This window comes from Taudactylus pleione, unplaced genomic scaffold (genome assembly GCF_031769625.1).
Source record: "Taudactylus pleione unplaced genomic scaffold, aTauple2 ptg000746l, whole genome shotgun sequence".
NCBI lineage: Eukaryota > Metazoa > Chordata > Amphibia > Anura > Myobatrachidae > Taudactylus > Taudactylus pleione.
Window position 1 is genome coordinate 1 of NW_028285148.1, and position 144,179 is coordinate 144,179.

Here is a 144,179-nt window from a genome sequence, read left to right on the forward strand (position 1 = left end):
CCAGTCTATGAGTGATTTGCGTTATCCGTCAGATTTCCAGTCTGTGAGTGATTTGCGTTATCCCGTCAGTTTCCAGTCTGTGAGTGATTTGCGTTATCCGTCAGTTTCCAAGTCTGTGAGTGATTTGCGTTATCCGTCAGTTTCCCAAGTCTGTGAGTGATTTGCGTTATCCGTCAGTTTTCCAGTCTGTGAGTGATTTGCGTTATCCGTCAGTTTCCAGTCTGTGAGTGATTTGCGTTATCCGTCCAGTTTCCAGTCTGTGAGTGATTTGCGTTATCCGTCAGTTTCCAGTCTGTGAGTGATTTGCGTTATCCGTCAGTTTCCAGTCTGTGAGTGATTTGCGTTATCCGTCAGTTTCCAGTCTGTGAGTGATTTGCGTTATCGTCAGTTTCCAGTCTGTGAGTGATTTGCGTTATCCGTCAGTTTCCAGTCTGTGAGTGATTTGCGTTATCCGTCAGTTTCCAGTCTGTGAGTGATTTGCGTTATCCGTCAGTTTCCAGTCTGTGAGTGATTTGCGTTATCCGTCAGTTTCCAGTCTGTGAGTGTTTTGCGTTATCCGTCAGTTTCCAGTCTGTGAGTGATTTGCGTTATCCGTCAGTTTCCAGTCTGTGAGTGATTTGCGTTATCCGTCAGTTTCCAGTCTGTGAGTGATTTGCGTTATCCGTCAGTTTCCAGTCTGTGAGTGATTTGCGTTATCCGTCAGTTTCCAGTCTGTGAGTGATTTGCGTTATCCGTCAGTTTCCAGTCTGTGAGTGATTTGCGTTATCCGTCAGTTTCCAGTCTGTGAGTGATTTGCGTTATCCGTCAGTTTCCAGTCTGTGAGTGATTTGCGTTATCCGTCAGTTTCCAGTCTGTGAGTGATTTGCGTTATCCGTCCGTTTCCAGTCTGTGAGTGATTTGCGTTATCCGTCAGTTTCCAGTCTGTGAGTGATTTGCGTTATCCGTCAGTTTCCAGTCTGTGAGTGATTTGCGTTATCCCGTCAGTTTCCAGTCCTGTGAGTGATTTGCGTTATCCGTCAGTTTCCAGTCTGTGAGTGATTTGCGTTATCCGTCAGTTTCCAGTCTGTGAGTGATTTGCGTTATCCGTCAGTTTCCAGTCTGTGAGTGATTTGCGTTATCCGTCAGTTTCCAGTCTGTGAGTGATTTGCGTTATCCGTCAGTTTCCAGTCTGTGAGTGATTTGCGTTATCCGTCAGTTTCCAGTCTGTGAGTGATTTGCGTTATCCGTCAGTTTCCAGTCTGTGAGTGATTTGCGTTATCCGTCAGTTCCAGTCTGTGAGTGATTTGCGTTATCCGCCAGTTTCCAGTCTGTGAGTGATTTGCGTTATCCGTCAGTTTCCAGTCTGTGAGTGATTTGCGTTATCCGTCAGTTTCCAGTCTGTGAGTGATTTGCGTTATCCGTCAGTTTCCAGTCTGTGAGTGATTTGCGTTATCCGTCAGTTTCCAGTCTGTGAGTGATTTGCGTTTATCCGTCAGTTTCCAGTCTATGAGTGATTTGCGTTATCCGTCCAGTTTCCAGTCTGTGAGTGATTTGCGTTATCCGCCAGTTTCCCAGTCTGTGAGTGATTTGCGTTATCCGTCAGTTTCCAGTCTGTGAGTGATTTGGCGTTATCCGTCAGTTTCCAGTCTGTGAGTGATTTGCGTTTCCGTCAGTTCCAGTCTGTGAGTGATTTGCGTTATCCGTCAGTTTCCAGTCTGTGAGTGATTTGCGTTATCCGTCAGTTTCCAGTCTGTGAGTGATTTGCGTTATCCGTCAGTTTCCAGTCTGTGAGTGATTTGCGTTATCCGTCAGTTTCCAGTCTGTGAGTGATTTGCGTTATCCCGTCAGTTTCCAGTCTGTGAGTGATTTGCGTTATCCGTCAGTTTCCAGTCTGTGAGTGATTTGCGTTATCCGTCAGTTTCCAGTCTGTGAGTGATTTGCGTTATCCGTCAGTTTCCAGTCTGTGAGTGATTTGCGTTATCCGTCAGTTTCCAGTCTGTGAGTGATTTGCGTTATCCGTCAGTTTCCAGTCTGTGAGTGATTTGCGTTATCCGTCAGTTTCCAGTCTGTGAGTGATTTGCGTTATCCGTCAGTTTCCAGTCTGTGAGTGATTTGCCGTTATCCGTCAGTTTCCAGTCTGTGAGTGATTTGCGTTATCCGTCAGTTTCCAGTCTGTGAGTGATTTGCGTTATCCGTCAGTTTTCCAGTCTGTGAGTGATTTGCGTTATCCCGTCAGTTTCCAGTCTGTGAGTGATTTGCGTTATCCGTCAGTTTCCAGTCTGTGAGTGATTTGCGTTATCCGTCAGTTTCCAGTCTGTGAGTGATTTGCGTTATCCGTCAATTTCCAGTCTGTGAGTGATTTGCGTTATCCGTCAATTTCCAGTCTGTGAGTGATTTGCGTTATCCGTCAGTTTCCAGTCTTGTGAGTGATTTGCGTTATCCGTCAGTTTCCAGTCTGTGAGTGATTTGCGTTATCCGTCAGTTTTCCAGTCTGTGAGTGATTTGCGTTATCCGTCAGTTTCCAGTCTGTGAGTGATTTGCGTTATCCGTCAGTTTCCAGTCTGTGAGTGATTTGCGTTATCCGTCAGTTTCCAGTCTGTGAGTGATTTGCGGTTATCCGTCAGTTTCCAGTCTGTGAGTGATTTGCGTTATCCGTCAGTTTCCAGTCTGTGAGTGATTTGCGTTATCCGTCAGTTTCCAGTCTGTGAGTGATTTGCGTTATCCGTCAGTTTCCAGTCTGTGAGTGATTTGCGTTATCCGTCAGTTTCCAGTCTGTGAGTGATTTTGCGTTATCCGTCAATTTCCAGTCTGTGAGTGATTTGCGTTATCCGTCAGTTTCAGTCTGTGAGTGATTTGCGATATCCGTCAGTTTCCAGTCTGTGAGTGATTTGCGTTATCCGTCAGTTTCCAGTCTGTGAGTGATTTGCGTTATCCGTCAGTTTCCAGTCTGTGAGTGATTTGCGTTATCCGTCAGTTTTCCAGTCTGTGAGTGATTTGCGTTATCCGTCAGTTTCCAGTCTGTGAGTGATTTGCGTTATCCGTCAGTTTCCAGTCTGTGAGTGATTTGCGTTATCCGTCAGTTTCCAGTCTGTGAGTGATTTGCGTTATCCGCCAGTTTCCAGTCTGTGAGTGATTTGCGTTATCCGTCAGTTTCCAGTCTGTGAGTGATTTGCGTTATCCGTCAGTTTCCAGTCTGTGAGTGATTTGCGTTATCCGTCAGTTTCCAGTCTGTGAGTGATTTGCGTTATCCGTCAGTTTCCAGTCTGTGAGTGATTTGCGTTACTCCGTCAGTTTCCAGTCTGTGAGTGATTTGCGTTATCCGTCAGTTTCCAGTCTGTGAGTGATTTGCGTTATCCGCCAGTTTCCAGTCTGTGGAGTGATTTGCGTTATCCGTCAGTTTCCAGTCTGTGAGTGATTTGCGTTATCCGGTCAGTTTCCAGTCTGTGAGTGATTTGCGTTATCCGTCAGTTTCCAGTCTGTGAGTGATTTGCGTTATCCGTCAGTTTCCAGTCTGTGAGTGATTTGCGTTATCCGTCAGTTTCCAGTCTGTGAGTGATTTGCGTTATCCGTCAGTTTCCAGTCTGTGAGTGATTTGCGTTATCCGTCAGTTTCCAGTCTGTGAGTGATTTGCGTTATCCGTCAGTTTCCAGTCTGTGAGTGATTTGCGTTATCCGTCAGTTTCCAGTCTGTGAGTGATTTGCGTTATCCGTCAGTTTCCAGTCCTGTGAGTGATTTGCGTTATCCGTCAGTTTCCAGTCTGTGAGTGATTTGCGTTATCCGTCAGTTTCCAGTCTGTGAGTGATTTGCGTTATCCGTCAGTTTCCAGTCTGTGAGTGATTTGCGTTATCCGTCAGTTTCCAGTCTGTGAGTGATTTGCGTTATCCGTCAGTTTCCAGTCTGTGAGTGATTTGCGTTATCCGTCAGTTTCCAGTCTGTGAGTGATTTGCGTTATCCGTCAGTTTCCAGTCTGTGAGTGATTTGCGTTATCCGTCAGTTTCCAGTCTGTGAGTGATTTGCGTTATCCGTCAGTTTCCAGTCTGTGAGTGATTTGCGTTATCCGTCAGTTTCCAGTCTGTGAGTGATTTGCGTTATCCGTCAATTTCCAGTCTGTGAGTGATTTGCGTTATCCGTCAGTTTCCAGTCTGTGAGTGATTTGCGTTATCCGTCAGTTTCCAGTCTGTGAGTGATTTGCGTTATCCGTCAGTTTCCAGTCTGTGAGTGATTTGCGTTATCCGTCAGTTTCCAGTCTGTGAGTGATTTGCGTTATCCGTCAGTTTCCAGTCTGTGAGTGATTTGCGTTATCCGTCAGTTTCCAGTCTGTGAGTGATTTGCATTATCCGTCAGTTTCCAGTCTGTGAGTGATTTGCGTTATCCGTCAGTTTCCAGTCCTGTGAGTGATTTGCGTTATCCATCAGTTTCCAGTCTGTGAGTGATTTGCGTTATCCGTCAGTTTCCAGTCTGTGAGTGATTTGCGTTATCCGTCAGTTTTCCAGTCTGTGAGTGATTTGCGTTATCCGTCAGTTTCCAGTCTGTGAGTGATTTGCGTTATCCGTCAGTTTCCCAGTCTGTGAGTGATTTGCGTTATCCGTCAGTTCCAGTCTGTGAGTGATTTGCGTTATCCGTCAGTTTCCAGTCTGTGAGTGATTTGCGTTATCCGTCAGTTTCCAGTCTGTGAGTGATTTGCGTTATCCGTCAGTTTCCAGTCTGTGAGTTGATTTGCGTTATCCCGTCAGTTTCCAGTCTGTGAGTGATTGCGTTATCCGTCAGTTTCCAGTCTGTGAGTGATTTGCGTTATCCGTCAATTTCCAGTCTGTGAGTGATTTGCGTTATCCGTCAGTTTCCAGTCTGTGAGTGATTTGCGTTATCCGTCAGTTTCCAGTCTGTGAGTGATTTGCGTTAATCCGTCAGTTTCCAGTCTGTGAGTGATTTGCGTTATCCGTCAGTTTCCAGTCTGTGAGTGATTTGGCGTTATCCGTCAGTTTCCAGTCTGTGAGTGATTTGCGTTATCCGTCAGGTTTCCAGTCTGTGAGTGATTTGCGTTATCCGTCAGTTTCCAGTCTGTGAGTGATTTGCGTTATCCGTCAGTTTCCAGTCTGTGAGTGATTTGCGTTATCCGTCAGTTTCCAGTCTGTGAGTGATTTGCGTTATCTCCGTCAGTTTCCAGTCCTGTGAGTGATTTGCGTTATCCGTCAGTTTCCAGTCTGTGAGTGATTTGCGTTATCCGTCAGTTTCCAGTCTGTGAGTGATTTGCGTTATCCGTCAGTTTCCAGTCTGTGAGTGATTTGCGTTATCCGTCAGTTTCCAGTCTGTGAGTGATTTGCGTTATCCGTCCAGTTTCCAGTCTGTGAGTGATTTGCGTTATCCGTCCAGTTTCCAGTCTGTGAGTGATTTGCGTTATCCGTCAGTTTCCAGTCTGTGAGTGATTTGCGTTATCCGTCAGTTTCCAGTCTGTGAGTGATTTGCGTTATCCGTCAGTTTCCAGTCTGTGAGTGATTTGCGTTATCCGTCAGTTTCCAGTCTGTGAGTGATTTGCGTTATCCGTCAGTTTCCAGTCTGTGAGTGATTTGCGTTATCCGTCAGTTTCCAGTCTGTGAGTGATTTGCGTTATCCGTCAGTTTTCCAGTCTGTGAGTGATTTGCGTTATCCGTCAGTTTCCAGTCTGTGAGTGATTTGCGTTATCCGTCAGATTTCCAGTCTGTGAGTGATTTGCGTTATCCGTCAGTTTTCCAGTCTGTGAGTGATTTGCGTTATCCGTCAGTTTCCAGTCTGTGAGTGATTTGCGTTATCCGTCAGTTTCCAGTCTGTGAGTGATTTGCGTTATCCGTCAGTTTTCCAGTCTGTGAGTGATTTGCGTTATCCGTCAGTTTCCAGTCTGTGAGTGATTTGCGTTATCCGTCAGTTTCCAGTCTGTGAGTGATTTGCGTTATCCGTCAGTTTCCAGTCTGTGAGTGATTTGCGTTATCCGTCAGTTTCCAGTCTGTGAGTGATTTGCGTTATCCGTCAGTTTCCAGTCTGTGAGTGATTTGCGTTATCCGTCAGTTTCCAGTCTGTGAGTGATTTGCATTATCCGTCAGTTTCCAGTCTGTGAGTTATTCACTGTGTTAAGAAAACACACAGAGAAAAGATGATCCAAAAAATAAATGTATCCACTATAAAGAGGATAAACTGTGGACTCATTTAGGCATTGTTGGCAGGGGGAGTGTATAAGAAAAAAAAGCATTATTGCAGTCACCTGTGTTAGAGACATCCTTCTTATCAGTTCATTAGACTGCAATCATCAATCAGGTGGGAAGTCCAGGAGCAGAGAGCTTAGTACCTGGGGGCCAGGGGGCCGTGGTGGAGGCTCTGTTAGCTGCATATGTGGTCGTTTTCCTACTGTACTAAAGCTGCAATACATGCGGAAAGATTTTCTGTCCAACCAGCCAACTAGATGATTGGTTGGAATGAAAACCTGGTAATGTATGAAAGCAAATGACAATCAGCAATTTGCTCCCAAACGCCAGAAAAATGGACAAAAACTGTTGTTTGAACAAATTGTTTAGAACAAACATTTAACTAACTTGTCTGACGCCATTTTCATCTGTTTTCTGGCATTTAGGAGCAAATTGCTGAACATCAGTAAAGGTGCATACACACACAACGATTTTTTGAACGATTATCAATAACGATATCATTTATCGTTCAATCGTTGATACAATCGTTCACTTTCTGAGTTAAAAAGATGAACGATTATCATTCATGCGCGTTCACGTTTGCAGTTTGTAGTTCAGTCAGACTGACCAACTGAACAATTTTCATTAAGGGAATATGCAAAAATCGTTTGTAGTTCAAAAAAATCGTTCATTACACTTTAAAAAAATCTGACAGAAAATCGTTCATAAAATCGTTGGTAACAAAATCGTTGTGTGTGTATGCAGCTTTACTCCCATCCGTTACCAGATTTTCATTCCAACCAATCAACTAGTTGGATGATTGGACAGAAAATCTTTAGGTGTGTATGCAGATTTAGCCTTGGCCCAAGCTCCAAACAGCCAGATCTAATCTGCTTCTTACCCTTACAGTATGTCAAACTCTCGTATCAAGGCACCCTAACAGTCTAGGTTTTAAGGATATCCATGTTTGAGCACAGACGATTAAATCACACTGACTGAGGTACTAATTAGGTCACCTGTGCATATGCATACATTGCCGTCACTAGTGGGGTATGATCGGTGCAGTGCTCTGTGGGCGGCATAGTTTCTGCATCTGGCTAGCAGGGGTGCATAGAACAGCACCCTCTGGGCATGCCGGTATGAATACTGCAGCCTATACAGCCCCCAGGAGCATCCTGAGGATCTGTCGCTTTACCCTGTGTGCAGCCACCAGGTCTGTAATTAGCCTAAAAATTGCCTCACCGGGTAGAATAAAAACGGACTTGTCAAGATTTAATCATATCAACTAGGAACTGTTTGCAAAAATAACTACACGCGTCTAAATGTAAATCCAACATTTAACAGAACCTTTCAGGATTGAACTTTCTAGCGACCACTAGGTGGCAGTATTGCTTATCCTGTATTTTGTCCTCATCCCAGATGTACCATGAAGCAGGTGCTGAGTGTCTGTGTAATTAATCTAATATACATTTCTTGTTTTCGTTCTAGTACAAGAAACAACGTTCCTCTCACATTCATACCAGCAACTTTGCAAAGTCCGTAGTGAACTTGGTTGATTCTGTGAGTATGTAACTAATCTATATAATTTTGTGTGTTTGACAGAAATTATTTGTCGTTATTTTTCAGCGTCATTGTATTTGCTCATTGTCCCAACACATTTCAAAAAGGGGGATGTTAGAATATCATTCCCCATTAGCTGCATAGTGAGTTCAGTATTTCCCTGTGGAAAAATATTTTTGCACTTTATACAGTATCAGCTAATACTGCACTTCATAAAAGGAGCTTATAACCACGCTGGCACTGCTACTTCCTGGAATGTTTTAGGGTAGTGTTTCGCAACCTCAGTGCTTAAGTTTTCCCAACAGGTCATGTTTTCAGGATTTCTGTCAGTGGAAGCAGGTGGGATAATTGCAGAGGGGCAAAATAGATTAATTCACCTGTGCATGATTAAAGAAATCCACAAAACATGACCTGCTGGTGGTACTTGAGGATGGTGAACTACTTTAGTACAGTGGGGCTGATGCTGCTTTGGGAATAGAGTAATGCTGGGTACACACGAGACGATCAGTTCAGCGAACGATATCACTGAACAATCTCCCTTGAAATTCCTGGTGTGCTGGATGAATGATATTGTTCATCCACACACCAACGATCGTTCTCCCATATAGAAAATTAACGATATCGTCCAGATTGGCCTGCATGCACGCCCGATGGACGATATCGTTATTGTCCAGCGGGAGCGCGCATCGTTGGTTGTTCATTGCATACAAAAGGAACGATAGATTTAAGGCCCCCATACATCAGAGATCGATTGCAGCAATCGTGCAATTTGCAATCGATTGTGTATAAAAATCTTTCCCTTCTTCAATCGATTGTGGCATCTCTGCAATCAGCAATCGATTGAAAAAGGGAAAGATTTTTATACACAATCGATTGCAAATTGCACGATTGCTGCAATCAATCTCTGATGTATGGGGGCCTTTAGTTCTGGGAGGGAGTGTCCAAACTGACATCTAAATTGCAGTTTGAAAATAAAGCTGTGCAGCATTCGTGGGCTACATGAAATAGCAGCCATGTGAGGTAACCGTATGTATGTATGTATGTCCCTTGCATTGTAACATGGTTTCTCCAGGCGCACAGTTATATGCTCTATCTTACTCTATTCCCAAATCTGAATCAGGCCTCAGTGTTTCTCAAACTCTACCCTGAAAGCCCTCTAAAGGCGCGTATCCACTAATAGACAAAGAAACGAGAGCACAATTACGGCATTGTAATCGCGCAGTCGTTTCTCCGTCTGTGATGTGCCTACGCTGAATGTTCAGTCGGTCAGTGTAGGGGCATCCATCATCCCCCGTACATGCTGAACCTGATGTGATCGTCAGGTTGACCTGTATGTACGGGCGATGATAGATGTCGGAAACGACGCACGGGCGCGCGCATCACTGGTCATTTCCGACATAAATGTGCCTGATGCATTCACAATTTTCACGCGATTTAACGATAACAACGTCATTATCGTTCAATCGCCTGCAAATCTCACTTAGTGGATGATACGCACCTTAACAGTTCTCGTCTTAAGGATATCCATGCTGTACCAATCCGAGGCGTAAGAAGCAGCAAAACCCGGTATAAAATAAATCTTTAAATCAAATTGTAACAAAATTGTTTCAAAAAACAACATTTTAGCGTTTCTCTTAAGACTAAAGTCAAGTTAATTGTGTATTTAGAGACTTCTATTGAATGATTTATCTATAGAACGTGGCCGGTCACATTTACAATCTCCTGTGCTAGATCGAAAATCCCAAAGGGGGCAAATGTAGTGGGTAGTGGGTTTTTCAAAGTGTCCAGATTTAGGAGAGTTAGCAGCCATATTTAATGCGGCAATCTTCATTACCACAACAGCAGGTTAGTTTTGCCTTGAGCGTAAATTGCCATTTTAGATCTGACTGTTAACGCGCCGAATTATTGTGTTTCCAGCCATTATATCACATTGCCGATAAAAGATCAAAATCGTGCCGGGACCAAACCCTAAATATTGATTCCCACCAATATAATATCGGGCGTCTATGTTCTTCTGTAATGAGAAATTAAGCCCTATTCAGCTCCAGGACTAACGGCACAAACAGGGCGTCACTGCACATGATGAACCAATAGGAGCGGTCATGGGGGTGGTATGGGTACAACAAAGTTACCTGGCCAAAGTGTGTCATGCCGCCCATCCTACCATGGAAACATAGGGCCTGATTCAGACCCGGATGCTAATTGCGGACGCTCGTTCTTAAAAAGTGGCCGGATATTTAAATTGAGCGCTCGCTCTTTGCGGTGTGTTGACGCCTCTATGTCTGAGCGAGCGTCCGAAAAATGCGCTCGCTAGTTTGTAAAGACGCCCCTTTGCCGTTCGCATCATACATCATCTCCGTTATTTATTAGATTAATCGGGTACATCGAAAGGCGTCTGAACTGCTCGCAGTGCTTGTGGTAGCTTTTTCTTACCGCTATCACTGCGAGCAGTTCAGGCTAAAAGACAACCAAGTGACGTGGTCGATGACGCTCCTTTACTAATTATGCACTCCCATTAAACGCCCTTTTGACCGTTAGGCACGCCTGCGTTTGGATCTCCACTCCCCCGTTTTCAAGCACGTTCCGCTGTTACCACCCACAAACGGTACATTCTGTCAATCAAATTAGCAGCCCCTCGTTGTTTTACGAGCGCTCGATTTCCGACCACAATGACTGGTTGGCGCATGCGCATTATGAGCCATGCGCAGTTGTGCGAACATCGCTCAGAGCGAACGAGCGGCCGCTTACGAGCGGCTCTGAATCAGGCCCTTAGCCCCTTGCACAAGTTGTTGTGGCCATGCCCCCAGGTAGAAATACATAATCACAGTTATGACCAATGTATCAATATCTCTAGTGAAGTTGATGTTCACACCATAGGCATCACGCTTGGCTCAGCGCAGTACACAGGCATCTGTATGCCGTAGGAGGAGTGCGATAAACATCAACCGTTTTCTTTATACACATTAATCTGCAAGCGCCGAACATGACTTTATAGTGATCTAAGCGTAAATAAACACCAGTACAGTGATGCCACCTGGCCGAGCGGCTCCTGGGTCTAATGCAGATTCATTCACAACCATGTGTATAAATAAATAAGCTCTGGACACAACTGCTGTCAATTGGTGACTTATAAAAAGGGATTGAAGGCTTACACTCGGGGCCTGATTCATTTACGGTACGCAATATAGGGCGCACACGCAGTTCACTACGATATTAAGCTCATCCATAGCGATCTCAATGCCGACGCAGCACTACATAAAGCCGCCCACTTTTCTTTACACACACAGCCGTAATAGTTAGCAAGACTACGGAAACATCGGTACAATCGAGTACCATCGGACTCATACGCACAGTTATGGCAGGTCAGACCGTACTCAGGAATTGCTAACTTCAGCGCACGCTATGAGGCCTCAGGTTACGTATGGTAACGCAGTGGCTAATTTATGCCACAGTGTTCAAACCCCCCCGTCACCATCCACAAACGGCACTCCCTGTCAATCACTCTGCGATGGGTCTGTGTAGTCACTGCAGTCCCGAATGCAACGACTGGTTCGCAGACGTACATTGCGATGCTTACTCATGTGAAGAACGCAACGATCGGCCGATTGCGTACATATAACAACTGCGTTCCTTGCTGAATCAGGTCCCTAGGTTCCTTATTGTCCTGAAGTCTGTAAGTGTAGACATTGATCTAATATGACAATCCATTTTTTTACTTCTGTAATGGAACTGCTGGCGGTTTCCCATCTAATGTACTGTATACCGGTTATATTACCAGCAAGTTTTACCAAAATGGATATAATTACACAAACGCAGGCAAAATGCGTCTGTGTCTGTTTTTGTGTGTTTTTAGAGCATTAGGACAGAAGGAGCTGTCCCTTTCCCCTCCTACCTTCCTCTCCTTTACTCGCTGTTCTGGCACAAGCATGGCGGCACAGGAGCACAGGGAGATCGCCTATTGGATAATTCGGTAAAACGCGTTACTATGACTTGTTACGGATAAGCTTAGTGCTTGTCTCCTGGAGTTCCTGCACTATCATGTCCAATGCCGAAGTGATGAGTAATATGAATGAGGTAAGATGGCCACGATATTTCCCAATCATTGGTTTTCTCAGAACAGTGTTGATGGGTTTTCAGTTTGATGGCAGAAGGGTGATGGTTGCCGCCATTGCTTGTTTCATGCACATTGGTAATTAACCAATGTTTGGTATGTCAGCCACAAGGAGGAACCCTGAGTCGGTGGTACAGCTGCTTTGCGAGTGTACCAAACCATTGAATGGTTAATCAATGAAATGTTACATACCATCGTTAGGCATGCAACAATGGCGGAAACCAAGGGCCGGATTAAGGGTCACATGTGCCAGGGTCTGAAAATGAGCAAGGACCTATTTTGGGAAGCAGAGGAGGTGTGGCCAGTGCGGTGTGGGTTTGGCCAGTGCCATGTGGGTGTGTACACCCTCTACACGATCAGCCCCAATGTCTCCCTAAATACATAAAAGTAGAAAAATTATTTTGTGCGGAAAATTGAAATGTAAGTTTATTATTTACAATTTATGGCCAATGTGTGAGTGGCTGGTAATCATGTTGTCATGATGAAGGGCCTGTTTTTATGTGATGCCCTGGACCCATATTCCCATCCGCCCTACGGAAACGCCCAACAATTTGATATCAGCCTTTCATGTCTATCCCTAGAATGATGATTGAAGGGTGACAGACAGAATGTGTGATTGTCATTGGCAGTGTAGGTCTCTCTGCGTCAGTGCAGTGCTGGATTACCAAATAGCCAGAGTAGCAACCACTTGCCTATGGGCCCTGCACCTTTTAGGGGCTCCGCTGCAATGGATGAAAATAATAATGAATAAGGACCTGTGCTGCTGCTGGCTGACCTGGAAAATGTGACGTGTGTGGGGTCCTGAGGACCGTGTGTGAGTGTCTGCATTAAAGTACATAAACCATAGGCATCAGAGTCACAAACCATCGTACATGTAATGTACAGTAGTGATGTCATCTCCATCTAGCGGCCGACGTGCTCAATACTCAGTTGAATGTTATCCCACTAGAGCGCGCGAACAAAAAACCTCGAGAAACAAAGCTTAGATAATTAATAATTGGTGATGTTTGTTTTGTGCAATAAAATTGGTTTATTAAAGTTGTTGGTTGGTAAAATTAAAAATGTATTAGGAGATAATTTGCGAGGGGGGGGGCTGAGATTTTGACTGCCTAGAGGCCCCCACAGGGTTTAATGTGTCAGTCTGTCTGGGTCACTGTCTGTCTGTGTATCACTGTCAGTCTGTGTCTGTCTGTGTGTCACTGTCTAGCTGTGTCACTGTATTTCTGTGTGTCACTGTCAGTCTGTCTGTGTGTCACTGTCTAGCTGTGTCACTTTCAGTGTGTGTCACTGTCTCTGGGTCACTGTCTCTGGGTCACTGTCTGTCTGGGTCACCGTGTGTGTTACGTACAGTCCGTCAGGTGAGCACCAGTATCCAGGCCCCACCTGTCTCCTGCGCTCACATGACCACCTCATCCTATCCCTGACCTATGTCATCCTGCACCTGACTCAAGCACCTTGTCGAAACAATGTAGTTCGTTACCTTCCAGTGATCTCACCTACCAGCCTGTGTTTAAGTACCGGTTCCAGTCCAGCTCTATTACTGATACTCTCATCGGTCGCACTCTGGGCCTGATTCAGACCCGGTCGCAAGTGCTGAGTGCTCGCAACCGGGTCGATGCTAGCTCCGTCGTGCGCGAGCGCGAGCCCCGGATAGCGACATGCAATCCATCGCTCCGGGTCTCGTACCAAAGGGGTTAGAGCCGAAATCTCTCTGGGGCTTGTGGGAACGAGACCCTACCACAAGGGTCTCATCGCAAACCCGATGGTCGCGATGGTCTTGACCATCGCAACCATCTTCCTGGCCGCTGTGTCACTTGTCCTGTCAATTAACTGTGGCAGCTGCTGTGTTGTCCTGTCCATCAGGCTAGGGCTGCAGTCTATAAAGGGGTGGTGTGTGTCCAGGGGGGGGGCGGGGGGTAGCGCTCTATCAAATAGGGGTGCTTTTCCTGTGTAAAAAAATAAATAAATGTGCTTTTTGTCTTTCTTTTTTTTTGATTTGTGTGTGTGCGTTAGCAACTTAGCTGCGCTATCATTGTATGGTGACACTGCCGCAGTTTATCGTCCACGTATTTGTGACTCTGTAGGTGGTCTGTCCGCACTCGTCAGGGGTGCTTAGTTGTCCATAAAGAGGGGTTCTGTCTGTGGTGTTCATCAAGGGGCTGCTGCCTCATTCAGTGGTGCTCTTCCCCAGTGTAAAAAAAAAATAAAAGTGAAATTTAATTAATATTATCAATCCACAAGAAAAAAAAAGATTTTTTTTTGTGTGCGCGCATTAGCAACTTAGCTGCGCTATTATTATTGAGTGACATTGACGACCAGACATCAGTTTATCGATCACGTATTGTGACATTATAAATTGTAGCGCAGTGTGTTAATCTTCATAAAAAATATTGTGCCACTGTAAGTGGTAGCGCAGTGTTTTACTCATAAAAAATATTGTGATTCTGTAAGTGGTAGCGCAGTCTAATATTCAACTTTTCACTTCTTTCCTCAATTGTGAATAAATGATTAGTCTGCACGACAACTACAAGACCACAACAAAGTGCTAAATAACATGTGTTATATATAAAACATAATGATCACTGTAAGTTGTAGCGCAGTGTGTTATTCTTTTCTTATTCATAAAAAATCTTGTGACATTAAGGGGTAGTGCAGTGTCATAAGATATTTTTTATGAATAAGAAAAGAATAACACACTGCGCTACCACTTAGTATCACAAAATTATTTATGAAGATTTCTTCATAAATAATTTTGTGACACTAAGTGGCAGCGCAGTGTGTTCTTTTTTATTCAAAAAAATCTTGTGACACTAAGTGGTAGCGCAGTGTGTAATTCTTATTCATAAAAAATCTTGTGACACTGTAGGTCATTGATACCGCAGTGTAATATTTAAAATTGGTACAAATTGACGTGTGTGCTGTAACCCACTTAATTCGTGTTGGTTGATATGGAGAACGATCAGTTGAGAGAAGAGCAGGAACCACATACTAGTGCTGGAGCTGCTGCCAGTGCCACCAGTCATGACGATACTAGTCCATCTACATCATCTACTAAAGCAGACACCAAGGGCATACAGGGCTTAAGTCAGGGCATCTAAAATCAAGAACCAATCTTTTACAGTGGTAAAGAAAAAAACATCAATGGGAAAGTTAGCTGCAGAAAGACATAAAATTGGCAATATGCCTTTTACCACATGAAGTGAAAAGGAAAGGCTAAGGCCTTGGCCTTTATTTATGACTGGTGGTTCTGCCTCTTATGATGATGTAAGCACAAGTGAACATGCTGACATAGAAATAGAGGATGCATCTGTGGAAGTGCACCAGGATGAGCAGGATATTTGTGTAGCTGACGCTAATAAGGATGTTGTTGATGAGGATGTTGTTTGTGTAAATCAGGCACCAGTGGAAGAAACAGTTATTGCCCATGATAAGGGAAAAGCGCATTGTCATGTCTGGGCACAAGACAAAAAAATCCACTTCTTATGTGTGGAATTATTTCTACCCAAATCCCATCAACAGTTGTCATGTCATCTGTCCCCTTTGTAAAGCCAGAGTAAGTAGAGGTAGGAACCTTTACAATCTAGGAATCTCCTCCCTGTTACGTCATCTGCAGCGCATTCATCCAAAAAGTTTTTGTGTTTTGTGTTGACTTATATGCGTCACCAGTGGGTCTTTTGGGAAAGTTTAGTTTTTTCTCTGCAGATTCACTTGCAGGAGAAGCTGAAGGAGAAGCCATCACTGCATCACTTGCCACTTGAGCTGACAATTTGCTCTTTGCATCTCTTCAGATCTGTGTCCGTTGGGAAGAAGAACACAAAGTATGACTTAAACCTTATATCTTAAATCTTTCATTTGCTCTCTTCAGCTTGTCCACATATCTGTGGTTAAGTGGACAGTGGGTAAAACGCATTTTGGAGGCCACTAATTAAGTTGTTTTTAATGTCCCTGTACAGGTTGGACATTGCTTTTTTAGTGAAGTGGAATCTTGATGGGATTTGGTAGTGGGGACACAGGACCTCAATTAACTGTCCAAAACCCACTGCATTATTGGCGGATATAGGACGCACATCAAATACCAGCATAGATGTTATGTTGTCAGTGATCCGCTGTGCAAATGGGTGACTGCTGTCATTCTTGCTCCCCCTTGCAAAGGATTGTTTAACAGTCAATTTTTTTACTACTAGTGGTCTTCCTGGTCCCCTTCTGGGATGAAAATCCACTCCTAGCAGTAGCAGCAGGCATAGAGCTCAAGGATTCTTCTGGGGCAAGGACTGATATGAATGATTTTAAATATTTTTTGTAAATGCCTTCCCTCTTCACCTCCCCTCCCCTCCTCCCTCATAAATTTGCTTCGGATTCAAAAAATTTAATTTACTACTAACCAAATCTTCCTTTCTCTGGTTTCAACTACATACATACTCCAACTCCCTCAGGCCTCTTGAATAATAAAAACATATGTTTCCTGATATGCCATGTTGGAAGTTGAACTGCCACAGCTGCTGTAATCTTTGACATGTGGTTGCTGAATGACAAAAATGTCCAGAAATGTTTATGGCCACAGACCGCATCTCCTGCATGCCCCTTTAATTTAAATAAATATTCTGAACCACCAAGTTGATTTTGTGGGTAAAACAAGGGACATATTGTTCACCCAGGCATTAGGGGGGTGGTTAGGGTTAAGCTGCAGAGGGGTGGAGAGTTAGGCTGTGGGAAAGTTGGGTTAGGGTGAGGGTTAGGATACTTGCCTAATCCTGTCGGCCTGCCGCTGTCGGTATTCTGACCGCCGGGATCCTGTTCACCGGGATCCCGTACCCAACCCATATATATTTATTATACAGACTGTGTGTGTACAGCGTATGTGTGTGTGTGTACAGCGTGTGTACAGCATGTGTGTGTGTGTGTGTGTACAGCGTGTGTGTGTGTGTACAGCATGTGTGTGTGTGTGTACAGCGTGTGTGTGTACAGCGTGTGTGTGTGTACAGCATGTGTGTGTGTGTGTGTACAGCGTGTGTACAGCATGTGTGTGTGTGTGTACAGCGTCTGTGTACAGCATGTGTGTGTGTGTGTACAGCATGTGTGTGTACAGGGTATGTGTGTGTGTGTGTACAGCATGTGTGTGTGTGTGTACAGCATGTGTGTGTGTGTGTACAGCGTGTGTACAGCATGTGTACAGCATGTGTGTGTGTGTACAGGGTGTGTGTGTGTGTGTGTACAGCGTGTGTGTGTGTACAGCGTACGTCTGTGTGTGTACAGCGTATGTGTGTGTACAGCGTATGTGTGTGTACAGCGTATGTGTGTGTACAGCGTATGTGTGTGGAATGAAAACATCTGGTAAATGTTACATAACTGAGTGTAGAATGTAAAGTTGGAGATGAATGGACCTGCGTCACTGAGGATAAGGGGGCTCCAGCACATAGAGGACGAGGGGGGCTCCAGCACATAGAGGACGAGGGGGGCTCCAGCACATAGAGGACGAGGGGGGCTCCAGCACATAGAGGACGAGGGGGCTCCAGCACATAGAGGACGAGGGGGCTCCAGCACATAGAGGATGAGGGGGCCCCAGCACATAGAGGACGAGGGGGCTCCAGCACATAGAGGATGAGGGGGCTCTAGCAATTGTACTATATATATATATAATTGTGTGCTTCTACTTAATGCATCTGACAGTTCATCTGGGTGTTTGGTTGAAGGTTTTATATCCGTCTTGTAATTGTAGGATGAGGGTCATTGAGAGCAATTGACAGCATGAAAGGCTGGCGATAGAAGCCTCCGTGTTTGTATCACTTCTATGACACATTTTATTCAGCGCATTTTACGTTATTATAATCATCTCATCTTCAAGATGTTCAGAAGACATCGGCACATTTACAAAGTACATTTATTCTGAAAATAAGGATTTTATTTATTTACCGTTAAAGCAAAATGATGGAATTTTCCACAGCTAAAATATTTCAAATGATTAAAAAGTGTCGTCATTTGTCGGTTAAAGCACCGTACTTATTACTTCTGTCGTTCTACAATGAAATCACTTAGGAGCGTATCAGAACCATTGTTTCAGCCTTTGGCATGTAGCCTTATCCAGTCACTTTGGGCCTGATTCTCAAAATAGCCGCAATTGCGCAAATGTACAGCAGCCAGATTTACTTCCTTATGCTAATGCGCGCATCCATCCGTCTATGCGCTTATCCGTGCGGCTTGCGTCTGTGTTTTGTCGCGCCTCCCTCTGGTTTTTCCACTCACGGCGTCATCATTCGTTTTGGCACTCACACCCGTCGCATGCTGGGTGCAAAAGACGCGTCTGAAACAGGCGTCTCAGCTACGTCACATCTGTTCCGTGCATCTGCTGGTAACTGCTCATTTGCGTCCCAGAAACATCCATTTCACATAAGGATAAGTCCCCTTGACAACCAACTCGTACGGAACGCCTTGCCACAGCGACCGCTTTCTGCGATGCGTGAGCAGACCTCATTTCCGGTTATCGACGCAAGCGCGGTCTGTGGGAGATCGTGAGATGCCTCCGATTTTGCGCCTGATCCCACCCCTGGCAGGGGTGACAGAGTACAGTGTTTGCCAGTTTGTGATACACTAGAGAAATCTTACTAGTCACCAGGTCATGTTGAATTGAAGTATCATCATCCTGTTCATTTAAGGAGTCCAAAAAAATATTAAATCATATTGTAACTTTATCTATTGCTGCTTACCAATCTACCAGTACAATCATATAAGCAAATTACATCTAATGTGCAGTTTATTTACTAACTCATCACTGTGATACACGTGTCCTCATACATGCTTGTTGCGGTCTGCGCCAAACGGCCCCTCTTGGGACGCTCGATCCTGTGCGTTTTAGATTCCCGAAAATGCGCCTTAGTCGCAATGTTGCTAGGACGCATCAGGAGATTGTGCTGATTAATTTTATATATGGCACTTGTATGTCTCCCATGTACAGACTCAGGAGCACACAGATATACAGGTGTCACATATCACATTACTCAGCGCAGTCTCCTATATACAGACTCAGGAGCACACAGATATACAGGTGTCACATATCACATTACTCAGCACAGTCTCCCATAAACAGACTCAGGAGCACACAGATATACAGGTGTCACATATCACATTACTCAGTGCAGTCTCCCATATACAGACACAGGAGCACACAGATATACAGGTGTCACATATCACATTACTCAGCACAGTCTCCTATATACAGACTCAGGAGCACACCGATATACAGGTGTCATATATCACATTACTCAGCGCAGTCTCCTATATACAGACTCAGGAGCACACCGATATACAGGTGTCATATATCACATTACTCAGCGCACTCTCCTATATACAGACTCAGGAGCACACAGATATACAGGTGTCACATATCACATTACTCAGCGCAGTCTCCCATATACAGACTCAGGAGCACACAGATATACAGGTGTCACACATCACATTACTCAGCGCAGTCTCCCATATACAGACTCAGGAGCACACAGATATACAGGTGTCACATATCACATTACTCAGCGCAGTCTCCCATATACAGACTCAGGAGCACACAGATATACAGGTGTCACATATCACATTACTCAGCGCAGTCTCCCATATACAGACTCAGGAGCACACAGATATACAGGTGTCACATATCACATTACTCAGTGCAGTCTCCATATACAGACTCAGAAGCACACAGATATACAGGTGTCACATATCATATTACTCAGCGCAGTCTCCCATATACAGACTCAGGAGCACACAGAGATACAGGTGTCACATATCACATTACTCAGCGCAGTCTCCCATATACAGACTCAGGAGCACACAGATATACAGGTGTCACATATCACATTACTCAGCACAGTCTCCCATATACAGACTCAGAAGCACACAGATATACAGGTGTCACATATCATATTACTCAGTGCAGTCTCCCATATACAGACTCAGGAGCACACAGAGATACAGGTGTCACATATCACATTACTCAGCGCAGTCTCCTATATACAGACTCAGGAGCACACAGAGATATACAGGTGTCACATATCACATTACTCAGCGCAGTCTCCCATATACAGACTCAGGAGCACACAGATATACAGGTGTCACATATCACATTACTCAGCGCAGTCTCCCATATACAGACTCAGAAGCACACAGATATACAGGTGTCACATATACAGACTCAGCGCAGTCTCCTATATACAGACTCAGGAGCACACAGATATACAGGTGTCACATTACTCAGCGCAGTCTCCCATATACAGGCTCAGGAGCACACAGATATACAGGTGTCACATATCACATTACTCAGTGCAGTCTCCATATACAGACTCAGGAGCACACAGATATACAGGTGTCACATATCACATTACTCAGCGCAGTCTCCCATATACAGACTCAGGAGCACACAGATATACAGGTGTCACATATCACATTACTCAGCGCAGTCTCCCATATACAGGCTCAGGAGCACACAGATATACAGGTGTCACATATCCCATTACTCAGCGCAGTCTCCCATATACAGACTCAGAAGCACACAGATATACAGGTGTCACATATCATATTACTCAGCGCAGTCTCCCATATACAGACTCAGGAGCACACAGAGATACAGGTGTCACATATCACATTACTCAGCGCAGTCTCCCATATACAGACTCAGGAGCACACAGACATACAGGTGTCACATATCACATTACTCAGCACAGTCTCCCATATACAGACTCAGGAGCACACAGATATACAGGTGTCACATATCACATTACTCAGCGCAGTCTCCTATATACAGACTCAGGAGCACACAGATATACAGGTGTCACATATCACATTACTCAGCGCAGTCTCCCATATACAGACTCAGGAGCACACAGATATACAGGTGTCACATATCACATTACTCAGCGCAGTCTCCCATATACAGACTCAGGAGCACACAGATATACAGGTGTCACATATCACATTACTCAGCGCAGTCTCCCATATACAGACTCAGGAGCACACAGATATACAGGTGTCACATTACTCAGCGCAGTCTCCCATATACAGGCTCAGGAGCACACAGATATACAGGTGTCACATATCACATTACTCAGTGCAGTCTCCATATACAGACTCAGGAGCACACAGATATACAGGTGTCACATATCACATTACTCAGCGCAGTCTCCCATATACAGACTCAGGAGCACACAGATATACATGTGTCACATATCACATTACTCAGCGCAGTCTCCCATATACAGGCTCAGGAGCACACAGATATACAGGTGTCACATATCCCATTACTCAGCGCAGCCTCCCATATACAGACTCAGGAGCACACAGATATACAGGTGTCACCTATCACATTACTCAGCACAGTCTCCCATATACAGACTCAGGAGCACACAGATATACAGGTGTCACATATCACATTACTCAGCACAGTCTCCCATATACAGACTCAGGAGCACACAGATATACAGGTGTCACATATCACATTACTCAGCGCAGTCTCCCATATACAGACTCAGGAGCACACAGATATACAGGTGTCACACATCTCATTAATCAGCGCAGTCTCCTGGTGCGTACTTGTGGCACCACATTGCGACTGTGATGCAATTTTGCGGCGATGCCTGGTGCAGGGATCTGGCGGCTCTCTTGTGCCATGCCATCTGCCTGAATACTGGCATAGCGACCAACTCAGAATGAGGCACAGAGGAAGCAGTGTCTATGGTCACCACTGTACACAATATATTGTAGTACGGGTTACTGGCTATGCTGAAGCCACTATATGTAAATAGGCTGATAATACATAGCAGCTGTACGTTTTATAAGACCACTGACCAGTGGAATTGCCAGCCGCTGGGTTTGAGAGCTAGGTCTCTGTTGAGTAGAGAAACACATAAGGTATGTGCACCTCCCCTATATAGTCATTCCCTATTCCCAGTAGCATCCTTCCCTTATTGTGCCGGGATTATGTGTGTGCTCTTCCTGAATGCATTCCATTTATACCTGCAGATTTATAAAGAACAACTGAACACTCGTGTGGTTTTGGTGGCCGTAGAAACATGGAATGATAAGGACCGTATTACAATAGGCCCTGATCCCATGAAGATGTTACATGACTTCTCCAAATATCGTCAGAATCACATAAGGCAACACGCCGATGCTGTCCACCTCCTCACGTATGTACTAACAGGTCTATCTCACTGCGGATGACTAAAGGTGCCTACACAGTACACACTAGACGATATTTTACACGATTCGCCCGATTTCGATGCATCGGAACGACAATTCATGTAAATGTCCAAATAAATCGTGAATGTTCACTCACGATGCCGATGCCGATGCTCGTACCCGCTGGTCGTACATCGCATCTTCATATCTTGCGTGCTGCATGTAAGATTTGCCAATCTCATACACGATTTGGTGCAATAGATAGCTTTTAGTCAGATTGAACACTTTTTATCACCATATCGTGTCCTGGAGAGCCAGGGAGGTGCCGGGGAGAGTTCAAGGGAAATCGCTCACAATATCGCATCGTGAGTACATAGTCTAGTGTGTACGCACCTTTACACATACTATTGTTACAGATTATATATCACTGCAGATGACTAATATTTATTATTGTTACAGATTATATCTCACTGCAGATTACTAACATTTACTATTGTTACAGATTATATCTCACTGCAGATGACTAACACTATTGTTACAGATTATATCTCACTGCAGGTGACTAACATTTACTATTGTTACAGATTATATCTCACTGCAGATGACTAACATTTACTATTGTTACAGATTATATCTCACTGCAGATGACTAACATTTACTATTGTTACAGATTATATCTCACTGCAGATGACTAATATTTACTACTGTTACAGATTATATCTCACTGCAGATGACTAATATTTATTATTGTTACAGATTATATCTCACTGCAGATGACTAACATTTACTATTGTTACAGATTATATCTCACTGCAGATGACTAACACTATTGTTACAGATTATATCTCACTGCAGATGACTAACATTTACTATTGTTACAGATTATATTTCACTGCAGGTGACTAACATTTACTATTGTTACAGATTATATCTCACTGCAGATGACTAACATTTACTATTGTTACAGATTATATCTCACTGCACATGACTAACATTTATTATTGTTACATATTATATCTCACTGCAGATGACTAACATTTACTATTGTTACAGATTATATCTCACTGCAGATGACTAATATTTACTATTGTTACAGATTATATTTCACTGCAGATGACTAATATTTATTATTGTTACAGATTATATCTCACTGCAGATTACTAACATTTACTATTGTTACAGATTATATCTCACTGCAGATGACTAACATTTACTATTGTTACAGATTATATCTCACTGCAGATGACTAACACTATTGTTACAGATTATATCTCACTGCAGATGACTAACATTTACTATTGTTACAGATTATATCTCACCGCAGATGACTAACATTTACTATTGTTACAGATTATATCTCACTGCAGATTGTTAACATTTACTATTGTTACAGATTATATCTCACTGCAGATGAGTAACATTTACTATTGTTACAGATTATATCTAACTGCAGATTGTTAACATTTACTATTGTTACAGATTATATCTCACTGCAGATGACTAACATTTATTATTGTTACAGATTATATCTCACTGCAGGTGACTAACACTATTGTTACAGATTATATCTCACTGCAGATGACTAACATTTACTATTGTTACAGATTATATCTCACCGCAGATGACTAACATTTACTATTGTTACAGATTATATCTCACTGCAGATTGTTAACATTTACTATTGTTACAGATTATATCTCACTGCAGATGAGTAACATTTACTATTGTTACAGATTATATCTAACTGCAGATTGTTAACATTTACTATTGTTACAGATTATATCTCACTGCAGATTACTAACATTTACTATTGTTACAGATTATATCTCACTGCAGATGACTAACATTTATTATTGTTACATATTATATCTCACTGCAGATTACTAACATTTACATATTATATCTCACTGCAGATTACTAACATTTACTATTGTTACATATTATATCTCACTGCAGATTACTAACATTTATTATTGTTACATATTATATCTCACTGCAGATTACTAACATTTACATATTATATCTCACTGCAGATTACTAACATTTACATATTATATCTCACTGCAGATGACTAACATTTATTATTGTTACATATTATATCTCACTGCAGATTACTAACATTTATTATTGTTACAGATTATATCTCACTGCAGATTACTAACATTTATTATTGTTACATATTATATCTCACTGCAGATTACTAACATTTACATATTATATCTCACTGCAGATTACTAACATTTACATATTATATCTCACTGCAGATTACTAACATTTACTATTGTTACATATTATATCTCACTGCAGATTACTAACATTTATAATTGTTACATATTATATCTCACTGCAGATTACTAACATTTACATATTATATCTCACTGCAGATTACTAACATTTACATATTATATCTCACAGCAGATGACTAACATTTACTATTGTTACATATTATATCTCACTGCAGATTACTAACATTTATTATTGTTACAGATTATATCTCACTGCAGATTACTAACATTTACTATTGTTACAGATTATATCTCACTGCAGATGACTAACATTTACTATTGTTACAGATTATATCTCACTGCAGATGACTAACATTTACTATTGTTACAGATTATATCTCACTGCAGATGACTAACATTTACTATTGTTACAGATTATATCTCACTGCAGATGACTAACATTTACTACTGTTACAGATTATATCTCACTGCAGGTGACTAACATTTACTATTGTTAGAGATTATATCTCACTGCAGACGGCTAATATTTACTATTGTTACAGATTATATCTCACTGCAGATGACTAACATTTACTATTGTTACAGATTATATTTCACTGCAGATGACTAGTATTTATTATTGTTACAGATTATATCTCACTGCAGATGACTAACATTTACTATTGTTACAGATTATATCTCACTGCAGATGACTAACACTATTGTTACAGATTATATCTCACTGCAGATGACTAATATTTACTATTGTTACAGATTATATCTCACTGCAGATGACTAACATTTACTATTGTTACAGATTATATTTCACTGCAGAAGACTAATATTTACTATTGTTACAGATTATATCTCACTGCAGATGACTAACATTTGCTATTGTTACAGATTATGTCTCACTGCAGATTGTTAACATTTACTATTGTTACAGATTATATCTCACTGCAGATGACTAACATTTACTATTGTTACAGATTATATCTCACTGCAGATAACTAACACTATTGTTACAGATTATATCTCACTGCAGATGACTAACATTTACTATTGTTACAGATTATATTTCACTGCAGATGACTAATATTTATTATTGTTACAGATTATATCTCACTGCAGATGACTAACACTATTGTTACAGATTATATCTCACTGCAGATGACTAACATTTACTATTGTTACAGATTATATCTCACTGCAGATGACTAATATTTACTATTGTTACAGATTATATCTCACTGCAGATGACTAACATTTACTATTGTTACAGATTATATCTCACTGCAGATGACTAACATTTACTATTGTTACAGATTATATCTCTCTGCACGTGACTAACATTTACTATTGTTACAGATTACATCTCACTGCAGATGACAAACATTTACTATTGTTACAGATTATATCTCACTGCAGATGACTAACATTTACTATTGTTACAGATTATATCTCTCTGCACGTGACTAACATTTATTATTGTTACATATATCTCACTGCAGATTACTAACATTTATTATTGTTACAGATTATATCTCACTGCAGATGACTAACATTTACTATTGTTACAGATTATATCTCACTGTAGATTACTAACATTTACATATTATATCTCACTGCAGATTACTAACATTTACATATTATATCTCACTGCAGATGACTAACATTTACTATTGTTACAGATTATATCTCACTGCAGATGACTAACACTTACTTTTGTTACAGATTATATCTCACTGCAGATGACTAACATTTACTATTGTTACAGATTATATCTCACTGCAGATGAGTAACATTTACTATTGTTACAGATTATATCTAACTGCAGATTGTTAACATTTACTATTGTTACAGATTATATCTCACTGCAGATGACTAACATTTATTATTGTTACAGATTATATCTCACTGCAGGTGACTAACACTATTGTTACAGATTATATCTCACTGCAGATGACTAACATTTACTATTGTTACAGATTATATCTCACCGCAGATGACTAACATTTACTATTGTTACAGATTATATCTCACTGCAGATTGTTAACATTTACTATTGTTACAGATTATATCTCACTGCAGATGAGTAACATTTACTATTGTTACAGATTATATCTAACTGCAGATTGTTAACATTTACTATTGTTACAGATTATATCTCACTGCAGATTACTAACATTTACTATTGTTACAGATTATATCTCACTGCAGATGACTAACATTTATTATTGTTACATATTATATCTCACTGCAGATTACTAACATTTACATATTATATCTCACTGCAGATTACTAACATTTACTATTGTTACATATTATATCTCACTGCAGATTACTAACATTTATTATTGTTACATATTATATCTCACTGCAGATTACTAACATTTACATATTATATCTCACTGCAGATTACTAACATTTACATATTATATCTCACTGCAGATGACTAACTTTTATTATTGTTACATATTATATCTCACTGCAGATTACTAACATTTATTATTGTTACAGATTATATCTCACTGCAGATTACTAACATTTATTATTGTTACATATTATATCTCACTGCAGATTACTAACATTTACATATTATATCTCACTGCAGATTACTAACATTTACATATTATATCTCACTGCAGATTACTAACATTTACTATTGTTACATATTATATCTCACTGCAGATTACTAACATTTATAATTGTTACATATTATATCTCACTGCAGATTACTAACATTTACATATTATATCTCACTGCAGATTACTAACATTTACATATTATATCTCACAGCAGATGACTAACATTTACTATTGTTACATATTATATCTCACTGCAGATTACTAACATTTATTATTGTTACAGATTATATCTCACTGCAGATTACTAACATTTACTATTGTTACCGATTATATCTCACTGCAGATTACTAACATTTACTATTGTTACCGATTATATCTCACTGCAGATGACTAACATTTACTATTGTTACAGATTATATCTCACTGCAGATGACTAACATTTACTATTGTTACAGATTATATCTCACTGCAGATGACTAACATTTACTATTGTTACAGATTATATCTCACTGCAGATGACTAACATTTACTACTGTTACAGATTATATCTCACTGCAGGTGACTAACATTTACTATTGTTAGAGATTATATCTCACTGCAGACGGCTAATATTTACTATTGTTACAGATTATATCTCACTGCAGATGACTAACATTTACTATTGTTACAGATTATATTTCACTGCAGATGACTAGTATTTATTATTGTTACAGATTATATCTCACTGCAGATGACTAACATTTACTATTGTTACAGATTATATCTCACTGCAGATGACCAACACTATTGTTACAGATTATATCTCACTGCAGATGACTAATATTTACTATTGTTACAGATTATATCTCACTGCAGATGACTAACATTTACTATTGTTACAGATTATATTTCACTGCAGAAGACTAATATTTACTATTGTTACAGATTATATCTCACTGCAGATGACTAACATTTGCTATTGTTACAGATTATGTCTCACTGCAGATTGTTAACATTTACTATTGTTACAGATTATATCTCACTGCAGATGACTAACATTTACTATTGTTACAGATTATATCTCACTGCAGATGACTAACATTTACTATTGTTACAGATTATATCTCACTGCAGATGACTAACATTTACTATTGTTACAGATTATATTTCACTGCAGATGACTAATATTTATTATTGTTACAGATTATATCTCACTGCAGATGACTAACACTATTGTTACAGATTATATCTCACTGCAGATGACTAACATTTACTATTGTTACAGATTATATCTCACTGCAGATGACTAATATTTACTATTGTTACAGATTATATCTCACTGCAGATGACTAACATTTACTATTGTTACAGATTATATCTCACTGCAGATGACTAACATTTACTATTGTTACAGATTATATCTCTCTGCACGTGACTAACATTTACTATTGTTACAGATTACATCTCACTGCAGATGACAAACATTTACTATTGTTACAGATTATATCTCACTGCAGATGACTAACATTTACTATTGTTACAGATTATATCTCTCTGCACGTGACTAACATTTATTATTGTTACATATATCTCACTGCAGATTACTAACATTTATTATTGTTACAGATTATATCTCACTGCAGATGACTAACATTTACTATTGTTACAGATTATATCTCACTGTAGATTACTAACATTTACATATTATATCTCACTGCAGATTACTAACATTTACATATTATATCTCACTGCAGATGACTAACATTTACTATTGTTACAGATTATATCTCACTGCAGATTGTTAACATTTACTATTGTTACAGATTATATCTCACTGTAGATGACTAACATTTACTATTGTTACAGATTATATCTCACTGCAGATTGTTAACATTTACTATTGTTACAGATTATATCTCACTGCAGATTACTAACATTTACATATTATATCTCACTGCAGATTACTAACATTTACATATTATATCTCACTGCAGATTACTAACATTTACATATTATATCTCACTGCAGATTACTAACATTTACTATTGTTACAGATTATATCTCACTGCAGATTACTAACATTTACTATTGTTACATATTATATCTCACTGCAGATTACTAACATTTACATATTATATCTCACTGCAGATTACTAACATTTATTATTGTTACATATTATATCTCACTGCAGATTACTAACATTTACATATTATATCTCACTGCAGATTACTAACATTTACATATTATATCTCACTGCAGATGACTAACATTTACTATTGTTACAGATTATATCTCACTGCACATGACTAACATTTACTATTGTTACATATTATATCTCACTGCAGATTACTAACATTTATTATTGTTACAGATTATATCTCACTGCAGATTACTAACATTTACTATTGTTACAGATTATATCTCACTGCAGATGACTAACATTTACTATTGTTACAGATTATATCTCACTGCAGATGACTAACATTTACTATTGTTACAGATTATATCTCACTGCAGATGACTAACATTTACTATTGTTACAGATTATATCTCACTGCAGATGACTAACATTTACTACTGTTACAGATTATATCTCACTGCAGGTGACTAACATTTACTATTGTTAGAGATTATATCTCATTGCAGATGACTAACATTTACTATTGTTACAGATTATATTTCACTGCAGATGACTAATATTTATTATTGTTACAGATTATATCTCACTGCAGATGACTAACATTTACTATTGTTACAGATTATATCTCACTGCAGATGACTAACATTTACTATTGTTACAGATTATATCTCACTGCAGATGACTAACACTATTGTTACAGATTATATCTCACTGCAGATGACTAATATTTACTATTGTTACAGATTATATCTCACTGCAGATGACTAACATTTACTATTGTTACAGATTATATCTCACTGCAGATGACTAACATTTACTATTGTTACAGATTATATTTCACTGCAGATGACTAACATTTATTATTGTTACAGATTATATCTCACTGCAGATGACTAACATTTACTATTGTTACAGATTATATCTCACTGCAGATGACTAACACTATTGTTACAGATTATATCTCACTGCAGATGACTAATATTTACTATTGTTACAGATTATATCTCACTGCAGATGACTAACATTTGCTATTGTTACAGATTATGTCTCACTGCAGATTGTTAACATTTACTATTGGTACAGATTATATCTCACTGCAGATGACTAACATTTACTATTGTTACAGATTATATCTCACTGCAGATGACTAACATTTACTATTGTTACAGATTATATTTCACTGCAGATGACTAATATTTATTATTGTTACAGATTATATCTCACTGCAGATGACTAACACTATTGTTACAGATTATATCTCACTGCAGATGACTAACATTTACTATTGTTACAGATTATATCTCACTGCAGATGTCTAACACTATTGTTACAGATTCTATCTCACTGCAGATGACTAATATTTACTATTGTTACAGATTATATCTCACTGCAGATGACTAACACTATTGTTACAGATTATATCTCACTGCAGATGACTAACATTTACTATTGTTACAGATTATTTCTCACTGCAGATGACTAATATTTACTATTGTTACAGATTATATTTCACTGCAGATGACTAATATTTATTATTGTTACAGATTATATCTCACTGCAGATGACTAACATTTACTATTGTTACAGATTATATCTCACTGCAGATGACTAATATTTACTATTGTTACAGATTATATCTCACTGCAGATGACTAACATTTACTATTGTTACAGATTATATCTCACTGCAGATGACTAACATTTACTATTGTTACAGATTATATCTCACTGCAGATGACTAACATTTACTATTGTTACAGATTATATCTCTCTGCACGTGACTAACATTTACTATTGTTACAGATTATATCTCACTGCAGGTGACTAACACTTACTATTGTTACAGATTATATCTCACTGCAGATGACTAACATTTACTATTGTTACAGATTATATCTCACTGCAGATGACTAACATTTACTATTGTTACAGATTATATCTCACTGCAGATGACTAACATTTACTATTGTTACAGATTATATCTCACTGCAGATGACTAACATTTTCTATTGTTACAGATTATAACACTGCAGATGACTAACATTTACTATTGTTACAGATTATATCTCACTGCAGATGACTAACATTTACTATTGTTACAGATTATATCTCACTGCAGATGACTAACATTTACTATTGTTACAGATTATATCTCACTGCAGATGACTAACACTATTGTTACAGATTATATCTCACTGCAGATGACTAACATTTACTATTGTTACATATTATATCTCTCTGCAGATTACTAACATTTACTATTGTTACAGATTATATCTCACTGCAGATGACTAACATTTAGTATTGTTACAGATTATATCTCACTGCAGATGACTAACATTTAGTATTGTTACAGATTATATCTCACTGCAGATGACTAACATTTACTATTGTTACAGATTATATCTCACTGCAGATGACTAACATTTACTATTGTTACAGATTATATCTCACTGCAGATGACTAACATTTACTATTGTTACAGATTATATCTCACTGCAGATGAGTAACATTTACTATTGTTACAGATTATATCTCACTGCAGGTGACTAACATTTACTATTGTTACAGATTATATCTCACTGCACGTGACTAACATTTACTATTGTTACAGATTATATCTCACTGCAGATGACTAACATTTAGTATTGTTACAGATTATATCTCACTGCAGATGACTAACATTTAGTATTGTTACAGATTATATCTCACTGCAGGTGACTAACATTTACTATTGTTACAGATTATATCTCACTGCAGATGACTAATATTTACTATTGTTACAGATTATATCTCACTGCAGATGACTAATATTTACTATTGTTACAGATTATATCTCACTGCAGATGACTAACACTTACTATTGTTACTGACTATAGTTACTTCTATTGAACCACATGCAATCCGCACCGAAAGATGATGTAGTTGACCCCTTATTCGAAAATATACATGTGCAAAATATTCAGAAAACCTAAAACGCCAAATGCCTAACACAGGGTTATGCACAAAGATGCTATTGCGATTGGGGCAGACGGTGTCAGAATGTTGGCTGAAAAGTTATGGGCATTCCTGGCCGGTGACCATAATGACCCGTTCAGTGGGCGTATTATGGGAGTATCGCTGGCGTGTCCTCTGGCATAGGAGGCCGTGGTCAGACAGGGAGACTGCACTGGCCATGGTCCTGGTGCAATTTTGGATTGTGCAACCCATTGTGATGTTTAAGGACCCACCAATCGGTATTACAGGGTGCACGGGTGCTGAAAGTGTCCTCGCACATTTAGCGACAAGGGAGGGAGTTTGTAGCAATATTCGCAGACTTCGCGGACAGGTGACCACCAATAGACGCTGCTACATGCGCATTTGCGTCAGACACAGAATCAGCCCCATTATGTCTTATTGTACTATATTATATAATATATTGTTTGCCTTGTATATAAGGAACGGAACTTTCCACTACAAGAGAAGCAGTATGAGTTTTTTTGGAGGCGTGTGTTCTACATCCAGAGGCGTTGGTGTAAATGAGGTAACGTTTATATTGTATGAATAATATTTGCATTTACACATATATACGGGTGTTTTCTTATATGTATAATATTTACAAACACACTACATAAAAATAAATATGATTTTATTGATGTAACTATATTGTGGATGGAAAAAAAATTATATTTTCTATGCCAATTATATCCACAGTATGGGTTTCTAATGGCGATGGCGCAGCAGCTGGCGCAGAGTTTAGCTCAGAACCTCGGCATTCAGTGGGAACCATCTTCTCGTAAGGTGAAGCCAAGTGAGTATAACATTAGGGTGTCCCGGAGTCACACCCACTGGCGGCTTTTCTGCCGGTTTTTTAATGCTAGCGCTTGTAGACTTACTTGTGTGTTGCACAACAGAAACCAGACAATACAGATAATGCCACCGTAACGGAACACGATGCCAGTAAATGTGGTAATGCTAGAGACAGCGCCAGTCTCATGTGGTTTACAAAACGCCAACAGTTCTTTGCCTCATTCTTATAAACTGGTTGCACAAGGATTTTCCTTTACCTTATTAAAAACAAAATTGTGCTACAGAGGACAGGCACAACCATCTAACATCAATGAGCATCTGAAATGAATGATTCTGTTTCCAGGTTCCACTCTAATTCTTCAATATAGTTTGAATATAATTTAACGTTTTTAAAATGTAACCCAACAAAAGACTCCAAAAATAGGGATAGGATAAAACAACACAGATAATTATTGATTCACATTGTTTCTTTCTTTTTGCACAATATATATATTGTTTAAAGTATTTTCCTGGTCTGTTTTAAATGAAACAGGGGAATAAAGGATTAAGATTTTAATTTAATAAGAAGAAAGGTTTTGGGTCTGATTCAGAGTCATGCGCAAAGTGGTCACAATAGTGTTCACTTCCTCTTGCACCATTGAAACTTGCACCATCCAATGTTAGGCGCCGATTCTCCTTCTGTGTATGGCATCCAGTGTGAGCGATTACGCATCTCAGTTTGCAAACAGTTCAGTGATTTGTTAGATATGATGGTACACATTTATGTAGACCTTTGTTAGATATGATGGTACACATTTATGTAGACATTTGTTAGATATGATGGTACACATTTATGTAGATAATTGTTAGATATGGTGGTGCACATATATGTAGATCATTGTTAGATATGATGGTACACATTTATGTAGATAATTGTTAGATATGATGGTACACATTTATGTAGATAATTGTTAGATATGATGGTGCACATATATGTAGATAATTGTTAGATATGATGGTACACATTTATGTAGACATTTGTTAGATATGATGGTACACATTTATGTAGACATTTGTTAGATATGATGGTACACATTTATGTAGACATTTGTTAGATATGATGATACACATTTATGTAGACATTTGTTAGATATGATGGTACACATTTATGTAGACATTTGTTAGATATGATGATACACATTTATGTAAACATTTGTTAGATATGAAGGTACACATTTATGTAGATATTTGTTAGATATGATGGTACTCATTTATGTAGACATTTGTTAGATATGATGATACACATTTATGTAGACATTTGGTAGATATGAAACTACACATTCATGTAGATATTTGTTACATATGAAGGTACACATTTGTTAGATATGATGGTACACATTTATGTGGACATATGTTAGATATGAAGGTACACATTTATGTAGACATTTGTGAGATATGATAATATACATTTATGTAGACATTTATTAGATATGATGGTACACATTTATTAGATATGATGGTACACATTTATGTAGATATTTGATAGATATGATGGTACACATTTATTAGATATGATGGTACACATTTATGTAGACATTTGTTAGATATGAAGGTACACATTTATGTAGACATATGTTAGATATGATGGTACACATTTATGTAGACCTTTGTTAGATATGATGGTACACATTTATGTAGACATATGTTAGATATGAAGGTACACATTTATGTAGACATTTGTTAGATATGATGGTACACATTTATGTAGACATTTGTTAGATATGATGGTACACATTTATGTAGACATTTGTTAGATATGATGGTACACATTTATGTAGACATTTGTTAGATATGATGATACACATTTATGTAGACATTTGTTAGATATGATGGTACACATTTATGTAGACATTTGTTAGATATGATGGTACACATTTATGTAGACATTTGTTAGATATGAAGGTACACATTTATGTAGATATTTGTTAGATATGATGGTACTCATTTATGTAGACATTTGTTAGATATGATGATACACATTTATGTAGACATTTGGTAGATATGAAAGTACACATTCATGTAGATATTTGTTACATATGAAGCTACACATTTGTTAGATATGATGGTACACATTTATGTAGACATTTGTTAGATATGATACACATTTATGTAGAAATGTGTTAGATATGATGGTACACATTTATGTAGATATTTGTTACATGTGAAGCTACACCTTCTTGAAGATATTTATTACATATGAAAGTACACATTTGTTAGATGTGATGGTACACATTTATGTAGACATTTGTTAGATATGATGGTACACATTTATGTAAAAGTTTTGTTACAAATGAATGTACAGGTAATTGTCAGTGTTCTTTCAGAAGAATGTGACTGTGCTGAGAACTTTGGAGGATGCATCATGGAGGAAACTGGGTACGTATTTCCATGTGCGCTGAGTTCCTTGGACCTTTACTACAGCGATTGTTTATTATATAGTGATGTCACTGACTGAGGGGCAAATGTATCAATCGTTCTAGCTATCATTTTATAGAATGTACTTGATAAATGACAGCGAGATGCTGATTGGTTGATTTTTGCATCTTCCCCTCCTGCCCTCTGTAGAAAGTTTGCTACAAATACCCCTTTTAAAGGTCTCAAATAATATCCAGGGTATGTAGGGAGAAAACACTGTATTTATAGGTAGCATTTCCCCTAACATGTCTGGGGGCTGCGTAACCTTTTTGTATGCATTAATGTTATAAAAAAATACATATTTTCCTAGCAAGTTTAACTTGGTGATAAGAGGCCTCCCCAGGGGAGAACTGTGCAATGTCCACTTGCGCTGACCCAGTAGAAGTGTGAACTGCATGCCTTGAATATACATTTAGGCAGCAGTCACAAGTTGGCTTTGTTGTAAGAGATAGTGGGTGGAATGTATCATATATCGCATATACCAGTGGTAGCCAACCCTGGTCCTCAAGAACTACCAACGGTGCATGTTTTGCAGGTCTCCTCACAGAATCACAAGTGATATAATTAGCTCCACCTGTGGATTTTTTCAAATGTGTTAGTTAGTAATGAATACACCTGCTAGGTGGTTTGGAAAACGTGAACTGTTGGTAGCGCACGAGGACCGAGGTTGGCTACCCCTGGCATATACTATGGAAAGAAACACATAGCGGTCTATTTACTAAGCTGTGTTAGGAGATAAAGCGAAATGAGATAAGGTACCAGCCAATCAGCTCCTATTTGCCATTGAAAAATGACATTTGGGAGCTGATTGGCTGGTACCCTATCTCCTTTCTCTTTGTCTCCTAACACTGCTTAGTAAATAGACACCATACGCTTTTATAGGCAAAGTTCTCTATAGATGCCTTTGCCTGTCGTGCAGAAGCTCTGGAAAGTTTTGCTTCGTTTCCGGAGCTTGCCGAAGCATTTATTTGATTGACGCATCCCGTCCCCTGTCACATGGTACCAAAATACAGGGTAATGCTTTCTACATCCCAAAATAATCTTTTCTTCATGTTGTATCAGAGTGTACCATTCCCGGAGATTCTCTAAGTGCAGCATTGCTGAGTTCAAGGAATTCCTGTCCCGGGGAGGAGGATCGTGTCTTTTTAATAGACCAACCAAGGTACAGAATTTCTTGACATATAAACTGTTGTATAATATTTTTGTAACATCCAGATAACAGGGATTGTGTGTATACTTGTGTACAGGGCTGTAAAATTTACAGTACCCCTTCTTAGAGCACTCTGGAGCGAGTTCTAAGGCTCATAATTAAGAAACATTTGGACAAAAGGTATTTCTGAGGATTTATTGGGAGAAAAAATTCGCCAAATATTTTGTCACCAGCTGGCGGTGTGCGATGCCAAATCAGATGAAGAGCAACACTTTACAGAAGAACGGGTCACCAGCCGCTGCTTTCAGACTTCTTGGCCACCCCGATCACCGGATCTCGCCCATACAACATTTGGTTATGTTTTTGTTTTTTTTTATGAACCAGGTGTATCAGGATGTTATTCCCTGCCAGGTCTGGAAAACAGTATTAGACACCATGTGCTGGATACTCTACCGGACATGTTACGTTCTGCTATGTAGAATGTTGTTCTTCGTGTAGAAGCTGTTGTTGACCGCAGCGGAGGACACATTGCAGAACTGTGTTGCTCTCCTAGTGATTTGTAGTACCATACTGCCACCTGGTGATAACATTTGTAACTAATACTGTTTCTTTCCAATGAACGGCTAGCACATCCTCTGAAATACCTGTTGTCCAAATTTCTCTTTGTTTTACGAGCTGTAGAACTTGCTCCAGAGGGATCCGAGTAGGATCATTTCAACATCCCTGTATATGTAAAGCAGGATTAATAGGCCTTACCCTCCTTCATCTTGCATGCCAACTGTTAATTTTTATTATAGTAGCATACACTTGATGGGTAAACAAAAAAGGCACCAAAATTTTGGCCAATAACCTTCGGTGATGTAAATCTGGAGCTGTGTAATAGCTTATGTGCAATGGCTGAATAACAGACATTGCAGGGCGTGAGGGCCTGACTCAGACCCGCTCGCGAGCGCTCAAAAGCGGGTCGATGGTGCCCTAGTGCGCATGTGCACAATGGAGGGAGCTCCGTCGTGCGCATGCGCAAGACCCGGGGGGCGACGGGGAAGCCGTCGCTCCAGGTCTCACACCAAAGGGGGCGTGCTGTCGATGTTGATTGACAGCACGCCCCCTTTGGTGGGCGTGGCTGCCAGAAGGAGGCGTTCCCATCGGAACGCCTACTGTCTGGGTCCGGCCCCACTGACATCACTAGTGATGTCAGTGGGAGTGATTTTGGCTCTGATAGAGCCAAAATCACTCCAGGGCTTGCGGTCACCAAGACCCTACCGCAGGGTCTCGTCGCAAGCCCGATGGTCTTGACCATCGCGACCATCATCATGGATGCTCGCATAAGCTGTGGGTGGTAACCCACAGCTATGCGAGCGTCCAAGAGGCCGCTCCAAGTTTAGGTAGGAGGGCCCTGATTCAGAGCGAGCGCTCTGGTCAGAGCGTCCGGCTCTGAATCAGGCCCTGAGGCCGGTGTGAACGGACTCTATGATATCCTCAGGTAAGTACGACTACAGATGTGTCCACATGCATCTTACAACCCTTCTAGTTGCGCCATGCCTTGACGTGACTCAGTAGCGCTCAGCGTCTTTTCGTGCGACTTAGGGCCTGATTCAGAGCTGAACGCTCTGACCAGAGCGCTCGCTCTGAATCATGGCCCTCCTACCTGTTTTTGGAGCGTCCTCATGGACCCTCGCATAGCTGTGGGTTACCACCCACAGCTTATGCGAGCATCCATGATGATGGTCGAGATGGTCAAAGACCATCGCGACCATCGGGCTTGCGACGAGACCCTGCGGTAGGGTCTCGCTGCCGCAAGCCCAGAGCAAAAGTCACTCCCACTGACATCATTACTGATGTCAGTGGGGCCTGACTCAGACGGTAGGCGTTCCCATGGGAACGCCTCCGTCTGGCCTCCACGCCCCCGGCACACCCACCAAAGGGGGCGTGCTGTCAGTCACCATCGACAGCACGCCCCCTTTGGTGCGAGACCCCGAGCGACGTATTTCTCGTCGCTCGCTGGGTCTCGCACATGCGTCAAACATCGACCCGCTTGCGAGCGAACTTCCCTCGTGAGCGGGTCTGAATGACCCCCTTAGTAACTTCAAATGCGTCTTATTTGCAAAATTATGTGAATAAGACACACAGGCAGCTTCTGATTAAAATGATATGTGGCATGGCTATTCCTATTCTCATCGCTGTGTGAATAAGATGCATTTGAAGGTAAAAAGTCGCACACATAGACGCTCGGCGCTCACGCGTTATGTTTAAGGCTACTTGTAGTGCATGGAACTAAGGGCCTGATTCAGACCCACTCGCAAGTGGGTCGATGTTCTGGACTGAGCATGCGCACGATGGAGGGAGCTCCGTCGTGCGCATGCGCCAGACGCGACGAGCGAAGGAAAGTCCTTCGCTCGTTGTGTCTGATCAAAGGGGGCGTGCTGTCGATGTTGATTGACAGCACGCCCCCTTTGGTAGGCGTGCCGGGGGCGTGCCTCCCTGTCGGGGGCGTTCCCACGGGAACGCCTCCCGTCAGAAGCCGGCCCACTGACATCACTAGTGATGTCAGTGGGAGTGATTTTGGCTCTGATAGAGCCAAAATCACTCCGGAGCTTGCGGTTGAAAACCTCAACCGCAGGCTCCGGCTCGCAGTTTCGATGGTCGCGATGGTCATGACCATCGCGGCCATCAAAATGCACGCTCGTATAGCCTGTGGGTGGTGACCCACAGCTATACGAGCGTCCAGGAGGACGCTCCATTTTCATGGAGGCCGGCCCTCATTCAGAGCGTGCGGCTCTGAATGAGGGCCTAAGCTGTATGTGGACATTTGTATTTCCTTCATTCTGGGCTGTGCGTTTCTCTAAATTCTCCTTTATCCTTTTATATAGACAGTTTGAAAGAAACGTTGATCACGTTAATATCGTTAGCGTTTAGCTGGGATAATTGTCCTCACCTTCAATCGTTTCCTAATGAGGAGTGGGCACTGCCAAACATTGGTGCAAGGACTGGCATGAATGTAATGTGCGTTACCAGTGCTCCAGGCAGTTTTCCTGTCCTGTCCAGTACAATGTAGTTCCTGGTGCCCAAATAAATAGCCGCTAGTGGTGCCTCTAGCTCCTGAGCTGCTCATTTTAGTCATTGGAAGTTACTGATTTTTATTGTGAAGTGAAGAAAATCTGCAGCTCCAGAGGCACAAGACAGAGTTATAGAAACCACTGTTGCTGCAAATAAATGAAGACGGGGCCATTGAATATTCTCTAATTTCATTTCACCTTTCTCAAACAGCTCTTTGAAGTGACAGAGTGCGGCAATGGGTACGTGGAGCCAGGAGAAGAGTGCGACTGCGGATCACGAACAGTAAGTCGCCACCGGCAAGGGTCATTTAGAGTGCTAGCTCTAAGAACATGTACATACATTTCAATAATGCAGTTTAATCAAGGAATTTTGATGTATATATTTATCTAAAGGTATTCGCGGTGGGAAGGGGGGTCCTGCAAATATTAAGCATCCGCAGGAGATATGAGGTTTTGCTATCCCCTTGTTTTCCACGGCAAAAGCAGCCAAATCTGTCAAATCTTCTTCTAACATGGGCTTAGTTTTCCAGGCACCCTGCGCACGCACATGCGCAGTTTCATGATGCATTGGCAGCGATCACTTCTAATACATCACAGGGGCAGGCTCCTATTGGAATAATGTTAAATCCTGGTGATCCTCATTGGCATATTCATTAATAAGCCCCTAGAGCACCTCGATAATTATGTATCCGCCTTGCTGTGATTTGCGGTGAGCCGAATATATATATATGTATGTTATGCAATGGCCAAGTCAATCCCCTGACCTGAATCTGATTGAGCATGCATTTCACTTGATGAAGACAAAACTGAAGGGAAAATGCCCCAAGAACAAGCAGGAACTGAAGACATTTGCAGTAGAGGCCTGGCAGAGCATCACCAGGGATGAAAGCCAGCGTCTGGTGATGTCTATGCGTTCCAGACTTCAGGCTGTAATTGCCTGCAAAGGATTTGCAACAAAGTATTAAAAAGTGAAAGTTAGATTTAGGATTGTTTAGTTTGTCCCATTACTTTTGGCCCCTTAAAAATCGGGAGGCACATATAGAAACCGTTGTAATTCCTACACCGTTCACCTGATTTGGATGTAATTACCCTCAAATTAAATCTGAAAGTCTGCAGGTAAAGCACATCTTGTTTGTTTCATTTCAAAGCCATTGTGGTGGTGAATAGAGGCCAAAATATGAGAATTCTGTCACTGTCCCAATATTTATGCACCTGACTGTATGTGTATTATATATATGTGTGTGTGTGTGTGTGTGTATATATATATATATATATATATATATATATATACATATACATACATACATACATACATACATATATGGTCTAGGCTCCCACAGCCAAACTACAAAAACTTTGGCCCTCATTCAGAGCCGTACGCTCTGAGCAGAGCGCACGCTCTGAATGAGGGCCGGGCTCCATTTTCATGGAGCGTCCTCCTGGACGCTCGTATAGCTGTGGGTCACCACCCACAGGCTATACGAGCGTGCTTTGTGATGGCCGCGATGGTCGAGACCATCGCGACCATCGAAATTGCGAGCCGGAGCCTGCGGTTGAGGTTTTCAACCGCAAGCTCCGGAGTGATTTTGGCTCTATCAGAGCCAAAATCACTCCCACTGACATCACTAGTGATGTCAGTGGGCCGGCTTCTGACGGGAGGCGTTCCCGTGGGAACGCCCCCGTCAGGGAGGCACGCCCCCGGCACGCCCACCAAAGGGGGCGTGCTGTCAATCAACATTGACAGCACGCCCCCTTTGATCGGACACAACGAGCGAAGGACTTTCCTTCGCTTGTCGCGTCTGGCGCATGCGCACGACGGAGCTCCCTCCGTCGTGCGCATGCTCAGTGCATAACATCGACCCACTTGCGAGCGGACAGCCGCTCGCGAGTGGGTCTGAATCAGGCCCTTTGTCTTCACAGTTTGATGATGAATATCAGACGGCCACATCGGTCCCCTAATAATGAATGGACTCATTACTTACAACATGTGGAAACTATTGCATGTAACTCTGAATCGGCTGCTGTATGTTTTTTAATTTTGTCCCTCTAAATTCTAAACAAGAACTGCTCACATTTATTGATGCAGTGCTCAGCGCGTAACTTGACATCACAATTGTGCGATCTCGGCTTTTGTGCTACACGTCCCTCTTACCTGGCTGTTGTAAATGATCCCCGCTGTTTACAATCCGATAAATGTGGTTTCCACCGGTGAAATACCATATAAGGCACAAGTTCTCAAACTCTGTCCTCAGGACCCCAAACAGTGCCTGTTTTCCAGGTATCCTCACAGAATCACCAATGAAATAATTAGCTTCGTCTGTGGATCTTTTAAAATGTGACAGTCAGTAATGAATACACCTGTGCACCTGCTACGTGACCTGGAAAACATGAACTGTGTGGGGACCTGAGGACCGAGTTTGAGACCCATATGGCATTAGAGGGGTCCATAAGCAGCAATTTATCTTCTAAATTTTTCTGATAATCAATGTCCGTGTTCCGCCTTTCTCATAGACAAAACATTTTACCCAGGATTGTGTTGGAGATTGCTGCAAGAAATGTTCTCTATCTAACGGGGCGCACTGCAGCGATGGGCCGTGTTGCAATACTTCGTGCCTGGTGAGTACAGGCTAGCCTTGCTGTAGTTACTATAATGTGTGATGCATAACTCTCACCAGGGAGGAATCGCTCATTGTAGCGCTGTAACCAGAGCCTAATGTCTGTGACTCGGAAATCAGACACCGGAGATTATAATGTATTAAATTATTTATTACCAGTTCTTTATATAGTGCACACATATTCCGCAGCGCTTTACAGAGACTGTTTGGCCATTCACATCAGTCCCTGTCCCAGTGGAGCTTACACTCTATATTTCTGTAATCAGAGCCGCACAATGTCATCCAGATAGCAGTGCACAGGCGTAGGGTCACCACCCGTCCGAGATTAATCAGGTCAGTCCGGTAATCAGAAAATATCCCTACACAGGTGGGGATTGTGAGCGGAACCCTCGGGTAGTAGCTAATTTCCTGGCAATCTACGAGGGAAATTAATTTAAATGCGCTATTGAATAGCGACAGGAGGGACTCGCGAAGCTATTCAATACACCGCGCTGTTCGGGCGCGCTAAGGATTTCTTCTCGCACCCCCCTGGGGATGCAAAGAGAAATCCGACCAAAGTGCCGGGTGCGCGGCTGTTTTTCTGCATAGCGCTGCACTAACAGCCGCGTGCCCGACACTTTGGTCAGAGAATGCCGGTTACTGCGCCTTCACAAGGGTGATGACCACGATAACCGGCATTCTCCGACCACACAGCGCACTGAGTTGAATAGCTTCGGGAGCTCACTCCCGGCTGCTATTCAATTCGCGTTGAATTGAATCGCCCCCAATGTGATATAGGAATGGTTGGTAATGAAATGTACATACTTCACTCCAATGCAACAATTGCATAAAGTATAACTGTATCTGCTGCACTGATGGAGATTTCTCTGCTTATAAATCCTATGCTGACCTTGTAGTTCCTCCCGCGTGAGTACGACTGTCGCTATGCGGTGAATGAATGTGACATCACAGAACATTGCACCGGAGACTCGGGCCAGGTAAGGCGTTCATTATATTATTCCATCACCTACAGCACAGGGTAGTGTTGGACACCACAAACTCTGATAGACTGTTACGTGCACTAAGGGGCATATTCAATTCCAGGCGAAAAGTCCCCTACTTTTCGCATGCTGGATTTTTCGCCTATATCGCTGGTTTTGCATGCGAAGAAGTATTGCGCGTGTGCCCGCTTTTCCCCCGAAAATGGGACCCCGCGAAACTCTAACATGTGAAAAGTACTGTCGGACTTGGGGAAAGCAGCCTGACCCCCCCCCCCCCCCAAAAAAAAAATGCACTGACATTGGGGATCACTCTAGATAACCCCGAATAGCCCTGCTGACGGTATTTGGGGTACTTTAATGCTCTCAATTGCTGCTATTTTGCGTCTTTGTATAAGTGGTGAAGAATAGCATTTAGCAGTTTTTTGGGCTCAAAATAAGTTAAATAAATAGTCCCAGCAAATTTAGGGTACCTGAAAATTTAAGTTGCTAAAGGTGATGTTTTAAAAATCTACCTTCCGCAAGCACCTGCAAACTTAGAAGCACCTGGTGCATACTTGGGGACCCCCTGGAGTCTATTTTGCTAGGTTTTAAGCTTGTCCCCCAACTTTGGACTTTTTTGCCCCCAAAACGAAAGTACTTTTTTGGGGTGTTCTAAAGACTTTTAGTCCCAAGGGTGAAGGAGGGTTCCCACAGCTTTGCACCCCAAAACCCCAATTCTGCATTTTTTTTCGACACCTATTCATAGGCAAAACTTTCGCAGGTCCCATTACATTGAGTTTCCGCAACGACGAAAACTCTTCGGAATTGAATACAGAGGAAACTATTTGCTAGGCAAAATTACGTCACTCGCGATACTTTTCCGCAGAAACTGACTTTTAGCACCTAATTGAATACGGCCCTAAGACTTTTACATACGCATTTTGCAGAACCCAATGTTAAATTATAAAGCAGATCACATTTACTGTATCTCAGTTGTCAGGTCTATATTCTCCCAGCTTGCTATAACAGCTTGCTATGCTCGCCTCTCTCCCAACTGAATATAATGGGACTACTAACGCGCTGCTGGAGGGACTGTGGGCCTTATTCACAGCCTGACGCTCTTTAAGAGCGCTCGCTCTGAATTAGGGTGTTTATTTTTTTTTTCATTGTTGCGGCCTCCTGGTGACCACCCACAGCTTTTGCGGGCGGCCAGGTGATGATCGAGACCATCGGGGCTTGTGACGAGACCCTTGTGGTAGGGACTCTTCCGTCGCAAGCCCCAGAGAGCTTCCTGCTCTAACAGAGCAGGAAGCTCTCCACTGACATCACTGGTGACGTCAGTGGTGCCTCCCACAATGCCTCCGTTTGTGTAGCCACCCCCCCCCGCTCCGCCTACAAAACGGGGCGAGCTGTCGATCAACATCGACAGCCGCCCCTTTTGTAGTGAGTCCCGGAGCGAGAGAATTTCTCTCTCACTCCGGGGCTTGCGCATGCGTGGTGCACGCGCCGCACATGCGCAGTACCCCACCATCGACCCGCTTGCGAGCGGGTCTGAATCAGGCCCAGTATTCACTGTGGTTTCTATAGAACAAGGTAACAGGAAATAAGGGAAAATAAAACCTTAAATTGTGAGCGACCACTGAAGCATTATAACCCAACATCCAGAACTAAGCAATAAACATAACAAATGGCTAAAACTTAATAAAGTGTGTGTGAGTGTTGCAGCTGGTATAGGTTTCGATGGTGCAACTGTTGGTGGCGTCTTTGGACGCACCAGGCGGTATTACAGCGTGCACGGACGCTGAAATTGATAGTCTCAGTTCTTGCACATTCGGCCGCACAAATGAACACAAGGAAAGGAGTTTGTAGCGGCATTTACATGAACTTGCAACCGGACAACCACCAATAGGTGACTCACAATCATACTGGAAATGCAGAATGATCATTCACTGATGCTTCATCTACTGTACATTGCCCCCCACACACTGTGATCTGTACATTGCTCCACACACACTGTGATCTGTACATTGCCCCCCACACACTGTGATCTCTACATTGCCCCCCACACACTGTGATCTGTACATTGCCCCCCACACACTGTGATATGTACATTGCCCCCCACACACTGTGATCTGTACATTGCCCCCCACACACTGTGATCTGTACATTGCCCCACACACACTGTGATCTGTACATTGCCCTCCACACACTGTGATCTGTACATTGCCCCCCACACACTGTGATCTGTACATTGCCACCCACACACTGTGATCTGTACTGTACATTGCCCCACACACACTGTGATCTGTACATTGCCCCACACACACTGTGATCTGTACATTGCCCCACACACACTGTGATCTGTACATTGCCCCACACACACTGTGATCTGTACATTGCCCCACACACACTGTGATATGTACTGTACATTGCCCCACACACACTGTGATATGTACTGTACATTGCCCCACACACACTGTGATATGTACTGTAAATTGCCCCACACACACTGTGATCTGTACATTGCCCCACGCACACTGTGATCTGTACATTTCCCCACGCACACTGTGATCTGTACATTGCCCCACGCACACTGTGATCTGTACATTGCCCCACACACACTGTGATCTGTACATTGCCTCACACACACTGTGATCTGTACATTGCCCCACACACACTGTGATCTTTACATTGCCCCCACACAAACTGTGATCTTTACATTGCCCCACACACACTGTGATCTGTACATTGCCCCCACACACTGTGATCTTTACATTGCCCCACACACACTGTGATCTGTACATTGCCCCACACACACTATGATATGTACATTGCCCCACACACACTATGATATGTACATTGCCCCCACACACACTGTGATATGTACATTGCCCCCACACACACTGTGATATGTACATTGCCCCCACACACACTGTGATATGTACATTGCCCCCACACACACTGTGATATGTACATTGCCCCCCACACACTGTGATATGTACATTGCCCCCCACACACTGTGATATGTACATTGCCCCCCACACACTGCTGGCTGCGGGAGGGGAGGGTTAGGGTTAAGTACTAGGGGGAGGATTAGGGTTAGGCTGCGGGAGGGGAGGGTTCAGCACTAGGGGGAGGATTAGGGTTAGGCTGCGGGAGGGGAGGGTTAGGCTGCGGGAGGGGAGGGTTAGGAGGCAGGAGGGGAGGGTTAGGGTTAGGCACTATGGGGAGGATTAGGGTTAGGAGGCGGAAGGGGAGGATTAGGGTTAGGAGGCGGGAGGGGAGGGTTATGGTTAGGCTGCGGGAGGGGTGGGTTAGGGTGATTTAAGATTTTGGTTAACATACTTACCAAAATCCATCTGGAATTCGACCGTCTGGCTGTCGCTGTCAGTATTCAGACCATGGGGATGCCATTCCCAAACCCTCTACATAAATGTACCGCTGCCAACACTTAGAGCAATAGACGGGTAATACACAGAGGGCAACTTGGAGGAGGAGAGAAGCTATAAAAATATAATGCAATAAGCAATGGAGACGTTTTGTTGAAGTTTACAAAAACATATAAACAGTTAGTAACTAACAATATATCTGCACAATTAAAATGTATCTATTTATAGGAACATCTCTGTATTTTTCCCATCTAAATTGTTTCCATTCAGTATACAATAATATAATTTTGTTTTCACAGTGCCCACCCAACCTTCGGAAACAAGATGGCTATGCCTGCGATTCAAACCAGGTAACCTGATGAGACCCAGTGGTATTTGTACTGTCTATCAATGTTAATTAACACTGAGGGGGCCATTTAGTTCTAGGCGATGGGCGAAGTGCTATCATATTCACAGGTGCGCTGCCATAACTCGTGGTGATGTCCAGTGACAAATTACAGAGGTGAATCAGATCCTAATATGCTGCCCTGCGAATGCACTATAGCCCTAGTGAGCACAATGTAAATAGTGTCCCTATAATACAGCCATGGCCAAAAGCTTTGAGAATGACACAAGTATTGGTTTTCACAAAGTTTGCTGCTTCAGTGGTTTTAGACCTTTTTTTCAGATATTAATATGGTATACTGAGGTAACATTACATAAGTGTCAGATGTTACTATGGTATACTGAGGTAACATTACATAAGTGTCAGATGTTACTATGGTATACTGAGGTAACATTACAGCATGACATAAGTGTCAGATGTTACTATGGTATACTGAGGTAACATTACATAAGTGTCAGATGTTACTAAGGTATTCTGAGGTAACATTACAGCATGACATAAGTGTCAGATGTTACTGTGGTATACTGAGGAAGCATTACATAAGTATCAGAAGTTACTATGGTATACTGAGGTAACATTACAGCATGACATAAGTGTCAGATGTTACTATGGTATACTGAGGTAACATTACATAAGTGTCAGATGTTACTAAGGTATTCTGAGGTAACATTACAGCATGACATAAGTGTCAGATGTTACTGTGGTATACTGAGGAAGCATTACATAAGTATCAGAAGTTACTATGGTATACTGAGGTAACATTACAGCATTACATAAGTGTCAGATGTTGCTATGGTATACTGAGGTAACATTACAGCACTACATAAGTGTCAGATGTTACTATGGTATACTGAGGAAGCATTACATAAGTATCAGAAGTTACTATGGTATACTGAGGTAACATTACAGCATTACATAAGTGTCAGATGTTGCTATGGTATACTGAGGTAACATTACAGCACTACATAAGTGTCAGATGTTACTATGGTATACTGAGGTAACATTACAGCATTACATAAGTGTCAGAAGTTACTATGGTATGCTGAGGTAACATTACATAAGTGTCAGATGTTACTATGGTATACTGAGGTAACATTACATAAGTGTCAGATGTTACTAAGGTATTCTGAGGTAACATTACAGCATGACATAAGTGTCAGATGTTACTGTGGTATACTGAGGAAGCATTACATAAGTATCAGAAGTTACTATGGTATACTGAGGTAACATTACAGCATTACATAAGTGTCAGATGTTGCTATGGTATACTGAGGTAACATTACAGCACTACATAAGTGTCAGATGTTACTATGGTATACTGAGGTAACATTACAGCATTACATAAGTGTCAGAAGTTACTATGGTATGCTGAGGTAACATTACAGCATTACATAAGTGTCAGATGTTACTATGGTATACTGAGGTAACATTACAGCATTACATAAGTGTCAGATGTTACTATGGTATACTGAGGTAACATTACAGCATTACATAAGTGTCAGATGTTAGTATGGTATACTGAGGTAACATTACAGCATTACATAAGTGTCAGATGTTACTATGGTATACTGAGGTAACATTACAGCATTACATAAGTGTCAGATGTTACTATGGTATACTGAGTTAACATTACAGCATTACATAAGTGTCAGATGTGACTATGGTATACTGAGGTAACATTACAGCATTACATAAGTGTCAGATGTTACTATGGTATACTGAGGTAGCATTACAGTATTTCATAAGTGTCAGATGTTAGTATGGTATACTGAGGTAACACTACAGCATTACATAAGTGTCAGATGTTACTATGGTATACTGAGGTAACATTACAGCATTTCAGAAGTGTCAGATGTTACTATGGTATACTGAGGTAACATTACAGCATTACATAAGTGTCAGATGTTACTATGGTATACTGAGTTAACATTACAGCATTACATAAGTGTCAGATGTTACTATGGTATACTGAGGTAACATTACAGCATTACATAAGTGTCAGATGTTACTATGGTATACTGAGGTAACATTACAGCATTACATAAGTGTCAGATGTTAGTATGGTATACTGAGGTAACATTACAGCATTTCAGAAGTGTCAGATGTTACTATGGTATACTGAGGTAACATTACAGCATTACATAAGTGTCAGATGTTACTATGGTATACTGAGTTAACATTACAGCATTACATAAGTGTCAGATGTTACTATGGTATACTGAGGTAACATTACAGCATTACATAAGTGTCAGATGTTACTATGGTATAGTGAGGTAACATTACAGCATTTCAGAAGTGTCAGATGTTAGTATGGTGTACTGAGGTAACATTACATACAGCATGACATAAGTGTCAGATGTTAGTATGGTATACTGAGGTAACATTACAGCATTACATAAGTGTCAGATGTTTCTATGGTATACTGAGGTAACATTACAGCATGACATAAGTGTCAGATGTTACTATGGTATACTGAGGTAACATTACAACATTACATAAGTGTCAGATGTTACTATGGTATACTGAGGTAACATTACAGCATGACATAAGTGTCAGATGTTACTATGGTATACTGAGGTAACATTACAGCATTTCAGAAGTGTCAGATGTTACTATGGTATACTGAGGTAACATTACAGCATTACATAAGTGTCAGATGTTACTATGGTATACTGAGTTAACATTACAGCATTACATAAGTGTCAGATGTTACTATGGTATACTGAGTTAACATTACAGCATTACATAAGTGTCAGATGTTACTATGGTATAGTGAGGTAACATTACAGCATTTCAGAAGTGTCAGATGTTAGTATGGTGTACTGAGGTAACATTACATACAGCATGACATAAGTGTCAGATGTTACTATGGTATACTGAGGTAACATTACAGCATGACATAAGTGTCAGATGTTACTATGGTGTACTGAGGTAACATTACAGCATTACATAAGTGTCAGATGTTACTATGGTATACTGAGGTAACATTACAGCATTACATAAGTGTCAGATGTTACTATGGTATACTGAGGTAACATTACAACATTACATAAGTGTCAGATGTTACTATGGTATACTGAGGTAACATTACAGCATGACATAAGTGTCAGATGTTACTATGGTGTACTGAGGTAACATTACAGCATGACATAAGTGTCAGATGTTACTATGGTATACTGAGGTAACATTACAGCATTACATAAGTGTCAGATGTTACTATGGTATACTGAGGTAACATTACAGCATTACATAAGTGTCAGATGTTACTATGGTATACTGAGGTAACATTACAGCATTACATAAGTGTCAGATGTTACTATGGTATACTGAGGTAACATTACAGCATTACATAAGTGTCAGATGTTACTATGGTATACTGAGGTAACATTACAACATTACATAAGTGTCAGATGTTACTATGGTATACTGAGGTAACATTACAGCATGACATAAGTGTCAGATGTTACTATGGTATACTGAGGTAACATTACAGCATTACATAAGTGTCAGATGTTACTATGGTATACTGAGGTAACATTACAGCATTACATAAGTGTCAGATGTTACTATGGTATACTGAGGTAACATTACAACATTACATAAGTGTCAGATGTTACTATGGTATACTGAGGTAATATTACAGCATTACATAAGTGTCAGATGTTACTATGGTATACTGAGGTAACATTACAGCATTACATAAGTGTCAGAGGTTTTTATTGACAATTACATTAAGTTTATGCAGAGAGTGAATATTTGCAGTGCTGACTCTTCTTTTTCAAGACCTCTGTAATTCGCCCTGGCAGCTGTCACTCACCTTCTGGGCCACCTACTGACTGATGGCCGCCCATTCTTACCTAATCAATGCTTGGAGTTTGTCAGAATTTGTGGGTTTTTGTTTGTCCATCCGCCTTTTGAGGATTGACCACAAGTTCTCAATGGGATTAAGGTCTTGGGGAGTTTCCTGGCCATGGACCCAAAATGTAGATGTTTTGTCTCCCAAGCCACTTAGTGATCACTTTTGCCTTATGGCAAGGTGCTCCATCATTACTCACCAAACTGTTCTTGGATGGTTGGGAGAAGTTGTTCTTGGAGGATGTTTCAGTACCATTCTTTATTCATGGCTGTGTTCTTAGGCAAAACTGTGAGTGATCCCACTCCCTTGGCTGAGAAGTAACCCCACACATGAATGGTCTCAGGATGCTTTACTGTTGCCACACGTGTGTGTATGTGTGTGTGCGCGTATGTGTTTTTATATATATATATATATATATATATATATATAGATATAATACTGCATTTGGCTGTCTGTGAATACCAGTGTCATCAATGTGTAAACAAACCATTTGCTGGTAAGACCACCTCCTTTCTCCTAACACCCCCCCCCCCCATAAGGGGGGACCTATTATTACATCTTTCAGGTGTTATTTTGCTGCTTTATAAACATGTTCTGACCACATAAACTATTTCTTAGGGACGCTGTTATAATGGTGAATGCAAGACCAGAGACAATCAGTGCAAACACATCTGGGGGCAAAGTAAGTGACTGTCTCATTCCTCTGTGACCTTTGTGTATTTGCAGCGTCTCGCAAAGGTGCTTTTCCACTTCTGTGAGTTGGTAGGTGCAGTTTCTCTACCGCATTATGGCCCTCATGCAGAGCCGCTCGCAAAAAGCGAGTGCTCGTTCTGAATGAGGGCGGCCGCTTTTTTTTTTTTTTTTAAGTTTGCTTCCTGGCCGCTTGCTAAGCTGTGGGTGACCACCCACAGCTTTTGCGAGCGGCCAGGTAATGGTCGCGACCATCGGGCTTGCCACGAGACCCTTGTGGTAGGGTCTCGTCTTCCGCAAACTCTAGTGAGCTTCCGGCTCTAATAGAGCCGGAAGCTCACTACTGACATCACGACTGATGTCAGTAGGGCCGCCCACAAACGGTCGGCGCTCCTTCAGGAACGCCTCCATTTGTCCAGCTAACCCCCACCCCGCCTACAAAGCGGGGCGAGCTGTCGATCAACATTGACAGCCGCCCCGTTTGTAGCGAGCCCAGAGCGATGGGCATGTCCCCAGTGTGACGAAAAAGGGGACACAGCTCGCTGGTATGGCATTTCCCGTAGGGCCCACACTTTGACGCAAGGCCCCACCCCCGGGCAAATGTCCCTATTTATGCTTTACAGAAGGTGGAGGTATGACAGCGAGGGGAAACAGGAGAATGGTCCAATGCAGACAGAGCTCAGAGCGTCATTCCAAAGCCTTCCTGCTCCCTGCATCATGTACTGTGGTTGCCATCATTATAAGTCATTAATAGCATCGTGAAGAAAAAAAGGCAAAATAGTAAATATTTTCATGATTTTTCTTATCCCAATTTTTCATGGGATTGCTGTTTAAAGCTTGTATGCACTGTCAGCGATATCTATGATCACAAGATCGGTAACTTACAAAGTGTAAGACAGCACTTCGGAATTTAGCCCAACTGAAAATCAGTGTGCCTGGATTTCCACCAAAGCCACTGGTTTTACATCGCAAGATGGTGGCGGAGAGGAAAGCAGGTGCACTGGTGTATCTATACTGGGTGTAGTGTGTGTGGTGCGCACGGGACCCTGGGCCTGATTCAGACCCGCTCGCGAGCACTGATGTAGCCCAAGTGCGCATGCGTACGACGGAGGTGGATCCGTCGTGCACATGCGCAAGACCCGAATAACGACGGCCAAGCCGTCGTTATGGGTCTCGCACCATGGTGATTGACAGCACGCCCCCTTTGGTGGGCGTGCCGGGGGAGTGGCTGCCCAGACGGAGGCGTTCCCATGGGAACGCCTACCGTCTGGGGCTGGCCCCACTGACATCACTAGTGATGTCAGTGGGAGTGATTTTGGCTCAGATAGAGCCAAAATCACCCCTGGGCTTGCAGCAGATAAGACCCTACCTCAAGGGTCTCGTCGCAAGCCCGATGGTCGCGATGGTCAAGACCATCACGACCATCATTTTGGCCGCTCGCTTTAGCTGTGGGTGGTCACCCACAGCTATGCGAGCGGCCAGGAGGCCGCTCTTAAATTCAAAGGGACAGCCCTGATTCAGAGCCATGCTGGACCCAGTGCCACACATCCTGCACCCAGGGTAGGCTGGCAGTCTCCCAGTCTCATCCAATATGCTGTCTTGCACTTCAGCATCTCATTATGCCACGTGCACATGCCCTGGTAGTGATGCCCGCTGGCCGGCAGAATCCCTATTATCACATGTCCGTCATTCTTCTATTCTCACCTTGGCAGAAGCTGCTGGTTCAGACAAGAACTGTTATGAGAAGCTGAATGTGGAAGGCACGGAGAAGGGAAACTGTGGGAAGGACGGAGGTAACTGGCTCCAGTGCACCAAACAGTGAGTAACAAAAGCTGCTGACGTCAGCAAATAACCGTTACGTTAATGGTTTCTCATCAGTGAATATTAAAAGATATTAATGGTAGTCACTGGAGCTTCTTAAGCTTGGGTCATATAACCAGGAAATATTATTTAACCATCATTTAGCCTAATTACGGAGTCTGCTCCTTACGGGGGAACATTTTGCTTTACATTCCGTTTGTTTTTTTCCTTTTCTGCTCATATTGAGATTAATGCAGAGTTGAACGCGAGATTGCGCGCAGATATTCAGTATGCTGGGATGCGATCATCTCTGTGACGACACCGCCCCTATCCAGCCTTCGTCATTATGAGCGTGCAGCCCCTATGGCCAGAGATCTATCCGAAAACAGGCGCAGCTTTGCGTACGCGATACTCTGCATACTGTAGACCAGGGGCTGGCTGGCAACTTTTAGCCTGGGGGGCAAATGCATGCAGGCGGCCCTGGCAGAGGAGTAGCGTCTGTGTGTCCGAAGAATATGTGTGCTACGGCGCCCCCCCCTCTAGTGTTCCAGGGAGGAGGCGGGTCCATATGGGATTAATGTAAGGTAAAAATAAAGATTGGGCAGCCCCCTGTCGTAGTGCCCATATGCAGTGCCCCCGTGTGCCACAAGAGAGAACACCCTTATGCAGGCCTCCAGTAGTGCCCCCAGTAGTAGTCCCCCTCCTTGTAGTGCCCCCAGTAGTAGTAGTCCCCCCTTTGTAGTGCCCCCAGTAGTAGTAGTCCCCCCATTTGCAGTGCCCCCAGTAGTAGTAGTCCCCCCCTTTATAGTGCCCCCATTAGTAGTAGCCCCCCCCTTGTAGTGCCCCAAGTAGTAGTCCCCCTCCTTGTAGTGCCCCCAGTAGTAGTAGTCCCCCCCTTTGTAGTGCCCCCAGTAGTAGTAGTCCCCCCATTTGCAGTGCCCCCAGTAGTAGTAGTCCCCCCCTTTATAGTGCCCCCAATTAGTAGTAGCCCCCCCCTTGTAGTGCCCCAAGTAGTAGTCCCCCTCCTTGTAGTGCCCCCAGTAGTAGTAGTCCCCCCCTTTGTAGTGCCCCCAGTAGTAGTAGTCCCCCCATTTGCAGTGCCCCCAGTAGTAGTAGTCCCCCCTTTGTATTGCCCCCATTAGTAGTAGTCCCCCCCCTTGTAGTGCCCCCAGTAGTAGTAGTAGTCCCCCCCCTGTAGTGCCCACAGTAGTAGTAGTCCCCCCATTTGCAGTGCCCCCAGTAGTAGTAGTCCCCCCTTTGTATTGCCCCCATTAGTAGTAGTCCCCCCCCCTTGTAGTGTCCCCAGTAGTAGTAGTCCCCCCCTTGTAGTGTCCCCAGTAGTAGTAGTCCCCCACCCCCCTTGTAGTGCCCCCAGTATTAGTAGTCCCCTTATAGTGCCCCCAGTAGTAGTAGTCCCCAGTAGTAGTAGTCCCCTCCCCCTTGTAGTGCCCCCAGCAGTAGTGCCCACTTGTAGTGCCCCCAGTAGTTTTAGACCCCCTCCCCCTTGTAGTGCCCCCAGTAGTAGTAGTCCCCCCCTTTGTAGTGTCCCCAGTAGTAGTAGTCCCCCACCCCCCTTGTAGTGCCCCCAGTATTAGTAGTCCCCTTATAGTGCCCCCAGTAGTAGTAGTCCCCAGTAGTAGTAGTCCCCTCCCCCTTGTAGTGCCCCCAGCAGTAGTGCCCACTTGTAGTGCCCCCAGTAGTTTTAGACCCCCTCCCCCTTGTAGTGCCCCCAGTATTAGTAGTCCCCCCCTTTGTAGTGCCCCCAGTAGTGCCCGACACCACCCCCCCCCAAAGTCTATTTGCACATCCTTGAGGGATCCTCGTTAAACTTACGTACCCGTTGCCACCCTGTTGCGCCCCTTTCCATTTGCAGCTGCAGCTGATTCGTATCTGACCCTGGGTTGCCAGTAGATGTGTCCGCTCGGCTACAGAGCATGCGCCAAGGGAAAACGCATCCATGTCACATGTGCGTCTGATGGAGCCAGAATCGCGCTCTCACATCATGTCTCCCGGGTCCCATTCTTCCTCTCTCTCTGTCTCTTCTCATCTCCTTATTCCCCGATTCCCCACTGTTGTCAGCCACCGGATAACGCTGTTCGCACTGTATGTACAGAATGTCATTTGTATGATTAGACGCAGAAATACTGTATTGTAGCAACAATAATGTTTTTTTTTCTTCTTTTAGCGACGTTTTCTGCGGGTTTTTACTTTGTGCAAACGTATCTAAGATTCCTCGCATTGGCAAATTAGAAGGCGACATCCCACCGACATACATCAACTACCAGGGGAGGGTGATGGACTGCAGGTAGGTCATCTCGTTTTTACACAGGCGCTGTCTCCCGTTTCCGTTATCTTTGCGCTCTCAGGGGGTCAGTTGTGCAGCGCAAAAGCACCTCAGATTTTTGGAGGTTTTTATGGAACCAGGTTTACGGGGGCTCTGCAGCTGGCGCAGGCAGAGGGTGAGAGTAGGGCGGAGCGAAGGTGTTACCAGCCAAGTACTAGGGGCCTGATTCAGAGCCGGACGCAAGTGGCTGCTCGTTCGCTCCGAGCGATGTTTGCCCAACTGCGCATGCGTACGGATCGTAATACGCATGCGCGAACCAGTCAGTGCGGCCAAAAATCGCGTGCTCGCAAAATTGCAAATGCCTGCTATTTTGAGTGACAGAATGAGGCGTATGTGGGTGGTAACAGGGGAAGGTGCTTGAAAAAGGGGAGTGGAGATCCGAACGCAGGCGTGCTTAAAGGTCAAAACGGGCGTTTTAAGGGTGTGCATAATTAATCCAGCAGCGTCATTGACCACATCACTGGGTTATTTTATAGTCAGAACTGCTCGCAAAATTGTGGTAGCAAAAACCAACCACAAGAATAGCGAGCAGTTCATACGCTGGTCGATGTACTCGATTGATCTAATAAATAGCGGACATGACGTAGGATGCGAGCGGCCAGGGGGCGTATTTTTAAAAAAAACGGCCGCAAGTTTTGTTCGCTCGTTCAGACCTAGAGGCGTGAACAGACCGCAAACAGCGAATGGTTCATTTGAATAGCCACCCCTATTTTCTGAACGAGCGAGCGCAAATAGCGACCGGCTCTGAATCAGGCCCTAGGTGCGGTAATGTTCAGTCTTATGCGGCAAAATGTTGTGGAGAGGAGATATGATCAGGGGCAATTCTTAGCATGTGGTGGTGTCATTTCTACTCTCATAAGGGCTTGAACTCAATGCCCACTTATTCACCCCTGCTTACCACATCTGTCTAATTTGGCCCTTCCTGCCACTTTGCTAACCCTTGTATCTACCCAGTACTGCCACTCAGGGCCGTAACTAGGAGTGTGCAAGTGGTGCCATCGTGCAGGGCTTGGGCGCGGCTCCTGTGGTTTGCAGGGCACCTGTAGCCAGGAGCGCTACTGCAGATCTACCCGGAGACTCCGAGGGATGCCACAGACAGACACCCTGCAGCCTGTGGAGCTACCCCGAAGCACCATAGCACCAAGCAGTGCCTCGGCCCCCAGGCAAGACAACAGGAATTTAGGGGGCAGTGGTGAGACATGGCGCACGGCTTTCCTGTTACGTCGCTGCCGCGCGTCAGTGCTATTCCCACATTAGCAACTATGCGATTGTGGTTTTACTATTTCTTTTCATTATGTGTCAGTTTTTTTTTTAATATGCTCCCAACTGTTACTAAGGGGAAAATTTACGAAGATGGGAGTTCTATTAAGAAGTGGTGTTGCCCATAGCAACCAATCAGATTCTACTTCTCATTTATCTAGCACCTGCTAGAACGCAGGTTCTCAAACTCGGTCCTCAGGACCCCACACAGTGCATGTTTTCCATGTCTCTTCGCAGAACCAAAAGTGAAATAATTATAACCACCTGTGGATATTTTAAAATGTGTCAGTGAGTAATGAGTACACCTGTGCTCCTGCTGGGTGACCTGGAAAACGTGACCTGTGTGGGGTCCTGAGGACCGATTTTGAGAACCACTGTTCTAGAAGATAATACCTGGAATCTGGTTGCTATGGGCAACATCACTTCTTAATAGAACTCCCATATTAGTAAATTTACCCCTAAGACTGTTACTTGTTTAAACCTGATTAGAATTTTTGCTCTGTACGGCGCTGCAGACATTTATGGCACCTTATAAATAAATACTAATAATAATGAACCCAGTTTGAGCCTCCATGTTGTTGGAGAAGCACATTCCCAGCGCACTGACTAATGCATTCCTCCCAACATTTGGAAATTACAAGGACGGACAGGTCGCTTGCGCGACCAAAAAGGGAGTGTGGCTTATAGCAAAATGGGTGGAGCCTATGGAAACCGGGGCGGAGCCTTGCAGCTTCCCCCGTTTTTGTCACTTTGGGGGAGTGCTCAGCACTCTCTGAGATGCTGGGCAGCCCCTCCAGGCAATCTGCACACATGAGAACAGATGCCGCATGCATGCACACGGCATATGTTCTGCTCCTGCACACCCGCTGCTCTGCTATGCAGAGCAGCAGTTTGTGCTCTCCTCAACTTTCCCCCCACTGTGCGACACTGTGGCCCACGGGTGGGACAGCGGGACAGTCCCAGAAAAACGGGACTGTCCTGCTGGATGCGGGACAGTTGGGAGGTATGCTAATGTAATAGGAGCCACCACACTCCTGTGAGTAATACAAGATATTTTTGATACCAAACCAATTATTCAGGTGCATTTCTTCTTGGTTGAGTAGGCTATGAAGTAGCCGTATACACGGCCGGACTGTCCATCTGGCAATTCTGACAAATGCCAGAGCGGCCGATGGCCAAATGGGCGGGTCCGGCTATGAGAACGCCTGGCTGAGCAGCTCTGCCTCCCGACGCTGTGCTAGGCTGGCATGCTTAGATGGGGGCATGCCGCAAGGCCACACTGCCGTAACTCATGGCTCCCCCCTTTTCTGTGTGGGGCTGATGATGTCAGGGCCTAATAATAGCCCCAGTCCGTCCCTGGCTGTGCGGATTAAAATGCCCTGGACGGAAAAGTGCAACGGAGCAAAACCAAGATGCTTTGCATCTCATATTGGGTGTTCTCCGTACATCTCAGTGTCCTTGTATGTGTCCACATTTCTACATCTCTACATCTGACAAAGTTTTGTATATGTCTTTTCCCCAGTTGCCCCAGTATTAGTTGTCAGCTGTCTGTCTATATATTTATCTACAGTGTCATTGTAAGAGCACAGAGTAATGTATGCAATGGTCTCTTGTTACCAGCGGTGCTCATATTCTGCTGGATGATGAGACCGATATGGGATATGTGGAGGACGGAACGCCCTGTGGTCCATCCATGATGTGCTTAGACAGGAAGTGTCTGTCTATTGCTTCACTGAACATCAGTAGCTGCCCAATGGGTTCCAATGGGAAAGTCTGCTCTGGACATGGGGTAAGTACCAGCTGTGGGTATTTGCAAGTGGCAGGAGAAAGAACATACTGCATAAAAGAGCTAAATGTGGTTCTGTGTATGTATATATGTGTATATACTGTATATATGTGTGTATATTTGTGTGTGTGTATATATATATATATATATATATATACATATATATATATAAATAAAGGGGTTTGGAAAGAACAGGTGCCTGATAGTGTAGTATTTAAATTAAAGTGCACATGCTCATATATAAAAATGTGCGTACCAAACAGAAAACTGTTTAAGCTTATCTGAATATTAATGTGTTGGTTCCAGTCGATGGGATGGACCTCGGAGTCTGTTGACAGGAAACCTTGGGGAATCTGCTCAGTTCAAGCCAAATATGATATGAAATATAGTGTATTACTTTTTAAACTGTGCATGTGGATAGAATAATAGATTTTGCATACCAGAAAGCACTGAATAAATGCCATGTAATTCTCAATTCCTGCTTATTCCTTCTATATCCCTTAGACCTCCCTCAATATTCGCATGGATGGGTTTATAAGCTTCAAACCAAGCAGAAATGACCCATCGTCAATGGTAATTTACAAGAAGGAATTAATTACAGCATGACAGGGGGGGGGTATATGGGATACAGGAAAACAAATGATGAAAAAGATAAATAAAAGTAAAGACAAATACTTATCTTTTTTATAGCAAAAAGTCCTTAGTAATGCCTAGGAACATCCACATTCAGGAGAGGCTGGTGATGCAGATCCAACGCGTTTCGTCTCTGAGAAAGTTTTCCATCAATTGTTTTCCTGTATCCCATATATTCCCCCCACCACCACCCCCGTCATGCTGTAATAAACTCCTTCTTGTAAATTACCATTGACCATGGGCTTTGACAATGTTATTTATAAATATGAAAGTTGTATATATTTCCCTAATCGTACACAATGTACAGTAATGTGAGTAGACAATGGCCCTCATTCAGAGCCGTACGCTCTGAGCAGAGCGCACGCTCTGAATGAGGGCCGGGCTCCATTTTCATGGAGCGTCCTCCTGGACGCTCGTATAGCTGTGGGTCACCACCCACAGGCTATACGAGCGTGCATTGTGATGGTCGCGATGGTCGAGACCATCGCGACCATCGAATTTGCGAGCCGGAGCCTGCGGTTGAGGTTTTCAACCGCAAGCTCCGGAGTGATTTTGGCTCTATCAGAGCCAAAATCACTCCCACTGACATCACTAGTGATGTCAGTGGGCCGGCTTCTGATGGGAGGCGTTCCCGTGGGAACGCCCCCGTCAGGGAGGCACGTCCCCGGCACGCCCACCAAAGGGGGCGTGCTGTCAATCAACATTGACAGCACGCCCCCTTTGATCGGACACAACGAGCGAAGGACTTTCCTTCGCTCGTCGCGTCTGGCGCATGCGCACGACGGAGCTCCCTCCGTCGTGCGCATGCTCAGTCCATAACATCGACCCACTTGCGAGCGGACAGCCGCTCGCGAGTGGGTCTGAATCAGGCCCAATGTTAGTTATAAATATGAAAGGTACATAGTAAACAAATCTAGACATAGGGAGTACCCAGTCCCAGACCAAGTTAGTGGTATTTATAATTATGGCTATAATGTTCACATTGTACATATTGCCAGTCGGCGTGTCAACATAACGTTTTTCTACTGTGATTGCACTAACCAAATCCTAAATCTAAATCTGTTATGTCGATACATTCACTGTCGACGTAACGTGTGTGTCGATATTGTGAATGTTGACCTAGTGACTACATCCCGCGTAAATGATGTTTGTTCATATAAAGACGGTAGACCTCATATTCCGCAGAATGACTTCAGGAGATGGAATCTTATTAAATACAAAGATCTCCACCTAAGTCCTTTTATAACTTTATTTATCCGATAGGAATCTTCTGACCTGTAATAGTCCAAATCAGAATCGCTAATAGTCACCGATGACCTAATATAGCTGCAGCTTCTAATGTGTCAGTGAGCAGGCAGCCAATCGGACACAGCTGCTGGTGCCATCATCATCATCGTCAACATCATAGTGTATCTTTACATCAGCCCCCCGGTATCCGTAAAAGACGCACCCCCTAAGAAGCATACCTGGAGATGCGCCCAAGCTTCATTTGCAGGGGCGTATCTAGGGGTCTGAGAGCCCCTGGCAAGCTAAGGGATAGCGCCCCCCCTCTCTCTTGCATTTTCCCCTACCACACAGTAGGGGGGGGGGTGTTCAATAATTATATATATATAATATATATATATATATATATATATATATATAGACATACACACACACAACATGCTTACAAACACACACAGCATACATACACACATAACATACACGCATAACATGCTTGCAAACACACACACACACAGCATACATACACACATGACATACTTCCAAGCATACATACACACATGACATGCTTACAAACACACACACAGCATACATACACACATAACATACTTCCAAGCATACATACACACATGACATTCTTCCAAGCATACATACACACATGACATGCTTACAAACACATACACAGCATACATACACACATAACATATACACAACATACTTACAAACACACACGCAAGAGACTGACCTGTTAACACAAACACACACCCCCCCACCCAACCAACACTAACAAGAGACTGTCACTGACCTGTTAATACCACACACACACCACCACCCCCTACCCTGCCAACACTAACTAGAAGAGACTGACCTGTAACCTCTCAGTGCTGTGCCCGCCCGAACAGCTCCTCGATCCCTTGCACTGGGAGATAAGTCACTGCACCATGCGGGAGCCGAGGGAGGCAGAGCAGAGCTCACAGCAGGGTGGTGGACAGATCCCCTTCCGTAGATGTACCTACTGAAGGGGATCTATATACACAACCCTCACAGCAGCAAGTGAGGACAGCCGGGTGCGCCGCTGATATACACCACAGCGGGCACCCGGCAAACAAAACTTGCAGCAGCAGCCGGGTCAGCATTCTGCGCTCAGTGTGGCTGTGGCCACCCGCACCCTACCTACCTATCCTTTCCAGCGGGTGCCCAGCACACCATAACCTATGTGTCCACAGCACTGCAGAGCGCATCTATTGCTATGGTGGCACTGCCAGGAGGCGCCCCCTGGCGCCCGGCGCCCCTGGCAAGTGCCATCCTGGCCAAAGTATAGGTATGCCCCTGTTCATTTGCTCCCATCTTCAGGGCGGGTGCTACACTTACGGTGCCCAACTTAGGCCTTACTACCCCTGTTTCTCCCCTGCAGCTGGATAGGTACAGAAGTTTGGCGCACATGCACACTATGGATTTAGGAATATAATGTACTCCTTATAAATGGACTTAAATCCAACTGTAGATAAGGTCGTCCTTTGTGTTTAATAAAGAAAAGTAATTGTATTGCGGCCATTGGGACAGCTAGCCTTTCCCTTGTTTTCATTAATTGTTTTTTAGTTAGTTGTGTTGTCGGGGGGGGGGGGGGGGGGGTGGGTAGCAACAGATTGCGTGCGCACAGTCAGTCGAGTCACTTAGCACCGCTTGACATTGTAACCCTCTTCCTTAATTTACACTGTTTGCCTGATAAGTGAAATGTACACCCCATCTGCTGCTGTATGAGATGCATCCACAGAGCAGATTGTGGGCCTAATTCCCAGTTGGGCAAAAAGTGCCGCCAGATCTGTTAATGCCATGAGAAGGCCCTCTTCATGCTAGGGATGGCCATCGACCATCAATGGTTAACAACCCATCAACTATTATCCGCTGATAGTAGATGGTTTTGCCATCGATGGTGGAGATCCAATTGTTCATAGCCATCGATAGCACAGAGCTACCTGATTTTTTTTTTGCCTACTTAGCTCCGAGACATGGAACATAGCTCCACCCCGAACATGATCTGTGATGCCCCGTTCCCACCTCTTATTGGGCTGTTGCTCGGGAAGTAATAGACCAGGGTTGACCATCAGTGGATGAAACCATCATTGGTTCACCTGTCGATGGTTTCATAACATTGAGGTTAACCACCAATGGTACGTTCATTGGTGACCATCGTTGGCCATCCCTACTTCCGCCCACTGGTTTTCCATCTACAGCCGTGATCATTAGTATCAGCACTGGCACCTGCCCCATGATGTGTGCAAAAGATCTGTCTGAAACAGGCCTCTCGTCTCTGTCTGCACACATCAAACAAACGCGGAAGGTGCGCATGCATGGCGAAGCGCATGTGCCATCTGCTGATCACCGCAAAAAGTGTCCGCTTTGGGGCACGCATCCGGCTCAGAATACGGCTCTCTGCCTTTAGACTTATCAACCCCAATTTTCTCGCTTTAATACTGTCTGGTTGCTTTTCAGGTTTGCAGCAATGAAGCCACCTGTATATGTAGCGCCACTTGGGCCGGAACGGACTGCAGTATTTATGACCCAAAGAAAGAAGTTAACAACAAGAAGGATGACGTGCCGAAGGGTCTGTGCTATTTTGTATCTCACGTACCTTATCATGAAGCATACGAAGTCGCATTATAGAGGGAGATATTGCCATGGAGCCAATGTCATAGACCTGCACTTTGTGAGAGGTTCCGGTCAGGAAAATCCTTTGCCATTAAATTACTTTCTGTAGCGTCCTGCTCAGTGGTGACAGCTGCGGATGATATAGAAAAGACAGCAGGTGTCAGAAATTGGGTTTAAGTGACACTTTTATTAGTTATGATGTAAAACACCTCCGTCTTAGTCATAGGGCTAAATAACTTTTCTAGTTTAAACTTTATCTTCGTTAGATATTTCCATCTATTATCCATCTATTATCCTGTTATATTTTGGAAGCTGCATTAAGGTATAGCAAAATGCGCTCCAGGAACTGATATCATGTAACAGCTAAAAAATTTCAAAATCAGAAATTCTGAATGCAACTTATGATGTTTTCTAGTAAACTTTACTTGAGTGATGTTATGACAGAGGTCCTAAGGGCCTGATTCAGAGCCGGACGCTATTTGCGCTCGCTCGTTCAGAAAATAGGGGTGGCTATTCAAATGAACCGTTCGCTCTTTGCGGTCTGTTCACGCCTCTATGTCTGAACGAGCGAACAAAACTTGCGGTCGTTTTTGGAAAAATACGCCCCCTGGCCGCTCGCATCCTACGTCATGTCCGCTATTTATTAGATTAATCGAGTACATCGACCAGGGTATGAGCTGCTCGCTATTCTTGTGGTTGGTTTTTGCTACCACAATTTTGCGAGCAGTTCTGGATATAAAATAACCCAGTGACGTGGTCAATGACGCTGCTGTATTATGCACACCCATAAAACGCCCGTTTTGACCTTTAAGCACACCTGTGTTCGGATCTCCACTCCCCGTTTTCAAGCACCTTCCCCTGTTACCACCCGCATACGCCTCCTCCTGTCACTCAAAATAGCTGGCATTCGCTATTTAGCGAACAAACGATTTTCGGCCGCACTGACTGGTTCGCGCATGCGTATTACGATCCGTACGCATGCGCAGTTGGGCAAACATCGCTCGGAACGAACGAGCGGCCGCTTACGAGCGGCTCTGAATCAGGCCCTAAGTCCCAAGTCTGTATGACATCAAAACACAAAAACAAAATAAAAACAAAAACAAGAGAACAAATAAATCCTCACTAATCTATGAGAGGTGCAAAAACGTACAGATTGTACATATAGGAAAAACTCTTTAAAATGATAATGATAAACAATGAGGAATAACCAACTGAGCAAACTAAGCATATGCTTATAGCAGGCTCATAAATGCTAAAAAGTCAGGTAATGTGAAGTAGATGAATAATGTCTCAAATAGAGGGTGGCGTCCCACACCTCTATACTGTGTCCCACACCTCTATACTGTGTCCCACACCTCTATACTGTGTCCCACACCTCTATACTGTGTCCCACACCTCTATACTGTGTCCCACACCTCTATACTGTGTCCCACACCTCTATACTGTGTCCCACACCTCTATACTGTGAGTTGTTCAAAGTCCAGTCTTTGCGGTGGTGTATAAACACTTGTCAGGTGGTCTCATAGGATAGCACTGGCCAGTGGTAGACAGACGAGGGGTACTGCCTGGCTGGACTAAGGAAGAGTACTCCGGACTTGCTGTCTCCCCGGAGAAACAGGTTGCCAAAGACAAGCCAGAACAGACAGGCTATATCTGACCCCGTCCCCCCAAGTCTCAGTAAAAGTCTTGAGGGTGGATATCCCAGTTCCAAGTCCTCACAGGCTCTTTACTGGTCATCCTCCCCCTACATAGACTTATCTTCGTTCCGGACTTGGAACTGGAATATCCACCCTCAAGACTTTTACTGAGACTTGGGGGGACAGGGTCAGAGATAGCCTGTCTGTCGTGCGCATGCGCGAGCCCCCACTAACGACGGATCACCCGTCGTTAGCGGGCTCGAAGCAGACGGAGCGAGCTGTCGATGTTGATTGACAGCTCACTCCGTTTGCTGGGCGGGCAGGGGACGTGCCCGGCCAAACGGAGGCATTCCTTTCAGAAAGCTTGCCGTTTTGTGGGCGTCCCCACTGACATCATCAGTGATGTCAGTGGGGTGCTTCCTGCTCAAACAGAGCAGGAAGCTCCCTGGGGCTTAAGGTTGACGAGACCCTAGCCTAGGGTCTCGTCGTAAGCCCCGATGGCCATCGCGAACATCTCCCTTAGCGGTCGTTAGAGCTGTGGGTGTTAACCCACAGCCTAATGACCGACATGGAGGCGGCCGTTCAGGATGCAAGCGGCCGCCCTGTTTCTGAGCGACCGCTTGCATCCTACGACCGCCTCTGAATGAGGCCCTTAGTACCTCTGTCATAACATCACTCAAGTAAAGTTTACTATAAAACATCGTAGGTTGCATTTATAATTTCTGATTTTGACATTTTTAACTGTTACATTATATCAGTTCCTGGAGCGCATTTTGCTATACCTTTATGCACATTCCTTTGGAGGTTTTGGGGTACCTTCTTTTTGCATTGTTGCTGCCCAAACCACACCCTATTAAGTGAGCGTCCAGTATACTAACCTTTAGATATTTAGGAAGCTAATGGGTTTTCTGGTTTAAGAACATGTTGAATTTTGTTTTATGTATACCGGAGTATATTGGAATGTTTCCGTCTGTGGGTTGGGAACATGTGTCTGTACATCTGATAATGGCAGAGGAGGGATTACATGGGATCAGAGGGTTACAGGGGGACATGTGGAGTACAGAGAGTAAATACAGAGTTATTTGGAACTGGTATGGGAAGGGGGGGGGGTTAAGGTAGAGCACATGCTAGGAAAGATCAGGGACTGAGGTGCACGTGGAATCTCTATGATAGATGACATTGGTTAAGGACCCATCCCCAAACCTACGCTGTCTATATGTAACATAACTATTTGCTCCCTACTAATAAGGAGCAAAAGGCTCTAATGATGCCATTGGGAGTAATTGAGAAAAAATTTCCTCATTTCCATTGTTCCCTGTATTTCCAATTCAGGACAAACCACAATAATTACCCATTAAAATTTTTAAAAATCTGGTTACATTTCTCTGAGGGGCTGATGTACACAAAGAAAAAAGTTTTTTTCATTGGATTCATTTAAAACTTGAAATCAGCTATTTTGTTGCTATATAACGAACAGGTCAGAATGAATACGCTCATTACTTAAGGTGCGTACACACACAACGATGTTAGTAATGAACGATTTTCGTTCAGTTTTTCCCTTGAAAAAGTGAACGAAAATCGTTTTACAAAGTACAGTAGTTGGTTTACTTTACATAATAAACGATTTTCTGTGTGTTGAAGGAAAAATGTTGCAACTTCTATTGAAAATCGTTCAGTTGGCCAGTCTGAATGAACTGCAAACTACAATCGACAAACGTGAACGCGCATGAACGATAATCATTCATCGTTTTACACTGAACGATTTTTTGAACGATAACGATGTCGTTATAGTTAAATTGTTCAAAAAATCGTTGTGTGTGTGTGCACCTTTAAGCTGCATACACACACAACGATTTTGTTACCAATGATTTTATGAACGATTTTATGAACGATTTTCTGTCAGATTATCTTTCAGATTTTTTAAAGTGTAATGAACGATTTTTATGAACGACAAACGATTTTTGCATATTCCCTTAATGAAAATCGTTGACAAGTCTGACTGAACTAAAAACTACAAACTACAAACGTGAACGCGCATGAACGATAATCGTTCATCATTTGACTCAGAAAGTGAACGATTTTTGCAAACGATTATCGTTAAATGATATCGTTTAACGATAATCATTAAAAAAAATCGTTGTGTGTGTATGCAGCTTTACTCATAACAACTATGTACTGGTAATTGTATAGGTGCCTGGCTGCAACTAAAACCAGATGTTGCTACAGTGTGTGGTTCACGCTAATATTTATAAGTATTGTTCAATTTAGAAGACAATTTTTACCAGACGATTAAAAAGCATTTATTTTATCGCCACATCAGAGTTGACTATTTCAGCATTGTGTTACTGTAATATAATTAATGGTAATAAGAACAGGATGTAGTGAGCTTGTCGACAATCATATACTCTTGCCGACATGGCGGTGCCTGTTTTCAGGGTCAGCATATTGCATATCAACATTTTGCTTGTTCACAAGTTGTCTGTATCCCGTCAACCCCGATATCCCTGTAATATCATGAGTTATTGATTACCTAAATGTACAAATGCATTACCCGGGACATCAGCAATCCTGGCACATCGGTGGTACACAGGCTGGCACTGAGCCGCCTGGGAACAATTAATATAACGCAGTGCGCCTAAGTAGCTGTACACACTGGGGCTGATTCAGACACATACACCGCTTTGCGCAGCATAAAATATGTGATTCGCTCTGAACAATGTCAGAATACGGGTAGCTCGCATATGCGCCTCTACAGATTAAGATTTGCGTATATATCTGACACTTCCATAAGCTTACACCAGGGAAAGCAGGATGGGGGAAGGGAATAACGGCGGCTGAGTACAGTAAGGGCATGATGGTGTAACGTCGAACAGATGGGGACAGAGACACATATACGCCTGTCCAAGCTGCGTCTTTTGCGAGTGCTTAATTACGTGATAACCGTTGCCAGCAGACGTGAATCACTTATATAATTGCAAATGCCGCTTTCTTCATAGCCTGTCAATGTATTCTGTTTTTGTGTGCTTATTTTAGCTTCTCTTATTATACACAATATGAAGAGATGTTTGTGATGTGTTATTGGAGACTAATAGCAAATGTGTATTTTGCACGCAAAACAAATTAATAAGCCATAGGTATGAGGTGTGCCTATTGTAAGCCAACCGGGGGCAACCTGCGCGCATCTTACGGTAGTTGTAACTCTGCAAAATTGCAGCTTTATTAGTGAATGCATTATACAGTATGGCTGCTGCTCGCAGTTGCGTCCGCGTCAACCCCAGTGTGAACTGTACTTTGCGATCACTGTATCGTGTCCTTATGGCATAAAGCAGGGTTTATAGTTTTCTTGGCAGCTTTTTTGCTCTAAATTTAATATTTTTATTTTGACTGAATAATAAACATTTCTTAAAAACAATGTAATTAGTGCATGGTAAAGATTTAAGCTAAATAAAGAACGTGTTTTTTTTTTTTTTACAATTTGTCATTTCATACATTATTATTACTAATAATAATACTAATAATAATACTACTAATAATAATAATAATAATAATAATAATAATAATAATAATAATAATAGCTGCATTTCTCACTTTTTTGCTCACTAGTCGTAAATAGTTGCATTAAGGGGCTTTCTATCTCCCACCTAAAGTTCAGCTCTGGAGGACTGAGGAAGTCCTGCTATTTATCACACCTAGGAGCGGATTCTGAATAGGGAGCAAAGCAAAAGATGATGACCAGCAGAGGTCCTCAGTAATTAGTAACTATTTCTGCTGCAGTGACTAAAGTTCTGATCTTTATCTGCAGCAGGAGAACACAGCCCATTATTTTCCACCACCCTGAGGCAGGTTATTGGCAAGAACATTCCTCCTCCTCTCCCCTATAAACCTCATCTTCACTAATTCTGTCCCAGGCTTAAGGTGGGCAGCGGGCTCGTGGAATTGTACCTTTATTCTTTCCCCCTCACTTTTGCATATTGAGTGAAAACTGTAACTGGTGCCCCCCACTGTCTGCCTGCTCTGAATATAGAGTTCCCTCACTCCCTCGGCAGTATTTCTGGCCTTCCCTTTATGGTGACAGCAGGGAATACAGCGAGACAGGCTGATTTAGAAGCCTGTGTGCTAGTGAACGGTTCCCATAGTGGGGTGGGGTAAATTGAACAAAACAGAACAAACCACAATGCTTTTGATTTTTTAATTTATTAAACAGATGATCTCTGCAGAGACAGACAGTAGATTAAAAGTGAGGAACAGAACATACGATACTGTAGGTATCTTCTCAAAGTCACTGAGTCCGCTCAGGCTAAATAGGAAATTGGTTTTGATTGCTGATTTATTTCCTTCTGCAATACTCAAACTCTTAAAGTGCAATCTTCCTTCCCACCAATTTCAGTCTTGAATGAGGTTTCTGAGTTGAGACCAGGAATGAGGCTGAAGTTCTTTTTATTCTGACGCTTTTGATTCTGAATATCTACGATCCTACACGTCAGACCTGGCATCCTCTCTCCGTTTTTAGAAAAAGGATATGTCGGCCAGACCGGTTCTGTAATTGGTTGGTGTTAGGCAAATGGGCTGACCCAGTCTAATATTTTAATGCTTGGCATTTTTGTGGACCCTTAGTCCTCCAGTGGACCCCAGTGCTTCAACTCTGTAACAGGATAAACGTTCTCCTAGATTAGTGCTTCAAGTACTCCTAAGATGAGATACCTGGTAGCCTTCCCAAATATTTGGAAAGGTTTCAAGGGCATGTATCTATAGTGAAGCTGATGCACCATGCTTCATCTATCCACAGTGCAACTGCCTGTCACAAAGATGTGGCCTTGGACTCTTTCACCAGAACAAACCTCATGTTCTTTGGGTTGCACAGTCCTGGAACCAGATATCAAAGCTCTATGAAACCTTCAGTGCAACAATATATAGACTACAAAGACGTCCTTCAAAATGTCCAAGTAGATGGACAAAATGTTACATCTATAGGTGACAGTAAGTTTTCTTGACTATTAGTTCTGTGCAGTCGGAGCCCACATTCTCTGTTCAGTGACTGTTGGTCTTCTTTCATGTATGACCCCATGGTGCTTAGTGGTCATCCTGGGATACTAGATGTCATTCTTGGATTTCCTCTGAACCATTTCTCATTATACCAAGTTCAGGAAGCAGGAAGACCTTCCATTCAATGCTAATTAGTAATTATAGGGGTGCAGGGTTTTATTCCAGTGCCATTTTGGGTCTGAAAATACTCTGAAACTTCCTTCCACATAGGGTAACTCAAGAAGCAATAACCACACTCAATGCCAAATTGGGGAATTATTACACATATGGACATCAAGTTAATATGCTGACACAGTCCTGTCTAGGAGGATAATTATCGCTTCTTGTATTTTAGATTCTAAAGTGCGCATTCCAATTTTTGTGCCCACAAGGCATCTCTCCGGCATTACTTGAATATCATGTTTGTCCCATATATGGATGATTGTCTGATCTGGGAGCTGTAAAACTGTGGCTAGATTATACAGAGATTCAATTATAAAGATATTCAATTAGTTTCTAGTACCATCAAATTCTTGTTTTCCCTAGTTCTCCTTTCAATGTGATTAAAAAGAGGGTTTTCATTATTACCTCCTCAGGCATTAATATCCTCCTTCCTTTCCAGCCCATGTTTGATCAGGTTCTCCACTTTGAAGACTGTCCCATATGAGCAGTTCCTGAGCAGTTTTCTTCAGAGGACATTTCAAGACTTAACCAAATATCTCCTAGGATGGAGGCCTCCCTGAAGTGTTGGATGCACCCATCTCGCTTGATAGTGGGAAGACCCTTCTTAGTCCCTGCCTGACAGATAGTCACAATGGAGTGTTGAGGTTTTTCTGCCATTTCCAGTAGACATTGTCTCCTCAGAGGTCCTCTCTACTTATCAATGTCTTGGAACCCAAAGCCATTTATCTGGTCCTGAGCACCTGGGTATTGTGCCTCAAGAGGTCAGGGCACAACTGCAATGGCTTATCCGAAGAATTATGGGAGCACTTGAAGCACCCATCCAGGTCAGGAATGAAGCAGGTGAAATTTTACAATGGGCAAAGTAATTTGTATATGAGCTACATGTTGAAGTCCAGCAAATGGGTGGTGGCTTTTTTATTTAGTCATCATTGTCTACACCCAATCTATACATAATCCATAGGGGCACCTTCCACTGTCTTTCAGGATCTTATGGATGTTCAGATAGAAATATGCTGGAATTGCAGCTCATCCATAGATTCCAGGGTTATCTTTACAGTATCTTTCCAAGACTTTGAGTTTAGGATATTCCATTGTAATCTACCTATTTTCACCAACACTTATCTTCCCCTAAAATCTTCAATGATCAAATTTAAACAAGGAATTCAGGTTTAATAGTCAGCCTTTCTTTGGTGTTTTTTGGCTGCTTTCCCTGCTGATGTCTTCCTCTTTGGCCACAAAGCCTCCTTATTGCCTATACCATTAAAAAGATCCATACCATCTTAAAAGTAAAAAGAAGCTCCAGGAGGACATCGAGTCAGAAATTGCTTGAGCTTCATCAAGGCAAACAGTATATTTTTTTTAACCAAAGATGGTTTCTTGGCTTAATATCAACCAAGAATTGATAGTGTTATCCTGGTTCCCGTGTATTCAGCATCGATGAAGAGGCTCTTAACACACTTGAGGTTTGCATTTTATGGGTGCACCTTTTAGGGACACGAGTTCTGGATGCTAAAAGACCCATTGCATTGTTTTGATCACCATAGGGTAGGGTTCGATACTTTTCCCCAGATAGATTAGGAAAGCTCCTCTATGGATCGTAGCATAAGGCTTTAGCAAACCAGAGCTGCAGAAAATACATTGGTTTATCTCTGCATACTTTTTCCAAGTTCTACAAGGTGAATGAGGCTGCCTATGGCAGTAATGTCCTAATGGCAGCTATAGCTTTTAATCCATTTCCCAGCTCTCGTTGAGAGTGGCTTTGGGTGATGCCATTGTCTTTGCCAACTAATGCAGATGGAAAAAGGGTGATTCTTATAGAAATTATCTTACCCCTTTCACCGATGCAGTCGGACACACAGACCAGCCCAGTCAGGAACATCTATTTCTTTATCATCTCCTTATTCACCTAAGTTTACCATTAGCTCAAGAAGAAGAGCAGAAGGTTATAGGGGAGAAGAAGAGCTAGTGCCCCATCTTCTAGGGGTGGCATGACTTAATCTACTGTCAGTGTACACCTGCACCACTGGATCTAATAGCAAAAAGCTGCAATTATTAGTAAGAGTGTCGCTTTCTGTGTATCCTAAATGATTGATTATATATATATATATATGTGAGGACAACGGAACTGGATCAGAGCGCCTAAAAGTGCCACATAGTGAAATGGATAATATATAAGTGTAAAGTGCAAGTGCAGCGCGTTTCGTCTCCTACTGGACTTCTTGAAGAAGTCCAGTAGGAGACGAAACGCGTTGGATGCCTGTACTTCATCGATATACTCCTCCTTGAAATAAGATGACATTTATTGCTTTTAGAACTCATTTCTGACATTTTTATGTTCTTATCAATGTTTTCATCATTTTATTGTCTGATTTTGTTATTTGTTATTACGCTGTCTGTACGCCATTTATGTCCCTAGCAAGATTTTATTTTTGAGTATAAATAAACTGTATTGTTTTATACCCTCACAAACTGGTCTGTGCTACACAGTTCTTCTAACCAGGTCATTTATCTTATATGCACTTTACACTTATATGTTATCCGTTTCACTATGTGGCACTTTTAGGCGCTCTGATCCAGTTCCGTTGTCCTCACAATTTTTTAAGGGGCTTACCACCCCATATTTTTTATTGGATTGAGCTGACACCCCATTTACTCTCAGGGGGTGCCCCCCTTTTGTATGTCATATTTTGTATTTCTATATGCAAATTGTCCTTCTTGGTAAGGACAAGGATGAACCAGTAATCACTTTTAGAACATTGCATATATATATTTATACTAAACAGACTGTTTTGCCGATCAGTAACTTATTGTGTATGGGTTTTAGATTTTTTTTTTGTAATTAAAGTAAATAAAACTATTTGCAGACTATTAAAGTTGGCAAATAATTAGTTTTTTGTCACTGTATCTCCTCATGGCACAAGATTTTCAAATGTCTACCAAAAAAATGGCAAGTATTATTTGTAAACAAAATATTCATTCATTTACCGGCCCTGAGAGCATCCTCGTATCATGGGCAACAGAAGCTCCCAGTGGCAATGTTTGGATAAGCAGCGATAATGTTCTATGACCTATTCATGTAGGATCCTGTGTTTATAAATGGAGGCATTAGACCTGTTTGATTAATATCATATTAATGAAAAAGTTACTAATTATCTGAAAATAATCTCCCTTTTCCCTCCAAACAGTGAGCATGGCCACTAACAGACTTATAGGTGCAGTGGCAGGGACCATACTGGCTCTGGGGGTGATATTTGGAGGCACAGGGTGGGGAATAGAGTAAGCATTCTTCCAAGTTTCATGTTTGGTACCTAGTGTGTGAGGTATACTGTGTGTCTGAGCCTTATGTGTTCTTGTCCCATTGGCTTTGTGTCATGTGGTGATGAGCGTACCAGTCATGTGATTTGACCGTGTCCTTGTCATGTGATTTTTGCTTACGCAGTGTTGACCCTCTCCTGTCTGGGACAATGTGGGGCATAATATGAATCTATATCCTTGTCGTCGTCGTCCCCCAACCCAATAAGAACTAGGTGTGTGTATATTTTGTTGTCTAAAATTGTTTATGGTAGAAAACAATGAAAACGCATTGTTTTGCAAAAGGGCGGCCATTAATGTCGTTAATCAAAATGATACTGTGTAGGGGTAAGTCTCATATATGTAAATCCCCCCTCCGTGGCCTCCTATTGTATTATACCGTATATTGCAACCGTTATGGAAGAGTGCCTTGGTAATTATTTTGGGAAAAGAGGCGCAAGATTACCGAGGTCGACAAACAATTTACCTATGAAACGGTAATTTGGTTGTTTTCCTTGGTGCTGTTTTTGAAGGAATTACACATCAGAAGGTTATTCAAAAAGATGAACTCTAACCTATAAAAGGAAAAAGCATTAGGCCCCCACATATAATGATCTTCCGTCACATTTGCATATTGACGAGCGGTATTTTAGTTGTGCCTACCCTTTAGCAGACTTTTTGAACAAAAAGTCAGCTGTCCGATCTATGTACATTCCATGGAAACTTTTTTAAAGTTCAGTGCAGATTTATCTACAGTATTTGTTAATTTGTGTCACAGTTTATTGTGCGATTGTAAATGTTCCTCTAGTTAGCACTTTAGTAGGAACCCTCTCTTATCTCATTTTTATTTGTGAAACACTTCAAATTTGTCGCAGTCCTAGAATTGCATAATAGTTCATGATCGATTGACATCTTTCTTTGAAGATACAGTGGTCCATCTGTCCTGCTACCACCCTACCATCTCGGCACGGTGGAGCGGCACGCTTCCAGAATGCAGCGTATGAATTGATGCCTCGCGGTAGTCACCGATTCCTGGTGAACCGATTGGTTGTATCCCCATCATTACTAGCTCCAGCTCCAGCCAGGCTGTTTCCACTGTGTAGGTGTTTGTTGAGCTTTAAGTGGACCTGTAATCACAAACTGTTTTCTAATTCATGAGCTCGTTATCCCAGTAACATTTTATTCTAAATATCATCAGGAGACCGTTTCAACAGCCTTTCTTGGGGCAGATTCAATTAGCCGCCTATTGTATTGTGCGGTTTCTTCTCCCAGCTAAAGTACCAGCAAAACCCGCCAGTGGTCCAGAGGCAGCTATTAGCGCTTATTTCTGCTTGTACCTTCGGGGGCTCATTGAAACATCCCCTTAGTGTTTGAAACACTACGTGGCATAAATATCAGTGGCAGAATAACTGTAAATCCTTCAAATATGTAAGTTTTTACCAGATTTAGGTTTTCTCCCTATATTTTATAACTTCAGCCAGTGGTGGCCATCACTGGGTACCCCGTGGGTAGCTAGTTTCCACATATTAACCAAGGGCTGCTGTGCTACATATATGCTATTGCCATCTCAGGTGTAGGGTGCATACAGTATGTGTGCCAGTAATTCAGGTCATTCATGAACGGAAGGAACCCAAATGGCCCACAAAACCCAAATGGCCACTATTAAGTCACTGCCTACTGCAGCCAGCCAGGATCTCTGAAAATATATTTTCTATTCTATATTTTCTATTCCAGCGAACAGGGCGATATAAAATAGGTCTCTTCTGGCTTATTTGAAAAACTGGCCCCTTAGTGAGTGGTACATCCACATTGTATTATGCATCTTTGGTCATAAAGTCAACTGACTAAACCCTGGTCCTACTGGAGACACATAAAATAAAAGAAACTAATCTTATTCCAAGCTGTTCGATAGGACTTCCTTGAGAATTAGAATTTACCCCAAGCCATGATCACATACAGTATTTAAGCCCTATTATCGAACGAACAATTAATTATTTACCAGTTAACTTAATCTTGTGCTTTTATTTATAAAACCTTTAACCAACCATGGTGTTGTATTCTGTTACATAGAAGTTGATATACCGTAGTGTGCTCTGTATCTGTGCAGTTTTGCAGTTATTGTTGGAGATAAAAAGTTACTTGTTGTTACATGTAACATTATCGGTGTTGTGTAAAATGCATTTTTGTGTAGTTTGCCTTTTGTAGTCTGTTTTTAGATGTAGTGGTAAGTTTTTGTCATTGTGTCATGGTTACAGTTTTAGTTTGGGGAATTGGACAGTGGATAACCTAGGCTTTATCCCCTATAGAATAAAACCATCTTAGTGAAAAACAAAAATCTTGAGCTATAGGCAAACACATTCTGTCTTCACACCAGGAATCAGAATACACCTAGATCTCCTAACATGTATTTCTTAGTATGTTCTTCAGGTCTGCATTATTGATTGAGTAATAATTTATTATTGTGCTTCCCAACTATTGAACTGTTTTTGTTCGCTTACGTAATATTGGTTTGTGCCAAATATGTGCCCAGCAGGTAAGTTCTGCAAGACTTGTATTGCTAGTGGACGTGAAAGCCTTGCCTCAGTATAAGAGATGCCCTCTCTCAGTGTTTGCATGTTTGCTTCTCTATTAGACCAATAAAGGTTTTTGTTTGTTACACGATGACTTCAGTCAACTGAAATAGCTGAAGAGTAATTATGGTGGCACATTGCGCATACATTTAGCTACTGGCGAATTGTAGTATTTAACGATTCATATTGCAGTCTTTCCAAAAGGAAGTTACTATATATACTCCGGAAGAGGCAGATTTGCTCCAAGTCACTCATAAGCCATTGATGTGTTTGACGGAGAATCTTTATAACTAAGGTTTATTCACTTCATAAGCCACTAATTCCAGACCTGACAAAATGTAACTGCGGCCATAGTTAGCAGAGTTCTCTTACTAAGACGCTGCTGCTGAACATCACGGTGTAACATCAGATTACACTCTGGCACACTTTAAAAAATGTAATTAATTTAATTTAAAATGCAATTTTCCGTCATGCAAAGTGTGTAGAGAAGAACGAATAATTACATACTTGCTAAAGTGATTCTCCTTCCCAAAGTAAGTTACCTACCTCCACCCATCCGATCTCTACCTCCTGAAATAATGTTAATTATTATTTACGTCTCTCTCCCCTCCCTAAGCCTCACTTATTTTAATGTGACAGCACAAAGTTGTGCCAATTCAACAATGGCAAGGGTGGGGCGACGCATCATGGGTTATAGATGGGAAATATTACATTTGGGGCAGTGGACACCTCCAAATCATCCACCTGAATAAATGTTGATGTGTAGTAAATCTGCCTCTCCAGCTGGAGGTGTACCCATGCAGGGCATCAGTGCCAGGGTCTCTCCCCTACCTGCCCAAGTTACTGCGACGGAGGAGCGTAGCAAAGATCTCCAGTCTACTAGTAATTACACAGTGACTATGTACCTGATGTGATGCTGCTGTCATCGGTTAATTAATACAAGGGCATCCAATTTTCTTCAAGTGTTCTCTATGTAGTTTAGAGAAAATTGCACAAATGGATGTGTCCTGTGCCAGGGCGTTCTGTGTAAGCCAAGCTTGCTGCGGCTGCATTGTTTGATGGTTTGTTAATGCTAAATAGATTTCTTTGATGTGTTGAAAATACCAAAGAAAATGTAGTGTTTACGTGTTTAAATTGCCACTTTGACTGTATGAGGACCCCTTTTACAACTTTATAAAAGTGTAAATGAAAGTTCCCCGCGTTAATATAGCGTCACGGATATTTAAGTGTTAGAACTTGAAAACTCTTAACTTTTAAGTGAGCGGTGTAATTGCCTGACACAAAAGCCAGCAATTTAGTACTTCTTACTAATTACTCTATGAGCAATGTGTTGGCCATCTCTCACTAGCAGGACGCAAACCGTGAACTACAACATCCTGTCAGTCCCATTTAAGCCCAGCACTGCCTCTTACTACTGACGGAGGTGTAGATATAGAGGAAATATGGATAAAGTTACTAAATTGAATATTCCTTTAATTTCCTTCTTACTAAAAAAAAAGTAGCGAGTGCTCTGACCTAAAAAAAAAGCCGTATACATTCTCCTGCAAAGTCATGTGATGCCACATTATCAGCGTTATAATGGACGAGGCCCCTACAAGTGTATTATAATAACAAATGTTACATTCACTAGATGAGCGGTAATACATACAGAGGTCAGTGTCTATATGTATATCCTGCATCAGACTGTGAGATTATCTGTCTGCCTTTCCCTTTTCTGGTTGGTTCTTATGTTTTTCTTCCCATAATTATTTACTGCAGGTCCTAGTGCCACCAACCTTATAATAGGTTCCATTGCTGGGGCCATCCTGGTAGCTGCTATTGTCCTTGGGGGGACTGGATGGGGATTTAAGTAAGGAATTACGCATGTCTTCTCTTCAGTGGCTCTGCTTCCTGTATATCACAACTTTTTGAGTTTCTGCTACATGGTCTCGGTCAGACACATACTAAATGACCAAAAGATTTGCGTTAAAAATAATCAGTACTTGCGAAACTGATGACACTTGGGTGATAAGATAGAGCTGAGATAAAAAAATATATAATTCCTGTTTTATTAATAACTTTTTTTTTTTTTTTTTAAAGAACACCTTACTAAAATGGCGCCACCCAGTGATGATAATAACATGAAATATGCATACAAGCCAAACAATAGTTGCTGAAAATAAGCCTCATTCAAAGTTGCACGCAAGTCTTCCGCAGATGCAGCCACATTGGGTGCATGGAAGTCGATGAAGGGTAGTCTCCTCCATTCGTCCAACTAGCGAAAGACACCATATTTTATGTCTGCGCGTTGCGCTAGCTCTATCCTTGGTGCACGGGATCCGGCCAAAACCAAAGGATCTCTGCATTTACTTAATTCTGCATAGCTCGCCATTCCGGCAACACGCCAGACACTGTCCTAAGTGCCGGGCATCTACACCCATTCATCTGCAAGTGGAGATTGAACTGAGATGCGTATGGTGTAGCCTCGGTAGTTGCTCTGCTCAGATACATGCGCATTATGAAGGAACGCAAGGTCACGCAGCAGAACGGACCTGCATGCATCTCTGAATCCCCCCCAGGAGCCCTCAGGCAGTCACATTACCTTGATATTATAAACCACACAAGACACATACTGATGTCAAAATCTCAACACAATGAATTTGATAAAATTTTTAAATTCCAATGAAGAAGAATATACATAAAATACTTTCTAGGACCCCATCCATGGTCTGTACAGGCGACATTCTGACACTTGCCTTTGTTAGAACTTTGAACAAAAGGAATTCTGCTGAATGTACGGTATTACATCATACTAATGACATCATAAGTTATACTTTTCATCAGTTCCCTTCTCAGCAACGAGCGTCCGGGGACGTTAAGGATTATGTAACATGTATGTACGGAAGAATATGCAGCTTCTCTGACGATGTTTTATTAAACGGACATCAGAAGGCAAAAAACCGATAAGCACAGAAAGACTCTGCACCGTAAGGGCTCACCGTTATCCATTATACAGCAAAGCATGCTGTCAGCTAATGACATGTTCTAAAATATAATGCTTTCACAACAAACCGTATATAATAATGTAAATAAGATAGAATGGAAGTTCGTGTTAACTTGCCATATGTCTAACTAGTAAATACATAGGCGATTAACAGCAAAGCAGTACTAAAAGTCATATAATATCCCTTTGTGTAAATGTAAGTTCTGTATAAAAAAAAATATATATATATATTTATACTGTATACACATTATCCCCATGTACAGCACTACAGAACCTTTGTGGTGCCTTATAAAGATAATACATTTATATTATTATGAGATTGGCAGCAGACATAATAATTTGCTGGTCACCTTATTTTCCCTTACATGGTGATCAGACGCGTCCTGCAATGTGCGCACAGACGCCTGACTCTAATCTGGGAATCATTCAGAAGATGTTCCCGGAATGCATTAGCGGCCCTTAGAGAAGAAGAACTCCACCCTGGCGCTCTTTCTGCGGATTAGCCCCCAGCTCGCTATACATAAAGGTCAGATGACGAGAAGTGTCACCATTTCTGAAGACGAGGCTGCGCAGCGATCTAAAGCTTTCTTCCGCTAATTCATTGTTGGTGGAACACGAGCTTGAAATACAGAACTGACGATTTGCACTTAAATGTACATAAAGAAAACCTTTAAGTAATATTTGTGACTGACAGGTGTTGCGCATCGCTGCGGCACGTTCCCGTCATCCTGGCGTGTGGCCTTTATTTGTATGTAAATACAACCAGTGCCCACATGCGGATAAGAGGTCATTGGTGAGCCTAGGAGGATTGCCCCTGATTACTTGCGTTATTCTGCGTCACAGGCTGCAACAACTGCTTTAGGGTCTTTGGCAGTAGTTGCGTCTGCGACTGTATGCTAATGCTAGTAAACGCCCTTCCCCCGGTGTACGCCCGCGCGTCTGACTGTGCAAGGCCTGAAATGCCCACTTTCAGTGTCTTCAGATGCTGTAACAACTTTAGACGAAACCATTGGTCGCACCATGAAAACTTGCACCAGTCCTATGGTAGGTGCAGATGTTCCGTCAGAATATGGCCTCCTATGTTCAGGGTCTGTGTATGCAGCCACTTCGGAGACACGCCCCCTACACTCCCATGATGCGCCCATAAGACGGGACATCCCCGTGCGTCTGCTATGCCACCTCCCTGTCATCACCCAGTCACCGCCCAGGAACAGGCGACACATTTTCAATACACTTCTTCCTGCGTCTGAAATCGCTTCTGCGAACACAATCGGAGCACATGGGGGGTTCAATGTAGAGGCATGGAAAGTAGCGAAACAATCGCGCAACCGCGCCCTGCATCAACATAGCATGCGAATCAGTCCCAAAGAGTGACGGTCTGCTAAGGATATAGGGGCTGATTCAGACCCGCTCGCAAGCGGGTCGATGTTACCCCTTGCGCATGCTCCGCCTCCGGCGTGTGCATGCGCGGGACCCGGCCAGCGACGGGCACTCCGTCGCTACGGGTCTCGCACCAAAACGAGGCGGCTGTCGATTGTGATTGACAGCTCGCCCCCTTTTGGAGTTGGGCAGGGGGAGTGGCTGGACAAACTGAGGCGTTCCCGAGGGAACGCCTTCCATTTGTGGGCGGCCCTACTGTATCACTAGTGATGTCAGTAGGTGGACTTCCTGCTCTATTAGAGCAGGAAGTCCACTGGGGCAAGGGTCTCGTCGCAAGCCCGATGGTCGTGACCATCACCTGGCCGCTCACAAAAGCTGTGGGTGGTCACCCACAGCTTAGCGAGCGGCCAGGAGGCCAGCACAAAAAAAAAAAAAATGCCGCCCTGATTCAGAGCGAGCGCTTTGAAAGAGTGTCCGGCTCTGAATCAGGACCATAGAACACGAAACCTTTCTTAAAATAAGTATGAACACTTGCAGGACTACTTTCAATTCCATATATAGCCATGGTCAGTGCGTCAAAAGCGCATATGCGCGTTCAAGCTTATTTGGCCCACCCAGCACTGCTCCACTGAGCTGAATTTTGGCTTTTCACATGCGCTATTTTGGACTCGCTTCATTGAATTGCTCCTTGTACATGAGCAGTAATAATAATCTGTGTATCCCAAACATCACCAAATTAAGGTGAAATGCCTGGGGGCTGACCTCCTATGGAAAGTGCGCCATGATGGATGCATTACCGTCAGCGACATCTAGTTATAAGGATGAACTCTCCATGTAAAGTGATTCTCCAGCAGGGAATCTAGATTTAGTTTATAGTTCTTATCTTTGCACCCAACGTGTATTTTTTTTTTTCAATTAATTTGAGCAATAAAATAATTTCCATTTTTGAAAGATACCTAATAAAAATCTATTCTGTAGCAGAACCTCAGTCACATTGGCCTGGCCTAGCACACAGCTTGAAGTGCATGTTATTATGTAACGGGAGGGGTACAATGAAATATACTTCCAGTGGCGTGGTCTGTGATAGCGTGGACTGTTATAGAGTGCGCTGTGATAGCGTGGTCTGTTTTATTTGAGAGCACTAATGTAATTAACTTGAAAAATACTACTATGGTTGGGAAGCTGTATTGTTAGATACTGTATGGCCTAGGAAGTATCTGGGTTATTTACTGCTGTATAAATGACGTCTTCTGGTCTTGTATTGTGAGTCATTCCTATACTGTCATGTATAATGTAACACTAAGGGGTCTATTACTGTATCAACCAGCAATAACCCAATTACTCAAGCAACATTGGGGTTATAATTGCCTTGTCCTAATTAACAAAAGGGCTAGTGTAGAGAAATCACAGCTTTCTCCTGCGGTTCCTCTAATTCTGCCTGTTACCACATTACCCATAGCCTGATATGGGGACTGCTAAGCGGCGCAATTTATCAAGCTACGAAACGTTGATAAAAAGTGATCTTGAGACGGCGCTATCTGTACCCACAATGGGGGTGAGGCTTATGCCAGGTACACACGGAACGATGTGCTGCATCAATGATATCGCTGAACGATTTCCCTTAAGCTTTCTGTGGTGCAGGAGAAACGATATTGGGTGTACACACTGTTAGATCTCTGATAGATATCTATGATAGACATTGAGTGTACACACTGATATATATATATATATGATAGACATTGGGTGTACACACTGATAGATATCTATGATAGACATTGAGTGTACACACTGATATATATATATGATAGACATTGGGTGTACACACTGATAGATATCTATGATAGATATTGGGTGTACACACTGATAGATGTATATGATAGATATTGGGTGTACACACTGATAGATATATATGATAGACATTGGGTGTACACACTGATAGATGTATATGATAGATATTGGGTGTACACACTGATATATATGATAGACATTGGGTGTACACACTGATATATATATATATATATATATATGATAGACATTGGGTGTACATACTGATAGATCTCTATGATAGACATTGGGTGTACACACTGATAGATATATATGATAGACATTGGGTGTACACACTGATAGATGTATATGATAGATATTGGGTGTACACACTGTTAGATCTCTGATAGATATATATGATAGACATTGGGTGTACACACTGATAGATCTCTATGCTAGACATTGGGTGTACATACTGATAGATGTATATGATAGATATTGGGTGTACACACTGTTAGATCTCTGATAGATATATATGATAGACATTGGGTGTACACACTGATAGATATATTAGATTGACATTGGGTGTACACACTGATATATAGATATGATAGACCTTGGGTGTACACACTGATAGATCTCTATGATAGACATTGGGTGTACATACTGATAGATGTATATGATAGATATTGGGTGTACACACTGATAGATATATAGGATAGATATTGGGTGTACACACTGATAGATATATACTGTATGATAGACATTGGGTGTACACACTGATAGATATATATGATAGACATTGGGTATACACACTGATAGATATATATGATGATAGTTGGGTGTACACACTGATAGATATATATGATAGACATTGGGTGTACACACTGATAGATATCTATGATAGACATTGGGTGTACACACTGATAGATATCTATGATAGACATTGGGTGTACACACTGATAGATATATATGATAGACATTGGGTGTACACACTGATAGATATATATGATAGACATTGGGTGTACACACTGATAGATATATAGGATAGATATTGGGTGTACACAGTGATAGATATATATGATAGACATTGGGTGTACACACTGATAGATATATACTGTATGATAGACATTGGGTGTACACACTGATAGATATGATAGATATTGGGTGTACACACTGATAGATATGATAGATATTGGGTGTACACACTGATAGATATATGATAGACATTGGGTGTACACACTGATAGATATATATGACAGACATTGGGTGTACACACTGATAGATATATACTGTATGATAGACATTGGGTGTACACACTGATAGATATATACTGTATGATAGACATTGGGTGTACACACTGATAGATATATACTGTATGATAGACATTGGGTGTACACACTGATAGATATATAGGATAGATATTGGGTGTACACAGTGATAGATATATATGATAGACATTGGGTGTACACACTGATAGATATATACTGTATGATAGACATTGGGTGTACACACTGATAGATATGATAGATATTGGGTGTACACACTGATAGATATGATAGATATTGGGTGTACACACTGATAGATATATGATAGACATTGGGTGTACACACTGATAGATATATATGACAGACATTGGGTGTACACACTGATAGATATATACTGTATGATAGACATTGGGTGTACACACTGATAGATATATACTGTATGATAGACATTGGGTGTACACACTTATAGATATATACTGTATGATAGACATTGGGTGTACACACTGATAGATATATACTGTATGATAGACATTGGGTGTACACACTGATAGATATGATAGATATTGGGTGTACACACTGATAGATATGATAGATATTGGGTGTACACAGTGATAGATATATATGATAGACATTGGGTGTACACAGTGATAGATATATATGATAGATATTGGGTGTACACACTGATAGATATATACTGTATGATAGACAGTGGGTGTACACACTGATAGATATATGATAGACATTGGGTGTACACACTGATAGATATATGATAGACATTGGGTGTACACACTGATAGATATATGATAGACATTGGGTGTACACACTGATAGATATATGATAGACATTGGGTGTACACACTGATAGATATATGATAGACATTGGGTGTACACACTGATAGATATATGATAGACATTGGGTGTACACACTGATAGATATATATGATAGACATTGGGTGTACACACTGATATATATATATCTGATAGACATTGGGTGTACACACTGACAGATATCTATGATAGACATTGGGTGTACACACTGATAGATATATATGACAGACATTGGGTATACACACTGATAGATATCTATGATAGACATTGGGTGTACACACTGATATATATATAGGATAGATATTGGGTGTACACAGTGATAGATATATATGATAGACATTGGGTGTACACAGTGATAGATATATATGATAGATATTGGGTGTACACACTGATAGATATATACTGTATGATAGACAGTGGGTGTACACACTGATAGATATATGATAGACATTGGGTGTACACACTGATAGATATATGATAGACATTGGGTGTACACACTGATAGATATATGATAGACATTGGGTGTACACACTGATAGATATATGATAGACATTGGGTGTACACACTGATAGATATATGATAGACATTGGGTGTACACACTGATAGATATATGATAGACATTGGGTGTACACACTGATAGATATATATGATAGACATTGGGTGTACACACTGATATATATATATCTGATAGACATTGGGTGTACACACTGATAGATATATATGACAGACATTGGGTGTACACACTGATAGATATATATGATAGATATCTTTCGGTTAAGTCACCCTGCCACATCTCTGAACAGGCAATTCTTGAAGATATCGTCCAGGTTGGCCCGCATGTACAGACGACCAAAGATATCGTTATCGTCCAGCGGGAGCGCGCATCGTTAGTTGTTCATTGCATACACATGGAGCGATATGAACGATATATCATTGAACGATATCAATATTGTTCATATCGTTCAAAGATAGCGTCTCGTGTGTATGCCCCAAATCTCAATGCACATGTGTGACCGCTGTGCATACTCCTGGGACATGTGTGACCGTTGTGCATATTCCTGGGACACGTGTGACCGCTGTGCATATAGCTGGGACATGTGTGACCACTGTGCATATTGCTGGGACACGTGTGACCGCTGTGTGTATTGCTGGGACATGTGTGACCACTGTGCGTATTGCTGGGACATGTGTGACCACTGTGCGTATTGCTGGGACATGTGTGACCGCTGTGCATATAGCTGGGACATGTGTGACCGCTGTGCGTATTGCTGGGACACGTGTGACCGCTGTGCGTATTGCTGGGACACGTATGACCGCTGTTATATTGCTGGGACACGTGTGACCGCTGTGCATATTGCTGGGACACGTGTGACCGCTGTGCGTATTGCTGGGACTCGTGTGACCGCTGTGCGTATTGCTGGGACACGTGTGACCGCTGTGCGTATTGCTGGGACACGTGTGACCGCTGTGCGTATTGCTGGGACACGTGTGACCGCTGTGCGTATTGCTGGGACACGTGTGACCGCTGTGCGTATTGCTGGGACACGTGTGACCGCTGTGCGTATTGCTGGGACACGTGTGACCGCTGTGCGTATTGCTGGGACACGTGTGACCGCTGTGCGTATTGCTGGGACACGTGTGACCGCTGTGCGTATTGCTGGGACACGTGTGACCGCTGTGCGTATTGCTGGGACACGTGTGACCGCTGTGCGTATTGCTGGGACACGTGTGACCGCTGTGCGTATTGCTGGGACACGTGTGACCGCTGTGCGTATTGCTGGGACAGGTGTGACCGCTGTGCGTATTGCTGGGACACGTGTGACCGCTGTGCGTATTGCTGGGACACGTGTGACCGCTGTGCGTATTGCTGGGACACGTGTGACCGCTGTGCGTATTGCTGGGACACGTGTGACCGCTGTGCGTATGGCTGGGACACGTGTGACCGCTGGGCGTATGGCTGGGACACGTGTGACCGCTGTGCTTATGGCTGGGACACGTGTGACCGCTGTGCTTATTGCTGGGACACGTGTGACCGCTGGGCGTATTGCTGGGACACGTGTGACCGCTGGGCGTATTGCTGGGACACGTGTGACCGCTGGGCGTATTGCTGGGACACGTGTGACCGCTGGGCGTATTGCTGGGACACGTGTGACCGCTGGGCGTATTGCTGGGACACGTGTGACCGCTGGGCGTATTGCTGGGACACGTGTGACCGCTGGGCGTATTGCTGGGACACGTGTGACCGCTGGGCGTATTGCTGGGACACGTGTGACCGCTGGGCGTATTGCTGGGACACGTGTGACCGCTGGGCGTATTGCTGGGACACGTGTGACCGCTGGGCGTATTGCTGGGACACGTGTGACCGCTGGGCGTATTGCTGGGACTCGTGTGACCGCTGGGCATATTGCTGGGACACGTGTGACCGCTGGGCGTATTGCTGGGACACGTGTGACCGCTGGGCGTATTGCTGGGACACGTGTGACCGCTGGGCGTATTGCTGGGACACGTGTGACCGCTGGGCGTATTGCTGGGACACGTGTGACTGCTGTGCGTATTGCTGGGACACGTGTGACCGTTGTGCGTATACCTGGGACATGTTGCCAGCAGGGATCGGCTGCCAGTGACTGGGAGAAAAACTCTTCAGGGCGGCGTCTCCAAGAGTAACTGTAGAATGATAAATTACTCAGAAGCTGCGTTCTGTACCGCTGCGCTATGCAACAAAGCAGAACCACCAATGATCAATACACCCCTAAAGCCTTAATACTTACAGCATAGTCTATTCTTACATGTCGGATATTTGGATCATGTCTCATTCAGAGTAACATTAGCGCACTGCAACCATTTGCAGAATACATTGTCTGTCCCTCTCTGTAGCGATCACCTTTACGTTTTTTCTCTGGTTTAATGGAACGATGTTTGTGGAATCACTATGATTCTAATGACAGGCATCGGGATTTAGACTCCTGTCATTAGTACCCTGCCGGGATTTGACATTCGGGAAGCCGGCGGTCAGCATTTAGACCCTCGATTTCCTGACTGCATCCCGCATACTGTAGTATGTATTTCATATTATTACATACAAACTAACAGTGTGAGTGTTACTCTCTGTACCATCTCCTGGGGTTAGAACCACCATCTCCTGACAGAACCAGTGCACATCTGGGGCTGGATTTACTAACCCAAAAGCTGCCAATAATTGGAGGCTTTGACTGATGGATTTAAAGTGGCAACACTCAGTGTGAACATTAAGGTAACGACAGACACTTTCCTGGTTTAGCATTTTTTTCTGGTGCCGCTTTATATCCATCAGTCAAAGATGTTGATCATTAGCAGCTTTGACAAAGCGCGGGTTAGTAAGCCCAGCCCACGGTCCGTAATGCTGCTGTCTGATCACTGGCTCCTGCCATCAGATATTGCTCTTTAATTTTAAAGAAAGCAGAGAATCTGACCATCAGCCACTGCATCATTATGTTATATAACAGCAGTCTAGACGGGTTGTTAGAAAACGGCTTCACAGCCGTACTGCAGCAGGGGCGGAGGTCAACTGGCAGAGAAAGTAAAGACTGGCACCAATGTTACTGAGCGAGATGTTCTCAGGGGAATGGAGCAAGAAATATGGGGACACTGGGCCTGTTTCTGAGTTGCAGGTAAATGTGACTGTGGTCACATCTAACAAGTTTTAGCGAACAGAGAATGCGCTCTACGAACATGCGCATTTTTGCATATATCTGGGTGATTCCGAGTCAGACAGATCTTTCCAACCATGAAATGGGCACTATTGGGTGGCAACTGTGCGTATGCACTTAAGAGAATTGTCTAGCGGGCATTTATCTTACCCATGGGGCCATTCCTTGAATGATGCAATTCTTGAGGAACTTTGACGGGTTAGTTATCAGTCATTTGATGTTTTTCTGGACATGGGGCCTGATTTGGGAATAGAGAGAGATGGCACTTAACTGTGAACCTGAACAAACCATGTTGCAATGCAAGGGGTGTAAGTACATAATTTTTTTTTGCATGTAGGGTAAATACTGGCTGCTTTTCCATGTAGCCCACAAATACTGCACAGCTTTATTATTACACTGCACTAATTTAGATGTCAGTTTGGACACCTCCCTCCCAAATCTAAATCTCTCTGCACAATTTAAATCTGCCCCCCCTGCAGTGCAGCATGGTGTCACCAAGATGATCAGTTGAGAGATAGATCTCTCTCTATTCCCAACTCTGAATCAGGCCCACGATTCGTCCCTTCGGAGTTGGTGCCCTTATGGCTAAGATGGATGTGGAATCTACTTTCCATCTCTCGTCTCTGCATCCTGACTCCCATGGCAAGATGAGGCTTCTTCTACCTGACTATCATATCTTGGTATCGAGATTGATAAAGTTGCTGTCTAGTTGCGGTTATCAGACTGCGGGACGCAATTGTGTTCGCTTTAGCGGCAGGGAAGGTGACCTTGCATCAGGGGCAGTTCCTGTTGGGTTTGTTCAGTTTTGCATTCCGCGTGATACTCATGGTCACAAAGTTTGTCACACGTTTCCTTAGTGGAACTCATAGGCCCCATCATTTTCTGTCTTCTGAGATATGGCGGCATCTCAGAGTTTAGGATAACTTTATACAACTTTTTGCACATTTGGTTTTGTCCTGCTTTACATGTTTACGGGGTTGATAATGACATTGGCAATGAGTTGTCTAGATATCAATGGAACAAATTTAGATAACTATCGACGATTGCAGCTGCATTAGGTGATGTCTGCCCATTTCACTGTAGGCAGACATCAGGCCAGAGGAGTAGCACGTTGGTCAGTTGACCCCGGGACATTGCGGAACTATGGGTTAGCCATGGCAGAAAGTGTTGGGCACAATTCGTGTTGTGCAGTTATACTGTAAATAATTAGGTGCAATATATCTGCTAATAAATCCCTACGTACTGTATACGTACCAAGGATAAGTTGTTTAGATTTTCTTACAATTTAAATATTAATTTTATCGCATAAAATGTTGCCTGACAGACAGGAACGTCATTTTCCAGACTTTAGAGATCTAACTCCCAATTATGCATTACTCTTTGGGGGGGGACTGCGTTTAACATTTGAAAATAAGCATTTTAATTCACATTCCGCCTCCCGTATACAGAGGGTAAACGCGTATACTTTACGTCATCAGAAGTGGTGAGAGCAGTGTCATTTAGCTGAGGCCCAGTACGATATTGCAGAACGCTTTCCTCCGTGTGCTTGTCTGGAAGAACACACCTAAGCTGTGCCACTATAATAACGGCCTGACACGTGGAACCCAGGTTTAGCAGTGTTTCTGGTTACACCAATGAGAAAATCAGGATATGGGGAAATGCTAGGTGCCATTATAATGTGTACAAATGATAACAATCTACTAATGTCTCATTTTGTGCCATGTATATGGCTCCCTTCCTGTAACTGTGACATCAGAGTATATACTTGCAGCATGCCGCTGACAGGGATTACTATTTACACTGATACTTTTAAGTTGATAAACTGGTTGATAATCAACAGATAACGTCAGGTCCTTAGTGTAGTGGCATATAGCAGTGTAATAGGATTTACCTGAGACCTGGACATCATCTACCTAAATGAATGGGTTATATTGCACTCTGTATAAAGCTGGGACGGAGATAATGGACCTGATTTATTATATGTTGGCATAATAGAGAGCGATTCTGTCACCCACCAACTTCCCGTTAACTTTGAATTTAAAAAAATACTGGCAGATGTTATTATATAAACTGCTGGGTGTGTACTTACAGTAATGAGAACACACAGGGCACATTATAATGATAGTATTATTATTGCTATTATGTCAGTTTTACATGGACTTTCTACAACAGATATGTTACAATGTAAAGTATGATAGAATTTCCACCAACACAAAAAGCCCTTAAGTGAAAATGTCAAAAATAACTTTTCGCCTCTAACTGAATATGGATATTACACTGAATTCTGACAGTTTTAAAGTAATTAAACATTGCTCATTTATTTCCGGTTATGGAGCTGGTTACCGGTTATTGCAGAGAATGATGATGTTTGATATGAGGGTAGGGAAAGGTATCGCAATCCATCATGTGTATGGGACATGTGAGCCTTTACTCAGCTGTGAAAAGTTTTAGGGTCTCTCTAATTTACAATATATATTTTGGGCTTTTTGTGTTGGTGGAAAATCTATCATTTTTTACTTACCTCCATATTCACAAGTGCGAAAAGTCTTTGTAAAAAATAAGGGGATAAGTTTTCACCTATGAATAGGTGGCGAAAAAAGTGCACAATTGGGGTTTTTGGGTGCTGACGTATACAAAGTACCCTGCAGCCTTTGAAATGTCCCCTAGAAGTAATGTGTGTCAAAAAATAAAAAAAAAATTAGCATACGGCCCCCCCAAAAAGTGGTTTCATTTTGGGGGTGAAAAAAAAAGGGGGACAAACGTTAAAACTAGCGAAATAGACTCCCAAAGAATGCGGCAGGTGTTTTCTAGAATGCGAGTGGTTGCGGCAGGTGTTTTGTAGAATTTTTAAAAATCACTTTAGGGACTTAAAAATATGCTTGCACCCATTTTCATGTACCCCAAATTTGACGGGACTACTTATTTTTCCCAAAAAATAAAGCTAAGTGCTATTCTTCACCACTTCTTCAAAGATGCATTAATACACTGGCCGCGTCTGTTTAAAAACCCCAATTACCTTTAGCAAACCAAATCAGGGGTACCCATAGGGATCCCCCATGTCAGACCATCTTTTGGGGGGGGGGACATAGTGATTTCCCCAAAAGTGACAGGACTTTTCGATACTTACATTTCTGGCGGGTCCCGTCTTTGCCGATTCCTTATTGAATACGGGCATAAGCGGGCATGCGCCCGATACTTTATCCCCTGGAAAAACGGCGATGATGGCAAAAATTCCGACCTCGGACTTTCCGCTTCAGATTGAATACGGGCCTAAATGTGAACTAAAAGGAAGAAAATAACAAAAGGAAAAATGGGCACGATCAGAAAGTGTTTAATGTATCATCAACCATTGCGATTAGGACATACATACCTACTCTCCCGGGAGGCTCACAAATTTTTGGGTGACCCCGCCCTCACCCCAGGAAGAGTAGGCATATCTCCCACATCCCACCCACTTCCTAGGATGGGGAGATTTTAGGACAAATTTGCCAGTTCATATGCAGGGTGCGGAGCTAAATGATGCGAATCGTGTCATTTAGCCCCGCCCCCTCACGGACCCGCAAATCACGGGCTTTCCATCAAAGGGGGCGGAAGCCTGGCCCCGCCCCCCAAAGCCGAGATGACCGGGCAGCTCCCGGAAAACATTAATGAAAAGTCGGCAAGTATGAAATAGGACGCACAAGCATCTTTTGCTGATTAAAATGATATGCGGCATGTTTATATTCTGTGTGAGGCTGCTGCTGTATCTACATGCGAAATGCTACGTCACATAGCCAGCGGCACATAGCCAGCGGCACATAGCCAGCGACACTGTAACGTAGCATTTCTCATGCAGATACAGCTGCAGTCACACACAGAATATAGGCATGCTGCACATCATTTTAATCGGCAGAAGCTGCTTGTGCTATCTTCTCACATCGCTTAGCGAATCAGACACATTTTAATGAAAAGACGCTTGGTGCTACCGAGTCGTATATTAGCAGCGCAGCTCCTGACAGTATGTAATACTATGTATACAGTAGGTATAGCGCGGGACGGATACCTGCTGTACTTAAGCAGTACCTCTATTCATTCTGTCAGTCACTGCTACGATGTGTGTGTACCGCAATGCGTGCCTTCCAGGGAATGAGAAGAGGGGCTATTGGGAAGGTCACAGGTCATGAGGTTGGGGAACTGACCTGTGTAGGAGCATGAAGTGTAACATTTCTGTAGCACATAGAGGAACACTTGTGTTCTAAGCATCTTTTTAAAGATGGCACTTGACATCAAAGTGTAAAGAGCACATGCTAGGTAGCATTAGTTATGCGTGAACACTTCACGTAATTAAGGCATTATTATTAAAACATTACTGTTTGGCATTTCAGTGATACTCAGCCCATGAAACATTTTTCATAAGTGTCTTGTTAGACTGTCTCCACCTCTTGTGCGAAGTGTCTCGGTTTAGTACAATATTGATACTGTAGAAATGTGATGTCAATTTTTACTTCTGCAAATGACGCCTTGACATTTACATATCTACTTCATATGTAACAAGCTCAGCGTTGCCAGGAGCCAGCGCTGTTGCGTAACATGTTATGTTGTCTTTAACGGAGCTATTTGCCAATCGTTATTTTAAATCGGTTCAAGGAGCATTGCTGTCATAGCGTATTCAGTCGTACATAATAATGTGCCGTGTAACAAGATACCGCAATCTTTGGGTAGTTCGGTATTGTGTGGATCTGGTGCTTTTGGTTTTTATTTGTGTTTATGTAACTACTCGATCAACTGCTGTATTGTATAGATATGCCACGTTCCTGCTTGTGCCCGTTTACATTTAATGCCTACAGCTGCCTGCTTTTATTTCCTGACTTGATTAAATATCTATTAAAAAAATATATATTTTTTGTTTTAATCAGTGACGAAACTTTTCACGAGTTTCACAAAACACGTGGCTGCATAATGCATCTACTGAAACTACTGTTGTGTGATTCTGCATGCCAGGCTGGTGACAGTAGTGGTGCATATGCCAAGTGTTTACCAGACTGAGTGCATGAGCCCTTTTGCTTGATGCCCCACATAAAGCCAGATAACGGGGAGGTTGCACCCAAATGTTCGTTGTTGCCTTGTAACGCCATGCTGCATTTTATCACAAACTACCAGTGTGTAAGGAGAATGGACGTCAGTGCGTTCTGTACGTAACCCTTTTAACAGCGCTTACGTTACTCAGCTTACTAACCACCTATTGAGTCCATTCTCCTTTATGTGCGCTGTCTCCGTAGCCATTGGCAGAACTCTTTATGTAAGCAACGGCTGGTTTCTATGGCAATGCTCACCAATCGGCAAAGCTGCCATTTAAAAAAAAAAAAAAATCCAAAAATTCCAAAAATACCATTTGGACTTGAATTGGCCCTTGACATCTACTGTACCTCACAGAGCGAGACGCTAGACCTGCAATATTCTCCTGCATGGTGACAGCGTTAATACTTAGATGGTAGCGTTATAACAACTAACCTAAACTTTGGTCACATTCAGGGCTTTGCCTGATGGTAACGTGCACTGTCTGCCAGGAACCCACCCATTGTTTTTTTTTTTTTTTTAAATATAACTAATGATTGGTTTGTTTTTCTTTCTGCGTTCCCACCTTACTCTGATGTGTTCTGGAAGAAATGTCAAAAAGAGAAGATACGACCCCTCGCAGTCTGGAATATGAGGCAGTTCAGATGGACGTGGCCTTCCCGTGCACTATTTGGTCAAGGACTACAAGATCATTCTCCAATCCACCTCATCCATTTCCATATTCCTCAAGCCTTTGTTATTTTGATAGATTTCACATCGGGCTTTTTTTTTTTCTTACAAAATATAAAGGCTTTTCCATTACTGTAGCTCTTCGGAACCTCACTCAGCCGACATAACGTCCCATTACATAAAAAAACAAAAATTAGAAATACAAGTGCAATAGTTTTTCAGAAAATGTCGGGTTTTACGTAAGAAACATCTTAATTATCGCTGGCCGGCGCTCAATAAGAATCATCTCAAGCATGGCTGACTTTTCTCAATGAACACTGGTGAAAAAAAAAATCCAAGGCATGACAAAACTTTTTTTTTATAAAAAAAAATAAAAAATAAATAAAAAAAGGAGCAACGCTGCATGGCACCTTGCTAGAACAGACAAAAAAAACAACCACACGAACGTTACTATCGAGCCAACTTTCACCCACCCTTCCCCAAAAAAATAATGGACGATGGGAAAATTGAAGACGGGCATGAAGAATAGTGTCTTTTTATGAGACGACTTTATTAAGTGCATTGTGGTCCTTCAACCCGGAGCCAAACGTTTCCTGAAACCCAAGCCATGATTTCTCTGCACTGACAGAGTGGACATGAAGACATACAATGAATAACAACATATAACGGACATGTATATATGAAAATAGAAGACTTTAAATGATCAAATGTATTGAAAAAATTTCTGACAACAAAAGCTTTATGTGTATGTAAAAAAAAAAAATAATGTATTCAAATAATATAAATACATGCATATATTCATATATGTATGTTATACACGTATGTGTTGTACATTATATATTTCTATACATATATATATGTATACACACATGTGTAGCGCATACATTTTTATATATATATATATATATATATATATATATATATATAATTATATATATACATATATATATATATAAATAAATTTGCCCCCACACTTTTCTAGCATGTAGGGTAGGCACGCTGGGCTTGCATACATAAACCAGGAAGATTTAGCATGTACATGCAGAAAATTTTGGCACAACACAGGTGTGATCTAAGGTTTGTATGCTTGAAACCAAAAACGTACACCTTTATTAACGTATATACTGTAAATGGTTATGTATTTAAGAATTCTAAATATGTTTAAGTTCCATTTTAATTTCATGGAAATTTTGTACATAATGTATGAAAATAGATATATAGCTACATACTCAAATTACTCACTAAAGTGCCAAGTTCATATGCACATATCATTTATCACCACGTCCCTTCCACATGCATGTAAATATGTAAGTCTTTGCATAACCTTGTTCCTCTATGCGAAAGAGTGAAGCGTACGTGTGTGTATAGTGTGTGTGTGTGTGTATATATATATATATATATATATATATATATATATAAAATCTGGTGAGATTGGGAAGGTCAGTACGGTTAATGCATACGGCTTTATCACTGCTGCATCTTACAATCAGACATATTGTCTGAGAGTCCTATATGTAAGTAAGAGGTCTATACTGTATGTAAGTAAGAGGTCTCTGCCATTTTTAAACTTTCTTCTATTCCTAACATAGATGTATAGATAAATATTTTTAAGGTGTAAAATAATTGAGTTTTTAAAAAACTCCTGTTTAGCAGCCTCCAAGGACAATATTCATGATAGTCATATTGGCATGTACATTTTTATTTCAGAAGTAATCACTGAAATGTCCCATTTTAATGTTGTCCTCAGGCAGTCGAGGGGCATGGTGAGGTCAGGTGGTGGAGGGAGATGGTGAGGTCAGGCGGTGGAGGGGCATGGTGAGGTCAGGTGGTGGAGGGAGATGGTGAGGTCAGGTGGTGGAGGGGCATGGTGAGGTCAGGTGGTGGAGGGAGATGGTGAGGTCAGGTGGTGGAGGGACATGGTGAGGTCAGGCGGTGGAGGGGCATGGTGAGGTCAGGCGGTGGAGGGGCATGGTGAGGTCAGGCGGTGGAGGGGCATGGTGAGGTCAGGTAGTGGAGGGGCATGGTGAGGTCAGGTAGTTTAGGGGCATGGTGAGGTCAGGCGGTGGAGGGGCATGGTGAGGTCAGGTGGTGGAGGGGCATGGTAACATCAGGCAGTGGAGGGGCATGGTGAGGTCAGGCGGTGGAGGGGCATGGTGAGGTCAGGTGGTGGAGGGGCATGGTGAGGGCAGGCAGTGGAGGGGCATGGTGAGGGCAGGCAGTGGAGTGCATGGTGAGGTCAGGCGGTGGAGGGGCATGGTGAGGTCAGGAGGTGGAGGGGCATGGTGAGGTCAGGTTGTGGTAGATCATTTGGTCAGAACGGTCACTTTATCTACCTTGGTAAAAGTAACAAAAGTGAGACAGGTCATGGTCTAAGCTATTAATAAGGACCTGATGTCTGAAGCTTCTCTAAACCTTATCGCCAAATATACATTGAAGTCTGTATGATTAATTAAGGAGAATAAACGTTTCACGGCGAAGTTGGTACTGAGAGCTTAATATCCACCCCGGGCTCATTTACACATTGGCCCTTTCTCACAATTTCCCCAAATTCTTCTACTGCAAATTTAGCTTCTCCGACGTCACAGAGATCCAACCAAACTACTGACTGACATTTACTATTCTATATCTACTACTGATAATATTTCTAAGGTTTAGAAATATGCACTGAAAATACACAACATTGTTCTGATCAAAGTGCTCAAATACCAAATACCATATATTTGTGCTGGTACCTATGTACACGTATGGAATTATATGGGGGGGATGTCGCTTTCATGGTTTATAGATCAAATAAATTGCAAACTAGTAATATTTACTCTATAGGTTGCTATTTGTGTAACGCACTACAAATTATTACTGCACAGATATAAGGAGGAAAGGAAACTACAGGCTCCATAAAGTATAAATTTGAAGTTACTTCCAAAAATGTACATTTCATTTATAATTTAAAGTAATGGATTCCCGTGGTATTTTTTTCTATTTACCAGAGTTTAGTAAATGTAGTCCGTTTAGGTTATATTTATAAACAACAACAATATATTTGCTATACAAAACTGTTTGATAAATTTAATTATTTTTATCGATCGTTCTGCTTATGTTTAAGAAGCCCCCCTGGCAGCCGATGGCGAAGAAGAATTATTTCCTCAATCCTTATCGCTATACTCATCTCAGACAGCAAGCAGAGAGGCTTCATTTAATGAAAGCATTGTTTCCAAAACAAATTAAGTAAATATATTTTTTTTTATTTATTATAAAGATTTAATTTTTTGTAATTTTTTTTTTATAATGAAATTGGCACTGGAAGCCCAAGATCCAGTCCTCTGCATACACATGAGCTGTATTACATATACATTCATCTCTACAGTGGCCTAGAGAAACATAAAATTCACCCTTACCGCTGCTGGAACAGCGTTCGCTCCGCTTTTCCGGCAAAGTTATTAATGGTAAATTGCAGTGCTAGGTGATTTTCTATCGCTGTGATAAATACATTAGTTAAGAGAAATCTTTGCCACCATTGCTTTTTATTAAATAGACCCCTAAAAGCTGAATTTTAGGCAACGTTTCCTTCCTTCAGTTGTGTGTGGTGGTGTCTTAACAAATTACCCCACAGTGCCGAACTAAATGCAACACTGAATTTCCTTTGGGAGGCCGGGGTATTAAGATGTCAGTACCACTACCAGAAAGCCAAATTGCTTCACTCCAGACCAGACTTCAATTATCGAATGATCTATGACGACATGTATTGATTCTGTAAAAGATAATTATTAGTTGTTCTTCTCATTCCTTCTCCTTGCCGATGCTTCTGACATGAATTAATAAATGGTAATTACTCACGTTGTAGGATGTTACAGGAGATACACTATGTATTCAAAAGTGATTGGACACCCTCGAGAAAGCAAAATGCATATCATTACACACGCGTTCCAAATGGTCACTAGTGTGGCGGTTTCTACAAGAACACTTTGTAGGGAGGCCCATGCACTTACAGTTCTATGGAAACCACAAATGTTTTTATTAGGACGACACTGTGTCACCTGTTATGTTCCCAGGGCGATGCTGGACTGGTATACAGAAAATTCGGTAACCTGGATGGACTGGCCCAGCTCAGAGTCCAGATCTTAACCTCACTGAGAACCTCTGGGATGAATTGGAGCGACAGGTACGTGCTTGGCCAACTCAACCTTCTTCAGTGTCACATTTGGACACTGTACTTAAGGCGGAATTGGCAAAACGTACCGCCTGCTGCTGTCCAGGAACTTGTGGAACGTTTGCCAAGAAGGGCGTCTGCAGTAATCACTACATAGTACTGACGTCACTAAATTCTCTGTGATCTATTTGCTGTCAGTGTCCAATCACTTTTGACTACGTAGTGTGCTTCTAGTTCTATAGAGATATTTTGTGTTTCTCTCACCCACTGCTTAGTTTTCATAATGAGTTTAATGAAGGTGAAATACAATCAGATGGATGTTTTGCAGTAATGTGATGTGAAATGCACTGAATAGGCTGCAGTGTGTGACTTAGATAGAGAATGAGTCCCTAGTGAATGGTGAAATAAATATAGATGAGACCTGCAGGGTAAGTCACAATGATGTTCCCCATTACAGTCATATTTTACTCAAGTTTACTGTAACGCAGGTAAATGCAATAAGTGCTGATGAAAGGAAAAAGTCATACAGTGTCTTCACTAGAGGGCGTGCGGGGTGCGGACCACATCGGATGTCTTCCTCGGAGGGGGTGACTCCAAAATGCCGGCTCCTCCTCAGCGACGGGGACACTAACATCACAGTGCAGCAATCGGCATCCGGTCACTGAGGAGGCGCTGGCAGTGCAGGGAGAGTCTCTGGGGTCAGCCTGGCATCTCCGGGAGTGCTGGGCAAGCCTCCAGAGTGATGAAACCAGGGGTATGCCATGAGGCCACACCCACCTAGCATGCGCAAGCCCCGCCGAGCAACTGAATTTCAGTCGATGGCGAGTGACAGCTCGCCCCGTTTTGTAGGCAGGTAAGGGGGGTGGCTGGACAAATGCAGGCGTTTCCTTAGGAACGTCTGTCGTTTGAGGGAGGACCTACTGACATCACAACTGATGTCAGTAGTGGACTTCCTGCTCTATTAGAACAGGAAGTCCACTCGGCCTTGCAGCAGCTGAGACCCCACCACAGGGTCTCGTCGCAAGGCTGATGGTCGCGATTATCGTGACGGGCTCCTTGCCACTCGCACAAGCTGTGGGTGGGCTCCCACAGCTTTGCGAGCGGCAGGAGACAAAAAAAAACAAAAAACGCCCACATTACCTGCGAGCGGCCGGCCCTTATTAGCGGGTCTGAATCAGACCCACAATCCACTGCGTCTTCTCGATTTTCGCTTGAAATTGTGAAAACCATCAGAATTGACTTACCGCTGGGTGGGTCTCCCAAATTTTATCTGAAAATTTTGTTAAACGCTCACGAGAGACTTGTTTGCATGAACATTAAGAATACAGAATGTTTTCTGCTCTCTGCTAGTCACCATTTTCCTCAGCTGGCTTCTGATGGACGCTAGCGGAATCAACGCAGAACTGTCAGCAGGGAATTTGACCATTGAGAAATTACTTTTCAATGCACACATCTCGCAACAAGACGCACTCATTACACTTCACACAGCAAATCATAGAGATCGGGAACATCAATATGAGCTACCCTGTATAATACATGTAAGTCAGTGAGGAGTCGATATCATGTTGGGCGCTCAGCATGTTTTACCAGAAACCTCCAAACCTCAGCTGCCTAACATCACGGTAACATTTATTAATAATATCTGTCGCTGTCCCAATACACATTGACGCCAGTAATTGTGCTGGTTTTGGCAAGGTCCGAAAATGACATATCTATGTATGTATATATAATGCACTGTATGTATGTCATGCATGCAGTAGCTATGACCTCTTTTCTAGAGAACTTGGGACCGGATTAGCGGGAGACCCCACATCCCAGTATGGCAGCATATTCTAGTCCACTCAAAGCCATCACTCCCCTCATCTTCCCTACTATTTCTCCTGCAACCACAACCAAAGTCCACGTCTCTGCAATGTCTTACCGTATACACACAAAATAAATGAATGTAATCTATCAGTAATTATAAATGCTCATTAGCAGTTACTGCTAAAACCTCTCAATAATAAATATAACGAGGACTGGATTATGCTGGCGCTAAAATGTTGCCCTTTCCAGGTAACTGTAAGGCGATATGCGCTGCCAAATTCTGCGGGGGCGCGCACAGTACTTTCAAAGCTTTTGCATAAGGGTTTACCCCATATTTATTAACTATACAAGAACTTTGCATGAGGAACCTTTATGAAACCAGAGACGTCAGATGCTTACGGCAATTGGGCAGCTTGTCACCTCTGTCACCAGACTGCCAAGGATGAGGATTGATATATTTTTTAATAACTGTTCAGTTTTATAGGCAGAGAATGCAGATAATACTATACATGAACCTTCACGATATTGGCCATTTTTCATTATTGATTATTTATCTTGGAAGTGCTCTAGATACTTTGTAGCAAATAATTCCATAAGTTAAGTGTCTTCCCCATACTGCTGGCTTACTTCCCGGGCACTTACTGGGATTTGCCGAAGTAATTGCTGAGTTGCTGGAGCCAAAGACAGTAACACATATAACATCCTCCCAACCTCAGAATCGTAATAAATTGCATTTTCTAGACCATGTTACTGGAGATTACAGCTTCTTCCCGATCCCCAATCTCTTTGATAGTAATTCTCTTAATTGCAAATCTCCCTTTTTGCCTGGGCACCTGTATGTATGTACAGTGAGTAGGTATTTACACCCACAGACAATGGAAACTGCCCCTGATGTCATCGCCATTTGCTATTCAATGATGCTCTGCACGACTCCTCAGTTATACACGTCCTTCTGTATGAGAAATGCCTTCTTCTATCAAACGTTCTTTAGGTGCATGTTGAGACGATCCAAACTATTTGTATTACGAATTTATGTTTTTTCTTTACTATGCAACCTTATGAATTGCACAAATATCTGAATACATTTTTTAAAAAATACTTGAATTTGTTTCTATCGGGAGATTAATGTATATTATGTTGCTGTTTCTTTTGAATTCACATTGTTTCTGATTTTAATCATTTTGGGGGAATATGTATATCTTTATTTTATGTGCACAGTTTGTTTTAACTTTGCTTTTGCTGGAAGTTGTTGCTCATTTACAATTGTGATCATCTACTAACAAACTTCAATGAAAAACTGGATATGATTTAACATTCCTTGGTTTCTGGTGTGTTTCTGCTCTACAGTATGGTATATAGGTACAGTATGGTGTATAGGTACAATATGGTATACACGTACAGTATGGTATATAGGTACAATATGGTATACACGTACAGTATGGTGTATAGATACAATATGGTATACATGTACAGTATGGTGTATAGGTACAATATGGTATACATGTACAGTATGGTGTATAGGTACAATATGGTATACACGTACAGTATGGTATATAGGTACAATATGGTGTACACGTACAATATGGTATACAGGTACAGTATGGTATATAGGTACAATATGGTATACAGGTACAGTATGGTGTATAGGTACAGTATGGTATATAGGTACAGTATGGTGTATAGGTACAGTATGGTGTATAGGTACAGTATGGTGTATAGGTACAATATGGTATACACGTACAGTATGGTATATAGGTACAATATGGTGTATAGGTACAATATGGTATATAGGTACAGTATGGTGTATAGGTACAATATGGTATACACGTACAGTATGGTATACACGTACAGTATAGTGTATAGATACAATATGGTATACATGTACAGTATGGTGTATAGGTACAATATGGTATACACGTACAGTATGGTATATAGGTACAATATGGTGTACACGTACAATATGGTATACAGGTACAGTATGGTATATAGGTACAATATGGTATACACGTACAGTATGGTATATAGGTACAATATGGTATACACGTACAGTATGGTATATAGGTACAATATGGTATACATGTACAGTATGGTATTTGGGTACAGTACTAAGGATACTGGCTACATAGCTTCCTACCTATACCTTCTAAAACCTGCCTATAACCTAAGATTTACGCTATTTGCGTACGCAGTCATACAGTGAAATAAAGACCTTAGACCTTGAACATGTGTTTCCAAAGCAGAAAGTATTATTCAACCAAAGTACAGATAATACACGCCGTGATCTAAGTACAATTTAGCGCAAAGAAATTATACAGACCCAAGATACAGTCATACATACGCAAGCTCTCTGGGACCAGATTCCGGCATCAGCAAGAGACCGCCGTCAATCAGCAATCAGCAAAATAGACTAGAAACCCAGGATCAGAGCACACATATTTATACCCCCCCAGAAATAAGCTGAACAAAAGAGAGGTCTTGTTGCGATTCCATTGGCTCTCCTTCACGGTGCGTTTGTTACAAGGCACTTAGGTTGATTCAAATGGCCACAGTCCAGCCTCCAACAGCTGGTTGCCTTCGTTTTCCCACCTCATGCAAATCTAGACTTGGTTTTACAAAGTACATTTTGGTTCTTTATGTCTTTACGGTCCATAAGTTGCGAACGCATGTTCCGATCTTCACACCGATGATACCAGAAAGCTGTGGATAAAGTGCAGATCAGTATAATACCAAACACGGTTTATTTATCATATATTAAACCTTAGATACCAAATAGTCTTTATTTCACAGCATTTGTAATAAATGAATAAAACTTGGATCTTATACTTTATAGCTGTGGAACCTTTTATGTAAGTGTGCATTATGTAAGTATTAGGGACATGAGAAAAGACGCTAGTTAGGTTTATCTGATTTGGGGCAGATGTGCACACATGCAGCTAATAAACAGCGTTCGCATGCAGGATATTGTGCATTCGTTACTGTGCGTCATGTTAGCAGCGCAACTGTGCGTAATGTGCGGTGTTTATGCATGAGATTCTATTTATGATGGATTTAACATGTATACAGTCAGGTGCATAAATATTGGGACAATGACAGAATTTTCATATTTTGGCCTCTATTCACCACCACAATGGCTGTGAAATTAAACAAACAAGATGTGCTTTACCTGCAGACTTTCAGATTTAATTTGAGGGTAATTACATCCAAATCAGGTGAACGGTGTAGGAATTATAACGGTTTCTATATGTGCCTCCCACTTTTTAAGGGGCCAAAAGTAATGGGACAAACTAAACAATCCTAAAGCTAACTTTCACTTTTAAATACTTTGTTGCAAATCCTTTGCAGGCAATTACAGCCTGAAGTCTGGAACGCATAGACATGACCAGACGCTGGCTTTCATCCCTGGTGATGCTCTGCCAGGCCTCTACTGCAAATGTCTTCAGTTCCTGCTTGTTCTTGGGGCATTTTCCCTTCAGTTTTGTCTTCATCAAGTGAAATGCATGCTCAATCGGATTCAGGTCAGGGGATTGACTTGGTTATTGCATAACATTCCACTTTTTAGCCTTAAAAAAACTCTTTGGTTGCTTTTGCAGTATGCTTCGGGTCATTGTCCATCTGCACTGTGAAGCGCCGTCCAATGAGTTCTGAAGCATGTGACTGAATAGGAGCATATAATATTGTCCAAAACACTTCAGAATTCATTCTGCTGCTTTTGTCAGCAGTCACATCATCAATAATTACAAGGGAACCAGTTCCATTGGCAGCCATACATGTCCTCGCCATGACACTACCACCACCATGCTTCACTGATGAGTTGGTATGTTTTGGATCATGAGCAGTTCCTTTCCTTCTCCATACTCTTCTCTTTCCATCACTCTGGTACAAGTTGATCTTTGTCTCATCTGTCCATAGGATGTTGTTCCAGAACTGTAATGGCTTTTTTAGATTTTGTTTGGCAAACTCTAATCTGGTCTTCCTGTTTTTGTGGCTCACCAATGGTTTACATCTTGTGGTGAACCCTCTATATTCATTCTTGTGTAGTCTTCTCTTGATTGTTGACTTTGACACATATACACCTACCTCCTGGAGAGTGTTCTTGATTTGGCCAACTGTTGTGAAGGGGTTTTTCTTCACCAGGGAAATAATTCTTCTGTCATCCACCACAGTTGTTTTCCGTGGTCTTCCGGGTCTTTTGGTGTTGCTGAGCTCTCCGGTGCATTCTTTCTTTTTAAGAATGTTCCAAACAGTTGATTTGGCCACACCTAATGTTTTTGCTATCTCTCTGATGGGTTTGTTTTTATTTTTCAGCCTAATGATGGCTTGCTTCACTGATAGTGACAGCTCTTTGGATCTCATATTGAGAGTCGAAAGCAACTGATTCCAAATGCAAATGTCACACCTAGAATCAACTCCAGACCTTTTACCTGCTTAATTGATAATGATATAACGAGGGAATAGCCCACACCTGTCCAGGAAATAGCTTTTAAGTTGATAGTCCCATTACTTTTGACCCCTTAAACAGTGGGAGGCACATATAGAAACCGTTCACCTGATTTGGATGTAATTACCCTCAAATTAAATCTGAAAGTCTGCAGGTAAATCACATTTTGTTTGTTTCATTTCAAAGCCATTGTGGAGGGGAATAGAGGCCAAAATATGAAAATTCTGTCAATGTCCCAATATTTATGCACCTGACTGTAGGTACAATATGGTATACATGTACAGTATGGTGTATAGACACAATATGGTATACACATACAGTATGATGTATAAGTACACTATGGTATACATGTACAGTATGGTGTATAGGTACAGTATGGTATACACGTACAGTATGGTATATAGGTACAATATGGTATACATGTACAGTATGGTGTATAGGTACAATATGGTATACATGTACAGTATGGTGTATAGGTACAATATGGTATACATGTACAGTATGATGTATAGGTACAATATGGTATACATGTACAGTATGGTGTATAGGTACAATATGGTATACATGTACTGTATGGTGTATAGGTACAATATGGTATACATGTACAGTATGGTGTATAGGTACAATATGGTATACACGTACAGTATGATGTATAGGTACAATATGGTATACACATACAGTATGATGTATAGGTACAATATGGTATACACGTACAGTATGATGTATAGGTACAATATGGTATACATGTACAGTATGATGTATAGGTACAATATGGTATACATGTACAGTATGGTGTATAGGTACAATATGGTATACATGTACTGTATGGTGTATAGGTACAATATGGTATACATGTACAGTATGGTGTATAGGTACAATATGGTATACATGTACAGTATGGTATACAGGTACAATATGGTATACACGTACAGTATGGTGTATAGGTACAGTATGGTATACATGTACAGTATGGTGTATAGGTACAATATGGTATACATGTACAGTATGGTATATAGGTACAGTATGGTATACACGTACAGTATGATGTATAGGTACAATATGGTATACATGTACAGTATGGTGTATAGGTTCAATATGGTATACAGGTACAGTATGGTGTATAGGTACAATATGGTATACATGTACAGTATGGTGTATAGGTACAATATGGTATACATGTACAGTATGGTGTATAGTTACAATATGGTATACATGTACTGTATGATGTATAGGTACAATATGGTATACAGGTACAGTATGGTGTATAGTTACAATATGGTATACATGTACTGTATGATGTATAGTTACAATATGGTATACATGTACTGTATGGTGTATAGGTACAATATGGTATACAGGTACAGTATGGTGTATAGGTACAATATGGTATACAGGTACAGTATGGTGTATAGTTACAATATGGTATACATGTACTGTATGATGTATAGGTACAATATGGTATACATGTACTGTATGGTGTATAGGTACAATATGGTATACAGGTACAGTATGGTGTATAGTTACAATATGGTATACATGTACTGTATGATGTATAGGTACAATATGGTATACATGTACAGTATGGTGTATAGTTACAATATGGTATACATGTACTGTATGGTGTATAGGTACAATATGGTATACAGGTACAGTATGGTGTATAGGTACAATATGGTATACACGTACAGTATGATGTATAGGTACAGTATGGTATTCATGTACAGTATGGTGTATAGGTACAGTATGGTATACATGTATGATGTATAGGTACAATATGGTATACATGTACTGTATGGTGTATAGGTACAATATGGTATACATGTACAGTATGGTATACAGGTACAATATGGTATACACGTACTGTATGGTGTATAGGTACAATATGGTATACATGTACAGTATGGTATACAGGTACAATATGGTATACACGTACAGTATGGTGTATAGGTACAGTATGGTATACACATACAGTATGATGTATAGGTACAATATGGTATACATGTACAGTATGGTGTATAGGTACAATATGGTATACATGTACAGTATGGTGTATAGGTACAATATGGTATACATGTACAGTATGGTGTATAGGTACAGTATGGTGTATAGGTACAATATGGTTTTGTTTATTAAAATCAGATTGCAACAATATTACATAAATATAAATTATAATACATATATATATAGCACATTGTTGCATAATGAACAATAATAATACATAACTTCTTGTATCCTCACGTCACCTCACACCATACCCTCCTATTAAACCTCCACAACACACACTACACACACTACACACCCCTCCAACTACACACACTACACACACTACACACCTACACTTCCTCCCCCTCACACTAATAACCTATCCTAGCCCTAAGTAGCGGAACCTTAAGAACAGCCATCTAGATGTATGTAAAGGTACAATATGGTGTATAGGTACAATATGGTATACATGTACAGTATAATGTATAGGTACAATATGGTATACATGTACAGTATGGTGTATAGGTACAATATGGTATACATGTACAGTATGGTGTATAGGTACAATATGGTATATACATATACAGTATGGTATACAGGTACAATATGGTATACATGTACAGTATGGTATACAGGTACAATATGGTACACATGTACAGTATGGTGTATAGGTACAATATGGTATACATGTACAGTATGGTATACAGGTACAATATGGTATACATGTACAGTATGGTATACAGGTACAATATGGTATACATGTACAGTATGGTATACAGGTACAATATGGTGTATAGGTACAATATGGTATACATGTACAGTATGGTGTATAGGTACAATATGGTATACATGTACAGTATGGTGTATAGGTACAATATGGTATACACATACAGTATGATGTATAGGTACAATATGGTATACACATACAGTATGATGTATAGGTACAATATGGTATACATGTACAGTATGATGTATAGGTACAATATGGTATACACGTACAGTATGATGTATAGGTACAATATGGTATACATGTACAGTATGATGTATAGGTACAATATGGTATACATGTACAGTATGGTGTATAGGTACAATATGGTATACATGTACAGTATGGTGTATAGGTACAATATGGTATATACATATACAGTATGGTATACAGGTACAATATGGTATACATGTACAGTATGGTATACAGGTACAATATGGTACACATGTACAGTATGGTGTATAGGTACAATATGGTATACATGTACAGTATGGTATACAGGTACAATATGGTATACATGTACAGTATGGTATACAGGTACAATATGGTATACATGTACAGTATGGTATACAGGTACAATATGGTGTATAGGTACAATATGGTATACATGTACAGTATGGTGTATAGGTACAATATGGTATACATGTACAGTATGGTGTATAGGTACAATATGGTATACACATACAGTATGATGTATAGGTACAATATGGTATACACATACAGTATGATGTATAGGTACAATATGGTATACATGTACAGTATGATGTATAGGTACAATATGGTATACACGTACAGTATGATGTATAGGTACAATATGGTATACATGTACAGTATGATGTATAGGTACAATATGGTATACATGTACAGTATGGTGTATAGGTACAATATGGTATACATGTACTGTATGGTGTATAGGTACAATATGGTATACATGTACAGTATGGTGTATAGGTACAATATGGTATACATGTACTGTATGGTGTATAGGTACAATATGGTATACATGTACTGTATGGTGTATAGGTACAATATGGTATACATGTACAGTATGGTATACAGGTACAATATGGTATACACGTACAGTATGGTGTATAGGTACAGTATGGTATACATGTACAGTATGGTGTATAGGTACAATATGGTATACATGTATGATGTATAGGTACAATATGGTGTATAGGTACAATATGGTATACATGTACAGTATGGTATATAGGTACAGTATGGTATACACATACAGTATGATGTATAGGTACAATATGGTATACATGTACAGTATGGTGTATAGGTTCAATATGGTATACAGGTACAGTATGGTGTATAGGTACAATATGGTATACATGTACAGTATGGTGTATAGGTACAATATGGTATACATGTACAGTATGGTGTATAGTTACAATATGGTATACATGTACTGTATGGTGTATAGGTACAATATGGTATACAGGTACAGTATGGTGTATAGTTACAATATGGTATACATGTACTGTATGATGTATAGGTACAATATGGTATACATGTACAGTATGGTGTATAGTTACAATATGGTATACATGTACAGTATGGTGTATAGGTACAATATGGTATACACGTACAGTATGGTGTATAGGTACAGTATGGTATACATGTATGATGTATAGGTACAATATGGTATACATGTACTGTATGGTGTATAGGTACAATATGGTATACATGTACTGTATGGTGTATAGGTACAATATGGTATACATGTACAGTATGGTATACAGGTACAATATGGTATACACGTACTGTATGGTGTATAGGTACAATATGGTATACATGTACAGTATGGTGTATAGGTACTGTATGGTATACACATACAGTATGATGTATAGGTACAATATGGTATACATGTACAGTATGGTGTATAGGTACAATATGGTATACATGTACAGTATGGTGTATAGGTACAATATGGTATACATGTACAGTATGGTGTATAGGTACAGTATGGTGTATAGGTACAATATGGTTTTGTTTATTAAAATCAGATTGCAACAATATTACATAAATATAAATTATAATACATATATATATAGCACATTGTTGCATAATGAACAATAATAATACATAACTTCTTGTATCCTCACGTCACCTCACACCATACCCTCCTATTAAACCTCCACAACACACACTACACACACTACACACACTACACACCCCTCCAACTACACACACTACACACACTACACACCTACACTTCCTCCCCCTCACACTAATAACCTATCCTAGCCCTAAGTAGCGGAACCTTAAGAACAGCCATCTAGATGTATGTAAAGGTACAGTATGGTGTATAGGTACAATATGGTATACATGTACAGTATGGTGTATAGGTACAATATGGTATACATGTACAGTATGGTGTATAGGTACAATATGGTATATACATATACAGTATGGTATACAGGTACAATATGGTATACATGTACAGTATGGTATACAGGTACAATATGGTACACATGTACAGTATGGTGTATAGGTACAATATGGTATACATGTACAGTATGGTATACAGGTACAATATGGTATACATGTACAGTATGGTATACAGGTACAATATGGTATACATGTACAGTATGGTATACAGGTACAATATGGTGTATAGGTACAGTATGGTATACATGTACAGTATGGTATACAGGTAGAATATGGTATACAGGTACAGTATGGTGTATAGGTACAATATGGTATACATGTACAGTATGGTATACAGGTACAATATGGTATACACGTACAGTATGGTGTATAGGTACAATATGGTATACACATACAGTATGATGTATAGGTACAATATGGTATACATGTACAGTATGGTGTATAGGTACAATATGGTTTTGTTTATTAAAATCAGATTGCAACAATATTACATAAATATAAATTATAATACATATATATATAGCACATTGTTGCATAATGAACAATAATAATACATAACTTCTTGTATCCTCACGTCACCTCACACCATACCCTCCTATTAAACCTCCACAACACACACTACACACACTACACACACTACACACACTACACACACTACACACCCCTCCAACTACACTTCCTCCCCCTCACACTAATAACCTATCCTAGCCCTAAGTAGCGGAACCTTAAGTACAGCTATCTAGATGTATGTAAAGGTACAGTATGGTGTATAGGTACAATATGGTATACATGTACAGTATGGTGTATAGGTACAATATGGTATACATGTACAGTATGGTGTATAGGTACAATATGGTATACATGTACAGTATGGTGTATAGGTACAATATGGTATACACGTACAGTATGGTGTATAGGTACAGTATGGTATACATGTACAGTATGGTGTATAGGTACAATATGGTATACACGTACAGTATGGTGTATAGGTACAATATGGTATACATGTACAGTATGGTGTATAGGTACAATATGGTGTATAGGTACAATATGGTATATAGGTACAATATGGTATACATGTACAGTATGGTGTATAGGTACAATATGGTATACATGTACAGTATGGTGTATAGGTACAATATGGTATACATGTACAGTATGGTGTATAGGTACAATATGGTATATAGGTACAATATGGTATATAGGTACAATATGGTATACACGTACAGTATGGTGTATAGGTACAATATGGTATACACGTACAGTATGGTGTATAGGTACAGTATGGTATATAGGTACAGTATGGTGTATAGGTATAATATGGTATATAGGTACAGTATGGTGTATAGGTACAATATGGTATACATGTACAGTATGGTGTATTGGTACATTATGGTATATAGGTACAATATGGTATACACGTACAGTATGGTATACAGGTACAGTATGGTATATAGGTACAATATGGTATACATGTACAGTATGGTGTATAGGTACAATATGGTATACATGTACAGTATGGTGTATAGGTACATTATGGTATATAGGTACAATATGGTATACACGTAAAGTATGGTATATAGGTACAATATGGTATACATGTACAGTATGGTGTATAGGTACAATATGGTATATAGGTACAGTATGGTGTATAGGCACAATATGGTATATAGGTACTGTATGGTGTATAGGTACAATATGGTATACAGGTACAGTATGGTGTATAGGTACATTATGGTATATAGGTACAATATGGTATACACATACAGTATGGTATATAGGTACAATATGGTATGCATGTACAGTATGGTGTATAGGTACAATATGGTATACATGTACAGTATGGTGTATAGGTACATTATGGTATATAGGTACAATATGGTATACACGTACAGTATGGTATATAGGTACAATATGGTGTATAGGTACATTATGGTATACATGTACAGTATGGTGTATAGGTACAATATGGTATATAGGTACAGTATGGTGTATAGGTACAATATGGTATACACGTACAGTATGGTGTATAGGTACAATATGGTATAAAGGTACAGTATGGTGTATAGGTACAATATGGTATAAAGGTACAGTATGGTGTATAGGTACAGTATGGTGTATAGGCACAATATGGTATACAGGTACATTATGGTGTATAGGTACAATATGGTATACATGTACAGTAAGGTGTATAGGCACAATATGGTATATAGGTACAGTATGGTGTATAGGTACAATATGGTATACATGTACAGTATGGTATACAGGTACAATATGGTATACATGTACAGTAAGGTGTATAGGCACAATATGGTATATAGGTACAGTATGGTGTATAGGTACAATATGGTATACATGTACAGTATGGTATACAGGTACAATATGGTGTATAGGTACAGTATGGTTTACATGTACAGTATGGTATACAGGTAGAATATGGTATACAGGTACAGTATGGTGTATAGGTACAATATGGTATACACGTACAGTATGGTATACAGGTACAATATGGTATACACGTACAGTATGGTGTATAGGTACAATATGGTATACACGTACAGTATGGTGTATAGGTACAGTATGGTATACACATACAGTATGGTGTATAGGTACAATATGGTATACACATACAGTATGGTGTATAGGTACAATATGGTATACATGTACAGTATGGTGTATAGGTACAATATGGTATACATGTACAGTATGGTGTATAGGTACAATATGGTATACATGTACAGTATGGTGTATAGGTACAATATGGTATACATGTACAGTGTGGTGTATAGGTACAATATGGTATACATGTACAGTATGGTGTATAGGTACAATATGGTATACATGTACAGTATGGTGTATAGGTACAATATGGTGTATAGGTACAATATGGTATACATGTACAGTATGGTGTATAGGTACAATATGGTATATAGGTACAGTATGGTGTATAGGTACAGTATGGTATATAGGTACAGTATGGTATACACGTACAGTATGGTGTATAGGTACAGTATGGTATACATGTACAATATGTTGTATAGGTACAATATGGTATATAGGTACAATATGGTATACACGTACAGTATGGTGTATAGGTACAGTATGGTATACATGTACAGTATGTTGTATAGGTACAGTATGGTATATAGGTACAATATGGTATATAGGTACAGTATGGTGTATAGGTACAATATGGTATACATGTACAGTATGGTGTATTGGTACATTATGGTATATAGGTACAATATGGTATACACGTACAGTATGGTATACAGGTACAGTATGGTATATAGGTACAATATGGTATACACGTACAGTATGGTATACAGGTACAATATGGTATACACGTACAGTATGGTATACAGGTACAGTATGGTATATAGGTACAATATGGTATACATGTACAGTATGGTGTATAGGTACAATATGGTATACACGTAAAGTATGGTATATAGGTACAATATGGTATACATGTACAGTATGGTGTATAGGTACAGTATGGTGTATAGGCACAATATGGTATATAGGTACTGTATGGTGTATAGGTACAATATGGTATACATGTACAGTATGGTGTATAGGTACATTATGGTATATAGGTACAATATGGTATACACGTACAGTATGGTATATAGGTACAATATGGTATGCATGTACAGTATGGTGTATAGGTACAATATGGTATACATGTACAGTATGGTGTATAGGTACATTATGGTATATAGGTACAATATGGTATACACGTACAGTATGGTATATAAGTACAATATGGTGTATAGGTACAATATTCTATACATGTACAGTATGGTGTATAGGTACAATATGGTATATAGGTACAGTATGGTGTATAGGTACAATATGGTATAAAGGTACAGTATGGTGTATAGGTACAATATGGTATAAAGGTACAGTATGGTGTATAGGTACAGTATGGTGTATAGGCACAATATGGTATACAGGTACATTATGGTGTATAGGTACAATATGGTATTCATGTACAGTATGATGTATAGGTACAGTATGGTATACATGTACAGTATGGTGTATAGGCAGGGCCGCAACTAGGGGGGGCTGGAGGTGCACGTGCACCGGGTGAGCCGCTGTACCTGGTGCCAGTGACCTCCAGCCCGGCGCTGCAGAGAGGCTCCAAGACGGACGTCCGCTGGTAATATTTATTACCAGCGGGCGCCCGGCTCCTTCTCTGCAGCGACGCGGTGTAGCCGGAGGCTGGAGTTCTCTCCCGAACTCCAGCTTCCGGCTCTCCCCACGGGCACTATGGGGGAGACGTCATGACATCTCCCCCATAGTTCCAAGGAGCAGCCGGCGGACCGGACGCGACGCTGGATGCAGGAGCGGGGTTCAAGGTAAGTATTTTTTTTTTAATAAGCTGCACTACAGGGGCATTATTATGGGGGCAGGGGCATTACCACAGGGGCATTACTATGGGGGCATAGGCAATAAGGGGCATTACTAATGGGGCATGAGCACTACAGGGGCATTACTATTGGGGCATGGGCACTACAGGGGCATTACCACAGGGGCATTACTGTGGGGGCATGAGCACTACAGGGGCATTACTGTAAGGGCACTACAGGGATATTACTATGGGGCATGGGCAATACAGGGGCATTACTATGAGAGCATGGGCACTACAGGGGCATTACTATGAAAGCATGGGCACTACAGGGGCATTAATATGGGAGCATGGGCACTACAGGGGCATTACTGTATGGTGGGCACTACAGGGGCATTACTATGGGGGTATTAACATATGGGCATTACTATGGGGGCATTACAATATGGGCACTACTGCAGGGGGAATTACATGGGGGGCGCCAAATTACTGTCTTGCCCCTGGTGACAAAAATCCTAGTTTCGGCCCTGGTATAGGTACAGTATAATGTATAGGTACAAAATGGTATACATGTACAGTATGGTGTATATAGGTACAATATGGTATACATGTACAGTATGATGTATAGGTATAATATGGTGTACATGTACAGTATGGTGTATATAGGTACAATATGGTATACAGGTACAGTATGGTGTATAGGTACAATATGGTATACATGTACAGTATAATGTATAGGTACAATATGGTATACATGTATAATATGGTGTATAGGTACAATATGGTATACATGTACAGTATGGTGCATAGGTACAGTATGGTGTATAGGTTCAATATGGTTTTGTTTATTAAAATCAGATTGCAAGTACAGTATGGTGTATAGGTAGAGTATGGTACATATATACACTATATGGTGTATAGGTACAGTATGGTGTATATATATATTATATGGTGTATAAGTACAGTATGGTATACACATACAGTATGGTGTATAGGTACAGTATGGTATACATGTACAGTATGGTGTATAGGTACAGAATGGTATACAAGTACAGTATGGTGTATAGGTACAGTATGGTAGTATGGTGTATAGGTACAGTATGGTATACATGTACAGTATGGTGTATAGGTACAGTATGGTATACACGTACAGTATGGTGTATAGGTACAGTATGGTATACACGTACAGTATGGTGTATAGGTACAGTATGGTATACACGTACAGTATGGTATACACGTACATGGTACAATATGTTGTATACAGTAAGCCGGTGCATGTGCAAGTGAACACCGCAATCTGCTCGCCTACTCAAACCCCACTCCAACTACATGATCAGGTTTCATAGGTTTATTTTATTCTCATGGTTTTTGGGGGGTTTATATATCAGCACTCAAATACTTTTTTGTTGCTTTACATACCTACATCGTGTATGTTTCCTAGAACAAGGTTTTCAATGTTATTATACTAAACCAAGTAGGTGAAGATCTCTCGTTGATTTCGGTGTAATTCTAGGAATAAAAAGATTCTTTTTCCCCTTGTGCATGTAATACATTCAGTTGATAATTCACCGAGGAATGATTTAGCATCACTGGCAGAGGAAGTACCGTCCCAAAATAAGGATTTTACTTCCCAACTCCAGCGAGCATTAAAGTGGTTTAGTGAAATGAAAGGGTGATTTTTATCTCTATTTAGATAATAAGGAAGAGGAAGATGAACGACTCGCCCTGCGCTAAGATCACAGATAAAGATAATTTACTCTCAGTCATGCTTTCCAGACACAAATTATATTAACTCCCTTCTTAGTGGGCTCATTGCTATCTTGAGAATAAATGGCCATAACAAGGTTTTATATTCTTAAGCAAATAATATACATTTTCTAACGCAACGGCCCGATAGGGAACTGAATAGAAGAACGGTTCTGGGGTCCTGCAGGAGAAGTGAAGTGATTGCATTAGTGAGGGAGGGGCTCCGGTACCCTGTCCCAGTGTGTGATTATTATTACCTCCCACTGAGAAGAAATTATAATGATCAGCTCTAGTTGATGATTAATAAAAAAGTATCTTTCCCATGCTTTGCACGGGTAGTTATGGCAGGAGAACCCTCCATGATGCCCGCCATCGGTGATACCAAGAGATGGCTGCCACATCCAGTGGGGCTTGATAAACTGGAAAAATCCATAGGAAACAAAACAATTTTGTCTGATTTGGGGATTTTCTCCCTATGATAAGTAAACCCTTTAACACCACTGTAGTTGTGTGCTCTTTGTAAATAGGTCCTGCAATCAGGCGGAGAATCTCCACTGGACCCTGTGACTTCAGCACATAACCCGCTCACCGCTGGAGACAGACCCGTGTCAGATGTAAGGGCCTGGGCTGCTCTCGTAGGATGGAACCCTGTACACCGTATCCATAGTCATGTTATTTGTGTGTGTGACCTAAACTCGCTCACTGGCAAAGTTATCCTATCTCCAACTGACATCTAGATTCTCAAACAGTTCCCAAGCGTGAAATCTAATTAGAAAGTCAGAAAGACTCAGAGAGCAATATTACCCTGGCTTCTCTCTTAAAATTGATTTGACGTTCTCAGGGACAAGTCTACAGACTTCGTCCCTGGTCTCATCCTTCTAAGTATAATTAGGTCGGTTCTTTATCCTGACAATGTGTCTCTCAGAATTGGTTTCTCTGGAAGTCAGTAATAGTTCTGTAGTATTGCCAAGCTCATGCCAGTCTGAGTCTGTAGCACAGTCCTCAGCTCATACCGGATTTATGAGCGTATAAAGGGCCTGATTAAGACCCGCTCGTGAGTCATAGCGCTCGCAAGCGTGTCGATGGTGGGCCATTGCGCACCGCGCGTGCGCGAGCCCTGGAGCGAGTGAACGTCACTTGCTCCAGGACTCGCTACAAGACGGGGCAGCTGTCGATGTTGATCGACAGCTCGCCTCGTTTTGTAGGCGGGTAGGGGGGGTGGCTAGAAAAAACGTAAACGTTCCCGAAGGAATTCCTGCCGTTTGTGGGCGGCCCTACTGACATCACTCGTGTGTCAGTAGTGGACTTCCTGCTCTATTAGAGCAGGAAGTCCACTTGGGATTGCAAGACCTGAGACCCTACCACAAGGGTCTCCTCGCAAGCCCGATGGTCACGATAATCGTGACCATCACCAGGCCGCCCACAGCTTAGAGAACGGCCTGGAGGCCGGGTTTTAAAAAAAACGCCCTGATTCAAAGCGTGCGCTCGCAAATTGCGTGCGCCTCTGCATCAGGGCCAAAAGCCGTTCCGGTGCACTTTAAAAGTTTTTAATATGGATCTCTGATGGGGAAGTAGGGATGGACATTGATGGTTGATGTTTGCTGACCATCAGTGTTTTTCTTGTGATGGTAGTGTTTTTATTCGATGGTGGCATTCCGATGTTTGCCGCCATGGAATGGTAATCATTTGATGGTCTTGTGATGGTTACCTTTTTTTTTTTTTTTTTAATGCTGAGAGCTCCGCTGCCCCTGTCTGCAGCTCACAGCATCGGGCATCTGATCACAGGAACCACTCCAGGCCCCACCCCCAATCCCACCCCATCTTGCCCCAGTCCTGTCCGCTGCCAGCCGCGATAATAGTGTTATTGCTCATGTGCAAACAGGTCCTTTGGCACATACGCAAGTCAAATGATTCTGTTTTTTTCATCGAATACTTTTGATGCGATGTTTACTTATCATCGCATCGAAAGTTTTGATGGTGGAAGCCCAGCCATCATTTGATGGTGGGCTTCCGATGTCCATTCCTATGAGCAAGCGACCACCTGACGATGTACACAGCAGACCCCTCAGTCCATGATGGCCACCTACAGTACAAACTCTTCCTTATTAAGGCTGATCTTTGCAGGATAAGGAGGTTTTGCTGCTGATGGCGCAGGTGCTAACGGGGAGGAATATGCAAACAAACAAATATAAAAAGACCTTGAATTACAGAAGTAACTGTCACATATGGAAAAACTCAGGGCCTGATTCAGAGCCGCTCGTAAGCGGCCGCTCGTTCGCTCCGAGCGATGTTCGCACAACTGCACATGCGTATGGGTTGTAAACTTGTAATACGCATGCGCCAACCAGTCATTGCGGTCGGAAATTGTGTGCTCGCCAAATAGCGAATGCCTGCTAATTTGAGTGACAGAATGAGGCGTTTGTGGGTGGTAACAGGGGAAGGTGCTTGAAAACGGGGAGTGGAGATCCGAACGCAGGCGTGCCAAAAGGTCAAAACTTGCGTTTTAAGGGTGTGCATAATTAACAAAGCAGCGTCATCGACCACGTCACTTGGATGTTTCTTAGCCTGAACTGGTCGGATGATTGCGGTAGGAAAATCCAACCACAAGCACTGCGAGCAGTTCAGACGCCTTTCGATGTACTCGATTAATCAAATAAATAGCGGAGATGACATAGGATGCGAGCGGCCAGGGGGCGTCTTTACAAAATAGCGAGCGCATGTTTCGTTCGCTCGCTCAGACATAGAGGCATCAACAGACCGCAAAGAGCGAGCGCTCAATTTAAATAGCCGGCCCCTTTTTCTGAACGAGCGAGCGCAAATAGCGACCGGCTCTGAATCAGGCCCTCAGTATGCGTCTGATTCCCGCGGAGCATGGATGATTCAGGCAGGCGCTCTGCAGCCTGTGGCACTTCCTGGAGTGACCTTTGGGAGCTGCGGCCAGTGCTCCACTTCCTGGAGCCGATGGCTCCGTCTCCTAGGCGTGGTGCCATGATGCCACAGGTTTAGGGGATGGGGCAGCACAGGACGCATGTTACAGTGCTGTGGCAGCTCCTTCCTTTCCAGACCTCATCAGCCTGAACACTCTGTTTTGTGGCCTGAATGTTGCTGATGCAATCAGGGAATCAAACCCATTACCCAAGCGCTCTGTGTTGGCAATTTTAACCACTGTGTTGCTCATAAGTGTCCTTCATGTAAATTGCAGTCCTTACAAAATCTTTTCTTGGGGCCCACAAATATCTACTTGCACCCCCGAAGCAATGGAATAAGTAAGTCGCTGTCTTAGTTTCGAAAGGGTTGATATATACTGTTAAAAATACATTATATTTACTTTAGTGACTTGATTATTTTCTTAAAACTGTTCCATTCAGGGATTGAGGAGCTAATTTTCTCTCTTCCGGGCTGATAACACGTAAGGGCAGAGATAGATTGGACGTAAAACCGTCTTGCACCTTTCCTTACTGCGCGCACCTACACACTTACAGTATAGGCATCTTTCCGTTGTGGCACCCCTAGAAAGGTGGAATGGAGCAATGTAGCCCGTGCACAGTTAGGGCATGGAGGGGGTAGAAGCTGCCACAAATGTCAGGAGGCAGAAGAGCCAGGACTCTTGTATATACTGTCTGGGTGTTAAAAGGGGAAGCAGTTGGGAAGCTGGCAGACGTAATCCCGACCGCCGGCTTCCCGACTATCTAATCCCGGCAAGGCACTAATGACAATGACATATCCCGACGTATGTCATTAGACCACAGGTTCTCAAACTCGGTCCTCAGGACCCCAAACAGTGCATGTTTTCCATGTCTCCACACTGAATCAAGTGAAATAATTAGCTCCACCTGTGGACCTTTTAAAATGTGTCAGTGAGTAATGTATACACCTGTGCACCTGCTGGGTGACCTGCAAAACATGAACCTTGTGGGGTCCTGAGGACCAAGTTTGAGAAACACTGCATTAGACCTACGCCGGGAGCCCGACACCCGGCTTACCGATCAAAGGTAAGCCGGGCGCGGACAGCCGCGTGGGGGGGGGGGGGGAGGGTTAGGTTAGGGGCTCCTGGGGGGGACTTAGGGTTAGGCACCCCCCCTGGGAGGTTAGGTTTAGGCTAGGGGAAGGGGGGGTTAGGCACCCCCGGGGGGGTTTGGGTTAGGCACCTCCAGGGGACTTAGGTTTAGGCTGCGGGGAAGGGGGGGATTAGGGCTAGGCACTTGGGGGGGGGGGGGGAGGTTAGGGTTAGGCACCCCTAAGAGAGGGCTAGGGGGGGAATTAGGTTACTATTTCCCCCCCTATATTTATGTATTTATACTTACGCTAAGGACGATTGGGATTTCCTCCTCTGTCGGGCTGCCGCTGTCGGGATTAGTATCATACTGAATCCGTTAAAAGTTCCAGAGCAATAAAACGATAACTTTACTTCCATCGGCCCAAAAATATCCTGTGTGATATATGTCAGTGTATTTTGTATTTATGTGCTATTTTAGCAACATGTTTACAATTAAGATCTTTGCATTTGTTCTCATTAAAAAAAAAAAGGGCTATTACTAGTATGTGTATTAATGATTATTGTGCCAGCGTGCAAGCCGTGCGATTGCCATCATATTATACATCTGCATGTTACAGACCTGAGAGGGATTTCCATACCATTATAGCAAATGGGCATACAGTAGGTATATGATTTTCTGCCTGTACAGAACTGGAGTATATATATATATATATATATATAAAGAAGAGTCCCCACAGATGTACAGTATATTCAGGAGTGAGATAAAGAGTCCGCCAGGAGCATGACAGGTAAATGGAGAGATGTGGAATAGGAATGTGTATAACGGGCGCCAAGTTCCCTGTTCAATCCAATAACAGATCCAGACGTGCAGCTAGGAACAGCAGAAGCCTTTCAACTACGCCCCTCATGGAGATACAGGGTGGTTCCAGCGCTAAGATCTGTTCTAAGAACTTATTTGATCGTGTTCTCAATGTATTCAGGTATATGTGAAAAAAAACAAAAAAATTTGTATAATACCATAAAAAAATTGTTTCTTATAACAGACAGATACGCACTCACCATTTGTCAGTGAGTAATGAGCGTTGGACACAATTTTCACCGTGGTCCTACGGTGGTTGCAAAATGCGACGTGGATCTGATTGTCTTAGGATCACTCCAGGTCTCTGTAGATCGAAAACACATATGACAAGCCTCCATAGTGCAAATCCGTATACCCAAAGCAAGGTCCTACAGGATAGTGTAATATACTCACCCTAAATGGGGTGTGATTAAATCCTTGGACATTTATCTTTAAAAATCGATGTCCGTCGGTTTATTGTGGAGTTTATGGAACTTATTGCTGGTCCTTGGATGCAAAAATACAGTTGCCAAATAATTTGTGTTTTATTAGTCTATATTGGTGTAATCTAATTACACCAAATAAAACTATTCAGTAAATGAAAATAACAGATTACATACAAATAAATACAATACATTTCACAATAGATATAAAAGTATAATGACATTATTTTTTTTTATTAATATGAAATTAAAAAAAAAATTAAAAATGAAAGAGTGGAGAGAACCAATGTGTGGTTACCTAGCAACGCGTTTCACAGAGCCAACGTCTGCTCCCTCAGTTATTTTATTGTTACATTTTAACAACATACACACGTCCTACGCTTTATAGCTTTATGTTTCATATTAAAAAATGTGATAATATGTTTTTGGTAATATTGATGATAGGGGCCAGATTGGGAGTCACACGCAGTGCCGGAACAAAGCGTGCATTACACAGAGCGTGCCCACAATGCATACATTACACAGAGCGTGCCCACAATGCATACATTACACAGAGCATGCCCACAATGCATACATTACACAGAGCGTGCCCACAATGCATACATTACACAGAGCGCGCGCACAATGCATACATTACACAGAGCGCGCCCACAATGCATACATTACACAGAGCGTGCCCACAATGCATACATTACACAGAGCGCGCGCACAATGCATACATTACACAGAGCGCGCCCACAATGCATGCATTACACAGAGCGCGCCCACAATGCATGCATTACACAGCGCGCGCACAATGCATGCATTACACAGGGCGCGTGCACAATGCATGCATTACACAGGGCACGCGCACAATGCATGCATTACACAGGGCGCGCGCACAATGCATGCATTACACAGGGCGCGCGCACAATGCATGCATTACACAGGGCGCGAGCACAATGCATGCATTACACATGGCGCGCGCACAATGCATGCATTACACAGAGCGTGCGCACAAAGGCGCTTTTGTAATCGAGACGCTCGGTTTTAGATATGTCTTGGAAAAGTGCTGGGAGGTGACACACGCAAGGTTGACGGTCCGTCTTATGGGCGTGTTATGCCGGTGCGGCTTGCACTGCAGGACTTCTTGCGTGTGCCGAAGGCACGTGCGTGCAAGGGGGCGTGGCCTTGGTGTCGTGACCGCATGTCACGCCCCCCGTTCTCGGTACAGCCACACACACTTGGCTTGTGTTACCCAGCCCTCTGGCAGCTGCTGGGGGCAGCTCACAGCCTCTCCCCTGCCTCTCTCTGCTTGGTGACACCATCCGACGTGTTGACATCAAAATAACAGAGCAGCTGTGTCATCCAGTGTGGCCCGCACCAATTCCTGAACTGACTGTCTGACACCAACATTAGGCAAATCCTCAGCCAGCCCCATGGTTATATAGCCATTATAGCAGGGTGACCACAGCCTAACTGTCCCTCTGCCATGACACCATGTGTACCAACTGACCGGTTGGTACAGCATGGAGGGTGGGAGCGGCTTAATTAGGCAGAGTGGGGGTGTGCCATCGTGATCGCATCATCGTGGCCCTGCCCCTCACTTTATAATGCCAATATTCCCGGCTTTATAAAGCATGGAGCAGGCTACGATGGCGCGATTCAGCGCAAATCTCGTCACCGCACCCCTGGACCACCCACTTTTGTGAGCGGGCACTGGGCCGGGCGGCTATTCCGGGGGACTTGACTACTCTTGCAGGGTGCCGGGAGCAGTAGTCTAGTATGCATAATACAGTCCTGGTTACTCTGAGTGAGGGGTTGTAAAAAAAACCTTCCTCTCAAAGGCTACCACTGTGAAGCACAGGGGCTCTTCCCGGACCCCAGGGCTGTGGTGGTTGGGGTAGTAAAATTAATTTGTCACCAGTGGTCACAGTATAATGGAAACGTGTCCCTTAGACCTTTGCCTATTATATCAAAATGTTTTTTTGTTTTATTTTTAATTTAAACAAAAACCGAAATATATACTGTATATACTGTAAGCAAAATAAACTTTATATAAAAACCAAGGAGAGAAAATACATTTATTATATGTTGTATGCAGGATAAGTACTGGCTGCATCTGCATGTAGCTCACAATTACGAGACGGCTTTATTCTAAAGCTGGGAAGACGCTAAATGATATATTGCACGATTTGTCGTTTTGAGTCGAATAGGAACGGCAAATCATCCACATCGTCCGGTGTGTATGCACTATTGCGCGCTCCCGTGCGTCGTTCAACATATCTTCAGATCTGCCTGCAGTGCAGGCAGATCTCAAGATCCGGTGGCTGACACTATGCTTTTGGATGTGGCAGGGGAACGATATATCGGGCAGTCGTACATGCAGTGTGTATGGGCCGCCCGATATATCATCCAGTTACATCTGCTGTCGCTGGGTACACACATTGTCTAGGTTGTACCCGGCTTTACACTGCAACTTAGATCTGAGTTAGGATACGCCCCTCCCAAATCTAAATCTTTCTGCACATCTTACACCTGCCCAGGGACGGACTGGGACTGCTAAGCAGCCCTGGCAGTCCTCCTGTGTGCGCGCCCGAAAAGGGGCATGGGCTTGCCTCAAAAGGGGCGTGACCTCGCCTCACAAGGGAGTGCTGCGAGTCATGGGCCATAGCCTTGGGCACGCCCCCATCTTTCAGTATGCCGAGCAGAGCGCCGGGAGGCGGAGCTGCTCGGCCCGGGATTTGACGCCGGATCTGGCCATCGGTCCTTCTGGTATTGGCCTGAAGTGCCATATTGACATTCCGGCCCTGCACCTGCTCCACCCGCAGGGCAACATGGTTTTACCAAAGGTGCAAAGTTACTGGCTCTATTTTGCTTTATTCCCAACTCAGAATCAGCATCGGAATAATGGGGTCATATTTTTTTTATAGTGATTCTTGTTTTTTTGGTGGGGATTTTAGTTTGTTTTCCAATAGGAGTAACTCAGATTAACACCGGAGAAAATAGGGATCTTCATTCATTTTAATAAAATGGTAAATGAGGGTTTGTGGAGTTTAGAGTCTATTAAAAAAAAAAAAGGTTTATTTCATTATTGTGTTTGTAGTTGTTTTTATTCTACTTTTGTTGTATATGTCTTGTCCTGAGAAGCTAAACACTGATATCCGTTTAATTCCTGGCCTGATGATTTATTTAAAAGAAGTATTGCGCTGGTTACGGAAAGCTTTGCGCCCAAAGACATTTCCAAACAAAACATGGGTCACATATCCTAACCCTGACGAACAAATGGGGGCCATCAGAAAAGCCCTTTTTATTACTGATTCATCTGCTATTAGTGTGATAAAATAAGAAATAATTACATGTATCTAAATGTACAAATAATTGTATCTAAATGTAGAACTGGCACAATGAGCTTAACTAGATTTCTACTGACACACTGATAGTAATAGGTGACTGAGCCCTGATCTACAGGTTACTATCTCTTTATTTTATAATTACTACAATCACTGTGGACTAAGCACCATGGCGGTTTAGACTACTTCAATAGGAGAATTATGCTATTTTAAAGGACTTTTTTTTTGTAATTATGCTCTTTAGTACAGTATGTGTAATTGTGCAAAATTAAGTTATTTGTAAGTCATGCATCTTCTTTTTTTACGTCAGTGTATAATAACCATTACGTAGGTACTACAGGATAGTAATAACGCCAGCTCTGAGATCCCTCTATTAGCACACAGCGACCATAGAAATGATATGCGCGGTTTGTGACTCGCGATACTGGGATTAAGCAGCTTCCTCGCTGCGCAGAGTGTCGGGTCGCTTAACATGGGTGAAATCTTTCATCAGCCCAGATGGGTACCTAAGTGGCAGGAAAGATGGCAGATGATGCCCTCTGGGGCTGATTCAGAGATGTACTCAATGCTGTTAATTACGCAGTTGAGTGATAATCAGCAATCTGTACAAGCACATAAGTCACACAGCGCATGCGTCACGTTATACCGTAGTCACTTGCAGTGTTATACACAATCAGGGAGCGCTTGTGGGAGGTAACGGGGAGTGGCGGTAAAAGAACGCAGGCGTGTCACGACCGTTTTCAGGGCATGTCCCAGCCTGCATTTGCGATCCCGTATGTAGTGAAAGTGGCTCAGTACAGGGTCACAACGGCATTGGCGCACATCTGTGCATCACGCTCTCTGTGCGGGAATTTTTAGGCTGAAAATTGCTGTAGCAAAAAAAAAAAAAACAGTATCTACAAATCCGTCTTAAACAGTCACTGAGGCTCTATGTCCAACAGGAAAACATGATCTACTAATCTGTCATAAACAGTCACTGAGGCTCTATGTCCAACAGGAAAACATGATCTACTAATCTGTCATAAACAGCGACTGAGGCTCTATGTCCAACAGGAAAACTTGATCTACTAATCTGTCATAAACAGTCACTGAGGCTCTATGTCCAACAGGAAAACTTGATCTAATAAACTGTAATAAACAGCGACTGAGGCTCTATGTCCAACAGGAAAACATGATCTACTAATCTGTCATAAACAGTCACTGAGGCTCTATGTCCAACAGGAAAACTTGATCTACTAAACTGTAATAAACAGCGACTGAGGCTCTATGTCCAACAAGAAAACTTGATCTACTAATCTGTCATAAACAGTCACTGAGGCTCTATGTCCAACAGGAAAACATGATCTACTAATCTGTCATAAACAGTCACTGAGGCTCTATGTCCAACAGGAAAACATGATCTACTAATCTGTCATAAACAGTCACTGAGGCTCTATGTCCAACAGGAAAACATGATCTACTAATCTGTCATAAACAGTCACTGAGGCTCTATGTCCAACAGGAAAACATGATCTACTAATCTGTCACAGACAGTCACTGAGGCTCTATGTCCAACAGGAAAACATGATCTACTAATCTGTCATAAACAGTCACTGAGGCTCTATGTCCAACAGGAAAACTTGATCTACTAAACTGTAATAAACAGCGACTGAGGCTCTATGTCCAACAGGAAAACTTGATCTACTAATCTGTCATAAACAGTCACTGAGGCTCTATGTCCAACAGGAAAACTTGATCTACTAAACTGTAATAAACAGCGACTGAGGCTCTATGTCCAACAGGAAAACATGATCTACTAATCTGTCATAAACAGTCACTGAGGCTCTATGTCCAACAGGAAAACTTGATCTACTAAACTTTAATAAACAGCGACTGAGGCTCTATGTCCAACAGGAAAACTTGATCTACTAATCTGTCATAAACAGTCACTGAGGCTCTATGTCCAACAGGAAAACATGATCTACTAATCTGTCATAAACAGTCACTGAGGCTCTATGTCCAACAGGAAAACTTGATCTACTAATCTGTCATAAACAGTCACTGAGGCTCTATGTCCAACAAGAAAACTTGATCTACTAATCTGTCACAGACAGTCACTGAGGCTCTATGTCCAATAGGAAAACTTGATCTACTAATCTGTCATAAACAGCGACTGAGGCTCTATGTCCAACAAGAAAACTTGATCTACTAATCTGTCATAAACAGTCACTGAGGCTCTATGTCCAACAGGAAAACATGATCTACTAATCTGTCATAAACAGTCACTGAGGCTCTATGTCCAACAGGAAAACATGATCTACTAATCCGGCATAAACAGCGACTGAGGCTCTTGTCCAATAGGAAAACATGATCTACTAATCTGTCATAAACAGCGACTGAGGCTCTTGTCCAATAGGAAAACATGATCTACTAATCCGGCATAAACAGCGACTGAGGCTCTTGTCCAATAGGAAAACATGATCTACTAATCTGTCATAAACAGCGACTGAGGCTCTTGTCCAATAGGAAAACATGATCTACTAATCCGGCATAAACAGCGACTGAGGCTCTTGTCCAATAGGAAAACATGATCTACTAATCCGGCATAAACAGCGACTGAGGCTCTTGTCCAATAGGAAAACATGATCTACTAATCTGTCATAAACAGCGACTGAGGCTCTTGTCCAATAGGAAAACATGATCTACTAATCTGTCATAAACAGCGACTGAGGCTCTTGTCCAATAGGAAAACATGATCTATTAATCTGTCATAAACAGCGACTGAGGCTCTATGTCCAACAGGAAAACATGATCTACTAATCTGTCATAAACAGCGACTGAGGCTCTTGTCCAATAGGAAAACATGATCTATTAATCTGTCATAAACAGCGACTGAGGCTCTATGTCCAACAGGAAAACTTGATCTACTAATCTGTCATAAACAGTCACTGAGGCTCTATGTCCAACAGGAAAACTTGATCTACTAATCTGTCATAAACAGTCACTGAGGCTCTATGTCCAACAGGAAAACATGATCTACTAATCTGTCATAAACAGCGACTGAGGCTCTATGTCCAATAGGAGAACATGATCTACTAATCCATCATAAACAGCGACTGAGGCTCTATGTCCAATAGGAGAACATGATCTACTAATCCATCATAAACAATCACTGAGGCTCTATGTCCAATAGGAAAACATGATCTACAAATTCGTCATAAACAGTCACTGAGGCTTTATGTCCAATAGGAAAACATGATCTACTAATCCAGCATAAACAGTCACTGAGGCTCTATGACCAATAGGAAAACATGATCTGCTAATCCGGCATAAACAGTCACTGAGGCTCTATGTCCAATAGGAAAACATGATCTACTGATCCGGCATAAACAGTCACTGAGGCTCTATGTCCAATAGGAAAAGATGATCTACTGATCCGGCATATACAGTCACTGAGGCTCTATGTCCAATAGGAAAAGATGATCTACTGATCTGGCATAAACAGTCACTGAGGCTCTATGTACAACAGGAAAACTTGATCTACTAAACTGTCACAGACAGTCACTGAGGCTCTATGTCCAATAGGAAAACATGATCTACTGATCCGGCATAAACAGTCACTGAGGCTCTATGTCCAATAGGAAAAGATGATCTACTGATCCGGCATAAACAGTCACTGAGGCTCTATGTCCAATAGGAAAAGATGATCTACTGATCTGGCATAAACAGTCACTGAGGCTCTATGTACAACAGGAAAACATGATCCTCACCACCTGATAGATACATTAGGAAAGAAAAAAATTATGACTGCAATATACTGTTGTTGCGTAATATGCAAAGGTCTGTAATATTATTAATCCCAGGTTGAATGAGAAGTATATATTTAATGCACATGCTGTGTATAACTGTTAGAGGGTGACTCAATTAGTCATGAGTTCCGTTAATGCGGGTTACCCCAGGTGAAATAACCGTGGCCACGACTTTTTGCTATTCAATTAGAAATCCATCTTAAATTAACATGAGCGTGTTAATTTAAGACAGGCATCGGCGAATGGGAGTTGACATAGATTTTAGTTTGCAGGTGAAAAGTAGGGAAGTATTACATACAGACGGGACATACATCCCAGCATTATAAAGGCAGCCTACATATAATGCCTAAACAACAAGCAGGATTTAAGCTAATAATATTATAATTGTAAGGCAGAATATTATCCCTAGCTGCTACTATTTAACATAGCGGACTATATAATAGTATCAAATATTGTTACTAGCTGGATACAAATACAGGTGACTAATCTGAGAAAATAACAGACTTAGTTTACCAAAATGAAACATATATAAAAGTCAGAGAAAACAAACGATTACTCTGTTCTAACAAAATTAAAAATACTAAACCGCACTGCACAATGATATAAATTAGGATTGACTCATCTTTTCCCTAGATTATTATATTTGTTAATACAAAACACTAGATACAGGACTAGATATATGCAGTCAATAAATATGAAAAGACACAGCGATCACTGATTTTAAAACGTCATTTTATTTCTTTACTTTTTGTCACAAATCCTTACTATCGTTTGAGTGTTTTCAGCTTGTAATGATTGCAAACTGTTTTATAAATACAGAAATAAAGGTTATATTTTAATATAGATTAGGACATAATAAGTAAGCGTCCACTAATCAATCCCCTGAGTGCACCTAGCGTTCTCATCTCTTTTCTTTTTTTCTTCTATGAAAAATGTGTTAATGCTATAAATGCACAAGCTATTTATTTTATTTATTAACAGTCTCTTATATAGCGCAGTATATTCCGTTGAGCTTTACAATTGGAAACATTTATAGAACAAAACAGGGTTATAACAGACAGACATAGAGGGGTATTCATTATGAAAGGTTAACTTCCCTGGCGAAGTTAACGTTTCATATCAGAGTTTTTTCAGCGTAAAGGTATGGTGCGCGCTCCCGCTTAGGTTATTTTTTTCGTTTTTTTAAGTGGTCCCATCAAATTTGGGGTACATGAAAATGGGTACTAGCATATTTTGGCGTCCCTAAAGTAATTGTTTTTAAATTCTGCATTTGTGCACCTGCCACTATAATTCTATTCTAGAAAACATTTGCGGTGCCGAGGTTGAGACTGGGATTGAGATACGGCTGGAAGGAATTATACCCATGCAAGGTTAGCCGCCGAACACTATGCCTCTCCTAAGGAGGTTGTGTCCCCCCCCCCCCTCCCCCATGCCACTCCGTCTCAGCTGCATAGCCCCACAGGGATTCCGCAAGGAATCGGTAACATCCAAGTGCTGATATGTAGTTCTATGGAGCTTGTTACAATGTTTATTAAGTAAAATTGTGACTGTGAGCTGTAACTTGGATACAGCTTATTATCACAACTACTGCCACTGGCGGGCTGGGCCGGGGGGCAGGGTAACACATGCCCCCTGGGTCGCTCCAATTTTAAAGAAAGGAGGAGATGTTCCCCGACAACTCCATTTATGTTATTCATACAGTCAGAGCTTCTTGTCTCTGTGTCCCGGCCCCCTGTCACATGCTCCCCCCTGTGGACTGGCTCACGCTGCTGCCGGGCGTAATGATGGCTACTGCGATGGAAGCTCATCTGAGCTCCAATCGGGAAGCGATAATGGGCCACTGAATTTGTACCTAAGTTATAATCAATGGCCGCGGGGGGGCTGCTGCACATACCTAACTGCACCAGCAGCTCCTCCCATGGCTTTTGTCTCGCTCCGATGCTAGCTCCGGGTCCCGGCATCAAGTGATCCCCACCCACCAAGTTCTCCTTCCTAATCGCCTCCTCCCTCTATTCTGTGACCCCTCTGCGATGAGTCCGGGTGGCGTGCAAGTCCCCGGCTTCCTCCTTTATCCATCCACCTCCTGAGTCCTGCTTGTGGAAGAAAAAATGTGCTCTGTTGTGCAGAGAACCATGGGCGCCGAGAGTGGGGGGGGGAGCGGGTACAGTTTATTCGGGCCCGGACTTGCTAGAGGGGCGTCGCCCCGCCCCTCCCTCACAGCAGCTCAGCACTGGGCTGCTGTGTGAGATTGCTCCTATGGCTGTGGGGGGGAGTGATCACACTGATTGTGCCCCCCCGCTGCTTAGCACCAGGCTGGGGGGCTTACAGTGCCCTCCTCTCCGGCACGCAACGCCGCTATGCAGTGCTGAAAAAGTGATAATTGTTTTTTTTTTTTTTTTTAAGGGGTTGTGGCCACGCCTCCCGCGATTACACCACGCCCCCTTCATTACCCGGGCCCGGCCAGGCAATCAACGGCCCTGCAGAGAACTTGCCATATTTGACAATCCTCCCCCAGGAAAATGTAAGTTAAACGAGTATTTAAAATATATAGGGGGGTGATGGTCAAAAAAACATTTAAGAAGTGGGAGGTGGTGAGTATAAAATATAGAAGTGAAGGAAGATTATAGATATAAAATATATAAGGGTAAGGAGGGGATGTGGTGTGAGAGATTAACACAAAATATATAAAAGGGGTATACAGTGTTATAAAATATATATAACGGAAGGGGTGTATAGGGTACAAAATTATTAAATATATATAGGGGAAGGGGTGGGGGTTCATTTATTACATTAAATGTGTAACATACTAGCGTGGGCAACTATAGTCAAAGAAGAAACATGATGGGCACTCACTGGTTGTCATGAAAAGGATATATAAAGAAAACTCGGTGTCAGCCTCTTATAATATTTCCTTTTCATGAAATCCAAAGAGCGCTGATCCCGTCCATTTCTGTATTTATAGAGTCACACACTTGAATGTTTTCCATTCTTAGAGGAGTTACCTAGGTAGTTTTATGTATGGAGAGAGAGCGTGAGAGAGATATACAGTATATAGACAAAGAGGAGAACTCGCCACTCCAGGATACAATAAGCAGCCTCACCGGGGCACTCCACAAATTAATAGTTAAAGCAGAGATGGCAGTACTCTCAGTCAATAGGTAATAATGAGGTCCTATGACCACCTATATTCAATGTGTCGCTTTATATCAAAACCTTCGGCAGGGTTATTTTGATGAAGATTTTGATATAAATCAAAAAGTTGAATATAATACCATCTCTACTATATATATATATAGAAAGGGGGCCCTAGACCGCACACCCTGATTATATATATAATAGGAGGTGCTACCTGTGGAGACTATTGTTGCAAACATACAAAAAAAGAATTACAGATGCACAACTCCAACATTACTCATTATATATAATAATACATTTTGCAATAGAATTTTGCAAATAATAAAAGAGGTTTTGGCATAATCATGGCCATGGTTATGGGCCTACCCACCGCGCCCAGGTCACCTCTGAGGGTAGGTCCCTAACATACTAGGGTTGAAATCCAGAGCACAGGACACCCCCAAACCAGCCCAGCTGAGCCCCCCAGGGCATCATTCCAATAGGAAAGGTGAAGTGTATAAATGTGTAGATAGATAAGAGCAGCAGCTGCTGCATGTAGGGAGGTGAGAAATAAATATGTGAGAATAATACATATATATTACACAAACAATGGAAGTGCTAAAAGTGCTAGAAAGGAAAAATGTGTATATAATGCGATGCCCCGAAGCAGCCCAACCAAAGCAATCTAGGGGACCCACGCCCCAAAAATCAACCCTAAGCTGCACTACAGTATAAACATTTATAGGACTTACCTAGATTGTGCCTCTTGTTAAAGTACAGTCAGAATGCCAGATCCCTGCTTAATACCAATAAGGGACAGGTGGGAAGGGGAGCTAGCCTAGGGGACAGGTGGGGAGGGGTGCTAGCCTAGGGGACAGGTGGGAAGGGGAGCTAGCCTAGGGGACAGGTGGGAAGGGGAGCTAGCCTAGGGGACAGGTGGGAAGGGGTGCTAGCCTAGGGGACAGGTGGGAAGGGGAGCTAGCCTAGGGGACAGGTGGGAAGGGGAGCTAGCCTAGGGGACAGGTGGGAAGGGGTGCTAGCCTAGGGGACAGGTGGGAAGGGGTGCTAGCCTAGGGGACAGGTGGGAAGGGGAGCTAGCCTAGGGGACAGGTGGGAAGGGGAGCTAGCCTAGGGGACAGGTGGGAAGGGGAGCTAGCCTAGGGGACAGGTGGGAAGGGGTGCTAGCCTAGGGGACAGGTGGGGAGGGGTGCTAGCCTAGGGGACAGGTGGGAAGGGGAGCTAGCCTAGGGGACAGGTGGGAAGGGGAGCTAGCCTAGGGGACAGGTGGGAAGGGGTGCTAGCCTAGGGGACAGGTGGGAAGGGGAGCTAGCCTAGGGGACAGGTGGGAAGGGGAGCTAGCCTAGGGGACAAGTGGGAAGGGGTGCTAGCCTAGGGGACAGGTGGGAAGGGGTGCTAGCCTAGGGGACAGGTGGGAAGGGGAGCTAGCCTAGGGGACAGGTGGGAAGGGGTGCTAGCCTAGGGGACAGGTGGGAAGGGGAGCTAGCCTAGGGGACAGGTGGGAAGGGGTGCTAGCCTAGGGGACAGGTGGGAAGGGGTGCTAGCCTAGGGGACAGGTGGGAAGGGGAGCTAGCCTAGGGGACAGGTGGGAAGGGGTGCTAGCCTAGGGGACAGGTGGGAAGGGGAGCTAGCCTAGGGGACAGGTGGGAAGGGGAGCTAGCCTAGGGGACAGGTGGGAAGGGGAGCTAGCCTAGGGGACAGGTGGGAAGGGGAGCTAGCCTAGGGGACAGGTGGGAAGGGGTGCTAGCCTAGGGGACAGGTGGGAAGGGGAGCTGGCCTAGGGGACAGGTGGGAAGGGGAGCTGGCCTAGGGGACAGGTGGGAAGGGGTGCTAGCCTAGGGGACAGGTGGGAAGGGGAGCTAGCCTAGGGGACAGGTGGGAAGGGGTGCTAGCCTAGGGGACAGGTGGGAAGGGGTGCTAGCCTAGGGGACAGGTGAGAAGGGGAGCTAGCCTAGGGGACAGGTGGGGAAGGGGAGCTAGCCTAGGGGACAGGTGGGAAGGGGAGCTAGCCTAGGGGACAGGTGGGAAGGGGTGCTAACCTAGGGGACAGGTGGGAAGGGGAGCTAGCCTAGGGGACAGGTGGGGAGGGGTGCTAGCCTAGGGGACAGGTGGGGAGGGGTGCTAGCCTAGGGGACAGGTGGGGAGGGGTGCTAGCCTAGGGGACAGGTGGGAAGGGGTGCTAGCCTAGGGGACAGGTGGGAAGGGGTGCTAGCCTAGGGGACAGGTGGGAAAGGGATAGGGGACAGGTGGGAAGGGGAGCTAGCCTAGGGGACAGGTGGGAAGGGGAGCTAGCCTAGGGGACAGGTGGGAAGGGGAGCTAGCCTAGGGGACAGGTGGGAAGGGGTGCTAGCCTAGGGGACAGGTGGGAAGGGGAGCTAGCCTAGGGGAAAGGTGGGAAGGGGTGCTAGCCTAGGGGACAGGTGGGAAGGGGTGCTAGCCTAGGGGACAGGTGGGAAGGGGAGCTAGCCTAGGGGACAGGTGGGAAGGGGAGCTAGCCTAGGGGACAGGTGGGAAGGGGAGCTAGCCTAGGGGACAGGTGGGAAGGGGTGCTAGCCTAGGGGACAGGTGGGAAGGGGAGCTAGCCTAGGGGAAAGGTGGGAAGGGGTGCTAGCCTAGGGGACAGGTGGGAAGGGGTGCTAGCCTAGGGGACAGGTGGGAAGGGGTGCTAGCCTAGGGGACAGGTGAGAAGGGGAGCTAGCCTAGGGGACAGGTGGGAAGGGGTGCTAGCCTAGGGGACAGGTGGGAAGGGGTGCTAACCTAGGGGACAGGTGGGAAGGGGAGCTAGCCTAGGGGACAGGTGGGGAGGGGTGCTAGCCTAGGGGACAGGTGGGGAGGGGTGCTAGCCTAGGGGACAGGTGGGAAGGGGTGCTAGCCTAGGGGACAGGTGGGAAGGGGTGCTAGCCTAGGGGACAGGTGGGAAGGGGAGCTAGCCTAGGGGACAGGTGGGAAGGGGTGCTAGCCTAGGGGACAGGTGGGGAAGGGGAGCTAGCCTAGGGGACAGGTGGGAAGGGGAGCTAGCCTAGGGGACAGGTGGGAAGGGGAGCTAGCCTAGGGGACAGGTGGGGAGGGGTGCTAGCCTAGGGGACAGGTGGGGAGGGGTGCTAGCCTAGGGGACAGGTGGGAAGGGGTGCTAGCCTAGGGGACAGGTGGGAAGGGGTGCTAGCCTAGGGGACAGGTGGGAAGGGGAGCTAGCCTAGGGGACAGGTGGGAAGGGGAGCTAGCCTAGGGGACAGGTGGGAAGGGGAGCTAGCCTAGGGGACAGGTGGGAAGGGGAGCTAGCCTGGGGGACAGGTGGGAAGGGGAGCTAGCCTAGGGGACAGGTGGGAAGGGGAGCTAGCCTAGGGGACAGGTGGGAAGGGGAGCTAGCCTAGGGGACAGGTGGGAAGGGGAGCTAGCCTGGGGGACAGGTGGGAAGGGGAGCTAGCCTGGGGGACAGGTGGGAAGGGGAGCTAGCCTGGGGGACAGGTGGGAAGGGGTGCTAGCCTAGGGGACAGGTGGGAAGGGGTGCTAGCCTAGGGGACAGGTGGGAAGGGGAGCTAGCCTAGGGGACAGGTGGGAAGGGGAGCTAGCCTAGGGGACAGGTGGGAAGGGGTGCTAGCCTAGGGGACAGGTGGGAAGGGGAGCTAGCCTAGGGGACAGGTGGGAAGGGGAGCTAGCCTAGGGGACAGGTGGGAAGGGGTGCTATCCTAGGGGACAGGTGGGAAGGGGTGCTAGCCTAGGGGACAGGTGGGAAGGGGTGCTAGCCTAGGGGACAGGTGGGAAGGGGTGCTAGCCTAGGGGACAGGTGGGAAGGGGTGCTAGCCTAGATTGAAGGCGTCTCATACCTTCAGGTGTGCATAAGAACACACTAAATAGAATATGTGGAAATATATACACACACACACACAATAGTCACATAGCCCGGCACTCCTCTGACCTCTCTATCTATGGGGGATAGATGTACAGTATAACAGGCACAGCGGCACTCCGGGATTTCATTAACCAAATAGACTCTATTCAGTTCATAGCAGTGGCAGCCTGTTTGCACTATTTGCAATGAGGGAGGTAGGAGAATAGATTTGTTCCATAAGTTTTAATAAAAAGGGGAGGCATATTTTGGGTAAGATGCCTAATGAGAGGGTATCTGTGGCATTATTTTTAAGTGTGTGTGTGTTTAATGTAGTGTATTATGTTTAATGAGGGAAGTGTGTACGTATGTGCATGTGTATGTGTATGTGGTATAATTTAAAAGGGGGCAGATTTGTAATGAGCAAGGAGAGGCGGACAGATTGTGGATCTGGTTTTATGTCTAATTATTCTATAGAGGTCACTGTTATGATCTCTGTATTGAAGACAGAATACTAGTATAGTTTCTGTTTTGTCAGATGGTGCTGGTAGGTTATGTCATTGTATGTAGCTCTTTGATATAGCAAGTATTTTCTATGGCTATTTAAACCACACCCCCATTAGATACACCACGCCTCTGACCACACCCACATTAGATACACCACGCCTCTGACCACACCCACATTAGATGCACCACGCCTCTGACCACACCCACATTAGATACACCACGCCTCTGACCACACCCACATTAGATACACCATGCCTCTGACCACACCCACATTAGATACAGCACGCCTCTGACCACACCCACATTAGATACACCATGCCTCTGACCACACCCACATTAGATACACCACGCCTCTGAGAAATGTATTATGCTATTTTTTCCGTCGCAGTTATTTGGTAGAAAATCTAGGGCCACATGCTTGTGTTTGCCCCCCAGGCTTAAAGTTGCCAGCCAGCCCCTGACGACTGCAGATGTGGATGATTTGAAACTATCCCCCCTTTTTTGTTTCTTACATTGTTTGGACTTTGAAAAATCTTTTTGGATGGTTTATGAGCCACCTCCTTCAACCAATCCTATTTAAATATAGTGCTGCTATGTAAGCTAAATGTTATTATTAATATAAAATTTGCAATGTTGTTTTTTCTATATATTTTGTGTATGTATAATAGGTTGTTACCGGTCAATTAATTAGAATTTATTTTATTATTTATTAAAACTGTTTATAGCCAATTTGTGAAGTGTATGAATCATTTCATGCCGCTCCTGCATGATCTGTAATATAATGCCACAAGTGCATGATCTGTAATATAATGCCACAAGTGCATGATCTGTAATATAATGCCACAAGTGCATGAGCTGTAATATTATGCCGCAAGTGCATGAGCTTTAATATAATGCCACAAGTGCATGATCTGTAATATAATGCCACAAGTGCATGTTCTGTAATATAATGCCTCAAGTGCATGATCTGTAATATAATGCCACAAGTATATGAGCTGTAATATAATGCCACAAGTGTATGATCTGTAATATAATGCCGCAAGTGCATGATCTGTAATATAATGCCGCAAGTGCATGATCTGTAATATAATGTCACAAGTGCAAGAGCTGTAATATAATGCCACAAATGCCCTGGGCTGTAATATAATGATCTGTAATATAACTAGTGCATGAGCTGTAATATAATGCCACAAGTGCATGAGCTGTAATATAATGCCACAAGTGGATGGTACCTACAAGACTTTGAATCCAGGCTTCATATCATCTCACAATGAGGAGCCCGAGAAACAGCTGTTGAAGTTTGAGGGAGAGATGACAGAGCAGGGAGAGGACAGGGGGGGGAGAGGACAGGGGGGGGGGGGAGGACAGTGGGGGGGAGAGGACAGTGGGGGGGAGAGGACAGTGGGGGGAGATGACAGAGGGGGAAATGATAGAGGGGGAAATGATAGAGGGGGAAATGACAGAGGGGGGAAATGACAGTGGGGGAGAGGACAGTGGGGGGAGAGGACAGTGGGGGAGATGACAGAGGGGGGAGATGACAGAGGGGGGACAGGACTTTGGAGGGAGAGGACAGAGGGGGAGAGGACAGAGGGGGGAGAGGGCAGAGGGGGATATGACAGAGGGGGGATATGACAGAGGGGGGATATGACAGAGGGGGAGAGGACAGAGGGGGAGAGGACAGTGGGAGGAGAAGACAGTGGGAGGAGAAGACAGTGGGAGGAGAAGACAGTGGGAGGAGAGGACAGAGGGGGGAGAGGACAGAGGGAGGAGAGGACAGTGGAGAGAGGAGAGGACAGAGGGGGGAGAGGGGGGAGATGACAGTGGTGGGAGAAGACAGAGGGGGGAGAGGACAGAGGGGGGAGATGGCAGAGGGGGGAGATGGCAGAGGGGGGAGAGGACAGTGGAGAGAGGAGATGAAAGTGAGGGGAGATGGCAGAGGGAGGAGAAGACAGAGGGGGGAGAGTACAGAGGAGGGAGAGTACAGAGGAGGGAGAGGACAGAGGAGGGAGAGGACAGAGGAGGGAGATGACAGAAAAGGGAGAGGACAGTGGGGGGAGAGGACAGTGGGGGGAGAGGACAGAGGGGGGAGAGGACAGAGAAGAGAGAGGACAGAGAAGGGAGAGGACAGAGGAGGAAGACGACAGAGGGGGGAGAGGGGAGAGGGGGAGATGGGAGAGGGGGGAGATGACAGTGGTGGGAGAAGACAGAGGGGGGAGAGGGCAGAGGGGGGAGAGGACAGAGGGGGGAGAGGGCAGAGGGGGGAGATGACAGAGGGGGGAGATGACAGAGGGGGGAGAGGACAGAGGAGGGAGAGGACAGAGGGGGGAGAGGACAGAGGGGGGAGAGGACAGAGAGAGGAGATGGCAGAGGGGGGATATTACAGAGGGGGGATATTACAGAGGGGGTAGAGGACAGAGGGGGGAGAGGACAGAGGGGGGAGATGACAGTGGGGGAAGGTGACAGAGGAGGGAGGACAGAGGGGGGAGAGGACAGAGGGGGGAGAGGACAGAGGGGGGAGAGGGCAGAGGGGGGAGAGGACAGTGGGGGAGAGGACAGTGGGGGGAGAGGACAGTGGGAGGAGAGGATAGAGGGGGGAGAGGACAGTGGGAGGAGAGGATAGAGGGGGGAGAGAACAGTGGAGAGAGGAGAGGACAGAGGGGGGAGAGGACAGAGGGGGGGGGAGGACAGAGGGGGGAGATGGCAGAGGGAGGAGATGGCAGAAGGGGGGAGATGGCAGTGGGGGGGAGATGGCAGTGGGGGGAGATGACAGAGGAGCGAGATGACAGAGGGGAGAAGTGACAGAGGGGGGAAGTGACAGTGGGGGAAGTGACAGAGTGGGGAGATGACAGAGGGGGGAAGTGACAGAGGGGGGAGAGGACAGAGGGGGAAAGTGACAGTGGGGGGAAGTGACAGAGTGGGGAGATGACAGAGGGGGGAAGTGACAGAGGGGGGAGAGGACAGAGGGGGAAAGTGACAGTGGGGGGAGATGGCAGAGGGGGGAGATGACAGAGGAGCGAGAAGACAGAGGGGGAAGGTGACAGAGGGGAGATGACAGAGGAGCGAGATCACAGAGGGGGGAGAGGACAGAGGGGGGAGAGGACAGAGGGAGGAGAGGACAGAGGGGGGAGAGGACAGTGGAGAGAGGAGATGAAAGTGAGGGGATATGACAGAGGGGGGATATGACAGTGGGGGGAGATGACAGAGGGGGAAGTGACAGAGTGGGGAGAGGATAGAGGGGGGAAGTGACAGTGGGGGACATGACAGAGGGGGGAGAGGACAGAGGGGGGAGTGGACAGGGGGGGAGATGACAGAGGGGGGAGAAGACAGAGGGGGGAGAAGACAGAGGGGGAGAGGACAGAGGGGGGAGAGGACAGAGGGGGGAGAGGATAGAGGGGGAGAGGACAGAGGAGCAAGATGACAGAGGGGGGAGATGACAGAGGGGGGAGAAGACAGAGGGGGGAGAAGATAGAGGGGGAGATCACAGAGGGGGGAGAGGACAGAGGGGGGAGAGGACAGAGGGGGGAGAGGACAGAGGGGGGAGAGGACAGAGGGAGGAGAGGACAGAGGGGGGAGAGGACAGTGGAGAGAGGAGATGAAAGTGAGGGGATATGACAGAGGGGGGATATGACAGTGGGGGGAGATGACAGAGGGGGGAAGTGACAGAGGGGGAAGTGACAGAGGGGGAGAGGACAGTGGGAGGAGAGGACAGAGGGGGGAGAGGACAGAGGCAGAGAGGACAGAGGGGTTAGATGACAGAGGGAGGAGAGGACAGTGGGAGGAGAGGACAGTGGGGGGAGAGGACAGAGGGGGAGAGGACAGAGGGGGGAGAGGACAGAGGGGGAGAGGACAGAGAAGGGAGAGGACAGAGAAGGGAGAGGACAGAGGAGGAAGACGACAGAGGGGGGAGAGGGGAGAGGGGGAGATGGGAGAGGGGGGAGATGACAGTGGTGGGAGAAGACAGAGGGGGGAGAGGGCAGAGGGGGGAGAGGACAGAGGGGGGAGAGGACAGAGGGGGGAGATGACAGAGGGGGGAGAGGACAGAGGGGGGAGAGGACAGAGGAGGGAGAGGACAGAGGGGGGAGAGGACAGAGGGGGGAGATGACAGAGGGGGGAGAGGACAGAGGGGGGAGAGGACAGAGGAGGGAGAGGACAGAGGGGGGAGAGGACAGAGGGGGGAGAGGACAGAGAGAGGAGATGGCAGAGGGGGGATAGTACAGAGGGGGGATATTACAGAGGGGGGAGAGGACAGAGGGGGGAGAGGACAGAGGGGGGAGATGACAGTGGGGGAAGGTGACAGAGGAGGGAGGACAGAGGGGGGAGAGGGCAGAGGGGGGAGAGGGCAGAGGGGGGAGAGGGCAGTGGGGGGAGAGGACAGTGGGGGAGAGGACAGTGGGGGGAGAGGACAGTGGGAGGAGAGGATAGAGGGGGGAGAGAACAGTGGAGAGAGGAGAGGACTGAGGGGGGAGAGGACAGAGGGGGGGGAGGACAGAGGGGGGAGATGGCAGAGGGAGGAGATGGCAGAAGGGGGGAGATGGCAGTGGGGGGGAGATGGCAGTGGGGGGAGATGACAGAGGAGCGAGATGACAGAGGGGAGAAGTGACAGAGGGGGGAAGTGACAGTGGGGGAAGTGACAGAGGGGGGAAGTGACAGAGTGGGGAGACGACAGAGGGGGGAAGTGACAGAGGGGGGAGAGGACAGAGGGGGGAAGTGACAGTGGGGGGAGATGGCAGAGGGGGGAGATGACAGAGGAGCGAGAAGACAGAGGGGGAAGGTGACAGAGGGGAGATGACAGAGGAGCGAGATCACAGAGGGGGGAGAGGACAGAGGGGGGTGAGGACAGAGGGAGGAGAGGACAGAGGGGGGAGAGGACAGTGGAGAGAGGAGATGAAAGTGAGGGGATATGACAGAGGGGGGATATGACAGTGGGGGGAGATGACAGAGGGGGGAAGTGACAGAGGGGGGAAGTGACAGAGGGGGAAGTGACAGAGTGGGGAGAGGATAGAGGGGGGAAGTGACAGTGGGGGACATGACAGAGGGGGGAGAGGACAGAGGGGGGAGTGGACAGGGGGGGAGTGGACATGGGGGGGAGATGACAGAGGGGGGAGAAGACAGAGGGGGGAGAAGACAGAGGGGGAGAGGACAGAGGGGGGAGAGGACAGAGGGGGGAGAGGACAGAGGGGGGAGAGGATAGAGGGGGAGAGGACAGAGGAGCGAGATGACAGAGGGGGGAGATGACAGAGGGGGGAGAAGACAGAGGGGGGAGAAGATAGAGGGGGAGATCACAGAGGGGGGAGAGGACAGAGGGGGGAGAGGACAGAGGGGGGAGAGGACAGTGGAGAGAGGAGATGAAAGTGAGGGGATATGACAGAGGGGGGATATGACAGTGGGGGGAGATGACAGAGGGGGGAGATGACAGAGGGGGGAAGTGACAGAGGGGGAAGTGACAGAGGGGGAGAGGACAGTGGGAGGAGAGGACAGAGGGGGGAGAGGACAGAGGCAGAGAGGACAGAGGCAGAGAGGACAGAGGGGTTAGATGACAGAGGGAGGAGAGGACAGTGGGAGGAGAGGACAGTGGGGGGAGAAGACAGAGGGGGAGAGGACAGAGGGGGGAGAGGACAGAGGGGGAGAGGACAGAGGGGGAGAGGACAGAGAAGGGAGAGGACAGAGAAGGGAGAGGACAGAGGAGGAAGACGACAGAGGGGGGAGAGGGGAGAGGGGGAGATGGGAGAGGGGGGAGATGACAGTGGTGGGAGAAGACAGAGGGGGGAGAGGACAGAGGGGGGAGATGACAGAGGGGGGAGAGGACAGAGGGGGGAGAGGACAGAGGAGGGAGAGGACAGAGGGGGGAGAGGACAGAGGGGGGAGAGGACAGAGGGGGGAGAGGACAGAGAGAGGAGATGGCAGAGGGGGGATAGTACAGAGGGGGGATATTACAGAGGGGGGAGAGGACAGAGGGGGGAGATGACAGTGGGGGAAGGTGACAGAGGAGGGAGGACAGAGGGGGGAGAGGGCAGAGGGGGGATATTACAGAGAGGGGATATTACAGAGGGGGGAGAGGACAGTGGGGGGAGAGGACAGTGGGGGGAGAGGACAGTGGGAGGAGAGGATAGAGGGGGGAGAGGACAGAGTGGGGAGAGAACAGTGGAGAGAGGAGAGGACAGAGGGGGGAGAGGACAGAGGGGGGGAGGACAGAGGGGAGATGACAGTGGGGGGCGTTGGCAGAGGGGGGAGAGGACAGAGGGGAGATGACAGTGGGGGGAAATGACAGAGGGGGGAGAGGATAGAGGGAGAGAGGACAGAGTGGGGAGAGGACAGAGTCGGGAGAGGACAGAGTGGGGAGACGACAGTGGAGAGAGGCGATGAAAGTGAGGGGAGATGGCAGAAGGGGGAAGTGACAGAGGGGGGAGAGGACAGAGGGGGGAGAGGACAGTGGGGGGGAGAGGACAGTGGGGGGAGAGGACAGAGGAGGAAGATGACAGAGGGGGGAGAGGACAGTGGAGAGAGGAGATGAAAGTGAGGGAGATGGCAGAGGGAGGAGATGGCAGAAGGGGGAAGTGACAGAGGGGGGAGATGACAGAGGGGGCAGATGACAGAGCAGGAAGTTACAGTGGGGGACATGATAGTGGGGGGAGATGACAGAGGGGAGATGACAGTGGGGGACATGACGGTGGGGGGAGATGGCAGAGTGGGGGAGATGACAGAGGGGGGAAGGGACAGAGGGGGGAGATGACAGAGGGGGGAAGTGACAGAGGGGAGATGACAGTGGGGGGAAATGACAGAGGGGGGAGAGGATAGAGGGAGAGAGGACAGAGTGGGGAGAGGACAGAGTCGGGAGAGGACAGAGTGGGGAGACGACAGTGGAGAGAGGCGATGAAAGTGAGGGGAGATGGCAGAAGGGGGAAGTGACAGAGGGGGGAGAGGACAGAGGGGGGAGAGGACAGTGGGGGGGAGAGGACAGTGGGGGGAGAGGACAGAGGAGGAAGATGACAGAGGGGGGAGATGACAGTGGGGGGCGTTGGCAGAGGGGGGAGAGGACAGAGGGGAGATGACAGTGGGGGGAAATGACAGAGGGGGGAGAGGATAGAGGGAGAGAGGACAGAGTGGGGAGAGGACAGAGTCGGGAGAGGACAGAGTGGGGAGACGACAGTGGAGAGAGGCGATGAAAGTGAGGGGAGATGGCAGAAGGGGGAAGTGACAGAGGGGGGAGAGGACAGAGGGGGGAGAGGACAGTGGGGGGGAGAGGACAGTGGGGGGAGAGGACAGAGGAGGAAGATGACAGAGGGGGGAGAGGACAGTGGAGAGAGGAGATGAAAGTGAGGGAGATGGCAGAGGGAGGAGATGGCAGAAGGGGGAAGTGACAGAGGGGGGAGATGACAGAGGGGGCAGATGACAGAGCAGGAAGTGACAGTGGGGGACATGATAGTGGGGGGAGATGACAGAGGGGAGATGACAGTGGGGGACATGACGGTGGGGGGAGATGGCAGAGTGGGGGAGATGACAGAGGGGGGAAGGGACAGAGGGGGGAGATGACAGAGGGGGGAAGTGACAGAGGGGAGATGACAGTGGGAGGAGATGGTAGAGGGGGAGATGGCAGAAGGTGGAGATGACAGAGGGGGGAGATGACAGAGGGGGAGATGACAGTGGGAGGAGATGGCATTGGGGGGAGATGACAGATGTGGGGAGATGGCAGAAGGGGGAGATGACAGCGGAGGGAGATGACAGAGGGGGGAGATGACAGAGTGGGGAAGTGACAGATGGGGGAGATGGCAGAGGGGGGAGATGACAGTGGGGGGAGATGGCAGAGGGGGGAAGTGACATAGGGAGGAGATGACAGAGGTGGGAGATGACAGAGGGGGGGAGATGGCAGAAGGGGGAGATGGCAGAGGGGGGAGATGACAGAGGGGGGAAGTGACAGATTGGGGAAGTGACAGATGGGGGAGATGGCAGAGGGGGGAGATGACAGAGGGGGGAGATGACAGAGTGGGGAAGTGACAGAGGGGGGAGATGACAGTGGGGGAGATGACAGTGGGAGGAGATGGCATTGGGGGGAGATGACAGATGTGGGGAGATGGCAGAAGGGGGAGATGACAGCGGAGGGAGATGACAGAGGGGGGAGATGACAGAGTGGGGAAGTGACAGAGGGGAGATGACAGTGGGAGGAGATGGTAGAGGGGGGAGATGGCAGAAGGTGGAGATGGCAGAGGGGGGAGATGACAGAGGGGGGAGATGACAGAGGGGGAGATGACAGTGGGAGGAGATGGCATTGGGGGGAGATGACAGATGTGGGGAGATGGCAGAAGGGGGAGATGACAGAGGGGGGAGATGACAGTGGGGGGAGATGGCAGAGGGGGGAAGTGACATAGGGAGGAGATGACAGAGGTGGGAGATGACAGAGGGGGGGAGATGGCAGAAGGGGGAGATGGCAGAGGGGGGAGATGACAGAGGGGGGAGATGACAGATGGGGGAGATGGCAGAGTGGGGAAGTGACAGAGGGGGGAGATGGCACTGGCAGAGGGGGGAAGTGACAGAGGGAGGAGATGACAGAGGGGGGAGATGACAGAGTGGGGAAGTGACAGATGGGGGAGATGGCAGAGGGGCGAGATGACAGAGGGGGGAGATGACAGAGGGGGGACAGAGGGGGGAGATGACAGAGTGGGGAAGTGACAGAGGGGGGAGATGGTAGAGGGGGGGGGAGATGGCACTAGCAGAGGGAGGAGATGACAGAGGATGCAATGAAAAAAAGTTACAAAATTCAGATTCTGATCAAAAAAAATGAATCTGCAAACGAGAACCACTGGCTCTAATACACTATAAAGCAAAATGAGGTGATGCATATAAAAGAGAATGGATGATAGTAAATGAAATGACAATAAAATGTTAAGTAATATGTTCTGACTTGTGCAATGCTAGTGCATAACTGTAGATTGCAGAGTAATTACGATGATAGTATTATATAATGACCTATCCCTGGCTTGTCTCATTGATACAGTCTGAGGTCACCAGCAAATCTTTGCACTATCACCTGGTTACAGACAGGGATTAGTAATATCTGTTATATTCTCTCCCTACTGATTGTGTTTGTGGAACTGAAGACTTCGTGTTGGATCCAATTAGAGAAAACAACGGGACAATGACGAAAGTCCCAATACTTGGGCTCAGCTATTATAAGACCTCAACGTAATGGACAGAAGTTGCTCAATAAATTGTTGCAGCAAATGAAGCTATTTGCGGAAGAGCAAAGGTTATTGCAGATTACAGTGAGCTGATAAAGTGTTACCTGTGTTATGTGCAGGCAAGGAAGAGGGAAATCTCTGCATTTAGTGCCCAATAACAGCTCCGAGCCCCAAAGCTGCACTTGGCTTTGACGCACAACAACAGGAGCCCCGGTCACTCCCCCTTATTAACAAGAGC

At 43.5% G+C, this 144,179-nt stretch overlaps 1 protein-coding gene across 1 annotated transcript; it reads left to right on the forward strand.

The window, feature by feature from the left end:
• Positions 1-7,619: 7,619 nt before the first annotated feature.
• On the forward strand, positions 7,620-93,308 carry LOC148477110 (disintegrin and metalloproteinase domain-containing protein 23-like; the record flags this gene model as incomplete). The annotated part of the gene is made up of 17 exons (XM_088457200.1): positions 7,620-7,691; positions 21,805-21,971; positions 32,333-32,417; positions 32,588-32,684; positions 35,050-35,098; positions 36,200-36,299; positions 39,555-39,626; positions 41,855-41,959; positions 42,855-42,935; positions 46,606-46,656; positions 51,166-51,229; positions 52,950-53,055; positions 55,223-55,342; positions 58,262-58,430; positions 62,775-62,886; positions 77,392-77,482; positions 93,185-93,308. Coding segments are annotated over 17 exons (1,587 nt in total), but the record flags the coding sequence as incomplete, so codon positions are not given.
• Between the last annotated feature and the right edge of the window lie 50,871 nt (positions 93,309-144,179).